This window comes from Sus scrofa, chromosome 9, assembly GCF_000003025.6.
Source record: "Sus scrofa isolate TJ Tabasco breed Duroc chromosome 9, Sscrofa11.1, whole genome shotgun sequence".
NCBI lineage: Eukaryota > Metazoa > Chordata > Mammalia > Artiodactyla > Suidae > Sus > Sus scrofa.
This window is the reverse complement of record NC_010451.4, coordinates 46813252-46954845: the sequence shown is the minus strand read 5'-3', so window position 1 is coordinate 46954845 and position 141594 is coordinate 46813252. Positions and strand designations below refer to the sequence as shown.

Below are 141594 nucleotides of genomic sequence, written 5' to 3'. Positions count from 1 at the left end.
TGGAGCATTTTACTGTTAATTCAAGGATGAGAGAAACCCCTCCAAGCACAGGGCCTGGTCCTCAAAAGAGCAAGCTGCCAAGCCCACTCCACCCCTGTGCCAAACCATTTTCTCCATTTTGCTGCAAGCACTGGACGTGTGTCTGTTCCCCGGGAATTCATCCCTCCAAATCCCAGGCCCTTAGTGTAGACCGTTAGAGGTGGAAAGGCTTGAGATCCTCCGATCTAATGCCTCATCTTTACAGAGGAGGACACAGAGGCCCAGGAGGGCATAGAACCTACTGAGAAAGCAAACATGTTTAGTGATCGGGGCAAAGCACTGCCCTTCCTGAGCCTCAGTTTCCTCCCCTCGAAAATGGGGAGAGAATAGCTACATTGTAGGGTCAGTAGAAAGGACATACCACGAGGACAGGGATTCTTCCTTTTTTTGTTCCTGCTACACTCTCAGTGCCAAGAATTATAGTATGTTTTTTAAAATTGAAATATATGCAACAGGAGTTCCCATTGTGGCTCAGTGGTAACAAACCCAACCATTATCTGTGAGGAGGCGGGTTCGATCTCTGGCCTCGCTCAGTGGGTTAAGGATCCAGCGTTGCTGTGAGCTGTGGTATAGGTGGCAGACACAGCTCAGATCCCATGTTGCTGTGGCTGTGACGTAGGCCAGCAGCTATAACCCCGATTCAACCCCCAGCCTGGGAACCTCTGTATGCCTCAGGCGTGGCCCTAGAAAGAGAAAGAAGAAAGAGAGAGAGAGAGAGAGAAAGAGAGAAAGAAAGAGAGAGAGAGAGAAAGAAAGAAAGAAAGAAAGAAAGAAAGAAAGAAAGAAAGAAAGAAAGAAAGAAAGAAAGAAAGAAAGAAAGAAAAAGGAAGGAAGGAAGGAAGGAAGGAAGGAAGGAAGGAAGGAAGGAAGGAAGAAAGAAAGAAGGAAGGAAGGAAGGAAGGAAGGAAGGAAGGAAGAAGAAAGAAGAAAGAGGGAAAGACATGTAACATATAACATTGTGTGAATTTAAGATGTGCATGTTAACTGGATACATTTATATATTGTAATATGATTGCCATTGCAGCAATAATGAGCACTTTTATCACACTATATAGTTATGCTAAGGTGGGTATTTTTGATGGTAAGGATCTTTGAATGAAAGAATATAAAGCCCTTAGTAGGTGCTCATTAAATGGTAGTCCCTGTTATTCAAGATCATAGCCAAGCTAGCAGGAAACCCCAGTTTCCTGAACCTGGTGCCAGGCCACTTACCCCTTCTCTGCCCCACTTACATGGCTTCTCGCCCCCTCTGCCCATCCTGAGCTCTGCACCCCAGCCCCTGACCTCTCCTGGGGGAATTGGCAATGGGGCAGGAGAGAGTCTCTCTGAGAAGGAAGGGGTGGGCCAGAGGTAAGCCACGCCCCCTCGACGCCACCCTGTGAAGCACAGAGACAGAGCAGCAGTGGGAAGAACACATTTGTTTCCATGTTGTGCAAAGGAACCAAAATAAACACAAACAAATTTGGCAACACAGGCTCAGGGTGGGCCGGCCCCTTCCGCCCTTCCTGTTGAACCGCTGCAGTTTGCGCTGCGATATTAGGATGAGTAACTCCCAGCCACCCACTGAGCTGGGAAGCCAGCCCAGCCCTGGGCTCCAGCACAGACCCAGGAGGCCAGGAGGCAGGAGACCCACAGTCTTGCTTCTAGGTCTGGGGCCCTGGAGCCTTCCAGGGAAAGGCCTTCTCTGGCTGCGGCAGGCAGCCTAGGGTCAGCTCTGTCGTGGCCTCCTGTGACCTCAGTTTGCTGCACACACATCAGGTAGTTATGGATCCTCAGTCAGAGGGCAAAGGAAGTGAGGTTATCCACTGGCTTTTGACCACTGGGATTAAAGGGCCAACCTGCTGGTGGCTGGGGCTGTGGGAGTTACCTTCTCAGGGCTGGGCTGAACCTGGGAAGGCAACTGAGCAAGGGGCTCCGGGCACAGCTCTCACCCAGGCCAAACCAGGGAAAGGGGCCGGGAGAACAGGGGGTGCTGTCCCAGCCTCCACACAGGCCTCTCCCTGAATCCAGGGATGATCTTCCGCCTGCATCCCCACACCAGGTGCTCTGAACCCTGTCTAGACCTCTCTCCCTTTTACATACAGCCATGCTCACACATGTGCACACACACACGCACACAGCAGGATCTGCCTCCCCAGAGCAGGAAGCGGGTCTCTACCCAAGAATGAGGGTGGGCCTTGCTGGAGAACGAGAGTGTCCAGGCAGTGAGGTAGGCAGTTATTGGGGCAGTGGCACATCTGGAGTTCCATGCACTGCCCTCATCCCTCCTCTGTCGGAGGGCTAGGAGGGTCTGCACCAGATTATACAGGGGGCTCCCACCACTGCCCTACACACATGCCCCTGAGCACCCTAAGAAGGGAACCCCATCAAATTGGAAACCACAGGTTCCCAACCACACACGAGTCTATCCTCACCACCACCCCTTCCTACCTGTGCACACACGCAAGACGAAGGAGGAGGAGGAACTGGTAAGCAAGGAACTGAAGCTAGAATGGCATCAAGCAGGACTCCGAGCAGGGCTCTGCATGACACGCCTTTCTGTAATGCACGCAGAGAGGCCACACCACAGCTGCAGTCCGAGTTGGCAATCCTCTTCTTCTCCTGGTACCTCCCTCCTCCAGGAAGCCTCCCTGGATTCCCCCCACCTCCATCCAATCCTCTCCCCATTCTCTGCAGGGCGTCGGTGGGGGGGGGGTGCAGAGCTGCACCCCATGTGCTGTGGAAACTAACCGAAACCCTTGCTTCAGTCTTCAAGTGAATTTTACAGGCACACTGTGCATATGTAGAGACAAATGCATGCCTCTACATGCATGCGCACACACACACACCACACACACACACACACACACTCTGTTCCATCTCCTGCTGTTTCCAGCTTCAGATGCCATCATTCTGCTGTCCTGGCAGGGATGGTGTGAGGACACTAGCTTGTGGGGTGACCGAGTGATCTCAGTCCTTCCCTGCTGTTCCCACACAGGCTCCTGAGATGGGACAGGCTCCTGGGTCTGACCCTGCTGCTCCAACAGTGTCTAGCTGTGTGGTTTTAGGCATGTCACTCCGCCTCCATGCCTGGGCTCTTTGTCCACCTGCATGACGTGAGCAGGAGCTCCTTCGTGGCAGGTTTCGAGGAAGGAGCAAGATCACGGCCCGCAGTGGGCCTTCACCTTCAGTTTCCATCACTGTCCTTTGCAAAGGATTCAGGAGATGATGCTGTGGAGGGCAGATCCTAGCTTAGTAAACCCAGAGTTTTTTTCCAAATGTTCAGTCTCAGCAGGCAATATCATCCTCTAATTTGGAGCAGGACAGGAGAAGCCTGGGCAGGCTCTGTCTTGCTGGGACCTGGGACGTGCCCAGGACAGTGACAGCCCCCACACCAGCTCCCTCTAGCTCCCTCAGAGAGCCCCTCCCCGTGCACCACTCAGGCGCCCGCCCCCAAACACACACCATGTGGCCTGCACTCATTTAACAGGACACTGGGAGTGAGCTTGAGGGGGCCAGAAGGGATGTAGCTAAAAAGAGTGCACGAGCATGGTCCCCACAGAGTGGTGGCTACCCCAGTCGGTGGTCACCACGAACACCCTCCACAGGGCTGGGCTGGCTGGGCTGGGGTCGGCCCAAGATGCCTGGCCCAGCCAGGGACTTCTACTCAGCCCAGGCCTGCCCAGGCTCCAGGTCTGTTTTGCTGCCCACAGGCAGTGCACACATGTGTGGCCAGACTAGGAGCCACGGAGTCTGGGCCTGTGAATCTGGAGACCATGATGGGCCCTCCAGGGGGGCTGGGAATTCCCACCAAAAAATAGGCAAGAAGGCATGTGTGTGCGCATACACTCATGTCCACATGTGTGTGCACATATGTACTTGGACACAGAAGGTCTGTTGTCCTTACCAGATTTTCAAAGGATCTATGCCCCCTCCCAAAGCTAAAAATTACTCTATTACATTATTAGTTCACTTAGCAGTTGAGGAAAGCAGAACCTCTGAAAGAGCATCCCTCAGTCCGGTTCCCTGGGAACAGCCTAAGATCCTCAGCTAGGGTGGCAGCGAGGACCAGAGTCCCTGCCCCGTGGATGCGCACATAGCTGAGCCAGCCCCACCTGCCTCTCCCCATCCGGGGTGACAGCCTCCCACTGCACCTCTACCCCTACAACCCCTCACCACCCTCTCCCTACAGAGCAGGTGGGAGCCATCCAGCCAGGCTCCCTTGTGAAGGACAGGGGAGAAGGAGGTAGTCCTGGCAAGACCTCCACTCTGCCAGGCTCAGGCCAAGGAGTGGGCACATAGGCATGTGCCGTGCCCCCTTGGCGCGTTTGCAGCAACAGCTCCCCATCCCCCACCCCCGCTTCCATCACCTCCCAACCTGCCTCTGGGAGTGATGAGTTTATCTCTGCAAGACAGGGAGGTACGTCTGACGGCAGAGATGACTCGGGTTGAACTCCTCGGTAAGCAGGCTCCCGGGGGAAGAGGTGGGAGAGATGCTATCGTCCCTGTTTGTCAGGAACCCAGTCTCCACGCGGCCCCCTCCTCATGCCCTGCTCTCCAGCGCCCCGAGCTCAACCCAGTGCCTTGGCAACCGAGGGAGCTGTAAATATCCCACAGGCACCTGGGCGCAGGGCCCTGAGGACACAGGAGATGAAAGTGTGAGGACACACACACACCCGCGGGAGAAAGAAAAAAGGAAGCCGAGCCAGCCTGTCTGCCCTGCCTCCAGATCCGATGCTTGAGCAGATCTTTCAAGTTTAAGGAGTGTCAGCAGTTTGGCGTGGAGGACACATCTGGGAGACACATCTGGATCATTCCTGCGGGCACCCCAGGGGACCTTGTCTCTAAGGTCTGTGTCATCACACCCCCATCACACTGGCTCTGACCTCAAGGGCTCTCTGCCCTGGAACTCCCCTCCACTGCCCACTCCATCCCCACCCAGGCAGCCAGAACCTACAGGCACTGCCTCTCAACCAGTTTAGGGTCCAGGGCCCCTCCTCTGGATAAAGAAAGATGGGGCCAAAGAGTCGGGGAGTCAGACACCTTGGGCAGCCCCGCTGACTTCCTGGTGGTTTGCCTGGCACTGGGCTAGGGGCTGAGACAGCGCCCCCAAGCTTGAGATGAATGTAAGGTAGGCCGGAAAGTTGCTGAGAGGTCATCAGATCCTCTTGGTTGGGGACAACAAAATTAGAGAGAGAGGTGACCAGGATCATGTCCACTGACTTTCTGTCCAGAGCATTGTACCCAGAGGGAAGATGAAGTCTCACCAAGTGGTGGCCATTGTGGTCAATCACAGTTCATCAAATGTGACTTCGGCAGGGTCCTCCAGGGCCACTGCCATCAGCCAAGGCTCCCAGGAGGAGGTTCCTGAAACAGCTGCCTCTGCCCTCCTGGCTCTCCCCTCTGTGCCCTCTTACCTTGCACCCCATGGCAGTGCTGACCAAAGATCCTGGCAGCTTCCACCTGAGGCTGGGCATCTCGCTGCCCCCCACCCCCACCCCTAACTCTATCTTGCACATGTTGTTCAGCAAGAAGCTGTGTGTTATCGGAGCAAGATGTCTATGGTACTCGCTGGTTGTGTGGCCTCGGGAAAGACACCAAACGTCTCTGGGTTTCCTTATCTGTGAATGAAATGGAGATGTCACATCAGCTGTGTTGTCATAAGAATGAGAGATCGTGCACGTAAAGGCTCTGGAACCCCAGACACTCCATAAATGGTTATTACTATTGTCATGGTTGTTGTGTCTCTGGGGGAAGCAGGGGAAAAGCAGCAGGTGCCCCCAGCCCGGCCACTGTCTGAGAGAGCCAGGGCTGCAGGACCAAGTCCCTCAGAGAGGACAGGATGCCTCTGTCAGCCCTGGCCCCGTGCTTCTGCCCAACACCCTTGAACCAGGCCAGGCATGAAGAATGGAAACTGCGACCTGGGGCTGCAGAGGTGGGAAGAGTTGAGAAGCAGGCTGGCCCCGAAGAGTCCTTTTCCTAGTCCAAGCCACAGAATGTGAAGTCTGAGGGACCTCAGAAGACACTCAGCCCCAAGGCTCCCTCCCCATTTGACAGAGGAGGAAACTGAGGTCCAGGGGTCACCCCGTGGCTGAGAAGAGAGCCCCTGGCATCTGGTCCAGTGCTGTATTTGTGACTCAGAGCTACCTGCCACGCTAGCACCACCCAAGGGAGCACCACAACCTCCTGACCCACTTTCCTGGAAACCTGGGTTTTTCTGATCTGAAAAATAGCCAGTCTACGCAAGTGGCCTCTGGGAGAAGACAGAGTAAGGGGAAAACACTGCAGGATGACACAGGCCTCTCCACCCAAAAGGCACCAGCCTGCAGTTCAGAAATGTAGCCGGGCTTCCTAATGCAGCCCTCACAGAGGTCATCGCCGGGGGTGGAGCAGGCAGGTGCGCCTAAGCGCATCAGATGCTCCCCGACTTGGGGGCTGCGGGGTGGGGTGAGGTCCTTACACTAGGAGGGATGCTGAGGGGCTCTTGGAACCCAAACCCCAAGGCAGGCATTCTGAAAAGACACGCAGAAACAGAAAGGGTCTCAGAGGCCAGGCCCACCTCACCCCCAAATCCCCAGCCCCAGGGAAGCACTGGGCTTCCCCTCTAAAGCATCCTGTGAATCCACCCGGAAGGACGGCTACCTCTCCACTGTAACTGACCTCTGAACACAGCAGGAGCCACCCAACGCGGCAGGCCGGCACTAGCAGCACCTGGGGCCTCGGCATGGCAGGCTGCTGGGAAGAGGTGGGTCTGGACCAGGGCAGGAAGGAGGGGTGGGACAGGAGGCAGCAGAGGAGAGGGCAGGGGCAGATGACCATGACCCTGACCAGCAGCCCTGGAAGTGCTCTCCAAGGACGCAGGCCCAGGTGCCCTGTTGTTGGCAGGTTGACCTCCTCACCCTGTGGCCAGCACGTCCAGGGCAGGGAGCCCCTCTCACCATGCCCTCCACTCCTGCCACTGTGCCTAGCACTGGGCTGGCCCAGGCTGAGCCCGCTTGGCAGAGGCTGGGTAGGCTTTGAGCTGATCTGCTCACCCGGAAGGTGCTAATTGAGCTGATTAATTGAGCCAATTACCTCAGCCTCCCAGGAGGGCTGGGAGCGGGCCTGGCTCCTGGGGACCAGGTGTGAGTTTGCAGGATGGGCTGACAGAGGGAGCCAGGATGCGAGAGGTGGAGGCTGCGTTCTGCAGCCCCAGGCCTGCCAGCCTGTGAGCCCAGGATGGAGGAGGACCGGGGATGCCCAAGGTGAGAGTGGGCTCCTAGGCAGATCCTAGAGAGAGCCGTTAGATGGGAGGCAGGGCGGGAGCAGAAAGAGGGTGTGCTGGGTGAGAGAATGATTGCACGGAGAAATGAATTACCCTTTCCTGCCACACCTTCTGCTAGTTCTGGGGTGTGAATGAAAGTGAGAGTGAATGTGACGTGAATCCTAGCAATGGAGCATTGAGGACCTGGGGAACAGCGTGAGCTGGCTGCTGCCCTTCACCGCTGGCCAGTCTACCCAGCCCCTGGGAGGCTATTACTGCTGCCACTTTACAGATGAGGAGCTGCCCTTGGTCTGAGGCCACACAGCTAACCAGTAAGGGAGGTGGGATTCAAACCCCATCCTCCAGGCTGCCTGGGAGTCTCTGAACATGAGCCTGAATGTGCGGGAACATGGGGCTGCGTGTCTGTGAGCGCGCATACAGACAGCGTGGCTGTGACCCGGCTGGGCTCACATGAGTACCAGGGCGAGGGGCCAGGGGATCGTATCTGCTCACAGATGTGCACCTCAGAGAATGTGAGTCCTCTCCTGGGACCATGGTGTCCACCCAGGGGCCAAGCCTGGCTGAAGGCCAAGGACAGTTCTTTGACCTTGAGGAAGAAGCACCATGGGGGGGCGGAGGGGAACAGGCTCCTCCTGTCTCCTGCTTCTTTCCCCACTGTCCCAACAGTCCCCACCAACATCCTGGCTTGTCTGCACTCGTCTGATAATTTCCTACCTCGACACCTGCTCCCTTCCAATCTTGTCTCCACGCAGAAGCCAGAGGACTTTAAAACACACATACACGAATCTAATCACAACCCATTTGTTGGTGCAAATGGTATGTCTCTTTATCTGGGTACCACAAACGATACTCGTTCCAGGACAACAACATGCTTTTCTCAAATATTAACTTTATCGGCACATAACTCACAATAAAACAAAATGTACCCATTTTGAGGTATAGATATGCATTTTGACAAATACACACACCTGGGTAACCACCAGCCCATCTCATTTCCATCATCTCAGAAAGTTCCCTCATATCCCTCCCCAGCCCACACCCACCTGCCCTCCCATGGCCCCTCCCATGGCCGACCCTGAGCAGTCACTGATCTGATTTCTAGCGCTGTTGCTGGTTTGCCTCTCCTGCAGTTTCAGGTAGTGTGTGTTCTTTTGTGCCTGGCTTCTTTCACTCAGCGTAACAGTGTTGGATTCACCTACGTTGCTGCATGTATCTATCGCTGATTGATTCCTTTTTTTGCTCTGTAGTATTCCCTTGTAAGGATACACCATTTCTCTATCCATCCACCAGTTAATGGGCATTTGGGTTGTTTCCATTTGGGGGACTATTATGAATATTGCATAATATTCCTGTCTTTTGTGCACATGTATTTTTTATTTCTTTTGGGTAAACACAGCAATTGAAACAGAATCCAGAGTTCCTGTCATGGCGCAGCAACAGAAATGAATCCGACTAGGAACCATGAGATTGCGGGTTTGATCCCCAGCCTCGCTCAGTGGGTTAAGGATCCAGCACTGCCATGAGCTGTGGTGCAGGTCGCAGATGCAGCTCAGATCCTGTGTGGCTGTGGCTGTGGTGTAGGACGGTGGCTACAGCTCCGATTAGACCCCTAGCCTGGGAACCTCCATGTGTGGTAGGTGCAGCCCTAAAGAGACAAAAAGACAAAATAAAATAAAATAAAATCCCTGGGTATGGCAAGTACACATTTAATGCTATAAGAAACTGCCAACTGGCCCTTTTAGGATAAATTTTGCAATCTTTTGATTTTCAAGGCCTACATGCCCTGGCCCTCTTTTCTTTTCAGCCCCATCTTCCCTCCCTTCTTCCCTTGATTACTGCATAAAAAATCACCTTGTGGTGCCTGATAGATCAGCTTGCTTTCAGACACCTAGATGATTACAATCTGCTGAATAGCATGAAACTATGTCTGTACTCTTTTGCAATACATCAAGGATCCTATTGCTGTACAGTGGTATTTTTTTCTTGCTGTTCTTGCCAGTCTTCTTGACCAGGACTTTGCATGCCTAGTTCTCTTTTTAAAAAAAAATTTTCTTTGGCTATGCCTGTAGTGTGTGAATTTTCCTGAGCCAGGGATCAAATCTGAGCCACGGCAGTGACTTGAGTGTTGCAGTGACAACACCAGATCCTTAATCCACTGTACCTCAAGAGAACTCCTTCAGGTCTCTCTCTCTCTCTCTCTCTCTTTTTTTTTTTTTTTTTTTTTTTTTTTGCTTTTTAGGGCCACACTTGCGGCATATGGAGTTCCCAGGCGAGGGGTCAAATTGGAACTGCAGCTGTCAACTTACGCTACAGCCACAGCAATGTGGGATCTGAGCCGCATCTGTGACCTACACCACGGCTCACAGCAATGTGGGATCCTTAACCCACTGAGCAAGGCCAGGGATCGAACCCTCATCCTCATGGATACTAGGCAGGCTTGTTAGCACTGAGCCATGATGGGAACTTCCCAGGTCTCATCTTATTCTTCCTCAGGGGGCTTCATAACCATCCCTCATCCCACAAGAGGCGCTTCTCATGCCTCCTCAAAGCTCCCTGCACTTTTTTCCTGATAACACACATCGCAGCATTCATTACATAGGATGACGTGTCCGTTGTGTGATTTCATGTTTAACATTCCTCTCCTCCACTCAACTCAAGGTGCTGTGAGTGCAGGACTCAGGCCCCTCATCGCCTGTGTGTCTAGCAGAGGATTTGACCCATAGGAGCTACTTGATAGCTATTTCAGGGGATTAGACTAAGGAGGCTGAGCCCCAAGGCCCACGGGCCTAGGATGGGACTCACCTGCCCTGCTGAGGGACCTGGGAGGCCACCCCTCATGGAGAGCCCCTGATAGCCGGGCCGGGCTGTGATTCCACCCCAGATCCGATGACAGTGGGGAAGGGAGGGCGGGAGGTGGGGGAGGCGGGAGGGGAAAGAGAATGACTCATCTTCGAGACACACGGCAAGGGAAGAGGAAAAGACCACTCAGCAGCTTCCTGACCTTCCTGAGCCGGGGCGGCAACCAGGTACTCCCAGAGCCGCGAGATCATTTGCCTGGGCCCACGAGCAGTAACAGGAGAGATTTCTCAGGCTCAGAGAGACGTCAGGCTGCCCCCACCCTCCCCCCAGCCTCCAGCCTCTGCACTGTGTCCTTCCCCCATAATCCCCAAAGGGCAGCTATCCCCACCTCACCCCCAAGGCTGCCTGTGGCTCTGAGGCTGGGAGAGAGCAGGGTTTCCTCCCTGGACCACACAAAAGCAAAGGAACCCTCCTTTTCAAAAGGCAAAAGGGATATGAATTCGCTGACTGCAGCCCAGGCACCAGGATGAGGCCAGAGGCAGGATCCCCTGGGGCCTGAGCAGGGCATGCCCGGGGAGAGTCTCCAAAATCCTGCTCTACGGGTAGACATCAGGCCCACAAAGGGGACAGAGGGCAGATGCAGGAGCGGACGATCGGGGGCAGGAGGCCGTGCAGGGCAGCACTTGTCTGTAAGGCAGCTGGCCTCTTGGCTCTGGACTGTGTGGCCTGACTCCCTGAAGCAACTCCCCTGTCCCTAAACAAGAAATCGGGGTGGGAGGGCCAGGCTCTCAGCCCAATGGGGAAATGGTCTGAAGGCCTTGCAGGGCCCGGAGCGCTAATGGATCAGGACCTCCCTGCAGACTCCTCCTCACCCACTTAACTGTAGCAAATCTGGCTTTTAAGTTCTCACCGACCAGACCTCCCCCTGCAGGTCTATCACCTTTTCCCCTTCAAAGAGGCCTGGGTTTACGGTTCCTGAGAGGGGTCTGAGTCAGTTAGCACCCTTGAGCCCTTGTCCCCACTCGCCTAGGACACACCCAGCATAAAGCGTGTTAAACTGGCTCACTCCACAAAGGAACTGGTCAGGATCTTGAGCATTGAGCTCCCAGAGCCTTTGACGGGCTGCTAGCAGATGGATGAAGCAGCAGAGGAACTCAGGGGCCAGAGCCCAGGGCTATTCATGGAGATGAGCAAGTCTCTGGCTTCTTCAGGGTGTAAATGGGGGCAACGTGAATGTGAGAGCCTTGGTTCTTTAATCCTAAAATGAGGACAGAAACACCACCCTTCATAGAACTTGTCAGGATTTAAATAGAGTAAATATTCCAAAAAAGGATAGCTCATATGATGAATGAACCTTACTTAAATCCTATCATAGTTCGTGTTTAATCCCAACATTTTAATCCACATGTGTGTAAAGCGTTTTATTATTTATGAAATACTTTCACATTTATGACCCTTAAAACAATCTTGTAAGCACACAGGACAAACACTATTAGCCCCATTTCGCAGATGAGATCACAATGATTCAAAAGGATAAAGAAATTGGGCAGGAGCTCCCATTGTGGCTCAGCAGGTTAAGGACCCGACATAGTCTCTGTGAGAATGCAGGTTTGACCCCCGGCCTCTCTCAGTGGGTTAAGGAACAGACGTTGGGGTAAGCTACAGCATAGGTCACAGATGCGGCTCAGATCTGATGTTGCCATGACTGTGGCATAGGCCTCAGCTGCAGCTCTGATTCGACCCCTAGCTTGGAGATTTCCATATGCTGCAGGTACATCCATAAAAAGAAAAAAGAAACTGGGCAAATTCCACAGGATCCCATGCATATGCAAAATCAGCGTTAAAACCTCCTGACTTCTAGCCTAAAAATTTCCCCTACTGGACTTCCACTTTTCCATGCAAATCCTTAGCAGAAATTGGAAAATGATTTAAAACCCTTTCCCGCAAAATGCCAAATGCCTGAGGAAGAAAACAGATGTAGGAGTGCATGAGTTATCTATCACTGTGTAACAAATAACTCGAAACTTAGTGGCTTAAACAAACAAACAAAAAATGCTTATTATCTCATAGTTTGGGTGGGTCAAAAATTTGAGAGATGCTTAGCAGGGTGGCTCTGGTTCAAGTCCTCTCGTGTGTTTCCAGTCAAGATGCTGGTTGGGGCTCAGGCATCTAAAAGCTTGACTGGGGCTAGAAGATTCACTTCCAAGGTGGCTGACTCCCAGGGCTGTGGGCAGGTGGCCTCAGCTCTTCCCCACATGGGCTTCCTACAAGGCTGCTTGAGTGTCAGGACATGGTAGCGGCCTCCCCAGAGCCAGAGGAAAGCCACAATACATTTATGACCTCATCTCAGGAGTCACACCCTCACTCCTATCTTATTCTATTTGTTAGAAGCAAATCTCTAAGTCCAGCCCACAGTCAAGGGAGAAAAATTGGGCTCCACCTTTTAAAGGGAGCACCAAAGAATTGGTAGACATATTTTAAACCATCACAAAGGATTAAACAGCCTCAGATAGGCAGAGTATGCTCAGAACAGGTGCAGGAGACAAACCTCAGGTCTGGACCAACAGGCTGGAGACCCTTCCAGCAGCACCAGGAGGCGCCTCACTGTGGCCAGGATCCCTGACTCCTGCCCTCATCACTACAACAACTTGGGCTACCCTCGATCAAGGGGACCTGGAGACCCAAGGCAGTAGCTGAGATGGAGGAAGAGAGAACTGCCAAGATGTGGTGGAGGCTGCTTTCACTCAGGCCTGAGCACAAGGAGGAGAAGAGCAGGGAGCTGCACACTCCTGGCTGCGGGTTACCCTGCCTGCAACCGACAGGAAGGTGTGCTCCATTGTGACCCGCACAGGGAACACGAACATTTCTGGGGTCTGGAAAGGAAATTGCCTTCCACTGGATCCTGGCTGACCCGGGGGAAAACTCGGGGTTCCCCAGCTTTCCCTCCCAACAAACCTGCCCACTTATAATACTGAGAAGGCAGCATCTTGTGCCACATACCCCCGCCTGCTACCCTCAGACAATTGGATGGGAGGTGGACACCTGACCCAACAGGAGACAAATCATTGGATGATCAATAACCAATCAGATCCTCTCTCTTAAGACTTTTGGCACTAAGGGGGCTAGAGCCTGGGAATCAGTCTGGGGCAGGGCCTGGAGCTGAAGGTCAGGCAGGGAAGACAGGAGGGGGAGGCTGGAGCAGCTATTTTAGGAACATGTGTTGATGAGCAAGCGAGGAAAGCTGATCTGCAGGGTAAGGCAGGAAAATGGAGCGCGGAGGGCATCAAGGAGGATTCACAGGGAGGCATGGGGGACGGGGGTGGGGCAGGAAGGAAGGGCAGTTCCCCAGGTTCCTGGGTCCCTCTCAGCTCACCTGGGGCCTGGATGTTTTTCTGGCTGTGGGTCACGTGTGCTAAATCTCCTGCTTCTGAGTGGTTTCTTTCCAGGCAGTCAGATAATCTTGCCAAAGACCTGGAGAGGGTTGAGGACACACAAAGACCATGGCCTCATTGCAGCAGCACCAGGAAGTGCCTGTGGGTAAGAGTGTCACATTGACGGGCACACTCTTTTAAACTCAGAGAATCCAGAGAAACAAAACAGGGCACATACTCAGTTCTCACACTGATGTTTTCTTCTAACACCACTAACTCTGTTCCTCCTTACTCTCCCTGCAGCTGGTTCCCAACTGCAGTGGGAATTACTCCTGACACTATGGCACATGATTCCCCTCCCAGTCGTTCGGGGCAGAGGTTAGCAGAAAAGACAGCACGTTCCAAGTAGGGTGTTCCTAAGTAGCTGGCATTGGTGTTGTACTGGGCAGCGATACCAGCAGCTTATGAGAAGGAGAGGGGAAGCCGAGGGGCTGGACAGAGAGCCTGAAAATGCAACTTCATTTGTGGTACCTCGTGCCCCAAGATTGCATCATTCAAGTCTAAAGCAAATGTGAATTCCTACAATAGCAACCACACCCATCTTCAAATAAAAGTTTAGCAGAATGGATTTTTGAATTATTCATCCATTCATTCAACAAACATTCATTGAGCCCTTTCTATACGCGCCCTGGACTGGGTACAACATTGAAACCAAGCCAACCCCCATCTTCAGGGAGCTCACAGCCCAGTAGCAGTGAGGAGACACAGAGAACCATCATGAAGTGACCCTCAAGACAGGGCCTTTGAGAGCTCAGGAGACAGATGGATCAGGCCTTGAAAATGAGATGGATCTGTCATGGGAGAGAGGGAGGGACCTTCCGGATGAGGCACTGGAGGGACAGTAAGCTGCAGTGGGAAGAAACGCTTGACAAGGATGCAGGAGGCCTGGGCTGTGGTTCTAGGTCTGTCAGTAACTCAGAAGGTCCCCTTCCCCTCTCTGGTCTCTCTTTCCCATTTGTCGGCACAGGAGCTTGATTTAGCAGGGCTGGCTTTTGAGAGTCTGTGGGGGCAGATGCTGGGGACAGGGGCAGGCTGGAGAACAGAGTTTCTGCAATTTGATTTCATTCAGTGGTTTTCTAGGCAGCTTGCCTAGACCAGATGGGCACCTGCCCCTAGACCAGGCCAGGGGAGACCGATCTTGTAAGATTCTGCCTTACCCCTCTTTTTGCAAACATATTGCTCGTTCAACAAAGGGTGGATCCTGGGTGCCGGCCCCTCAGATAGGGGTCCAGGAGTGAAGTCACAGCATGCTCTGGGACCAAGAATCTTTAGTACCTTGGCAAAGTCCAGGCTACCCTCAGGGGAAACAAGGAAACAGTGTTGTTTCCACCCTGCTCAGCAAGATCACGCATGTGGGTTTGAAAGCCAGAAAATGTCAGAAAGCTGCTTTATCCAGTTCTAAGCTGGTGACCAAGCTCCCACGACAGGCTTAACTGTTCTGTTCCAAAGCTCACTTTTCAGCATAGGGGCCAATAAGCTTTGTGGTTTTGTCCATCTGTCACTTCCCTGAAGTGGTTGCACCTCAGCCTCCCACAGACTGGCCACCTTAAGGAAACACAGGCAAGATGACCACCCCCCAGCCCTTGTACCAGGAACACAGAACAGCCCAGTGCGACTGGTACTGAGGGTGACTTGGAAAGAAATGAGACCAGAGTAATCCATAAAGGTCCGATCACGGAAGATCTTACATGATGGGCTGAGGAGTTAGGTGTCAGAGTGGAGGAGTGGCTGATGGGACATGAGCTTAGGAAAATATGCCGACAGCAGTGAGTGACACGGACCAGTATCAGAGGGTGGGAGGGGGCCCCAGCAGCCAGGAGAACACTAGGTGGGGGCCTGAACCAGGCAGAGGGAGTAGAGCTGAAAAGGAGCAGGAGCGGGCAGATGGGAGAGATTATTTACAAGGCAGAACACACAGGACTTAACCACTGACCAGAAGTGGGAGGCCAAGGGGAGGGAGGAAAGGGGAGGTAGCCTTGGAAAGTTCCAACTTTCCTCCCAGCATAGATCCAGCAAATCACACACCTCAAATCACAAAACACTATAGGACTGTCTACACAGCACAAAATACTGCTGACTCGAAACATTCAGAAAGCCCTCAGATGCCATCAGGTCCCCAAATATCTGGAGAGCCACTCTGCCTTTTGTCTAAATGCTTGCAAAGGGCATGGGAGTCATTTGGCATCTCTGTCTTTAGCCCTCACGGTCCCCACAAAGCACTCCAGCAGCAAGGCAGCTGAGGGCCAAGGTGCCCAGCAGTGGGGGAGTCAAGCCCCTGCTCTCATCAGAAGCCACGCCGGTATTTTTAGCGCTGCAATCAACAGCAGGGCCCGCCTCTGGTTGGGCTCAGGCAGCAGCCTAGGCCGAGCAGGGCTGTTAAAAATGGAATGGCACACACAGCAATCAGTTGTGGCGGGCAAGGGGGACTGACAGGGCAGCAGCTGTGGCATCTGAAGCTATTGGCCCTCGAGCTGGCAGGTGGATGGGGGAGCAGCCTCCCAGAGCTGGAGTTTCAAGGTCCCGCTGCCGTCCCATATCTCAGGTCCCATATCCACCTATGATGTCCCCGAGGCATCCAGGATTCAGGCCCCTGCCCTAAAGCACTGCCTTCCCCCCCTGCTCTTTACTGGGCCAGGAGCCCCAGAGTTAGCATCCACACCCTGCAGGCTTCTCTGTTACCCGCCAGGGTCTCTGGGGAGCCTTGGGCCAAGGACGGGAGGGGTTGTAGACCAGTGGTGCCCAGGGCCGGAGAACAGGACAGAGAGGGCCATCGGGTCCTCTGAAATGGGGGGGAACCAGCCGTTGCTGCCTCTGCCTCTGCTGCACTTCACTGCCCTGTTTCGAGGGGAAAGGGAGCTGCACAGGGAGCCCCGGCCAGGACAGTGTCCCTTCCAGTAGGGGGTGCTGCAGCAGGTAGCCTGCGACAGTGCTGGTTCACCACACTGAGGCCCAAGAGGCCCGGGTTTGGAGCCATTTCTACCAGTCTGTCATAGCTTTGGGGCCTCGGGTTGCCCCCCTCCACCGCCCCAGCCTCCACGGCTTTATCTGTCAATGACGGGGGTAGGGGGACAGTGGAACACAGACATCCTGGATTCTCTGAACTGGCAGCAGGCTGGCTGCAGAGTGATGGATGCTTTGGGGCCCTGGTCACACCCTCTCCCCCATCCCAGAGCAGCGGACTCCTGAACGAGGCGGGCTGGGCCCCACAAGAGGGGGTGCTCTGGGTGTCACCTTCCAGACCAGGAGCCCTGGGGACCGACTGAAATGGGATGCTTTTGGCATCATGGTCCTGCCCCACCAGGAGCTGAGAGGTCCTTGGGTGGGTGCAGGGAAAACCGGAAGTGGGTCGGAACCCAGGACACCAGAGTTATCAGAGTAAAGGCCATGCAGTCCCTACCCTTGTTTCACAAAGTCTAGAGCTCCAGTGACCCAAGCAGTGTGCCCGCACGGAGGCGGGCATAGGCAACCAAGGGCCACGAAGCCAGGCCAGTTTCCTCAATCCTTCCCCTGGACCCTGCGATCTTCAAGTGCCCCTTCTCTTGGGTCTTCAGAACCCTACTCTGCCCCAACTGAGCCCTCAGCCTCACAGATAGGCTGTGGGCCTTTGCAGTCATCTGCCAGCCTGCATGCAGGAGGGCGGGGGCTGCGGTGTTTATTGAATCCGAGGAGGAACATAAATCTGCTTCGACCTGCCTCAAAACAGTGTTCAGCCAGCAGGCGTGCTGTCTTGGGAAGATGCTTCACTGCCTGTCCTAGAACCTTTACCCCCTGTGGGACAGTTTCAGGCCTGACTAGCTGGGCACCACGCCTGAAGAGGCACATTGGCAGGTCATTCCTTCCATCCCCCTGGCTTACTTCTCTGGCTGCAGCCATGCCAAGTCAGCATCTCCTTCGCGGCATGCCCTGGACACATGTGCCCCAGAGCTGGTTGGCCCTGCAGATGTTCGGCAGCTGGATGAGTCCCCCTCTGGGCACAGGAAGCTCCCTGCTGCCTTCCCCGCCAGGGCCCAGGGAGCCCACGCTCCTGGAGTCGGTGGCAGGAGAAAACACCCCTGTTCTCCCCCCACCCATCTCTGGCTGCCCTGCAGGTATCACATCCTCCCATCTGGAAGGTGGGTACCCGCACCCAGGGCGGGCAGACTCGAGCACCCCAAGGCTGGCATATGGCAGAGCCAAGTACGTCACCGTGGTGTGGGTTGGTGGTGCATCTCGTGTTTCCTCAACACCTCAGAAGGCGGGATGAGAATCTGCTGTCTGACAGCCTCAGGCCCCGCAGCTTGCCGAGGGCTCAGTCACAAACCTAGTGCTGCAGATGGCTGGGCTGCGTTGGGGGGCGGGGCGGTTGGCTCTCGCTGCTGCTGCTGCTGCTGCTGCTGCTGCTGCTGCTGCTGCTGCTGCTGCTGCTGCTGCTGCTCAGCCTGAGAAATGGGTGTCACCCCCTTCCTCTGTAGCCAGAGGAGAGCTGAGCCCCACCCCCACACTGGGGCTGGCCTGCTGGACTGCAGCGGTTTGGCTACACCCCTTTGAGTCTGGGGAGGCTCTGCTGAGGGTTCAAAGTCCCCAGAAGCTGTGGGAGACCAAGAGAGGAGCTGTCTGGGACTTAGCAGCCAGGGAAGGAAGGAAAGAAGGAGGGAAGGAAGGTAGGAAGGAAGGAAGGAAGGAAAGAAAGGAAAGGAAAGGAAAGGAAAGGAAAGGAAAGGAAAGGAAAGGAAAGGAAAGGAGGGAGGAAGGGAGGATAGAGAGAAGGAAGAAGGGCAACAAGAAGACTGGCGTCTTTCCAAAAATAGCTGAGGATACAGCAACTTCTCCCAGGAGGCTGGAGAGCATCCACCCTCCAAGCCAAGGACCATTCAGGGCTGAAAGAGAGGAGGTTCCCAGGAGGGCAGAGCACCACAAAGGACTGAGAAGAGTCGGGGACAGTGGGTGGGAATGCTTCTGTGTCGCCCCCTCACAATGCAGGGACCGCATTAGGAGATCCATGAGGCTCTCCCAGCTCTGACTTTATGGTTGTAGAAAGGAAAAAACACTGGTAAGTGACTCCATCCCCAGCCTTTCCCTCCCCCCCTCTGGAGAAGGGGCAGTGTCATGTACTTAAGTCTACAAATGCTTATAAAATGCTGTGTCCCCATCGCTCTTTCAAGTCCCTGGCCCAACTATTAACTCTTTATATTTTCATGACGACTGTGTGGGACAGGCACTATGATCAGCCCGCTTGTACAGATAAGAAAACTGCAGCAGAGAGGGTGTTTCCATATGGCTCAGAGGGCTAAGAACTGGACTAGTATCCATGAGGATGAGGGTTCAATCCCTGGCCTTGCTCAATGGGTTAAGGATCTGGAGCTGTCACAGAAGTTGCAAATGCAACTCAGATCCTGCGTTGCTGTGGCTGTGGTGTAGGCCAGCAGCTGCTGCTCCGACTCAACCCCTTGCCTGTGAATTTCCATATGAGGCAGGTGCTGCTGGAATGGAAAGGAAGGAAAGGAAAGGAAAAGAAAGGAAGGGAAAGGAAAAAGGGGAGTTCCTGTTGTGGCTCAGTGGAAGTGAATCCAACTAAATCCAACTAGTATCCATGAGGATGTGCGTTCGGTCCCTGGCCTCACTCAGTGGGTCAGGGATCTGGCATTGTCATGAGCTGTGGTGTAAGTCATTGACGTGGCTCAAAGCTGGTGTTGCTGTGTGGCCGTGGTGTAGGCCAGCAGCTGCAGCTCTGACTTGACCCCTAGCCTGGGAACTTCCATATACTGTGGGTGTGGCCCTAAAAAAAAAAAAGAAAGAAAAGAAAAAACAAAGAAAACTGTGGCAGAGTTGCTTACTCATCCCCCAGGAGGTAAATCGTGCAGGCAGGACTTAAATCTGGGAGATCCAACTCCAGAATCCACACTCCTAACCCCTGGACTCCACTGTCTTCCTCACACACAGAGCTGTGAAGGAATAGGGAGTCTTTAGCCTGCAGAGGCGACTCAAGAGCAGCCGACAGAGGGCTGCCTGTCCTGCAGGCTGTGGTGGGATCAGTGCTGGGCGACCCAAGACAGCAGCTCAGCCGGGGCATCAGGAAATGCGCAGGAGACAGAATACAGCTCTGTAGGGGGAAGGATGCTGGGTCCTCCTCACGCACCCTCACTCTGTGCTGCTTCTGAGGTTCCCAGGCTCTCCCAGTCCTCTAGGGCACTTATGCCAGATCCTAATTTTTCTAGAGATTTCCTGCATATCTGTTTTGTCTCCCCAACTGAACATTACATTGTCTTTAAGGCCAGAAGCTGTATTTTATGTCTCTTTAGACACTCCACTGTCTACTTCCACTCTAAATGACAGATGGAATCATAGAATCTCAAAGTGGGAAGTGACTCCCTGGGGTTCTCCTGCTTGACTTTTCATCCATGGAGAATTCCCCTTTGCATCAGCCCAGCTGCAAGAATATACTAGCCTTGGTCACCTCCAGTAATGGAGAGCTCAGTACCACTTGAGGTACCTATTTCAGTAGTGGGTGGGCAAGTCCATCAGAATGAGAGCTTCTCAATATTCTAGGACATCTTGGGGGTGCAGGGGTATGAGAGGAGGGAAAGGTGATGCAAAATAGAATGTGGGGCCATATAGGCTGAAATCTTCTATGCAAAAGGAAATATAGCACCTTCTATTTGTGGGCAAGCTGAGAAAGCAGGTTAGAGCCTTCTGGTGCTACAGAGAGGAAGCAGAAATGCCCCACCCCCCTTTACAGGAGCAGGTGACAGAGACACAGAGGACCATTCCCAGATAGTAACAGAGTGAAGAACAGGAGAGATAGAGCATGAACTCAAGATTCGGCTTCCCACAGACTTTCTAACCCACTGATACCCAGCAAAAGGGGTTGGGGTGGCACTTCATACCACATGCATTCAGATGGCCTGTTCTCACCACTAAAAGCTGTTCAAACATGCTGTCCACCCTACCTGGGGCTACTGAGCTCTGGAAAGGCAAACAGTGTGAAATGAGATGTGCTCAAGGTATAAAATCCACCATAGGTTTTGAAAAGAAGAATGTTAAATATCTCATTAATATTTTTTTAATATTGAACACATTGAAATGATACTATTGGGTTACATAAAATATATTATTAAATTTTTAAAAAGACTGTCTAAGCTTAGGCATTGCCAAAATGGAATTAAGACACATATATAAAAGATGAACTCCTTGTCGGTATTAAGGAGTCCAGAGAATCAGGGACCCAGGAATTTAGGAAAGAGAAAACTCATGGCTGTGTGACGAAAGTGTCAGATAAGGGTGAGGTAGTGGCCTTGGGAGAAGCCTTGAAGGATAGATCGGAGGTGGACAGATGTCAAGAGGAAGAAACACACATGGTGCAGGGAAGTAGGGTACAACGAGGAGACTGGCAAGGTTGGGAGAGAAGTTCCTGGTGAGAACAGTATGAAATTCATCAGAGCAGGGAAGATAGCTCTCAACAGAGGTCCACCCCAAATCCTATCTTTATTCCTATCAAACTCCCAATCCAAATTTCACCCTCTGTGGCCTCTTTCCTCAAAATTCAGGCAATAATTAATCATTGAAGAGTACCTACCATGTGCCAGGCATTCTGTTAGGTGTTAGGGGCACAGCAATGAACAGGATTTTCTTGATTCCTGTCCTCAAGGAACTTACAGCTGGGACATCAAACAGCAGAATATGACCTTCCCAAACCCAGTTCCAGTACCTGCAGTCCTGGTAGCACATCCATGAGTCCCCTTCAAAGGAAGAGCCCAACCCGAGGACTCCCTCTTGTTTGCTGACCAGTTCTAGGCAGTCAAGTCTTCTGAGAGTCCAGTTGCAAAAGCCCAATCCACCCAGTATCCTCAGGGCCCAGATCTAGATCTACTGGGAGCTCTGAACATCGGTACCCATGACCACTAGACCCACAGGCCTGGTGTGGGCACCCAAGGACATGAAGGGTGTTCCTGCCTTCTTAGCCCTATGTGGACCCTGTCCAAGGTGCTGAATTTACTGAGGTTCTCCAAAGAGAGAAAGCACTGCTTGACTCTACTACCCAATCAAACAGTCCTCAAGAAAATAGAGCCATGGACTTTAACTCAAGTTCTCAGATCTGCCATACATGTATTCCCAGTCCTGTCTCTCCCTCTTCTTCAACCAAGTTCACTGAGGGACAAAGCCACAGAAGGCAGAAAGATGGGAGCTGGACACAGTCCTCTCCCTGAACCTCCTAGCCTGACCCAGAGGAAGCCAAAAAATATCAGGAATAAGGCATTCCTGTCTTGCCTGAGTTGGGCTCTAGAACCCATTTACATGAATCCTTGGATCTCCCCAAAACAAGGGGAGACCCCACTGTCATATCGCAGAAATCAGCAATTGAGCTTGGAGTTCTGCATGCATATTAGTACAATGTGTACACAATTAGTACACATTCCACATCCCTTCCTGACCACCCACCCCCATACACACACACACACACACACACACACACACACACACACCTGGACGCAATAAAAAAGACTAAGGAAACCGTCCACTGTATGGAGGCTTCCTCAGTGTAAGAGGCTCTATCACATCCTGGGCCCCATCAATAGGCTGGCAGCCCATTCTAGTCTTTAAGACAAGGCCCATTACTCAAAGAGGAACCTGGGTGAAGTTGCTCAGAGGTGGGTGTTGGGAAAGGCCATCCTCATGCTTGAAATCTCCTTCACTAAAGACCTTTAACCCACTTTACCCTTTACCTTGCAGCTCTGAACAAACCTATCTGAGACCCTGCCCCTGCTTCCAGAGAATACAAACACAGCAGGAGAAATGGGAGCTGGATAGGAAAACAAACTCTAGAGAAAGAGTCAGGAGAAGCCAGCTTTGTGTGACCTTGAATAAGTCATTTTTCCTTGGGGCCTCCATCCCACCCTTTCAAGGAAAGTGAATGATTGCTGAGGTCCCTGACAGCCTTTACACTGAAGGCTCCTGGGTTACAAGGGCTTGTCCTCTGGAGCCTGGCACACAGACAACACATACATCAGAGAGAACATGAGCAACATATGTGCCAAAGGATGGCAATTGTGTCTGCGGGAAATCAGCCTGGCACTGCCCTCTGTGAGGACATGGAAAGAACACAAAAGCATTCCCCACATTCCAGGATACCCCCCACGGCATCTCTCTGTGTACATTGTTAAATGAGAACAAATGAAAGAGTCTGGCACAGTGCCTGACCCATAGCAGCTACTCCAGAAGGGCCCAATTCCCCTTCCTTCCCCTCTCAAGCCTGGAATGTTTATCTCTTTTCTTAGAAGATGATGGTGACAGGAGGAACTGGAAAGAGCAGGGGAAAGAACAAGGTCAGGGAGGCTGGGAGAATGAGAGGGACCACAGCTGCCATCATTAATCACCTTCCTTGGCAACCTGCATCTTGTGAATCAGCATCTGTGATACTGATAAAGGCTTCTGGAGGGATGGAGGTGACATAGTCACAGGCAGGATGTGATTGCATGGGGGAGGAGGAGGCAAGGGTGAGTTCTGCTTTCAGGGTTTAATCTCAGTTGGATACACACACACACACACACACACACACACACACACACATACACACACGCACACAAACATTGCCATTCTGCAGGCTGCAGAGCCCCCTCCTCCTGCTGCCACCCCATCTGTGCTCAGACTGCAGCCCCTCTGTTAACTCCCCATGGCCAAGCAGGATGAGGAAGGCAACTGCTATTTAATATTTTATACATTAAAAATTCTATGAGGCCAGTCCCATTAGAGGGTCAGGGACTGCGTAATGGGGCAAACTTGTATCGTGGAAAGTGCATAAGATGGCTGAGCACACAGCTGCCCCCTCCCAGTCCTCAAATAGAACCTGCTTGTTGAAAGAGTGGGTATTGGTGGCTTCCCAGTAAACTTTCCTACCAACCAGCTGTGTGCCCTCACACAGCTCACATCTCCTCTCTGGGCCTCAGTTCCATCATCTGTGCAATGTCTGGGTTGGATTACAAGATCCCCAAAACCCCTGCTGGCTCCAACAGTCTGTAATCTTCTGATTCTATAAGCTATTTGCGCATCCCAGCAGATGGCCAACAGCAATAGTCATTGGTTGAGCTGGTTCCCACCAATTCCCCCTAAGAAATGAGCACATACAGCAAATGCTCTTTTTGGTTCCTATCCATGTGACAGCCACTGTTTATAATTAAAATTCTGAATTATCAACTGTTTTCATTATAAGCAAAGAAGAGGAGAGCAGAGCAGAACAGAACTGCAGGTGAGCTCTCAGCAACTCTTTTGTTCTCTACCCACCACTCCCCCTTATCTTTAAATATCCAATTTCTCTTTCTCTCAGTAAAATATTGTGATAGGCAGAATTCTAAGGTTGCCCCAAAATTCCTGCCTCTTTGTGCACATGTCCTGTATAATTTTCTTCCTGCAGGGTGGGTGGGACTCATGAAGATGATGGAGTGAAGTAATTAAGGTCTCAAGTGAGTTCATTTTGAGTTAACTAAATGGAAGGTTATCCTGAGTGGACCTGACTCAACCAGCGAAAGCCCTTACAAGAGGGACTGGGCCTTCCTGAGCAGAGAGAAGGTCTCCTGGTGACCTTAGAAAAGTTAACTGCCATGTGGTGGGGGAAGCTGCGAGAACACTATGGGGCAAGAAACTGTGCACTTCTAGGAGCCAGGAAACGCCCTTGCAAGGCAATTGGGACTCCAGTCTTACAGCTACAAGGAACTGGATTCTGCCAACAACCACATGAACTTAAAAGAAGACCCCACTCCAGAAAGAACTCCAGGCCAGTCAACCCCTAGATTTCAGCTTTGCGAAAACTTGAGCCAGGAGCCAGTTCGGCTGCGCTTGGACTCCTGACCTACGGAAACTATGAGATGATAAAAGGCATGTTGTTTTAAGCTGGTCAGTTTGTAAGAATTTGTTACCCAGCAATAGAAAATGAATACAAATATCTAATAAATAAGACACCATACACCAGCACTACCTAATAGGATTTGCCCATACCCTGCTCTGATGCCAATCGCAAGTGACCCACCTTCTCCCTGCTACTTGGGAATCGATTAAGACACTCCCTCTGACCCCAATCACTGAGACTAGACCACAAAGACAGCTACTCTACCCAGGGAGATGCTGCCTTCTCCCATATGAAGGCAATGACATCTGTCCAGCCCAGTGTCAACATAGGATGGCACAGACCACCCCAGGGGACAAGTGCCCTTCTATTTCTCCCAGCCAATCGGGTAATGGCAGGCAAATGACTCTATTAGCTCCCAGGGCAACTGACAGCCAAGCCATGCATTATGTAAATTGACTCCAGGGAGGTGCCCCCCCCCCAATTCAGCTACTTGGCCCTCAGTGCTGACGCCTGTCCTCTGCCCTTCCTCCTTCTGCGCTCCCTCCTGCTCCCCTCTCTGCCTGCCCCACGGGGCACCAGCCCTCCCTGCCTCTGCCTGCCGCTTCTGCCTACTGTAGCAGAAGCCTCATCCAATATGACACCAGAGGGCAGGGGGACAGGGAACCCAGCTGAGGCTTTGGACTGTGCCATACCGAGGCCCAGGAGAAGAGGGTGGAGCACAGGGCCCATCCCCCTTAGCCAAGCCCCCCACCCATCCCCTGTCATTCCCACCACATGTACCCCACTCCTTACCTGATCTGTACAGGTTGAGGGGGAGTCAGGAGAACTTCCAGACATGAATAGATCCTATGGTGCCATCCCAGGGCCCAGAGTCTCTTCATTTTCCCCACTCCCCTCCCCTGAATATGCTAAAAGGGCAGCTACCCCCAAGTCCCTGAGCAGAGGTACCTGCTAATTAAGCCTTTCCCTAAAAAGTGGCCCAGAACTTCTCTGTTCACCCCGTCTTCCTTCCCTCATGTCCCTGTCCCCACTTCCCCTTGGAACCAGGCAGGAAGTGAGGAATGCCACTACTAAACAGGGCAGTGAGGTTTCTAGGACTTACCCAAGAAGGGTTTGAAAGTCCTCTATAGTTTATCATTTTATTAAAAGCAGCAAAATTGCATGGGCCCTACCTATCTCTGGAAACTTGAGAAACACAAGAGTAGAAGGAAAAGGAGTTGGCTCATAAAGAAGCCACTGGCCCTGAAAAAGGACCGGCTGGGGTTGATTTGGCCCTCGGGGCTTGCTTGTGCATATCTATAAATGCCCACCCGCCAAGGTCGAGGTCCTAAACACTCAGAAATTGCAACCATTCGCTCCAGCGTCTCTGGGTCCATCTACACCAAGCACCCCCTCCTTCCCCGAACAGGTCAGACCTTCCACTTTCCCTTCATTCACACAGGCTGGGTCAGAGCCTTTCAAAGTGTGGGGCTTGTTAGAGACACAGATTCTTGGCTTTCCGTTGCATACACACCAAAGTTTGAGACCCATTGTCTAGTTTCTCTGCAGGCTTTTACATTTTGCTACCCAGGAAATACCCAGAGAGAAAACCATGTGGGAGCAAGATTACATACTTGATTAATTTGTTGGATTGTGTGGTACTTACCAGGCAGTTTACATAACATCTCTAGGCCTCGGTTTGCCCAAGTATAAAATGGGAATACCCACGTTGCAGTGTTCTTGTAAACATTAAAATAACATCTACTCATTCCACAACTATTAATTGAGTCCATACTCTGTGCCAAGTACGAAAGTAAAATGAGATCGGCCTAATAGGCGAAAATGTCTTAGATACAACACCAAAATGCGTGATCCATAAAGAAGGATATAGAAAATTTTGACTGCAATGAAATTAATAACTTCTGTTCTTTGGAAGACACTAAGAGAATGAAGACACACCAGAGACTGGGAGGAAATATTTACAGATCACAAATCTTATAAAGGACTTATATCCAGAATATAAAAAGTGCATCCCACCACTCAATAAGAAAACAACCTAATTTTGAAAAAGGGATGCAAAATACTTGACAGTTCACTAAAGGAGATCTCTAAATGGCAAAGAAGCACATGAAAAGATACTTAATATCATTAGGGAAGTGGAAATTAAAACCACAGTGAGAAACTACTGCATAGCTATTAGAGTAGCTACAAATAAAAGGACTGACCACACCAATTTTTGTCAAGGATATAGAAGAACTGATCTCTCTCATTCATGGCTGGTGGGAATGTGAAATGATGCAACCACTTTGCAAAACAGTTTGGATACTTTCTTTAAAAGTTAAATGGGATTCAGCCCTTTCCCTCTTGGGTATTTACCAAAGAGAAACGACTTGTACATAAATGACCATGCAGTTTAATTTATAACAGCCAGTCCCTGGAAACAACCCAATTGCCCATCAATAGGCGAATGGGTAAACTATGGTGCATCTGTCTGTTCAGTGGAATGCCTCTCAGGGATATAAACAAATAGGAGTTTCCTGGTGGCCCAGCAGGTTAAGGATCCATTGTTGTCACTCCTAAGGCTTGGGTCGCTGCTGTGGCATGGGTTTGATCCCTGGCCTGGGAATTTCTGTATATTGCAGGTGCGGCCATATATATATAAGGAATAGCAATACATGCAATATGGATGATTCTCTAAGTAATTATGCTTTGTGGGGAAAAAAACAACTTTCCTCCCTAAAAAAGAGTATATCCTACAAAATTCCATTTATATGAAATTCTAGAAAATGAAAACTAATGTACAGGACAGAAAGCAGATTAATGTTTGTAAGGGGTGGGGAGAGAAGCCTGGGAGGGATTACAAAGGTGTATGAAGAAAATTTGGGGGTGATGGATGTATTGACAATCTTGATGGTGGTGATGTTTTCACAGGTGCATATGTATGTCGAAATGTATCCACTCGTACATTTTGAATATATGTAACGTGTTTTATGTCAATTATATCTCAATAAATCTGCATTTAAAAATACGGTGATAGGATAAGGAATGTCTCATATCTCACAGGTCGTTTAGATTAGCAATCAGGGAAGACCTCTCTGAGGAGGTGACATTAAGCTGAGATATGGTTGATAAGAAGCAGCAGCCAAACAGAGGTCTGGGGAAGAGCATAACAGGCAGTTGGAACAGCATGAGCAAAAGTCATGGGAGCTGGGGAGACTGGACTATTTGAGGAGCAGACTGGTTTCTTGTCAGGGAGCAGAGAAGTGATGCAAAATAGGATCAGAGGGGCAGGCAGACCCCAAGTCAGGGAGGGCTTTTAGGCCACGCAGAACGGGGGAGGGGGGGCTGTTCTAAGTAGAAGAGAATTCGGTGGATAGTTCCTAAGCAAACGAGGGACATGATCTCACTTCCATTTTTAAAAATCTTTCTGTTTTGTACCAAAGGCATATATTACTTTTTTTTTTTTTAATTTTTATTTATTTATTTACTTTTTGTCTTTTTGCTATTTCTTTGGGCCGCTCCTGTGGCATATGGAGGTTCCCAGGCTAGGGGTCGAATCGGAGCTGTAGCCACCGGCCTACGCCAGAGCCACAGCAATGCCGGATCCAAGCCGCGTCTGCAACCTACACCACAGCTCACAGCAACGCCGGATTGTTAACCCACTGAGCAAGGGCAGGGACCGAACCCGCAACCTCATGGTTCCTAGTCGGATTCGTTAACCACTGCGCCACGACGGGAACTCCTATATTACTTTTTAAAACTAAAACATATATTAGTACAAAATCACTGTCACTGTTATGCAGAAACTAGATTGTGAAAAGGAGCCCCATTAAAAGGCAGCTGCAGCTGCAATTGCCGGGTGAGAGGGGGCTTGGACCGGGGTGGCAGCCATGCACGTTGCAAGGATGCCTTTGGGATCTCATTTGGAGCTAAGGCCTGGAGCATATCCTTGGGAGCAAGATGCAGGGGGGGAGTAAAGTGCGGTTCCTGCAATAGTGTGAGCAGCTGGCCCTCGGACATGGTGGCCCTCTGACCTCCACAGACCTTCTCGGTTGTCCTCTTGCCTGGGCAGCCTAGGGCATCTGGTGCAAACCCTGGCATCACTGTGGTGCATCTTACCATCCTTGTTATATGTCTGGCCCAAGAGCTCTTCTTCCAAGTCCAGCACCTAGTACAGAGCCCAGCACAAGGCGAACACAATAAACGTTTGTTGAGTAAACAAGAAAAAGAATGAATGTCTGATCAGCAAGTTCATTCACGAGAGTGGAGTGAGGGAAGCCCTGCCACCTGCCTTGGCCTCAGCATCAGACCTTCTCCTCCATCCCTGCCCCCCTCCAGCTACTACCCCTCCTCCCCACCAGCAACTTCCCTGTCTTGCTCCCCAGGAGCTGCAACCACGTGGCCAGGCCGCTGGGCAGTCCATGCTGGCCAACTCCTGCTGGCCGGCAGCAGGGCCTGACCTAGTTTGAGGCTGGCCGAGGTGCATGAGCCAGAGCGATGCAGGTCCTCGGGGCTCAGCCTGCTGGGCTCTGAGGCTGGATTCAGCTTTGAATGTCAGAAATTTGGAAAGAGCCCTGTCTGGGGGGATATCTGAGAATGATGGGGGGCAGCTCTGGGGGAGGGTCTTTGGAGAGGCTGCTCGTCTCCTCGGATTGCAGTCTTGGGTTTCTGAGCCCCCTTTGGGGGATCTGGATTGTGGGCTCTGAGAGCTGTCTCACCTGTGCCATGGGGAGGGGGCAGGGACACAGAGAAGGAACAAGGATGGGGAGGACTCCTAGAGCATCTCTCCCATGGCCCTCATCATTGATTATTAATTTGAGCATCTTCTAAACATTTATTAAACCTCAGAAACGTAGGCTGGGCACAGAGCTACTCCTGAGGCAATGAAGACATTGTCCCAATCCTCAGTCATTCCCTGTCAAGAGTCAGGGAGAAACCTCAACCACTAACCATATAGGCAGATATAGTTACAGTGGAGGTGGGCCTGCCAGGGCGGTGTTGGGAGGCAGGACAGGGATAGCGAGAGAGACCATTTCTGCCATCTCCCAGCACGATGCCCAGCATCCCGGCATGACAGCTTTATTCCATCAGAGAACCCATCATTCTCTCTCTGGGCTTTCTTTTCAGAGTCATATGCTCGACCAGGTGAAACGGGCCAGTTTTATGGGCAAGCTGAGAGTACAAAGCTGAAGCCCACCTTGACAGAGCATGGGTGCTCAGTGTCCTACTGAAAGAAGTCTGGGCCCAGGGAAATGATCCAGAGAGGGGGCACCGAAGATAAGGAGGCTAAGGGAGGCCGCACAGTGGAAGTGAGTCTTGCGAAGAGATGCAAAGGACCGGTAGAATCTTTTCAGGTGATGAGGTCAGTCCTAGCAGAGGGGTCAGGCTTTAGGGTGTCAGCAGCCCAGTGGACACAGTGGAAGAGGGAGGTGTTAAGACTGCAGGCAGAGCAGGGGAGACTAGAGCACAAGGGCTGATGAAGCTGGAAAGGAGGGCTCAGGCCAGACCCCAAGGGGACAGTTAGGAAGGGCTGGGGAGGAGGGCTCATACACTGACGCACCCCCCATGTACTGGAGCCAGGCTCATGCCCTCTACATCCCCAGGCCATCACTCTTCAGGCTGGGTACCTGCAGAGCCCTGTGTGCCCCAAACCCTTTCTGCCCCAGGGACATGACCTGTGTTCTCTCCACTCTCCCTTGGCTGCCCATTGCCCCCTCATCCTCAACCTAAAGCCATGTACAGAGGACATGGGGGAGAGTGGCAGACACAAAGCTGAAGACAAGCAAGGCAGGAGGGGGAGCCATGCTGGGGCAGAGCCTCAGGTCTCCCCGTGAGCCTATCAGCATTCTCCCCTGGAGGAGGTAAGGGCTGAGGGTCTGCCCCATCACAGGGTGCCCCTGCATCCAGGACTCTGTAGGGCATCACCTCTGGGCTGAGCCCATAGAGACAGACTGAGGGGTTCTCGAAGCTTGGACTCTCTCCACCAAACCAGGACCTAGGTGCCTGCCGCTGGGGAGGCCAGGTGGAGCTGTTAAGGGGTCAAACCTTCTTGTCCCCAATTGAACACTCAGTCCCTACAAAGTGGCACCTCCCAAAGGCACCCAAGAGAGGCTAACTGTATCCCCAGGGGTCAGGAATGCCACGGGGAACAGCATCCAACAGGAGGAAGGGAGAGCGGGCCAGACAGCTGATCTCTTGGCTGGCGGGGGTAGGCCCTGTGTGCCCGCCTAATGCAGTATGACACCCAGGCCCCCATGGCAGCATAAACACTCTGTGTCATAGTAACTGAATCTGACATCTCTACCCTGGCACTCCTGGTGTGCGCCTTCCCCAGCCGTGTCTACTCCTAGACCCCCCAGGAGGCAGGGCCAGGCAAGCCAGGCCCCAAGCCCCACTGTTGTCACAACAGGTTTCCCCTGCAGGAGCAGGCCTGCCGCTACACCAGCACAGCGGGATGGGAGGGGATTCTCCTAGGCCTGTGAGTCAGCCGGATGAAGCGAAGGGCAGCGACGGAGGAGAGAGGGATCAGAAGAACGGATGTGTTGGTTCAACGGAGGCAGGGGAAGAAAGGCAGTTCGGTAGGACAGAAAGAGCCTGGGACGTAAGAAACCCTGTTCTCACCCCGGCTGGGACACTCACTTTGGCCGAGTCACTGAGCCTCCCTGAACCTCAGTATGTTCATCTGTAAAAGGGAACAGTAGCACCACTGCCACATGTACCACAAGTAACAGTACCACCACTCCTGTGGAAAATGGATACATAAGGGAGAGCTCATTGAAAAGAAAACGCTAGACAAAGATCAGTCAAGGTTATGGAGAGATGAAGACAATTCCAATGGCAATAAGTTGAGGGCAGCCAGGCTGGGCAGGAAAGTCAAATTTTCCCTCCCAGTAAACAGAGGTGCCCATGGGGGAAGGCAGTGTTGAGACTGCTGGATGGGATTGGCCCCATCCTTTACCCAGGGAATGGTCAAGAATTAAGATTCTGGGGGTTCAGCCTCCTCAAGTCCTAATAAACTGTCCCTTGCCACAGTCTAAAGGGAGGAGGCAAAGATTAGTCAGCCCCCCCCCGCAAGGCCACAGATAACCCCATCACAGCCCACTCACCCTGGGCCTTTCTGATGGACCGCTTTAAAATCCACCTTGACCTTCAAGAATCAAACCACTCTTATCACAGAAACTACCTGTCAGTTAAATTGTACCAAGCAGAACTAAGTAACGATATATGTCCAGCCATAACAGTAGCAATAGCTACTGGCATTTGAACAGCACTATAGAATTTGCATAGCTCCTCCGCCTTTAATTATCTCCTTTAAACCTCACTGCCGCCCTAGGAAGTAGATGCTAAATTATTATGCCCATTTTTCAGATGAGGAAACTGAGGCCTAAGGAAGTAAATGAGTTGCCCAATTTCACACAGTTGTGTGGCAACTGAACTCCCTCTGCTGCCCCCACACCACCAGCTAGCAGACATTGCCTAAGTATCTGTTTACAGATGCTGTGGGGGCCACTGGTGATATGAGTGTGACATGGACACTCAAGGACAGAGACACAAGCTCTGGGATGCAAAATCCCATGACTTCACCTCAGGAACCTTTGCAGGGTGTAACCCAGGCTCCTCATTTCACAGGTGAAGAAAGGGAGAGGCAGACAGAAGCTTCTAGACAAGGGACAGAAAACATTTTCTATAAAACCCCAGACAGTAAGTATTTTAGGCTCTGCAGCCATAGATGTCTCTGCAGCATATTATTCTTGGATTTTTTTTTTTAACAATCCACCCCTTTAAAAATGTAGAAACCCTTCTTAGCTTGAGGGCTATACAAAATAACCTGGCTGTAGGCAGGATTGGACCCGCAGGCTAGAGTTTGCCAGCCCCCGATCTAGGGGCTCACAGAGCCAGTTGCTTCCTGAGCTGGGGTTCATTCAACCAAACAAATAATTTTTTGAGCCCCTGCTGTGTTTCAAGCACTGAGCCAAGAGGTGGAGGTACAGAAATGATGTCACCCAGCCTGTGCCCTCGGGTTGCCTGCAGTTGGCGGAGAAGGCAGACAGGTAAGGAAATAAGGTCGCCTCAACGCCTGATAGAAGGCTGGGCAGGACAAGATTCTCAGAGCAGGGAGAGGCCAGCCAGCTCTTCCTGGGGTGTCCTGGGTTCTGCCCCCCATGGCAGCAGATCCCAGGGTATTTTAATCCCTGTTTTCTTCTCTGTGCTCACACCCCCGGTCTGTATGTTACCTGGAGTCAATGGCCTGTGTCCTCGTTGTCCACTATGCCATCCCAGCACCTGGGACAGTGCCTGGCAGTGGTACACATGCAACATTTGCTGAATGAATGAATGAGTAGTAGCAACTTCAGAGCTCCAGCTCCAGTGCCAGGGTGGGGCGGCTGGGGAGATTGAAGGCTTGTTCACCCTGTCCCCCTCAATTGTGGAACAAAGTGGGTTGATGGAGCCTGGAAATCCAGCCCCGGGCACCAACAGCCTTCTCTTCACTCTCTCTGCATCCCCGCCGGTCCTCTCCCGGTCCTGGCCCTCTGCTGACTCATAGCAGCTGCTAATCACACCCCAGTCAAGCATCCTTAATTAAGCCCCAGTTACCCACAGCTTCCTAGCAAGAGGAAAGGCTGGGACTCCAGTTGCGTGTGGAGCCGGAGGGGGCTGGGCTGGGTGTGGGATCTGGCAAGGAGATGCATGCGGGTGACAGGCAGGCTTTCAGTGGGATCCTGCCATAGACAAGGAAATGATAATAATGATAATGCAGATTTTCAGAACACCTACTCTATGCCAGGGACGACTCTAGTGCTTTCTGTGTGTTACCCTAAGCGTCTTCACAGCAAACTTACATCAGTATTATTATCAGCTCCCTTTACAGGTGAGGAAATAAGGCTCAGAGAGACTCCAGGACCTGCCCAAAGTCATACAACTAGTAAGTAACAGAATTGAAAGGAGTCCCCTTTCCTGTTTTCCGTGGCCCTGGGGGAGGGAGTGTTCAGGAAGAGGAGGGGCAACCATGTCCAGGGCCCTGACCCTGCTACCCAGCAGCCTGGGCTCCTCCAGGGAGTAAGGCCACCCATGTCTAGAGATGCAAATCCATTTTAAACTCAACCTACATTTATCATACATCGACTGTGTGCCAGCTCCTGAAGACAGGATTTGAGGAAACAGAGTCCCTCCCACAGAAAGCTCGCAGACCCACAGCGGGCAGGTGTCCCCACTGTGGGAGCAGCGCTACACACACAGCAATAAATACACGTCCTGGTGCACAGGACTGGAGCAGGGATGGAGAGGAGCATCTGCTGGATACCTCAGGGATCAGGCACCAAGGATATCACACCCTTCACTTTTCCTTTGTAACCTATAATTATACAAGTATTGGTGCCATGTTTATTGCGGTTACTGGTATGATAGACTGTTTCACATGAGACCATGTGCTCTGTGACACGGGCCAAGTGTCCCAGCATCATGCACGGTGCCTGGCATAAAGGTGGCGCTCAATAAGCATTTTTAAATGAGTGAACGGGGGTTCCCACTGTGGCTCAACACGTTAAGTCTCCAACATAGTCCTGGAGAAAATGTGGGTTTGATCCTTGGCCTCGCTCAGTGGGTTAAGGATCCAGGGTTGCCACAAGCTGTGGTGTAGGTCACAGATGCGGCTCAGATCTGGCATTGCCGTGGCTGTGGCACAAGCTGGCAACTGTGGCTCTGATTTGACCCCTAGCCCAGGAACTTCCATACGCTGCAGGTGTGGCTGTACAAAGGAAAAAAAGAGTGAATGAATGAATGACACAGTTCCTGCCCTCAGAAACGTGTAGTCTAGGAGGGGAAGTAGAGATTTTCAGCGATGATTGCAACGCAGTGCAGTGGATCCAATACAGGAACAAGAAGACATAGGTGCATGGGAGGGGGGAGAAGGGACCCACCGGGAGCAGGGAAGCTAGCAAGGTGTCCCTGGGGCAGATGCAGAAGCCTGGTCTTGAAGAAAGAGCCGGGGCGTCCCAGGGAGATGGGGAAGGGGCAGGAGATGAAGGGAAGACCTCGGAGCTGAGAGCAGGCTTGGAGATACAACACATCAGCTCTGCTAGAGAAGCTCTCGGCGGCTTCATGAGGCTTTATAATGCGTGGGGTGCGAGTGGAGAGGAAAACAAGAGGCACAGCTGGGGAGAGGGCTGGGACCAGATCTCAGAGGGCCTTGCTGCCTCACAGGGACATTGGACCTCATCCCTTAGACAGTACGGAGTTCTCATTCCACCTGAGCCGTGGGATGCAGGGTTCAACGTCTGTTTTAGAAAATGGCCCTGGCAGGGTGTGGAGGCTGCGCCGGAAGATGAGCTCGGGGGCAGGCAGCCCCATTAGGAGCCTGGACAAAGCCGTGGGTGTTTAAAGTGACAGAAACAGTAAGGATGACAAGGAAGCGAAAAGAGGCATGAAAATGAGACTGAATGGACAGACTGAGTGACCATTTGGCTGTGAAAGAGGAAAGAGGTCACTTAAGCTCTTAGAGTCGCAGTCTCCCCCGCCCCTCATAACATGAGAATAAGATGATCTACCCCCCCACACCCCACCCCGGGTCCTGGCAACCCTTCATCGAGCAGACACTAAAGGACTGCATGGGGTCTGGCGGGAGGCAGATGGCTTTCTCCTCTTCGCACCTCGCTGTTCCTTTGTGCCATGTCTTAGGCTTTTGCAGCAGAGTCAGAGAGAATGAGCGATACTGGGACAGGAGGAAGGCGCCCCGGGCTCCAGCAGCACAGGGGCACGTGCCCCAGCAGCGGGACAGGGTGTTTTGCCCAGAACAAGCCCTCCACGTCTGTGGGATTCCAGGTCCCAGGCAGATCACACCTGCTCAGACCCGCTGCTCATACACGGGCTTCCCTCTGCAAGGAGGACCCAGCACAGCCCCTCACACATCCCACTGAGCTCAGAGAGAAAACAGAAGCCAGTTCAGGGCTTTCAAGCAGAGGGATTTAAATGAGGGGGTTGGTTGTACAGGCAGCAGAAGAGGAAGAACAACCCAGAGGTCAGCAATAGCAAGAAGCCTCCACCTTCCTGGGGCTGGATGGAGGAGGCAGGGTTCCAGGAGCCCAAGAGCTGCGGTCCCCAGGCAGAAGCTGGACCGGCTGCGGACCTTTCAGAGGGAGCTGGGCTGTGTAGGAAGAGGCTGTCCTGCAGGAACAAAAAGGCTATCCTGCCACAGAGACCTGGCTGGAAATAGAGCAAGGGAAGAAAGGGCTCTTCCCCCTCCTCCCACCCTCTACCTTCTCCCAGCACCTCTTATTGGCTGAACCCATCCAGAAAGGCAGTAGGTAAGCCCACCCTCTACCTTCTCCCAGCACCTCTTATTGGCTGAACCCATCCAGAAAGGCAGTAGGTAAGGGAGCCTGGGAAATGTAGTTCCCTGTGCCTCAAAACGGGGCAGAGGAGGCCAGAAATGGATCTTGGAGCAATAGGAAACAACCAGCACCCTCACTGATCCCTTCACTCACTCATTCAGTAAACATTTACTGAGCGCCCAGGTGCTAGGGAGGTAATGACAAACAAGGGCTTGGCGTCCTGCAGCACCCAGACTGCACCCCTTCCTGCCCATGCCCCAGCCAGCCGTGGGTGCCTGCCCAGCTAGCCTTCAGAGTCGGGTGGGTGCAGAGCCTCTGGGATCCTTGGTAGCTTCCAGGGTGCAGGAAGGATGGAGCCAGGCTCTGCTCAGGCTATGGATCTGGAGGAGCAGCCTCTCAGCCAGCTCTGCTTCCTCCCCAGCTGAAAGCTCACAGCTCAGAAGGAAATGCCTCCAAAAAGGAAAGAAAACCCTTAAATCCCACTGTTTGTCTTTGGAGCCTGGGAAGCGAGGATCTAATGAACATGAAACGTGCGGGCCGCTCAGAAGTTGCCTTTGAAACCTCCCCAGGCCGGCTTTGTCAAGGAGCAGCATTGCCTTTCAAAGCTGCCTGGCTCCAAACTCTCCTCTCCTCCTTCCTCGGTAGCAGGCAATGGCTAATTAGCCAGAGATGTTAAATGCTCCCTAATTCATGGAAGTCCCCGGGCTTCTGGAGAACTGGTAGCAGGGCTGGTGAGCTGAGTATTTCCACTCCTCCTTCCCCCCCAACCCAGGGCCTCCACGTTCTCCCTGCCGGCCCCATGCCCAGCTCCCACCCTGAGCCTCCTGGGTCTCCTGCTCCAGGGCCAGGCTTGCCCTCTCCACCTCCTCGCACTAGCCTGTGTGTAACCACAACCCCTGTTTCCTGAAGTCTTGTCTTCTGGAATATGCCTCTTCCAAGACGTCTCCCCAGATGTACCGCATGAGGGATGACCAGCCACGCCCTGACGCTTCGCCCTCAGTGGGGCCCTTATACACACGTCTCGTCATGTGTGCAGGCCCGTGGGTTCCCTCACTGCCCACCACTCAGTGCGGCCCACCCTAGATTTCTGATTCAGCAGGACAGGGGTGGGGTCTCCTGAGAACTTGCACTGCTGATGAGTCTCCAGCTGCTGCTGCTTCTTCTGGTCCAGGGGCCACACTGGAGAACAGGGCTCGAGGGAGGGATTTTAAGCTGTGTTTTTCAAAGCTCTAAACTCATTCACCGAAGAGGCAGCAGGAATGGTGATGGGGGGGTGATGCTGGGTAGGCTGGCCCCCCGCCCCCACCACCTTACCCTCAGCAGTTTGACTTTCATCAGTTTGGTTTGTTTGCATGTCCAGGTAAGGGCTGGTCTGAACCAAGGATCTGCGCTTTAAGTGAAATATTTGGAACCTGCCGACTAGACTAGCCATCAAGGCGGCCCCTTCCTGCTCATTCCCAGGCCCTCTGGCTCATTCCTTACACCCTCCTGGGCTTCTCCCACCTCCTTTTCTTCTTTGCAGTTGGGGAGGATGAGGAGCACAGCAAGAACAGGACTGTGGATTCAGTCTTTACTGTCAGGGGAGGGGGTGTGGGAATGGGTGGAGGGGCTGGCTGGCGAAGTCCCGAGTCATTGTCATTACGGAGAGCACGTTCCACCCAGAGACGTACTCAAAGTGATGTGCGTGTGCGTGTGCATGTGCATGCATGTAAATGCATTTGCATATGCCTCACACATGCACACAGATAGCCTTCTACGTGCAACCCCCACCCTGAAAAGGGGCCTGGGGCCCAGCTGAGTTGAGGAAGTTCCTGGAAAACATAGCGCAGCTGCATTTGGAGGGGGTGGGTGGTGCATGAGTGTGTCTACATGTTTGCATGGATGGTGCCTGTGCATGCAAATGAGCTACAAAGAGCGATCAGGAAGGATCAGGGTGTAGACAGATTTTAAATTAAGCAAAAGTCTCCTAGAGTCTCAGCGTTTCCAAACTACACTAGAAATCATCCGCTCCAAGGCCCTGGAATATCTGATGAGGAAACCAATGTTCTGGAGCTGGAACCAGGGTTTCCTAACTCCGGGTCAGCACGCTGCACCCCTCCTCACCCCCACCTTCATGCTCTACATGGACGTCAAGCCTCTCCCAGGCACCAGAATGACATCAGCTGAAACCAATGAAACCTCATGGCAAGTGGACAGAAATGCTCACAGAAAAGAATCCAAGGCAAACAAACGGCTTCCCAGCCCTGCCCGCCCCCACCCACAGAGCCGTTCCCTGGCCAGCTGCTCCTGGGGATGCCACTGCCAGGAGGGGCCTGCCCAGCCCCGTGGCCAGGCTCAGGCAGCCTGCAAGGATAGTGGTAAGGAGGAAAACAAGAGACGAAATCGCCCAGTCCTTTAAAGATGCATGCAGTTCTCTGGAACCTAGAGTTGTGCCTGGATTAGAGAGAAAGACCAGTGGACAAACAGCTGAGAAGCAGAGGGCTAAAAGGAGGGAGTTGTGTGTGTGTGTGTGTGTGTGTGTCAAGGAGACACACAACAGAGATTATCAGACTGTGCATATATGTTTATGCAAACCCAAGAGAAGCCAACAAACAGTGGAGCATTCTGCAAGCTGAGAAAGAAGACATGCACGTGCATGCGTGCACACACACACATACACACACACACGCAGACTAGATGTGGGAGGGGCTGGGAACAGAAGAACCAAGGTGAGCACCAGGAGTGAAGCAGATGGAGCCAGGGCGCAGGCCGTGTCTATGACGGGGGGTGTGACACTGGAGGTCAGAGCACGCCTGGGCATGTGTGCGGTGTGAGCCTGCTCCCGGGACCTGGCAAGGGAGCAGGGAGGGCGGGCAGTCTGCAGCACCAGAGGCCCTTCGCAGACACGTTCTCACACTTCTGGGGGCCTGGCATCCTGCCACCCGTGTCCCCTTCCCTGGGACCGAGGCTGACAGTCTCTCTCAGGGACTACAAGGGGTCCTCTCCTGCTTTCACCTCCCACAATCAGCCCCCCACCCCTCAGCCAGGGAGTTTCCTCCTTCCTCCCCAAGGGTGAAAGTCCCTGCAATATGATAGTCTCCAGCCTGGGACAAGTCTCCGCTGTCCGTACAGCAGCCACTGTCCCGGCCCACGCCCAGCCCCACACCCCCACCCCTGCACCCACTTCTGCCTCCAAGCAGGGCACCCAAGGCAAACCTTGAGTTACACAACCGCAACCTGAGATTTTATCTCTGCTTCTTATACTGTGTGACCTTGAGCCATACTTAGGCCTTTCTGTCTTGGTTTCTTCTGTTTAAAAAAAGAAGAAGAATAGAGCTCTTGTGAGGATTAAATGAGATAACGTGCGTGAAGCCCCTGGCCTTGTGCCAACTGCAAAGCAGGTCCTGCCCTTTCTAGCCTCTTAATTCATATTCCTGGGGGGGTGGTTTTTGTTTCAAAGCCCCAGGGCCTCCCCAAGCAGCACCAACTTCTTGAATCCCTAAAGCTGGAAGGAACCTTCAAAGTCACGTGGTCTAAATAATATAAGGGAAGACACGAGGCTTGAAGAGACGTAACTTGTTTTAATAATGGAGCTGAGACCAAAATACAGCTCCTCTGCTTCACAACCACCAACTTTCAGCTTTCTCCCTTCAGCCAGGGCTAGAGCATGTCCCCCACAGTGATCTACTTGGAAGGTTTATTCCATGTTGGTTTGTGGGTGAGACCAAGCCCTGACGTGCGGGCTGGGGCATTGGGCAGAGAAGGAGCCCTCTGCAGAACAGAGCCCTGACTCCCTCAAGTCCTGAGCAGTTCAGCTCTGGCCCCCAACTTGCATTCCCAAGCAGTGAAGCCAAAGCTCTATGGAGAATTGGATTCCCTCCCCACTCCCCGCACTGCCACTTAGAAGGCCGTTCCATGCCATCTCTGCGGTCCCTCTCATGGGATCCCTTGGGGGTTCCATTGTAAGTGATCAAAGGATTTTGTCCACCTACACCCTATACTCTCCCTGAAAGAAAAAATCTCAAGCCATGCCAGGCTTCTTCACTTAATATTTCTGCAGTACAGACCAGTGCCCCTGTCTCACCAGGCCTGCATGTGGCTCTTTAACCTGGCTCTTCTCCTCAGTCATGGCCAACGGGATCCACAGTGCTGAGCACTTCAGGCTGTGCTCAAACATGCCCCCTCCCTGGAGGACAGGAGTCCTAGGGGAGGAGCTAAGGCTGGTTGCCCAGAGGATGTTCCTTGCGTTTGCTCATGGCACAGGAGGAGAAGGTTCCTGGGAGACGCTCGTGCATGGGCAGGAAGTGACTGCAGCAGGGGGAGGTCTGGCCCCCAAAAGAGCAGGACACACCAGGAACCACGTGTGGGGAAGAGAAATGCTGAAGGGGGTACAAGGATATCAGGCAGGCATGGGGCACAACTGGGGGACCAATGTGTAAGAACCAGGGACCAAGGAGTAGAAGTATTTCCAGATTCATCTTCCTCACCCCCTCCTGCAATGACAAAGCAGTCTCCCCAGCCCCACCCCCATCAACAGGTGCTTCTTTGGACACAAAAAGCCTGGGAAGAGGCGGAGTCCAGGACAGGAAATTCAGGTTCCCAAGCCCATGCCTGTTCTCCTGGAATTTCCTTAATCCTAGAGAGAGAAAGACAGGAACCAGGGCAAGTTAGAGCCCCCTGATGTGCAGCGCCACCCCCACCCCCACCCCACCATTCAGCACCTGCCAGAGGAGAGGCTGGGCATTAGGCAGGAGAGTTTCTCCAGAGGGTCCTTAAAGACCATTAGAGTTCTGTTCATCAGGCGCATGCAGCCTAATCTGCAGGAGTCACGCCATCCACACTCTCCCCCAAAACTCATCTGTCTAAATACAGTGCCCATGAGAAACAACTAATGTACGCCCTTCATTCATCCCTTTAGAGGAGTGGTATGGCACTGCCACTGAAAGCATGAACTCCGGAGGCAAACTGCCTGGCTTGGTGGTTGTGTGACCTTGGACAAGTAACTCAACCCCTCTGAACCTCAGTTTCCTCCTCTGTAAAATAGGGATAATATCAGTAACTTCCTCCTAAGAGTACCATGAGGTTTAAATTGATCAAGGCACGTTGAGTGCTTAGGATCATGGCTGGCACATAATAAAAGCTAAACAAGTACTAGTTACTATTATTATTTATTCAGTCATCGAAAAGTGATTAAGCACTGAGTGCATGCCAGGTGCTGGTCCGAACTCTGGGAGCCCACGGTGAGCCGACCAGACGTGATCGCTGCTCTCAGGCACTTAGGTTTTAGGTGGGGAGACAAACATGCAATATTCACGAAAAAAAATTTACATATTTACAAATTGTGACAAGAGCTGTAAAGACAAAAATAGAGAGCTGTGAGGGCGTGTAACAGGCGACCTGACAGATTTGCCGGCCAGGGAAGGCTCTTTGGGGTGTGATGTTTCTCTCGATCTTCCCCCTGAGTCTGACCATTCTGGGTGTGCCAACCCCATTAGCAGGCCCATCCGTGCCTTTCACGGGGCTGCCCACAGCAGTGCATCTGCTCCCTCTTGGTGTGAGGAGCCCAGCAGAGCCAAATCCCCAGTACGTCACCTGTCACCACTGCCACCCCACTTCTGGACTTGGGAGGGCCGGGAACAGAACCAGCAGTCCTGCTCCGGGTGTTCACAGTGTTCAAGCCAGAGCAGCTACTCAGAAGGACATGACTGTCAGGATCCCGGGGTTCCCATCATGGCTCAGTGGTTAACGAATCCGACTAGGAACCATGAGGTTGCAGGTTCAATCTCTGGCCTCGCTCAGTGGGTTAAGGAGCCGGTGTTGCCGTGAGCTGTGGTGTAGGTTGCAGACGCAGCTTGGAACCCACGTTGCTGTGACTGTGGTAGGCCGGCCGCTATAGCTCCAATTAGACCCTTAAACTGGGAACCTCCATATGCCGTGGGTGTGGCCCTAGAAAAGGCAAAAAAAAAAAAAAAAAAAGACGGTCAGGATCCCCACCTGCTCCCTTAGAGACAGTCCTTAATCTAATAACAGCCAGGAAGAGGAAGCAATGTATTATGCTAGGTGCATTTAGTAAATTTATTTAGATGTCTCATTTAATCATCACGACTCCAAGAAGTTGTCGTTATCATTATTATTATTATTATTATTATTATTATTAATTAGATCTATTTTACAGAAAAAGAAAAGGATAAGCCACTTGCTCAGGGTCACAGAGCTTATTCATGGAACAGCTAGGACTCCAACCTAGGTCTGCTGGACTCCAGACCCTACAGTCTTAAAATAACTTAATAAGGCCCCCCCCCCAAAAAAAAGGCGAAAAGACAACAACAACAACAAAAAAGTAACATGGTCTTTTTAATAACATGAGTGATAGTATAATAGCTAATACCTCTATAAAACTTTCTATATGACAGGTGCCATTTTATATGTTTCATGTAATTTAATCACTTAATCATAACAATCCCATGATGTGGATATTATTCTTGTTCTTATTTTACGGTGGGGAAACCAAAGCACAGAGGGGTGAAGCCATGTGCCCAGGGCCAGTTAGAGGAGCCACAGGTCAGGTGGAACACAGAATGGTGGCATCCAAGGACCTTAGCAGCCTCAGGTGGAAGCTGAGGGAGGAAGAGTGGACTCTCAGCTGCGGTGGAGCTGCTGGTACCTGGGCAGAGCCTGGGCCACTCCCCACTGTCCCCAAATATCCAGGTCTGGGCTTCCCTGGGGACCTGGTCCTCTCCTCCCCTCCCCCAGTTCACGTGTGAGCCAGGGCATGGGCACTGCCCCATCCAGCTCCGTCTCTCTTCCATGTTCAACACACCACCTGGCCCTGGTGTTCAACACACCTGCGAGGCTGGGCGTCCAGGGCTGCCCCGCCCACTGTGACAGAAAAAGCAAAGGAAGAGGGTCCGCGGATGGCCCTAGGGGCAGGGTGGCCCCTCCAGCTCACTTGGGTCCCTTTCTCCAGAAGGGGACCTCAACCCAGCACAGCACCTATGGTAGAAAACCAGACCCCGGGGCAGCACAGGGGCGAGGGGTGCCCCTTGCAATGTCACGGCTCCTACTCACAGAAGGGTTCAGACAACATTTCCTCTGTCTCAGATACCCCTGCACCCCTCCTGCCCCATTCCAGCTAAGACTCTGCCCTTATCAGGCCCTTTCGGTGACAGCCCTCCCCATGGGGCACAGGCCCGCCTCTGTCCCTGTCACAGGAAGAGCATAGAGTTATGGACAAGCATGGGGAGGCAAGGATTAAAGGTGGCCGAGGACCTGGGAAGCTGGAGAATTCATCTTACTTTTTTTTTTTTTTTTTTTGGTTTTTTTAGCTATTTCTTGGGCCGCTCCCGCGGCATATGGAGGTTCCCAGGCTAGGGGTCGAATCGGAGCTGTAGCCACCGGCCTACGCCAGAGCCACAGCAATGCAGGATCCAAGCCTCTTCTGCAATCTACACCACAGCTCACGGCAACGCCGGATCCTTAACCCACTGAGCAAGGGCAGAGACTGAACCCGCAACCTCATGGTTCCTAGTTGGATTCGTTAACTACTGCGCCACGACGGGAACTCCCATCTTACTTTTGTCCTTGCCTCTATGGCACCACCTTGGTTTCCTTCTACTCGGTCTGTGCACCTCTAGAGAGCCCAGCCCCCGCAAGGGGAAGGGTTTCATCCCAGCAGGAAAGTGGGAGCCCTTCCAGCAGGCGGGGCAGGTGATGTGGGAGCTCAGAGGGGGAAGGGACAGGGGCAGGCAGCAAGGTGACTTGTTATTGTGTTTCTCCCACCTCTGGCTCCTGGGCTTGAGTCTCCAGAGGTCTTATGTGGAGGACGAAGCTGAGTATGAAGAAAAAGGAGCCACCAAGCGAGGCTGAAAGGGCCCCGTGGACTGGATGCTGATTCTAGCCTTCCCCGCAGACAGGAAAGCAGGGCCTGTGCGGGTTGGGGAGGGGGCTGCCAATCCTATTGAGGGGGCGCCCTCCCTCCACGTTGCTCAGAAGCATCTAGATGAGTCCTTGTGCTGAACCAGCGTGTTTCTGCCTCCCAGCTGGACCACAAAATGGGAGGAAACATCCATAAAGTACCCGAGCTGCCTCTGTGGCTGGAAGCTCTGCCAAGGGGCTGCTGGTTCCCTCTCTAATTGGTCTTAATTTCCATGATTTGCAGGTCCCAAGTTCACCCAGGGCCCATTCGCCATCATGATGGGGGGGACAGGAAGAGTCAGCCTGGCAAGCCGGCCCCCAAGGGCTCTGGGCTGGTCCAGCAGAGTCCTGCAGAGGGCAGGGCAACCCAGTCCTCCACCTGAGCCCACCCAGAGTCCCAGGCCCTACGCCCACTAGAGCCCAAGGCTTTCTCCCAGCTAACCTCCCAGCTAGAGGGCTCCACCCCTTCACACAACAATAGGAAAGGGAATGATCTTAGTACCAGGGCTCCCACTGGCACTTCATCCCACCCTCCTGGAGGCCCCTCCCAGGACCTGGCACTTAGTAGGTTCTCAATAAACACCAATGGAGCCACTGCTCAGCCGATCTAGGGGGACTTTCCCTTATACCATGTGAAACTTGGACATCTTCTGCTTCCTGCTCTCTGCTTTTTTTCTCAGCCACTAAGGTACAACTCTGGAGTCAGGCTGCCTTAATATGAATCCCGAATACATTGCTACTTGCAAGGTAACCTAGCTTCTCTGTGCCTCAGTTCCCTTATCTGTGAAGTGAAGGTAATTATTCTACTGACCTCATGCGTCCATTACATGAAAAAGTTCATGTCAACGGTAGCAGCAGAAGAGTGGACCCTGCAGATGTCTGTGCCTAATCCCCAGGCCCTGTGAATGTGTTTCTCACATGGCAAAGGAACTCTGCAGATGTGTCTAAAGTAAGCCCCTTGAGATGGAGGGATTATCATGGATTATCCCGTTGGGTCCAACCTAATCACATGAGTCCTTAAAAGCAGAGAGGCTTTCCAGGCTGGGCTGCAGAGAGAGATGTGATGACAGAAGCATCCGAGGGATACAATGTTGCTGGCTTTGAAGATGGAGGAGGGGGCCACGAGCCAAGGGCTGCAGGCTCTGGAAGCCATAAAAGAAGGAGGAACGGAATTGCCTCTAGCATCAGTAGGAAACGAATGTGGCCCTTCTGCACCTAGATTTTTAGTCCAGTAAGACCCATGTCAGACCTCAACCTACAGAACTGTAAGATAATTTTGTGCTATTTTAGACCATGAAGTCTGGGGTCGCTTGTTACAGCAGCAACAGCAAACTGATACATATTAGTGAGTAAGCGCTTAGAATGGTGTCTGGTACGTAAATGCTAGCTCTTGATTATCATTATCATCATCATCACTGTTATTGCTGTTGTAATGCAGGTAGAGGACCCACTCTTGCTTCCGTCTCAGGGCAGCTCCTTCTCCAGTTCGAGCTGCTCAGAGCCCAGATCCCAATTCCCTGGATTCTGGAGACTGAATGCAGGTTGTCCAGGGGGCAGGGAACATCCTCAAAACAAAATGGCCCTTGGCACACCCCCGCTGTGAGTGCGAGACACACGACCAGCCTCCCTGTGGCCCCTTTCTTGTAAAGAACACGAGTTGGGGCACCGGGGAGCAGGGTGCGCCTGCCTGGCCCAGGCACAAGGACGGGCCTGTGCTCCATTCCATCTCCACCCAACTGGGACTGCCCAGGAGACAGGCTTGGCACCCAAACTTGTGCTCGCCAGACTGTGTGGGAACGAGCAGGAACTGCAGTATGAACAACCCGAGTTAGACATTGGGAGGACTTTCCCTTGTGAAAAAGCATCAGATGCCAGGTAATGCAGGGTGTCAGATTTACTCAGGAAGGGGGAGGGACACGAAATGTAACAAGCCCCGCTCGGTGCCCCCTTCCCATGTCCCACCTTCTCAGTCAACCCCTCCCCCAACCAAGTGAAAATGGGGCTTTGCCCCCCTCAGAGACCTCCCGAGCCTGTGCACCTCCCCTCCTCCCTTCCAGAAGCCCTTCATCCGCAGGTTTCCTCCAAAGTGACCCCGCATCCTCCCTGGGTGCTGGGGGGGCCTCAGAAATATGTCCCCACTCCATCTCTTACTTCCCAGGAGCCAATGAGGCCCAAATCAGTGGCCTCTCATACTCCTCAGATGGAGGTAAGACCCTTTGCCTCAGACCAGACTGAGCCCCGGGGAGGGCCAGGCCTGTCCCACAATGTCCACAGACCTCCCGTCTCTGGGGACAAAGGCCATTTCCTTTTAGACCCGTGGACAAAAGCACTGTGAGACCGTAAGCTTCCTGAGGGCAGCTTCATTCACCACAGGGCCGGGCCCAGAGAGGGCCTCCAAAACCATGTGCTGGGTTAAGAAATACCCTCTAAAAGCCTACAGCCCTCTCGGGGGGCCCTGGGGAAAAACCCTTCCCACTCCCTCTATTGGGGGCCCAGCAAAAAAAGGTACCCCCAAGGGACTGACTGCTTTGGGGTGACAGGATACAGGAGTGAGCCAGGCTTGGGGGACAGGGAAAACCACTGCTCCCAGGAACACCTTGACCTCAGCCCAAGAGACATCCATATGAGTTGCCTACTCTCAGCTCAGACTTGCCTCCCTCCCTTCCCCTCCCCACCTGTTTAGCTGAGAGCTGGTATTTCCCCACTGCTCACCCAGAATTTTCTAGACGTTCATGGACCATGAAACCTCTCTTTGGAGTTCCTGTTGTGGCTCAGCAGGTTATGAACCCAACTAGTATCCATGAGGATGCAGATTAGATCCCTGGCCCTGCTCAGTGGGTTCAGGATCTGAGGTTGCTGTGGCTGTGGCCAACAGCTGCAGCTCTGATTCAACCCCTAGCCTGGGAACCTCCATGTGCTGCAGGTGCGGCCCTAAAAAGCAAAAAAAAAAAAAAAAAAAAAAAAAACTCTCCTTGTCCCTCCTTCCATATCCCAACCCACGATCTCACTTTCTGATTTAAAAAACAAGAGTTCTCCTCCCACCACCCCAACTCTACCTCCCACTATGGGAACCCTTGCCTATGCTGACCCATATGCGATACCTCATCATGATTTAGACAGATGTGGGTCCCATTGCCATGTGCAGCCTGATGAGAAAAGCATAGGCTGGATTTTAGTCCCCATCTCTTGGCTGAGTATGCTTGCACAGTGCACAACCTGCCCAGCTGTACACAACAGCCTGGTTGGACAGACCTCAGATAGTACACCCCCTGAAGGGGCCTGAGAGACCAGCAAGTCTTGACCCTTCATTTTACAAGTGAGGAAGTGGAGACCCAGGAGGGCAGGGTAACTTATCAAAGGTCTCACACCAAGTTGGTGGCAGACCCAAGGCCAAAGAGCCAGGTGTCCCAACTCCCCATCCAGTGCTTGTTCCCTTGCCCTCCTCTACCCAGTTCACAGTCTTGGGAGCAGATGGCAAAGCCAAGACAGCAGGAGAGCTCCCGATAGCAGCGCCTGGGGAAGCCTTCTCACACTAATTAGAGGAGAAGTGATCACCTCATCCCAAACTCTGTCTAGACATAAAATTGAACATAAAACTCTCTGAACCGTGCACCACCTCACCCTTGGCTGGTGTGGAAGGTAAATGTAGCTCTTCCCCAGTTATTCCCCATCTACAACCACGTCTAGCCGACGCTGCTGTGAGGCTGTCCCCTATCGTCTGTCTAGGCCCGTACATCTGTCTTGGCCTGCAGACTCCCAGGTCTTGCTTCCGGAGAACCCTGAGCACACATGCATGCTCAAAAGATGACTTTCGATTTAGATGAAGGTGAAGGCGAGGGTGACGAAGAAGGGGGAGGGGGAGGAGGAGAAGCAGTTTGGGACAAGGAGAAAAAGAAGAAGAAGGGCAATTGCTAATATATTCATTTCTTGCCCTGGGTTCCTGGTTGCCTGCGATATAACTGAGCTGTGCTTCCTGGAAATGGAGGTGAAGCATTTCTCTCTCTCTCTCTCTCTCTCTCTCTCTCTCTCTCTCTCTCTCCCCTTCTCTCTCTCTCTCTTTGTGGTGCCTACAGTAAAATGTGGTGATTAAACTAAGGCAGAGCCAAACCTCCTGTTTTTTGCTTGTTTGTTTTTTCACCTCTGCCATAGGGAGTTCCCAGACCAGGGCTCAAATCCAAGCTGCAGCTTCAGCAACCCTGGATCCCTAACCCACTGTGCCAGGCTGGGGATCAAACCCGCATCCCCGCTAACCAACATGCCGCCAATACTGTTGTGCCACAGCAGGAACTCCAGACCTGCTGGTTTTGAATCCTGGCTTTGCCACTACTAGGCTGTGAAATTTCAGGCAAAGACCTTAACTTCTCTGTACCTCAGTTTCCTCTTCAATAAAATGGACCAACAACAAACATGACCTCATAGCGTTTTCTGAAGATTATGAGGGTGGCTATATGGGCAACATTCAGTGCAGGGCCTGGCTGAGAACAGGTATGCAGAAAGCACTGATTATAAACATAGTGGGGTGCTATTTCCTAACACCTTGCCTCGGCCCTGTTTTCCTACGGTGTTGAGGTGGGGGGTTATCCAGGCTGCCTGGAACAATTACCAGCTCAGTATCCCAACTATCAGAGCAGGGATGGACCGCCTTAAGAACTAGTGAGCTCCCTGTCACTAGGAACGATCAAGCAGAATCCAGATGAGCATTTGGCAAGGAGGAGGCACAAGCGGGGTCGGGGTGAGGGATCTCTTTCAAAGTCTTTCCGGGCCCAGTAGACTGTGCATGTGTGAATAAATGCACATCTCCCGACACCCACACGGGCAGAGCTTTGCCCACAATGGGGACGTACATTCAAGGACTTACATCCCACACTGGCTTTGGGGACCAGGAAGAAGCTTTGAAGCCAGGCGAGCCGGCATCCCCAGCGAGCCCCTCCCCCGCACGCAGCCTATGCCTGTGTACACACAGGCATCCGGGTGGCCAGCAGGAGCTTTCAGGGAGCCCCAGGTGGGTTTTCAAGGCGCTTCTTTCCTACCGCTCCCAGTCGTCTTTTTCTAGGCACCAACAGCCAGCCTCCCCACCCCCACTGCAGGCCAGCTCTGAGACAGCGTGGGGGCAGGCGACCAGGAATCGGGCAAGGTAGTTGGATGTGGGCTCTACCTCTGATGTAAGTGGACTGATTGAAAACCTGAGGCAGTCCTGGCAGCTCTGGCCTTTAAAGGGCCAGGGTGCCCAGAATTCGGATGTCATGAACGATAAGGATCTCCCTTATCACCAAAGGAATAAAGCAGGAATTTGTAGGAGGGTCAGAAGCACCCCTCCCAGCCAAAATTACTCCTCTCCTTGCCTTCTTCCATCTGGCACACGCCTCACACAACACCTCCCCCCAACACTCCCCCGGGTGCTGTGTACCATCTATTAGCCATTCCATGGTGAGGGCAAAGGGCTGATAAACCAGAGCAGCAGCACATTCAAACCTTCCCATCACTGCATATTATTTGTCTGCAGCAGCTGCAACAGTGGTTCCTAACAATATTGGCTTCGCCTGGCATTAAAAAGAGACGCTAAGGGCCACCAACATTTTTGCTAGGAGAAGAGGCCATACCCTGGCGGGAATGGGCATGTGGGCTAGCCTGGGATGAACCTTTTGCTCCGGATCAGTCCAAAGGTGGATGCAGAAATGAGGTGGGGGAGGAGGAGGCAGAGCAGGAGAGAAATGAGGAAGCTGCCTGAGCCACAGAGCTTCTCTGAGGACCAGTACACCCAGCCTCAGTCTGCGAGAGGCAGAGGGTGTGTGTGTGTGTGTGTGTGAATGAGTGTGTGTGTGTGTCTCGGCCACACGTCCTCTTCAGCTTCCCTACCACAACCCAGCTACTCTTCCCAATCAATGGCCTCTTTGTGGCTGAGAAGGTACGGGAATCAGTACAAGAAGTGGGGGGCAGGGAGACCTCATAGACACTCAGGCCCGTACGACCCAGACTTGCTGCCTTCGGGGCCAGGGCTCCCGAGAAGGGTCTCCACATCTCCAAGCAGGGGATGGGGTGGCCAAGGGCAATGGCTGGATCCTCCCCCACTCCCCAGTGAGGCAGTAGCCTGCCTGTCCCACAGTCCCAGACGATGCGCTCTCCCAGCCCACGCCCACTAGGTGGCGCTGGGCAGTCGTGCTCCTCCCACCCGGGCCGCCCCAGCAGCCTCAGAGGCCCTGAGGTGCCTGCCTGGACTGGAGGGGGGCTGGGATGGCAGGTTCTTGGTCAAGGGTGCACCACGACAGGGGTGGGGCTTGGGGGGGTGGTTTAGGAGTAGCGTTCCTTCCTTCACTGATTCATGTCTGGTGAATTTCTGAGGCCTCGGTGCTGGGTTGCATGTCCTTCTCTTGAAGGTCTCAATGCTCCAGTTGTCTGAGAGACAAGAGATCCAGGAAAAGTTAATACAAGGTAATCTATGTAAAAGGCCAAGTGGCAGGTACAGCCAGAGCTCTGAATTCAGAAACAGCCCACAATGGGGACTTACATTCAAGGACGCACTCTCCTCACTGGCTTTGGGGACCAGGAAGAAGCTTTGAAGCCAGGCCCTCCCCCGCACGCAGCCTGTGCCTGGCACAGGCATCCAGGTGGCCATCCAAACCCCAGCCCGGCCCAGTGGGTTATGTTTCTGTGGGATAAGACACCACGGAGCTCTGATAAGGGGTTATCTTGACCATTCTGCTCTGGACCAATCAGCAGGGTGAGAGTTGGAGTTCCCCAGGTAGCTCAGTGGTATCCATGAGGATTCATCCTTGGTCCCACTCAGTGGGTTAAGCATCCTGCGTTGCCCTGAACTGCAGTGTAGATCTCGAATGTGGCTTGGATCTTGCGTGACTGTAGCTGTGGTGTAAGGCAGCGGCTGCATCTCCAATTTGACCCCTAGCCTGGGAACTTTCATATAAGCCACAGGCGCAGCCATAAAAAGAGCAAGAAAAAAAAAAAAAGGTAAGAGTCAGCCATTCCATTCCTTCCTGAGCCAGGAAGCTTATGACCAAGCATCAGCTTATGACCAGGTAACACAGTCCCTGTCCTCAGAGAATTTGTAGCCGAGTGAGGGAGAGAGACATCAGGCAGATAGCCACACAAATAATTAACTGACTACTATTGCCATGCATGTATAGGTGTATAAAGAGGAGGAAGATTCCATACTCACCCTGGGTTGCCTGCTCCAGCCCCAAGCAGGGCTGGAAGTGAGAAAGTTTGCATTATAAAGAATGTGAAGAGTTCCCATTGTGGCTCAGCAGGTTAAGAACCCAACTAGTATCCATGAGGATGTGGGTTCAATCCCTGGCCTTGCTCAGTGGGTTAAAGATCCGGCATTGCCACAAGCTGCAGCATAGGTTGAAGACATGGCTTGGATCTGGCATTGCTGTGGCTGTGGTGTAGGCCATCAGCTGCAGCTCCGATTCGACCCCTAGCCTGGGAACTTCCAGGTGTGGCCCTGGGGGGGGGGAATAAAAGGAACATGAGCCCACTTCCTCTTAGTAGACATAAGAAACAGTTGCCTGACATCCAAAGCACAGTCAAGGCCAGGGCGACACTCTTCCTCTGGATAAACTGGGAAAAGAACCCATGTTTCCTGAGTGCTGAGTTCCATGTACCAGCGTGGTTGATGTCTTCTCCTTCAGTCTTCATTTCACTCTGTGGTATGGAGATTAAATCGGCTCACAAAAGAGGAGACTGAGGCTCAGGGAGGTTAAGGAATTAGCCTAAGTTGCCAAGAACCAGCCTGTGGCGGTGCTAGGACCGGAACCCCGAAGTGCCTGAGTCCAAATCGCATCCCTCTTCTGCTGTAACATGCTGCCTCTGGGGCCACGTCCTCATGCCTTGCTGGGGCCAATGCCGGGAGTGTAGGGGAGGGGAGAGAGAAAAAGAAAGAAGAAACTTGTAGGCTCAGAGACCACAAGATGGGGGCCCTGTCGCCAGCTCTTGTTTGTCACAGCTAGCCCTTTCCCGACATCCTGACCAAACCACCACCCGTTTAACATTCCGCTCAGTTTCCACTCCATTCCGACTCCAAATGTTTATCAACACATGCTGTAATGTAATCAGCTCCTGGGAAAATACACACCAGGTAACGGATGCTGACAAGAGTGTCAAACAGATGTCCCTACCCTGTCCCTCCCTCCCTCCCTCCCTCCCCGCCACAGCGGCACTCCCTCTTGCCACACTACCCTCCAGCCCCTGCAGGGGAAGCCCTCCCTCATCAGGAGACTGGCCACGCAGCGGTGTGCCAGGCGCAGTGCTCAGGGCTCAGGACTCGGGACTCACACACCGCAACTCATCTCACCCCCTGGGCGGCACTGTAGGTTGGTCTTCTGAAGCCCATTTTGCAGATGGAAAAACTAAGGCACACAGTGACCATGAAACCAAAGTGAAGCAACAACACGATCAGAAGCAAAAGCAGGGATGACTGCCCTCTCTGCTCTTTCACCAGGAGGCCACCTCCCCTGCAGAGCACCAGCCTTTGAAGAAAGTTGTCTGTCACTTTCGAAGTGGTTGGATCTGAGGCTTTGGGGCCTGGGCTCCATGGACTCGGCAGGCCAGGTGTAGGGCTGGCAGTCTGTTCTTCATTTCTGCCCCAGCCAGACTGGGGACAGGATGCTGAAGGCTCAGGACAGAGCAAAAGAGAGAGGCGCCCCCTGCAGTGAGGAGGAGACAGGGGTCCGAGGCAGGTGGAGGTGGCTTCCTCCTTTCCTCTCCCTTTCTCCCAGGACCCAAAGGCCAGCCCACCAGAGGAGAGGGAAGTGCCCAGAGACGACAGCGAGATCTCAGAGGGGACAGGACTCCCTACCCAGGACCTCTGGATCAGCTGTTCGGAGCAATCCTAAAGGAAACTGGTGTTTGCTTTTCTCTCCTATGCGGTCAATGGCTCCTTCCCTCTGACAGGAGTTGTAAATGAGACTTTATGGGATTTCTAATCATGGCGGTTTCCCTTTATCAGCCTCCAATTCCCACTTCTCAGCCCGGTTGACTCTGGGAAAGGTTTTGAACCAGGAATTCCAATTCCAGCAGCACCCCACCCCACCCCACCCCCACCCCCTGCTTTCCATAGCGAGAGCTGAAGTCATCGAGCGGGCATGGGAGGCCAGGCAAAGCTCACGACGGAGAAGTCAGATCTGGGTTCCAGGCCGCCTCCCAGATGGTGTATTTAACCTCTCTGGCTTCTGCTTCTTCAACCATAAACCGGGGCTAATAATGCCTGCTCCACCCACCTACCTCACCCGGCTGCTGTGAGGATCAAATGAGATTATAGGCCTGAAAGCCCTTTGAAAAATATAAAGCAATCACCCAGCCTGGTTTTGCTATTATTATTATTGCTGTTGTGATTGTGTGTAGGTGCAACTGGGAAAGAAAATTATGGCAACCCATGTGTCTCTGAGAGTGAGCTTGTTTGTGGACACAGGGGTATGTGTACCAGCTTCGTGGTAGGATGGAGTTCTTGTGTCGGCATCTGCCTTTAAAGGCATATATGGTTAGTTTCCCAGTCAGGGGACCCCCCCCCCAAAAAAAGGCACATTCGGAGCAATGTATGTGGCTGTGAGGTTCCTGGCACCTGGGCACACATTCAAGCGTCTTAGTATCAAATCTAAATACAACAGTAGGGAGTTCCCATTGTGGCTCAGCGGAAACAAATCTGACTAGCAACCATGAGGATGCAGGTTCTACCCATGGCCTCACTCAGGGGGTTAAGGGTCCGGCATTGCCTCCGTGAGTTGTGGGGTAGGTCACAGACACAGCTTGGATCCCCTGTTTCTGTGGCTGGGGTGTAGGCCAGCAGCTACAGCTCTGATTCAACCCCTAGCCTGGGAACCTCCATATGCCACAGGTGCAGCCCTAAAAAGACCAATATACATATATATATAATATATGAAATAATCTTATGTGTCAGGCATTTTGCTCAAGACTTGATACAGAGGTTGGGTCAGCGCAGCTGTCCACATCTACGTGAGGCTGGCGTGGAGCATCTGTAACAGCTGCGTGTCAGTGCTGGGTGAACGTGACACAACGTGAGCCTGTCCCGCTCATGTACATAGCAGGGCATCTCTCCGTGTGCTGGCTGAGTTTCAGGGAACGTGTGGACATAAATATCAGTGGATCTGAGCGTGTGCACGCAAGCGTATGTGTGTGCACGTATGTGCATGTGGGTGTACACCCATCTCCCTGCACTCGGGTTGATGGTGTAATTGTTCATTATTTGTCAGCTGCCGGGGCTGCACGAGCCCCCAGCAGGCCCTCAGCTCATTGCCACTTAGCCATCAAGCCCACACACACATTGTGGTGACAGCAGCATGCCTGGGAGGGGGGCACCACTCTACTCTCTGGAGCCCCAGTCTGTGCCAGGCAGCAGGGGCCCTGCCAGGGGAAGGTACAGATTGACTACCCCACGCTTGAAGCCACAGGAGCACTCAGCAGATGGGTCAGGCTCGGGGGGCCTTGGACGCAGAAAAGACAGCTGGCACCTTCAGATCCAGAGGACATGCCATAACAGGCTCAACCCGGTGCCTGGCACAGGGCACTCCATCTTAGCACAACACAGGTTGGGGCTTCCGGGTGGCCAGGTGTGAAACATCCTTGCTTGCTAGGCCTACCACGTTTCCTCACTGCTCTCAGGATTAAGTCCAAAGACCATAACGGTGTGCAAGGCCCCAGCCCCCGCCCTCTGCCCCCCCCCCGCCCCCGGCACCTTGCCCTGCACCCAGGGTGCTAAGGCTATACTCCTCCCAGTCCTTTGATGTACCCAGCTCCCTGGGACTCCCTGCTGCCTTTCCTCCTTACAGATGCCTCTACATCCCTGGCTCGTCAGTCCTCACCTCTCCAGGCTCCGCTCACCTCTGCAGGAAAGCCCCCCTGACCCCACCCACCTGACTCTCCTATAGCCCCTAGATTTCCTTATCACCCCATATCCTAGTAGATCCTTTCTTCCCCATTAGACTTTGGCCCCGGGAAGGAAGGGAGTATATCTCAGTAGTACATGGCTTTATTCCAATGCCTAGCATGGTACTTGGTCATAGGTGGTGCATCAATATTTGTTGAATGAATTGTCGTTACAAGTCTCTTGAGAGAGAGTGGCTGGCTCAAGCTCTCTAATATACATCACAGGGTGCTTCGAAGAGGCCCCTGGTCTCTTTGATCTCAAGGTTCCCCGACTCCTGGCCCCAGTTCCACACCACCAGTAATAACCATCATCCTCATCCGGCGTGAAGATGGTGGAGTCCCCAGAGTGCTTTTACAAAGGTTCTGAAAGTCAGCAGCATCCTTTTACAAATGAGGAAACTGAAGCAGAGAGAGGTTAATATATACATAGGATTAACTAGCTCCCTCTGGCTTGCCCAGAACGTTCTCCTGGTTTTAAGACAGAAAGATCCATGTCCCAGGAACCCTTGCTCAGGCCCAGGCAAAATGGGACAACTGGTCACCCTTCTTGCCCAGGACACAAAGCTAGGACTCTGGACTCCAACCACATGCCCGCCACCTGCTCGACTGCCTCCTGAGGATCCTCAAAAGTCAGTGACCCACCCTTTGGACGTCCTCTCTAGGCTACCTGGCTCTATCCTGGAGCATCTTTCCCCAGAAGCATGTGCTCAAAGCACACAGGGCATTGATATTAACCTAAATCAAATTCAATTTATAGGCTTATTTTTTGGAAGAAAAGCACTTTACATAATATAGAAAAAGTTAAATCATTAAATCGTATCATTAGGAGTTCCCGTCGTGGCGCAGTGGTTAACGAACCCGACTAGGAACCATGAGGTTGCGGGTTCGGTCCCTGCCCTTGCTCGGTGGGTTAACGATCCGGCGTTGCCGTGAGCTGTGGTGTAGGTTGCAGACGCGGCTCGGATCCCGCGTTGCTGTGGCTCTGGCGTAGGCTGGTGGCTACAGCTCCAATTCGACCCCTAGCCTGGGAACCTCCATATGCCGCGAGAGCGGCCCAAGAAAATAGCAAAAAGAATCATATCATAAGTAACTTCATGATATCAAAGCAAAATTTCAAAATAAAAACCCTTTACCCACAAATTGTTTTCCTTTCTCTATGTTGCCTCTGCATTTTTCTCTTTCTAGGTGGGGATTTTTCACAGACCTGACCTGCAATGAAGTGTGTATCAGGCTTGTTCTTTTTTTTCACTTTACGTTTCAGAACTCTGCTTTAGATGTGTCTCATTCTGGATCCTTCATGTCACGAACACCCCTCATTAGCCTGGATCACAGGGACTTTGGGTTCAGGGTTGCCTCCTGCCTGAAATACCCTTTCTCAGCAGGGACTGCTAACTCAGGGCCGCAGCTGGGCTCCTGCAGGTTGCCATGTAAACACTGACCTTGTGCATGTGTGCCGTTTGCAGGGCAGAGGGACACAGCTTTCATCAGATCCTAAAAAGATCAGCGCCCTGGAGAAGGGTGCTTGGCTTCACCTCCACTTCCAGCATGTCTACCAGGCACTTTCTCAGCAGGGCTTGGGCTGACTCAAGAGCACTGGTCCTCCCTTACAATAAGTTCCATTCTGGGGGCTTCCGTATGGCTCTCAAAAAATATCAGGTTCCTCTCAACAAGTAGTCCATCCTGATAATTATCGTGGCCACAGTGCCCCCTCCACCCTGGATCTAAAGGCACCATCGAAGGAGAGAGAGTACGGGTGGGAGGTTGAGGGTCTTTTTTTCTCTAAGTCTTTTCCCTGTCACCTCTTTCTGCAATAGATGTGCTCCAGGCTAGAGCTCCACCCAGCCCCGTCCCATCTCTCTGTCTAAGCTCCCTGGGCCACACGGATCCTCACCAAAACCCTCTTCTCAGTTCCAGTTGAGTTTTAGGCACTCCCGCCGCAAACCAAGAATGCACCTGCAAGTCCATCCAGAATTCCTTAGGATTTGGGATATTCACAGGAACGTGCTGAGGGCCTTCTGACCAGAAATGGGGTGTTGGCTAATTTTCCTTCTGGAATCCCTTCTTCCTGGAGAATTGGGTGGTTCAAGAGGGAACTGGATCTTTCAATCACTGCTCAGACCTCCAACACCCAAAGCCAGGAGACCCCTGGGGTGCCACGGCCCACAAGGGAGAGGCTGGCTACCTGTTAGCCACTGGGGTACCACTTTGACATAGTAGATCATTGGACCGGGGGGTGGGGGCAGCTGCCTTCAGCTGATCTATCGTCTTGAAGAGCAGTGGCAACCGTGGCAATAGGGAGGCTCTGCAGGGATCTCTGTAAGAATAACAATAATTAAATGTTGCTAAGCACTGTGGGATACAGAGGCACCATCATAATCACCGCAGCTACCAGGGTGATGATAACAGTAATTAGATGCTGTGGTTTCCCAACTACCCCCCAGGAGTACCGCCTGGGGCGAGGCTGGCCTGGCAGGTTAGGGAAGGGGGCGCCCATGCCAGTGGGTCCTCTTCCCAGCTGCTGAGGGCTTTGGCCATACTTTCTCCTCCAGATTCCTCCTCCTCCCCTTCTCTCCCCTTGTCCTCAGCCTTAGCTTTGCCTAGAGGAGACTGGAGACAGAGGAGAGGTGACTCCACCTCTAATATACGTTTGAGTTTATCTAGTCCTATCAACAGATTTCAGAGGATTAGGGAATCTTGGGGACTTTTTAACAGCAGTCCCCTCACATCCAAGTGGGCTTTATTAGCCAATTACTGAATGACACAGAGGGGCCTGGGAGATGGCCAGGAGGAGAAGTCATTATTGTATTGTATAGCCTTTCCCCAGCCCAACAGCTGCCTCTCTGGAAGAGCCCGTGGAACTGAAGGAGGGCAGTGGGGACAGGTCCTGGGGAGGGCACCTTCCTCAGGACTGGTCTCTGTCTGCCCACTGTCCCCAGCCACAAGGAAGGTAAGAAAGGTGAGTCTGAGTGCCTGTCTGTTGAGCCGGCCACCATTCCTGAAGTCATGGAGCCTGAGTTCATTCCTTGTCCCTTCCCCAAACAGTCTTTCTTAGACACACTGAAAGCTACTTCCCAACACCCCCTGCCCATTGGTCATGACTCTCCTCTATGAAAGCACACAGGCTGTGTGTGTTCCTTTCCCCTCGGGGTTTTAGAAGCTTGCTAATCACGCCTCCCTTCCACCTCCTTTGGCTTTCTCCTTGATAAGATCTGAAGCCACCTTCCAGTTCTCTCTGCACTTAACTCCAACTCCTAACTGACTGCAATGACCTTCTAAAGAACTGCCCTGATTTCCACCCCAAAACTTCCATCTCCACTGCTCGCATCACCTTTCTTCCTGGCTCAGAGAAAGATAAGTCCTTTCCTTGCCAAGGCTGACCCCTCACCCACCCTAGTCCCGCCAGCCACGCCTCCTCCAGGGTCTGCTCCGCGACAAGCCCTCCTCTTTCGCTTCTTGCACTGGTTTTGCCAACCCTCGCTGGCCACCAGCTCTCTTCTTCCTGCCTCAAGATGCTCAGGAGCTTTTGATTTCCCATCACAAAGGGATAAATAAGCCCCTTGCTCTCTGTCGTGCTAAGCCTCTCCAAGCTTCTGATCCATGTTGCCCATTCTGTCCACCACCAAACTTCTCAAGAGCAGCGTGGACACCAGCTGCCTCTGCGTTTTCACTTTCCACATCCTTCTCTTCCCACTTTGATCTGGGTTCTGCTCTTACTCTGCCCCCAGCCCTACTCTCTCAAAGGTCACTGGGGTTTTCGCCACTGTATCCAAAGCCTTCCTCTGATCCCCCCCGCCACCCGCCCCGCGCTCTGTAGCATCAGACACTGTTGGCAGCCTCCTCCTCCTCCTCCACTAAATCCTCTCCTCACTTGGCTTCCATGACAACCTTCTCTTTTCGCTGCCCTCCTGCTCCCTGACCAATCCTCCTCTGACCGTCCTACCCATGTTATTGCCAGATTCATCTCCTGGAAGCACAGCTCCGACAGCTCCCAATAAGCACTTCTCTGTTCAGAAACCTTCAATGGCTCACCATTGCCTGCAGGAAAAAAAAAAAATCATGGAGTTATAAGATGATGCAACTATATGTGATACATAATGTACAGTGTAATAATATGTCAGGGGGTCAAACCTCTTTACTCAGCAGAATCCACTTAAGAAGACCCTTTCTCAGAGTTCCTGCTGTGGCATAGTGGGTTAAAAATCTGACTACAGCTGGAGTCACTGTGGATGTGTGGGTTCAATCCCCAGCCTGGCATAGTGGGTTAAGGATCTGGCACTGCCACCACTGAGGCATAGCAGCAACTGAGGCTGCAACTCAGATTCGATCCTGGCCTAGGAACTTTTGTATGCTGCGGCTGCAGCCAAAAAAATAAGAAGAAGGTTCTCCGAAGCCTAATGTTTAAAGAGCATGAAAACAGTGTGCTCTTTAAACATGATGCCTATTGAAGCAGGAAATGGGGGTCCCAGGAAACTCTAGGACTTTCAAACCACAATTGGAAACCACGGAAAAAATTAAATTCCTTAGTCTATAGATGAGAAAACGGGCCCAGAGAGGAGAAGTAATTGGTTGAAAGTGGCCTAAGATGTGAATTAATCAATCAACACATTTTCATTAAGTGCCCGCTGAGTGCCAGGCACATCCTAGGTGCTGGGACTAAAGCAGAGGACAAGGCCGAAGTGGTCCTACCCTGCGGGGCCGGCAGCCCGGTGGGGAGTGAAGCAAGTGTTAGAAACAACTACTGACATGGTCACAAGTATGCAGACTGTGAAACTGTACAGGAAGGGACTCACCTGGTCCGAAGGGCAGAGTGGGCTCCACGGAGGGAGCGACAGGTGTAAACTGAGCCCTAAAGGAGAGATAAGTAGCTGGTCAACAGAAGCGGAAGAGCATTAGGGCAGATGGAACAGCCTGGGTGAAGGCCAAGGAAGAGAGGTTGGTGGCTGGAAAGCCAGGAAAGCTCAGTGCTCCTGCTCAAAGCCCTGGAGCAGGGTGACACAGGGCTGCAGTAGCAGGCAGCCCCGTTGGCCTTGCTGAGAATTTGACACTGGCCTCAGAGGCTGGCTGGCCAAGGAAGCATTCTCAGGCATTAGGACCTAATCATTTGTCTTAGAAGAGGGTCCACTGCCAAATGCAGTCGTGTTGTAGCTTGGATCCAGGAACATAAAACAGACATTATTGGAAAGACAAGAAATCTGAATAAATTCTGTACTTCAGTTAATAGTATCATACCAATGCTTATTTCCTAGTTTTGACAAAGGGACCACAGTTACATAAAACATTAATATTGGAGGAAGTTGGATGAAGGATGAATGGAAACTGTACCACTTTTGCAACTCTTCTGTCAATCCAAAACTATTTCACAATTTAAAGATTTTAAAATGCACATATGCAGAGTTCCCACTGTGGCTCAGTGGGTTAAGAACCTGACATGGTGTCCATAAGAATGCAGGTTTGATCCCTGGCCTCACTCAGTGGGTTAAGGATTCGGCATTGCCTCAAGTTGCAGCATAGGTCACAGATGCAGCTCGGATCTATTTTTTGCTATGGCTGTGGCATATGCCAGCTGCTGCAGCTCTGATTCAACCCCTAACCTGGAAACGGCCCTAAAAAGAAAGAAATATATATATATATATATCCTTCTGACACCCTGGCAAAGAGGAGCAAACTGGATTCAGGGAGAGAGATTACAGTAATGATGATGACTAACACTGAAAGAGTTCTTCCTGTACATGAGGCATTGTTCCAAGCACTTAATGTGTTTAACTCACTTAATCCTCACAACTCCATGAGCTAAGTACTTTATTTCCCTTCATTTTGCAGATGAGGAAGCTGAGCACAGAGAGGTTAAGTCAGTGGCCTGAGAACACACAGCTACTGAGTGGCAGAGCCAGGGGTTAAGGATTCAAATCCAGGCAGTCTAGCTCCAGAGTCCCCCGTGCTTGACCATTACTTTGTATCCCATCCCCTCAGGCAGAAATCATGAGTGCACGGACGAGGGAGAAGCCGTAGAAATGGAGCCATGTCCCTAGACTTAAGACATATTCGGAGGGAGTTCCCGTCGTGGATCGGAGGTTAACAAACCCAACTAGCATCCATGAGGATGTGGGTTCGGTCCCTGGCCTCGCTCAGTGGGTTAAGGATCCAGCATTGCCATGAGCTGTGTGTAGGTCAGGTCATAGACGCAGCTAGGATCCCGCATTGCTGTGGCTATGGTGTAGGCTGGCAGCTGAAGCTCCAAATCGACCCCTAGCTCGGGAAACTCCATATGTCATGGGTGTGGTCCTAAAAAGACAAAAAAAAGAGACGTATATGAAGGCACACTCAACATTTGTTTTTGAATTGGGATGTGGTGGTCGAAGAAAAAGGAAGAAGCAGGAATGACTCCTGGGCTTCCTTCCAGCTTAAGAGTAGGGACCAGAACTTAGTCTCCTGATGCTTGGTCCTGTGCTTCTTCCTGCCACTGCGAGAAACATTCCAGATCTTTCACAGTCTGATTGCACCTCTCAGTCTCTTTTTCTTATCATCTTCAAAATGCAAAACAACTGGAGAGCCTGTTGTTCCCAAAGGGCCCCCGACCGCTCCCACCTCCATGTCCTGGTACAAGCTGTTCCCTCCGCTGAAATTCCCTCCTCCATTCCCCTTGGTCTGAATCTGATCCACCCTTCAGGGCCACCTCTTCCAGAAGACTTCCTGGCTCTCCACTGTGAGAAGCACTCACTCTCTCTGCTAGATGCAGGCAGTTGAGGGCTCTCTTTGGTAGCTAACAACTTCCATCTTAGAATTATTTGAGTAGGGTCTTGGTTCTAGCTCGATACATAGCATAGTAGGTGCTCAAAAATATGTTTGTTCAATGACTCATCTATCTGAGTAAGCAAGCTCTATCTTAGTTCTATTTGCCCATTCCTGGCTCCGTTTCCTGCCCACTACAACCCACAACACACTCACACACACACACACACACACACACACACACACACACACCTGGCACTCATGGTGGTGCTTTGCATGTTTCAGGGACTTGTTTAAAGATGAGGGAACAAGCATACGCTCTCATTTACCCACTTCCATCTTCTCCACCCAACCCATCCCGAGGCAGCCCCCATATCAACCGCCAGACACAGTCTCTTTGGAAGCCTATTGAAGAGCAGAAGGTCAAAAACGCCTTACTCAAGGATGGAGAGGTAGGAGAACAGAAGCAGGGAACCAGTGGGCCTTGGGGGAACTGCTCCCCCTCACCCATCCATTCAGCTCCTACAACGTGCCTGCACTGGAGGAGACAACAGCCCAGTGGGAAATGAATCAAGTATTCAAAGGCAGCGTCTGAGACCACTGCCGTGAACTCAATCCAGCTCTGATCCTTAAAGTCTTTAGGGGCAGACTGGACGACCACAAGCCACACTGATAAGGCATTCCAGCATAAAACCTTCCTGGTGGCTCATGGCATTTCATTCACTGTAGGGCTCACCTTTCCCCAAGTCTTAGGCTCAGGCTACAGCTACCTTGAATCCAGCCTCCTCAATGCCTCTGCCCTCCAGCACATGTCTGATAAATGACTCCCGCAGCCCCTGTGTCCCTTCCCCCTAGAAGCCTCCCCTGATCCTCACCCCACCCCAGGCTGAACGGGGCATTTGCTCTGAGACCCATCAAATGCTGTGTGTGCATCTCTGGAACACACCACGCACATTAAATGCCTGTTTATAACATCTGCTTCTGTCTGTCTCCACACACGCCCCCCCCCCAACCAGACTGAGTGCCCTTAGGGCAATGATGACATCTCTGTATCCCCAAGCTTGGTATGGTCTTTGGTACAAAAAAAGCATTTGTTAAACGTAAAAGATGCGCACATGAATGCGAGTGTTCAGTGAGCACTGAATTAGTCTGCGGACCTCAGCAGGAAACCAAGAGACACTCCACGAACAGATCCCAAAGAGTGGGCAAGGGGTGCCTTCTTTGCCCATCCTCCTGCTGTTCCTACTCCCAGGAACTAGCGTTTACATTTTATCAGGAACGCACCACTTCCCTTCCGTTCCTGCCTGCTGGGCAAAGGGCAGCAATGGGCAAAGGGAGCATTGTCTGGTCAGGAGTCTGGGGAGAACATTTTTCTCCTCCATAGTGGGAACTCTGTCTGTCTGTCTGTCTGTCTGCCTCCTCCTGGGGGAGAGGATAGGGTCCACAGGAAAGGAACAGAGGGCAGGCTTGGGCTGCCAAGAGCCCAGAGGGCCCAGGCGCCTTGGCAGGAAGCCAAGCACACCCGGATGTGGAGAGTCCCTGCCTTGCTACCCACGCGGACTGGATGGGTCACTTTCTCGGGAATCCTGCAAATCCCTCAAAACAGAAGTTCTGCAAAGGGGACAGAGCTCAATTTCTTGCACTATTTAGGGAGAGGCGGGGCTTCGGTTTTGGAAAAGGAACTCCCAAAGGGAGCGTGAATTAGAAAAGACCAGAAACCTCAGTGACCCGATCTCACCCACTAATGCCCATCACCGACATTTCTGGCAGCTTCCGGAGAGTCCTCGCATAGCTGCCTCTTCATTTAGCGTTCCGTGATGCAGAGGAGAGGGAGCTCAGGCTACTCGTTTCTAGTCCAAACCGTGCCACGTTCTGCTCGAGCCCCTGGGCGAGTCGCCTTACCAGTCTTTGCGCCTTTGTTTCCTCATCTGTAAAATGGGGCGAGGGTCGGAGGAGAGGGCTTGTAGAAGCCCTTTGGGCTCGGACATTGCTGGGTCCTGGATTCTCCATACTGCACGCCCCCTCCTCCACAGTGCCCCCTCCCCGCCCCGCCTCCACCCGGCCCTAACTCCACCCCCACCCAACAGCTTCTCCCCCGACGCTGGCCGCTAGGGGTCACTGCCTCCCTTTGTCAGCGACAGAGGAGGGCGGCTGGCCCTCCGGCCCTCTTCCCCGCGGAAAGGCGACCGAAGGGGCATCTCCCGAGCCATTGGGCCTGAACGCGACCCCACGGCCCTCGCTGGGGACCCGCCTCCGTCTCGGGCCGGAAGGTGTGCGCGGTGAGGCGGAGGCCGGGGCCAAGCGCGGGCCGCGCGTGGGAGCCAGGAGGGGGTTAACGCCAACCCCTCCCGCTCGGGCTGACATCACGGGGAGAGCGGCTGAGAGGCTGGAGCTCGGCGAGTGAGAGAAAGAGAGGGAGAGGAGCAAGCGAGGCTCTACTCGGCGCCCGAGCAGCTCCACATTGTTGCGGATCGCCGGGATCCGGCACAGCGAGCCGCAGCAGCGCGGCAGGGACGCGGCACCCCCGGCTTGCTCTTCTCCCGCGGAGCCGCACCGCCAGATCGCCCCCTCCGCCTGGGCCCCGAGCTCACCGCGCCACTCGACCCGCCGCCCTCGCTTGTCCCGCCGCCCTCGGAGGACGGCCGGCCATGGATGCCTGCAAGTTGGAGCCGAGCGGGAGAGTGTGAGAGCGCCGGGGGCCGGGAGCCCGCGCCGCGCAGCGGGGCAGCCGGGCGCGCCGGGGGTGGGTCCCTCTCCCCAGGCCGGCTTTGCGTGGAAGAAGAGGGCGGGGACCGGCGCGGGGAGGAGAGCAGAGGAGGAGAAGGGGGCATGACTCGTGCAACTTGCGGCGGGCATCTGCCGAGCCTCTGAGCCGGCGGCGGCCCGGGGCCCGGATTGCGGCCGCGCGGATCCCACCCAGCCCACCCCGCCCCGGCCGACGGCTGAGGCTGACCTGGATCCTCCGAGAACCCGCCGGCCGGCAGGGATCGCCTTCGTCTTCCGGGCTGCTTTCTGGAGAGCGAGGAGCGCTCTCCTCGCGGCTCCTCTCTCCGGACCCCCGGACCCCGATGGCTCGGATGGGGCTTGCGGGCGCCGCTGGACGCTGGTGGGGACTCGCTTTAGGTTTGACCGCCTTCTTCCTCCCAGGTAAGCGCGTTCCGCCTCTGCTTTCCACCCCCCCCCCCCTTCCTCCCATCCACTGCCTCCCAGGGGCTGGGAGCTGGATGGCGGGCACGTCAGGGTTGTAGGGAGTGAAAGGAGCCAGAAAAGTTGGGTCACGGCTTAGGTAAGGGGGGTGCGGGTGGCACGGCGGAGAAAGAGAGGTCGAGGAACCGAACAGCCAGCCCTGCAGGGAAGCAGTCGGATGCACGTCTCTGTATAGCAAGAAAGCACTTTCTCCGCGCAGTTTTTCACACAAAAATAATAATATGTAATAGCGTTCTATTTATTTAATAACCAGCTCTCAGCTCGGGAAGCAGTTTGGAAACACTGCATGTTACATAAATGCAAAATAATCACCGTAATCACCGTCTCGGGGTACGAGACAACAGCCCCAGGGGGAGGGCGTCAGTCTCGGCGCTGGTGGGCTCTGGGCTTGGAGGATGGCAGGGGGGCTTCGTTTCTCCAGTCCGCCCATTTGCCAGGCTGTTCCGGGCGCTTGAGCCCCCTCCCGCACCGCGTCGCCCCACCACCGGCGCGGAGAGCCGGCTCCTGCGGCAGAGGCGGCTTCTCGCTCACCTGCGGTTCCTTCCCCGGAGGGTGAGGCCCGGGCCGCGCGGGATCGCAGCCTCCCCGCCTTGCGCGGGGCTGGGCTTAGCCTCGGAACTCCAATCCCAGTTTGGTGGGCTCTCCCCGGGAGAGGCGCTGCGGGCTTCGTGCCAGCCAGGTGGCTGCATGACCCACTTTCCCGAGGGTGCCCCTCGTGTCCTTCCTCGAGATGCTGGCGGCCAAGGGGTTAACCCGACGCCCGACCCCAGGGGTGGCCCGCGGTGGCCTCGCTGACGGGTGGGGTGGGGGCGGAGGCTGGGACCGGCCCCGGGCGTATTGTGCTGGGGAATGAACTGGAAAATGCGTTTAGGAGGCAAATCCGACCGAGTCCCCTTGCCTGGATTTAACCCTTTGTGTCCCCGGGGAACCTGCCCAGCTCCCACGGTAGCTAACGACACCAGCGCAGGTCCCGGCAGGAACTGGGGGCGAGGAGGGGGCATTCCTCCAGCCTTGGTGGAAGAAACCTGAGACAACCTCCCGCCTTAGCTAGCAGGGGCCTTGGAGGGGGGCGGGGTAGGGTGGGGGCTTGCCTGGAGCACGTGGCCCTGGCCTTAGGTGGCAAAATAAGGGGTCGGAGTCCAGAGAGACCAGGTCTGCGTGGGGCAAGAATGTAGAATCTGGCGGCGCTGGCAGCCACAGGGAGGAGATGCCTGCGATGCCCAAGACTTGCAGGGCAGTTTGTTATCTGAGGGGCCCGCCTGGCTGCCGAGCTGTGGGGCCGGGGTGCACTCCTGGAAGGCAGAAACCTGGCCTCATTCACTTTTGCACCAGGTCTGCCGCCCGCTCACCGCCAGGGCGCTGCAAACGTCTCCCAGTGGCGAGTGGCTGATGGCTCGGCAAGCGGTTTGTGAAAGCCGGCACCGTAGTGCCCCCAGCCCTGCACCCTTGGGAGTGCTGCCCTGCTGGGTGTGTGGGGGGTGGGGTGGGGGTAAGTTCCAGGGCACCCAGGTGTCCCTGCTCCTTTCAAAGAGGCGTGACCAAGTCCCTCCCCAGCAGGAGGTTCTGGTGAGAGTGAGAGGTTTTTATTTCACACTGGACCTCCTGGAAGGCCAGCAGGAGATATTAGAAGCTCAGGCTCTGACACTTACTTGTCTGACCACCAGGGTTTGGGCTTCTGGAACCCCGCAATTCCATATTGCCCACACCCGGAACCCAGCAAAAGGACAGCTTCCCTGGGGCCTGGTTGGTCCGGCATACCAGGGGTTAACCTAATCCTGGGTGGACAAAGAGCGGGAAGGTTTGGGGAGGGGGAGCAGACTCACCCCCATTCCAGGCTCCTTTTGTTATTCCCTTCTCCAGCTTTGTGTGCCTTGCATGGTAGTTAATTCCTTCTTTGGAGCAGCTGAAGACCTGCCCCTATTCCATCCCACCCAGGATTGGGGGCAGGGAGGTGACACTCTCACCTGGCTCAAGCGTAGATACTACCTCCCCAAAAATCCAGATTGAGGGGATGGGACACAGAGAAGGAACCACAGCTCAGACAGGCACTTAATAAGCGCTCCTTGATTGATGGTAATTGTTATGGCTGGGTAGCGTCAGCCAGCAGGGCAGCCAAAGTTCCCCAACCAGCCGAGCTCCTCTGTGAAGTGCCTGTGCCCCGGTGTCCCTGTAAAGGGAGGCAGGTGGACATAGTAGTGCCCAGATGACCCTTGGACACAGGCTGGTAGGCCCAGAAGTTGCCCTCCCACACCCCGTTCACCATCACCCCCAGACACCCTCCTGATTGCCCGCTGCTGCTGCTGCCTCTCTCCAGGGACTTGTCAGCCTGATGTTCTTTTCTGGGTTGGGGGGGTGGTGCTGTGGCAGAGAGCACGGGAGGGTGAAGAGAGGAGCCCCAGGGAGGGGTGGGGGTGGGGGAGGGTGCCGTGCAGTGACCCTGCTGACTTCAAAACACTCCAGATCTGGCTATTGATATGTAAGCACAGCAGTCTGTTTTTTGACCACACAGACTTTATGAGGCAGGTGGTGAAGCTCTACAAACCTCTGAGATGCTGGTCTCAGGGGTTCCTGCCTGTTCAGTCAGAGGAGGGGGCCAGTGGGGCCTGGGGGCTGCCTCCCAAAGGGACGGGAGGAGCCCAGGAGTGGAGCGAGAACCTGCCTTGGAAGCAGGTGCGCTGAGCTGGTGTCCCATGTACACCACACCCTCCCTAATTGGCTTCCCCAAACCTTTTGTCTGGAAAGAGCACACCCCCCCAGGTGTCATGCACATCCTGGGAAGACCTGTCAGGGCCACAACACACCCCTTCCCTGCAGCCCATGCAGAGCTCGCCAGGGTGGTGGTTTCCTTCGAAACCCAGGATGTCAGGACTGCTGGGTGATTCCCCATCGCTCACAGACAGCGATGTGCTCAGGCTTGCTGGGCTGGACATTAGAGCAAAACCAATTCTGCTGGCCTGGGGTTTGCAGTGCAGGGAGGCAGGAATCCCAGGTCCATTTCAGAGGCAGCGCTGGAGTGTCTCAGAAACAGATCCAAGGCCAAACAGCCAAGGCCTGAAGGGAGAAGATACTGCAGAGCTGGGCCTAGTGCCCTGGGCTGAGCGGTCTAGAAGGTGTCTTTGAGCCCGACTTTCTGTGCTTATGGGACAAGCAGCCCCTTTCTGCTGGATGCTGGCAGAGACTGTTATCCATTCCCTTCTCGGCCACTCAGCTTCACTCAGTGAATCTACCTCATTGGCCTGACCCCGGACCCAGTTGTATGCTGCCAGGATGGTCTTGGGCCAGAACCTTCATGCAAGTGGGCCAGGCTTGTTGGGGGGGGGGTCCAGCCCCAGTTTTGTCTGTGATACTGCTATTGTTTAGCAGCTGACTAATGTTCATTGTTCAGCACAAACAGAAAATACCCAAGGGAGGGGTGAACATACCTTCGATTTTCCTGATTATATCTGTCCCTGTTAACCTGATAAATTGAATGACTCCTACCTGCTGGGGTGGGGGGGGACAAAGAGGCTGTCTGTATATTCACCTGTTTTGCTGATTTTTTTTTTGCACTTTGACTGTTAGCCAGTGGGCCAGGCCAGAATGGTCATTAGCCGGCTATGGGACTTAGGCTATAACATTTCCAACAATCGTCTACGACCTCACCTTCGGTACAGAAGAAGCTACACACACGTGTGCAAAACTATGTGTGCGTGTGTTGGTTATCAACAGTTCACCATGCATATGCCGACCCATGGCACTAGTGCCATAAATATACATCCAAGGTATATTCATATGTAACTGATTTTGATGGCTTTGTGAGTGGCTCTGAGCCTTAACTATGTCAGAATGTCAGCAAGGGTGACTCTGGAGGAGACCTAGGATTTGCCCTCCGCCAGCTCCTCCCAAGAGGAGCTGCCATGTCCTTTGGGAGTGGGAAGGCTAGACACTGCTTGCTTTTTTTTTTTTTTTTTTTTTGGCTTTTTAGGGCTGCCCCTGCCACATATGGAGGTTCCCAAGCTAGGGGTCGAATCAGTGCTACAGCTGCCAGTCTACACCACAGCCAAAGCAACAGCAGGCTCAAGCCATGTCTGCAACCTACACCACAGGTCACGGCAACGTGGGATCCTTAACCCACTGAGCAAGGCCAGAGATTGAACCCACAACCTCGTGGTTCCCAGTCAGATTGGTTTCTGCTGCGCCACAATGGGAACTCCTAGACACTGCTTTCTTTTCTGCTCTGCCCTTGGCTTTAGACTGGGCCTTTGCATGCTCAAGAGGAAATGCTCACCTGGAGAGCCTCGCCTCTCCTGTCAGCTTCCTCTTGCCTCCCTGGCACACAGAGCAGTGCTGGAACTGGTGTTAAGGGAGGCCTGGCTTGCCCCACAGCTTCTCAGGATTCCCAAACGGCTGGGAGGGGCTGCAGGAAATAGGTTTTCAGCTACTACTTTGGCCTCTTTGCTTCCTACATGAATACTTGGGGGAAAGGATCATCTGGGGAAAGATGATGTACTCTGGGCCTGTAAAAAGGAGCACGAGTTGGGGGCTCTGGCCCTCCGTGAGCAGCCCCGCAGAACCGTGTGTGTGACCAGGTTGGCAACATAACGTGCCTGGAAGCATCCCGGTTTGGGCAGCAGAAATCAGGAGCCCCCTTGTTGGAAAGGCTAGTGGGAATGACAGGCAAGGAGCTGGGAGGAGGGCGGTCTGGGAGCCCAGGACCCTCTGCCCAAGTCCAGCTGGCAAGTGTTTCTCCTGCATGATGCCCACCCCTCTCCATAGAGACCAGGTCGGCAGAGCCAGCAGCAGATGTGCTGGCTGGGGCTGGAGGTAACTTAAGATCTGAGCAGGGATCACCTTGCAAAGGGAAAGCCCTGAGCTGGAGAGAACACCCCTTAGTCCAGTTAACCCTTTAAGTTCTGGATCCTCTCACGCTGTTTGGAGCTGGGCAACGGGGAGAGGGAAAAGATAGGAGAAAATACACCGAACCTAATATCTGAACCCCGACCCATTCCACAAGGAGAGGTGAACACAGTGCAACAGGAGGGACCCAAGAAGAACACAAAGAAGGTCTTCCTGACAGGAGACTGTAGGCTTTTCAAGGCAATGGATAATCCCAAGGTTTAATCCCTGGGTGGGGGAGGGGAAATGGGTATGTATCCTGAGGGGCTCCTGAGATCCGTGCCTTTCGCAGTCTTCTGGGGCAGAGCAGCCATGGCACCAGCCAAGAGGGAGGGAAACATAGCTCGCCTCCTTTCCCCACAAGCGGGAGACCACCCCCATCTTTTCACCCAGCAGAGTGAGACAGAAAAGTGAGGCCTGGTGGACTGGGTTTGAGCCCAGCTCCACCAATTGCCAGCCGCGTGGACTTGGTTAAGTCACTTGGTAGGCCTCTGTTTTCCCATCTGTCAAATGGGTTTCTGCTGCTATAGCTTTCAAAGGAGGTTTGTGAAGATTAGATCAATAGTAATGCATGAAAAGCACTTAGTGCTTTGCTAGGCGTGTGATAAATATGCAGCCCTGGTAACTACTCCTGTTCCCTCTGCCTTTCCTCTGAGAGCTCCTAGCCCCCTCTGTGTCTGCCAGCTGGGCAATGCCAACTTCACACTCCCTTGAGAAAGACCCACTCAGCTGCCTGCCCACTGCTGACCTCACGTCCCCACTAGGAAATGATGGCAAAGGCTCTAGCAGCCCCGGGGGACTCAGGTGGCCTGGTAGGCGGCAGGCACCTGCCTGAACCCAGCTCTGGTGGTCGTGTACTACGTGAGCAGCAGGTGCCGCGTGGCTTTGTTCTGCAGCGTGTCACCAAGGGCTCTCCCTGTCTCCTGCCCCGCTGCCTGGCTGGGGCCCAAATGAGCGCCACAGCCCATCTGGAGCTCTGGCTGTGGTGGCAGCCTGGGCTGGCATGGAGGGCCTGGGACTCAGCCCCTGCCTTCCTGCAAACTTCCACATTTGGGGGAAGGGCAGGCAGGACCCTCTGCCAGCAGTCCACGGTACCATCTCATCCAGCGAGACGGTACAGCCAGAGACGTAGAATCCCGCCCGGAATCATGCCCTCCTCACCGGCAGGAAGTCCTTTCGGTTTCTCCTGCTGCAGGTTGAGTCCCTCTGCCAATAATAATAGTAAGGTGTATGGTGCTCTTTACAGCTCAGAGTTTCAGCTGATCCTCTCAATAACCCCACGTGAGGATGGCGGTAGTTCGCCCATTTTACAGATGACAACAGTGAGATGTAGGTTTCATTCCTCTCGGACCATCTCATGGGTCTTCTGCTCCACAGCCCGTGGATGAGGAAGACGAAGTGGGTTGGGATGGACAGATGCAGAAGAGGCTGAGCCAAGCCTTCAGAGAACATGTCCAAAGAGGTGGTCATTCACTTCGCCTGCAACCACTGGCTTCCACTTGCCCCCACAAGCCCGAGCATGGCGGCTCCCTGGGGAAGTGAGGGATCAGTTAAGGATACAGGCTGGAGGGTGGCCCAGCTGGAGCTGACCACAGGGCCCAGGTTGGCACAGAGCACAAGATGCCCAACAATAGAACAGCTGGAGGGGAGGGGAGGGGAGGGGGAACATGTCCTGCCAGGTGCTTGAGTATCACCCCCAAGCTCCTACCTGAGATCTGGGCAGGGCCCCTGAGGTGTAAGCACAGAGCCTCAGGGCCCAGGCAGGCACAGAGCCAGGGTGTGGGCCTGGCCTGGGGGCAGAGCGAGGCTTAGAAAGCATTGTGGACGGACCCGGAGCAGCCGAGATGGGGAAGGGGATGAGATTTGGGAGGCAGAGTCGATTCCCTCTCCTGGGCTACCCCCCACACCTCTCTGGTCCACGCAGACCCCAGTTTCATTCCTGGTTTATGAGGAGTCTCATTACCAAGCCACAGACAATAAAACCCGCCCGGCCACTCTGGCCCGGATCTCATTAGAGGACATTAGTTCCGCTGGCTTGGTGGCTCCGTTGGGACACAGCTGCAGGCGTGGCCCAGGCAGCAAAACAGGCCAATGGCCATGGGCACACGAATGTCCCATTGGGAGACTGGTGTGTGGGCTTAAGTGGGGTCCTCCCTCCCCACCCCCACCCACATATTCCTGGAGGGCACGGTCCCCAAGCTTGGAAACATAGAGTCCCTCCTACGCACTTGGACCCACGGTTTTGTCCCTTAGGGAGACAAGGGCACAGCTCCCCCCCTCCCCCCGCCACCCCAGGGCTGTTCCTAGAAGGCCGCCTTCTCTGGGTAGAGTAGCTGAGAAGCTCAGCAAATTGTGGTCGTATCGTGGATGTGGTCTTTGGGGACGAGGGCTGGGGAACAGCACACCCACCTACAACCACAGGTCCGGGGATGCTCTGAGACATGTCCTAGCAGGAGAGGTGGGGTCTGGAGTCCTCCTGTGGCCTTGGACTGAATCTTAGCCCATCTTCCTCTCCCAAAGTGGGGAGGTAAAGACCTGGGGGCCTCTGGCAGGAGCATTTGCTGTCCTCTACAGATTCAGTTTCCCAGCTGGCAGCCTTGGCAGGGACTTCCTGGTCCCACCCCTCTTCCCAGAGTAGAATAACTTGCCCACAATCACTGTGACAGAGCCTCGGTTCCAGTTGGGGATTCTTCCCACCAAAGACAGGATTTTCTTTCTTAGCGGATCCAAGGGTCAGTTGAGAGCCAGCCTCTTCTCTGCCCGTACCCTCCCTCTGCTTTTTCTTTCTCCCCCTGCAGTCCTGCAGAATGGCCCACAAGAAAACCACCAGGGCTCAGTGGAGGTCACCATGAAAAACAAGATGAGGGCAAAGGAAACCTTACCCCCTATGGGTGCCTCAGTCTTGTAGAGAGAAGAGAGTGCCAGGCCGGAGTGACTGGTTCTCAGCGCACTCGGGCTCACTCGTGTGCTCCACGCAGGGGTCACGCAGGCCAGCCCACACTTCAGCACAGGAGCACCCGCCAAATGAGTCAGCGGAGATGGGAGAGCCGATCTGTTGGGGCAGACACGAGTCAGCCCCGCTCTGGAGCAAAGGGGGCCCTGAAAGGCCCTGCAGCTTGTCTGCACTTCGAGCCCAGAGTGAGATTGGTACACTGCCTCCCCTGGGCTCATTGTTCTCCGGCCCTTCCCTCATTTCTGTATCTGGGGGTGGGGGTGGGGGGGCTGGTGTGCAAATGCTGTCAGCTGCTGGGACCAAGGAAGTAGACTGGATGCGGGCTCCGCTGCGGGAGGGGCTGGCTGCTGCATCCTTATCCAGAGAACAGGTGAAGTGCAGCAGCCTCTGGCTCCCCTCCCTCCCTGACTGACCCCTGGCTCTGTGGCTGCAGACTGCCTACAGTGCTTCTTGCATGGTTATACCTGAAACGCACCTAAGAACAACACCCTGGACCACAGAAGCATTTGCTGGCTGCCCCCTCCCTGGCCCAGCTCCCACCAGCCCTCCCTGCATGGCAGGCCCAGCCAGTGCACACACGCTGTTTTCCCACCTCAGTGCCTTTACACATGCCTTTCCCCCCACATCCCCTCATCTCCCTTATTTTCCCCATCTGAATGCTGAGGTCAAGAGCCAGATCTAGCATGAAACCTGTGGAGCCACCGCCAGCTGGAGACAACCTCAGATTTCCCCCGCCAGCACCTCCTCCAGGCCACCCGTGGCAATAACCACTCTGCATCTTGCCCTGTAGTTATCTGGACCTGGGGTTTATCTTCATATGACGGAGAGCTCCAAAAGGGCAGGGCCTATTGCGGATGGGGCTTGGAATCCCTAGGGCTGGCCACACTGCGGGCCAGTAGTACGTGCTAGGTGGAGACAGGGTTGCTTGTTTGGACAGTAATGATGGTGATCATAACAGCCCACTGTTATCAAGAGCTCTCGGACCCTCAGACACCGCTGTGAAGGTCTCGTGTGTAATAACTTATGCAGTCATCATAACAATACCTCCTTCTCAGAGTTCCCGTCATGGCTCAGTGGTTAATGAATCTGACTAGGAACCATGAGATTGTGGGTTCAATCCCTGGCCTTGCTCAGTGGGTTAAGGATCTGGCATTGCTGTGAGCTGTGGTGTAGGTTGCAGATGCGGTTTGGATCCCACGTTGCTGTGGCTGTGGTGTAGGCTGGTGGCTACAGCTCTGATTAGACCCCAGGCCTGAGAATCTCCCTATGCCTCAGGAGCGGCCCTAGAAAAGGCAAAAAGACAAAAACAAACAAACAAAATAATACCTCCTTCTCGTGGAGGACACGTCTCCTCGTTTTCAACTAGGAACAAACAAGTTACCTAACTTGCCTCTGGTCACCCGGCTAGTGGGTGACAGAGCCAGGGTTCAGATCCAGGAAATCAGGCCTGGTGTCCATGATCCTACCACTGGGCGAAGCTGCCTCGCTTGTGGGTGATGAGGACAGCTTACTAAGCCTGGAGTCATACAAGGCCTTGCCTCTGGAATGCCCACCACCCCTGCATAGCATCTTGGAGCCTACCCTCCTGGTCCCTTTGATGGTGTGGGAATGACCTGGGGCCCCCTGGGGCACTGGGAGTCATTAGCACTTACCCTCCGTCTTGGTAGTCCTTACTCCTGTACCCTTTGGATATCTCACAAGTACCTGACGCTCAGTTTGTCCACTCCTGGGATATCCTGCCAGTTTCTGTTGTGTCTTGGAAGTATTAACGTGGCTATGCTGGAGGGAGATGTCTTGACATTATCATCCTTTCTTCTCGTGAGACCTTGGGCACCGCCAATGCCCTTGGGGGGCTTCCCACTATGTTTTGCCATGAGATGCGTGGCAGGTGTAATAGCTCCTCTTGGAGAATCCACCTGGAACTGCCTCCAGCAGGTGTTCCCAGGCTGGCTCCAGATCCTGGGTGGGTCCATAGCTGATCCTATGCCAGGGCCTGTCCTAAGCCCCTGGAAGGTTCCGATTTCTCGCACCCTCACCCAGAGATTCCCAAAAGATGGCAAGGGAGGGGCGCCTACCTGGGGAGAGGGGCAGGGAGAGGATTTAGGGTGTTCACTGAAGCTGGCCGCTTTGATCTCCTGGGATGAAAGGGCTCGATGCTTCCTGCGCCCCAGGCAGGTTCAGGACAGGGAGCCTCGCAGCTGGGGTAGCAAACTGTCCCAGGAAAGAGGATCGTGGGGGCAGAAAAATCAAAACCCTTTCCCAGTGTTGTGGCCAAGGACTAAGAATGGACCCCAGGTGGCCCTTGTGTGGATTGTCCTCTCAGGGGTCACCTGGGGTCAGTGCTCCTCCAGCACAGCCTGACCCTGCAGGTCACCACGTGGGCTCAGGCCTCACAAACTCCCTCGCTTAATTAGGAAGGTAACTCGGCTGCAAAACAGTCATCTGATACGTTTCGACGCCAAAGAGAAATTCCTCCTGGACCCTCCGCTGTTCTAGATTATCCATGCTCCGTTAGCTTGAATTACGGCGCGGCCTCTGTGGCCCAGACACGGGCCAGAGCTCTGCAGTCGGTTCTTGGGGCTGGAATCTGCCGGCACCCGGGAAGTCCTTGGAAGCGATAAGGGGAAGGAGGGCCTAAGACCCCTCTGACCTCCCAGCAAACCTAAGGACTGCCTTGTCAGCACAAAGGCGCCTGCTGGGCCCAGAGCCTGCCTGCCCAGGGCCTGCGATGCCCACGGGTGCTTTTGAGTCAAGCCCCTTTCATGCCCTTCTCGTGTGCCCTCTGGGCCAGGCTTCCTTTGAGGGTTTTAAGTCCGTAGTAGAAGCTTCTGCAGCAGCTCCTGGGTAAAAATTAGAGCGGAGGCAATGACAGGCTTCTCCCCAAGTGTAAATAAGATCGGAGTGGAGCGGCCACACTGCACTGGATTATTTTATTATGATCGCCTACCTCCCCCACCCCCAAACTGTCCTGATCTCATTGGCCTAGATTGCTGCCTCTCTCAGAATGATGGATGGGGCACCTCTCTCTTCCCAGGCAGGGTGGCCGGCCCTGCTGCCGAGACACCTCCTCCCCAGCCCCTTCCCAGATTTATTCCCTGTGTTTACGGTGCCCAGAGAGTAATCAGCATCCTGGGCCAGCTGCGCACTCTGATTATCTCTGTTCGATTGATGGATGGGCCTTTGGGGAACTTAGATGACAGCCCCCAGCCCCTGCTCCCCACCACCCACCCCATCCTGGGCCCCAGCACCCTCCCCAACCCTCATCGCCTCCCAGGAGTCAGATACTGAAAGCAGGGTAGTTGTGGAAGAGGGCAGGCACTGGTCCTTGGCCTCCCACCCCCAGCACTGCTGCCAGATACCTGGGAGGGGTTCCTGTGGCTCCAGGGAGTCTGGGGCAGGGGGCAAACAGTGCCACCAGGTAGCTTCTCTGGACGTCTCTCTCTCTCTCTCTCTCTCTCTCTCTCTCTCTCACACACACACACACACACACACACACACCCTTCCTGGGAAACGGCTCCATTATTCTCTCTCTCCTCCCATCACTCCATAACTCCTACCCCCTCGGCACTTGTGTACACAGTTTGCACTGTAATGATAATTTGTGCTGGTTTATGTGTTTCTTTACAAGTGTTTTTATGTCCTCCGTGTGTGTATGAGAGAGGTTTATGGTTTGTGTGTGTGTGTGTGTGTGTGTGCCCGGGCATGAGGTCACGTGCTCTGTGTATGTATCAGCTCCTGATCAGATTGATTGCCGTCTTCCTCCGCGTGGAAGTGGGGGGATCTCAGCCATTTCTCTGGGTTGGGGAGCAGTGTCTGGATCCTGGGGGGGTGAGGGAAAGATGGGGGGGAGAGGCAAGCAATCAAAGATGATGGCTGTCTAGGCAGGGTCTGCACTGCCCCCCAGCCGCCAGTTAGAGAATGCAGAAGGTCAATCTTAGATAATTGTTTTGTCTATAGGATCCCAAGCAGCTGGTATGACTATTTTTTTCCCCAGCAAACTGACTGAACCCACTGGTTCTTTTGCAGCCAAGTGATCTCTGCCTTTTATTGCTTACATGTGGCTGCGTGTATATCTGTGTCTTCTGTAAACTTGTGTTCCCTTCCCTGGAAATGGGGCTGCGATATGGGAGAAGAGGTAAATAACACAGGGGCCTGATTAGCACGGTGCCTGGTACAGTGTGAGTCTTCACATCACTTGGCTGTTATTCGTCATCAAGGTCCCTGTGTCTCGAGGGAGGTCACTTCCCTGGGGCTGGGAAGTCAGGCCCAGGAGCCATCCCAGCAGTTCATGACCCTGCACACTGGGGGGTAGGGGGGTGGTTGTCCTTTAGCAGGGCTCCTATGACCTCTCCAGGGTGATCCACTCAGGAAGAGGCAGGCGCTCAGGTCCCTGAGCTCCTGGGAAACCACCCGCATGCCCAGATGGTCACCTGAGAGGGTGCCTGGTGACTCTTTGGAGCCATCCTGTGCTCCCTTATTAAAGGGTAGTTAGAAGCAAGAGTTACACACCCTTGATCAAGGTACCCCAGGTGCAGGAGACCAGCTGCCCCGGAGCCCAGTGTCAGCACTTATGAGAATCCCACTGCCCTAGGTGTTTCGTGGGAGGGGTGCCAGGCCCGTCCCTGCACCTGCCCGACCACGTGTGTGCTGGTGCCTCCTCAGAGCTTCCAGTCCAGCTTGGGACGGCATCAGCCTTCTGACCTCACACGCAGCAGGTGACACCTGAGGGTGCCACCTCTTCATGTCCATGGGGCAGTGGCCAGGCTGGGAGATGGAGAGAAGGAGCTGGAGCCTCGTGAGGTGCTATCTGCCTGAACCCAGCACTCTCCCTGCTTGGTCACGAAGGGGCAGGTGTGACTAAGCAGGGGGCTGCCTGCTCCTCTCCCTTAAGGGTTTCATATCTGAGCCTGCTTGTCCCCTCCCAGCCCCAGGTCTGGAAAGAGCCTCCCAGCTGGTCCCTCAGTTGAGGGTACCTCCTGCCCTGCAGGGGAAGGGGTGAGGGACCAGAATGGTAAGTTGCAGAACCTAGAGTCTCAGTGATGGAAGGAGAGTCAAATAATGTAACACCCATTCACTTCTTCAAACCACCAACCACATCCCTACCTGGTGATTGCTCATCCAGTGTCAGCATGAATACCTTCAATGACGGGGAACTCACCACCCTACACAGAAGGCTGTACAGCTCTGACTACCCCAGATTCTTCCTTGTACTGAGCTCAAATCTGCAACCCTGAAGCTCCCACCTATTAGTCCTATTTCTACCCCTTGGCATCGTATGGAACACATCTGATTGTGCACAGGGGGTCCTTCAGGCCTTTAAACATGGCCTCTGGCACCTGGCAGCTTCTCTCCCATGAGCTCAAGTGTCAGCCAAGTCTGACACCCCCGCCATCTCAGATACTTGCCTCGGAACCAAGTTGTCTAGATCCCCAGTAACAGGTGTGATGCTCCACACGCGGGCTGCCTGGCCCAGGGATTTCAGCCTAGGATCCCCCAGCCGCAAGCCCTGTCCCAGAGGCTAGGGGGACGCAGAGGGGCTTGGCTGCCTTCACCCTTCCCACCTCCACCTCACCCCTTCCCAGCCCCTGTTTTCCTTTGGATTAACAGTAAATTGCAGTGAAAGATCCGTTTATCTCCAGTGGGAATTAAGGACTTAAGCTGGCGAGGGGCCTGAGAGAGGGAGCATATTGCAGAGATTCAGGGCATAAAGAGGACAGTGGGGAGGGCGGGGCACAGCGGGGTCTGCGGAGCAGGACCCTCTGCCTGCAATCACTTCCCCCTGCAGTGGGGGTGGCAGCCCCCTCGTTCTCCCAGCGGCCCTAAAGGGCATGGGTGTGGTCGCCGGTGGGAGGCAGCGCACACAGGGAGGCTGTGGAGGGGTGATCTGGCGGCCTCACATGTCACCTGGTGGTGCTTCATGCTATGATGCAGCGGCTCTGTGGCATGTCACGGTGCTGGGAGAGCGAGCCAGGGCATGTGGTGGGGTGAGGCACATCGCCATCCGACCTGGTGATGCAGAGGCTGGAGTTCTGCAGCCGGAAGTGGACTAGCTGGCATGAGGCCATCGGGACTGGCCAGGCACTGAAAGCCCCCAGGCAGAGCCTTGTGGGCATCTTAGCCTTGGAGTCCCAGACGATGGTTAAGCAAGTCTTTGGCCTCCGAAGAGTCTGGGCTCCCCTTTATCTTACGGGTAAACCAGAGGCTTCCTTCCTGAACCCAGAGCTGAGGTTAGTCAGGATCTGCCCCCGCATATGTCTCCACCCTGCTCCGCCCCAGCCCCCACCGTCAAAACCCAGGAAGCGTGGCCTGGAGCCCCTTTCCCCGCTGTCCCACAGGCTTGCTGCTCCTTGCCACCAGACCCCTCCCCTTGCCAAATGCTGAGGCTGAGCAGGGAGAAATGAGGCTTGGCTGGGGATGGGGAGGTGGGACGTGCAGAGGGGAAGGGTCTTCCCCACAGCTGCCTCCAGGTCACGCAGACATGCCCCCCAATAATAGTTTCAATCACTGTCTTCCTCTCTCTCCTGACCCCGCCCCCACCGCCCCCGAGACAGGAGTAGAGGCTGACAGTCGTTAGCAGCGACCACGACAGGCAGGGTAAGATAAAGGGCAAGGCCAGGCCAGAGATAGTCTGCGGGGGGCTGGGCAGAGATGGGGCAGCAGGCTGGGGGTTGTTCCAGAGGTGTTTGGGATTCAACACAGGCGAAGGAGAGAAGACAGAAATTGGGCCCTCAAGTCCAAAAGTCTAACTGGTTAATAATTAGTGATTCCGGTTAATAAATCATTAGTGTTTTTTTTTTCCCCAGTTTCAACTCCCCCACCTCCAACCCTAGAGATTTTCTGGGCTCTGCCCTGGACTCTGAAAAGAAGTCCCCACCCCCCTTCCTCCTCTTCCGAAGGGTTTCCATCTCCAGGGCCAGCAGGGTGTGTGATCTCCAAGAGGGAGCTGCAGGCCTCCCCCCACAGGCTTTTAGCATGCACCTAGACGTCCCCTGCTGGCAGGGCAGGCCCTGCAACCACCCCAGAGGGCATCTCACTACTCGCCCTCCTTGGCTCCCATGGACTCGCTTGGTTGGGCCCTTTCTACTGGCCAGATGGGTCCTGGGGCGCTCCTGTGGCTAACTCTTCCCCTCATCCTTTAGGTGAGGTCAGTTAGTCAATAGATGTTTCCTGAGCATCTATTCAATGCCAGGTACTGTATATGGAGAAAAAGTACTTTAAGCCACTCAAATTGGGGTTAAAGGCTTTAATCAAAGGCTGATGTATAGGGAAGGGGAGGAGGGGGAGCATGAGTCCTTGAGATTTGGCATATGGGTGGCAGTTTTCATCTCTAGCTGCTGGAAAACTGCCCGCTGGAGGTTGTCCGGATTTCCGTGCCTTTTTCTGGGTCCTTGGTGCAACCCTATCCTGGTGGCTATCAAAACCATTCTTTCTAGAACTGTTTTTGTAAGCCACGTGGTCAGAGGAAGGGGAGATGCCAGAGAAAGGGCAAAAGGGGCAAGGCGGCCAGGGCTGAAGCAGGGCCACAGGAGCCTCCCTTGGCTGTCCCAGTCCTTGGCACCAGCTGGGGCCAGGCCACATGGTGATGGACTGTCTGAAAACAGGTGTCCCCCACCCTCGGCGCTGGGGTGGTACACACAGCAGCCTAGGGAATTACCCCAGTAATCAAAGTATGGCCAGGGCTGCAAAGGAGACACCTGGGAGAGACTTCCTGGGGACGTGACCTTGATGCTGAGACCTGAAGTCTGGGTAGGGGTGTGACCAGGGCAGCCTGAGGGAGGCCAGATATGGACACACGCGACAGAAGACTGGAGTCTTCTGGAATGTCTTTGGGATGGGAGTGCTGGGAGCTTGTGGCCTTGGAAGAGACAAGGAAGGCTCGGGGGAGGATTTTGGACTTCAGAGATCAGTCCCCTCATCTGCTCTGTCTGGTTGCAGCCTGACCTGCACCCAGAGCCAGCCTGTCTAACTGCCAGCTGGACAGTCCCGCTTCATGCCCTGGGTGCCTGTGCCATCCTCCTCCTCCGAGGACATGGCCCTCCCTGGGTTCTCCCAATTTCTTTGCTCAGAATCCCAATTCTCCCGTTCACTCCTCCATCCTCTGCATCTGATTTGTTCTTAGTTCCTTTTGGTCCCGGGACCCGCCGCCCCACCCCCCAGTCCCAGCACTGCCACCCGCCACCCTCTGAGACATCCCGGGGCCTCTCCTCATTCCTGAGTGGCCTGCACACTGTCAGAGCCAAGAGAAGTCTGCACGCCTTCTCTGCCTGAAACCCTCGTGGGCTCCCCAGTGCCACTGACTTAAGCTCAGACTCTACATTCTAGCCTGAGTTCTCACCCCAGTCAGCGCTCTCAGGTCGTTCTTTGTGCCCGGCTGTCCTCTGCACTGCAGAACGTTTAGCACCATCTCTGGCCTCTACCAGGCGGATGCCAGTAGCATTCTTCCCCCCTCACCATGTGACAATAAAAATATGTCTTGAGACACTACTGGATGTCCGCTGGAGGCAAAGTTACCCCTAGTTGAGCACAACTGGTCTAGACTCTTGCTGTAGCCAGAACCCACTCTTCCAAAGACATCTCCCCCTGCCTGACATGGGCACATTCCAGGCTCCAGCTGGAGATCCCTGTTCCCGGCTCCTCCACCCCGGCCCCTGGGCTTTGGCTCCCACTACTGGAGTCCAAAGCCCCAGTGACCCGTGAAATACCTGCTTCCCAAATGGCCCCTTCCCCTGTCTCCTGGGACTGTGTTATCTCGTACTTTCTTCCTCCCTCCCATCCCCACCCTAGAAGCTGAGCTCCTGAAAGAGAGAACTCAGCCTTACAATCTCTGCAGGCTCCAACTCAGAGCCTTATACACAGTAGGTGCTCCATAAATGTACAGTACACTGATGGGAGCTGCCAGCTCCCCTTCCTTCTCAAGCCCAGTAAGCTCTGAGGTTTTTTTCCCCTGCACCTCTCTGTTTTCTTGGCACTTTGTTTAACCCCAGAGCCAAGATGCAAAAACTTTAGATGCTTCCGTCTCTCCTGACACCTCCACACTCGCCTCGCGTTGTTTGCGGCAAACAAACGCATCTTTTTCCCACGTAGTCAGCATTTACTAAGTACCTCCCATGCATCACGCCCTGGGGTGTGTGTGTGTATGTGTGTGTGTGTGAAGGTGTGTGTGTGAAGGTGTGTGTGTGAAGGGGTGTGTGTGTGTGTGTGTGTGTGTGTGTGTGTGTGTGAGAAGGTGTGTGTGGACGTGTGGTTGCCCAGCAGGTGTGTGCTGCTGCATTGCTAGGTGCAGGTGTTTGTGTTGGAGTCAGAATCTGTGTCATCCTCACCACGGGCTGTTGGAGGGTCCTTCCTTCCACGGGCTGCTCCATCCCCACCCCGCCCCAAGCACCCGGGGTTCATCCCCTCTGCGTGCCACTTCTCACCTTTCATTCCACCAGGTCTTTGTGCACACTGTCCCCTCTGCTTGGTGGGTCCTACTTCACTGCCCGACAAAGTCCCAGCCATCCTTCAAGGCCCTTTCTTCCCTAACCCCCCTCCCCAAGGTCATCATTTCCTCCCTGATGCTCTCATGGCGCTTGTGAACATTCCTGTCATAGCACGGGCTCGTATTAGTTCATGGATCCCGTGTCCTTGAGCTCAGGACTGCATCACTCAGAAGGGTGTGTGTGTGTGTAAGCCCTGCTTTCAGGCACTTGATAGCTTTTTAATACATGTTTATTAAGGAAATTGAAATAAATTGCTTATTTTGTTTCCTAAAGCATTTTCTTTGTACTCTTCTAAGGATGTGTCTCTGATTAATGACTTCGCTTAACCTTTCTGCACGTGCCCCGTGTTTCTGTGCCTGTAAACATACACGTCTGTAAACGCACAGTACTCTTTAGTTGCACATGTCCCCTGGGGTGTACATGTATGCATGTGTGTGTCTCTGTTTCAGTGTTTCTGTAGATGCAAATGTGTGTCCCCCCAGTGTGGCCCCTCTCCGAGCCCCTCACCTTTGAGAATTGAAGGAGCAAGAGTGAGGGGGACTGAGTGATGAGTTCCCCTGGGCAGCTTTCTCCACCCACCTGAGATCCCCCTCCCAGAATTCTCTTCTGTCCCAGCCCCAGGTCTGTGGGAGGTGACCAGGGAGTCCCTGCCCATCCTGGGGCAGCCTAGGGTGGGCAGGTTGGGTTGGAGGGCAGAGGCTTCTGTGACCTAGTCATATCACACCCCCTTCCCGATCCATCTCTGCCCTGTTTAATTGGAATTTGGCTAGTGGAGACCATCTGTTCTATTCCGTCCTGTTTCCATGACAACCAAGTGGCTTGAGACTGAGGTTTGTGGTGAGAGAAGTGGCCTGGGGGATGCTGGGAAAAAGCAAGGTCCTCCCCCTCAGACCGGCTCCACCTCGCCTTTTCCTCTCTGCCCTGCCCTCGCCCCCAAGCCTAGAGTGAAAATAAAGCTATTGCCTGCCAGAGCGACTGAAGTCCCCCAGCATCGCTCGTCCAGCCCAGCCCAGCCCTGCTCTCTCCCAGGCTCCTTTGGGCTCCCACACACCGCTCCCTCCTGCTTCCATTCATAAGCTCTGCACTGGAGACTGCGGAGCCAGCCCTGCCCTTCTACCCACATCAGACTGGAAGGGAAGTCTGGGGGCATGAAAGCCTGCAGCTCCTGCCTAGACTTTCTTTTTTTTTTTTTTTGTCTTTTTAGGGCCGCAACCACGTCATATGGAGGTTCCCAGGCTAGGGGTCTAATTGGAGCTGTAGCTGCCAGCCTGCGCCACAGCCACAGCAATGCCAGATCTGAGCCGCATCTGCGACCTACACCACAGCTCACGGCAATGCCGGATCCTTAACCCACTGAGCAAGGCCAGGGATTGAACCCACAACCTGATGGTTCTTAGTCGGATTCATTTTCACCACACCATGATGGGAACTCCCTGACTAGACTTTTTGAGCCTTGGCCACCTCTGCCTCCAAATCACTTCCTCACCCCCTCTGGGCATCTTAAAATCTCCTTCAACAGGAATAGAGTTTGTGTGCTCTCTCTTTCTCACACACACACATACACACTCTTTACAATCATCAGAACTTTCAACCCACTCGTGATGGCTGATGCATTTCCCCTCCCCCACCTGTGTCCAAGGAACCTCAGTCCCCACAGACCTTCCAGGTGACAGGGTTTTGAGAGTGAGGGCCCTTGCTTCCCTCCCAGGGAAGTGGGTGCTCCTTCAGCACCCTTAGAGACACTTGGAGCCTCACGCAAAGGACTCTGTCGGAGCCTCTTGCCCCCAGGGCTCTCCCACCTGCCCCCCACCTGCCCCCGTGATCGGGGTGGCCCCAGCAAGCTCATAGCAGATAGAAGAGCTATGAGCCTGGCGGAAAAAAACGCGGCAGCCCCACAGCTGCGTGGTCCCTAGATTCCCAGGAGCTCAGACAGGCCTTGACACACTGGGATGTGGGCGAGGCTTTTTCTCTCCTATTTCTGGACAGACAGTTCTGTTTTCATGGTGTCATTTTCTGCCCTAATTTCCTCGTCTCCAGCAGCCTCTTCCGCGCCTGCTCTATCACCAGGGGACCCGCCTGTCTTCAAAAATAAGTGGTGTGGCCTGTCAGGTGACCCGTCTGTCGCTCAGGTCCCAGGCACGACGTGCCGCTATGCCTTCTGGATGGGGTGGGGGGAGGCTGACTGGAAGAGGGAGTCCCAGGATCTCTCTGGTGCCCCCCACTCCCAGAATGAGTCCTGGGCAGGGGCGGCAGGAAGATCTCAGAAAGTCGGTGCTCAGAGCAGTAGTGCCGAGCGGGAGACCCCCACTTTTGGGGGGCGCTGCGGCTTTGCAGAGGTCTAGCAGCCAGCCTGCATCTGGCGGGATGGGATCTAGCTCCTCACCATCCATCCTTCTTGATGCGCCTCTTCTTTTATTATTGAGACATAATTCACATGCCGTAAAATTCACCCTCTTCAGTGTACAATGCGGTGGGTTTTAGTATAGTCACAAAGTGGTGTAGCCATCATGACTGCCTGCTAGGGAACATTTTCATCACCCCAAAAAGAAACCCTGTACCCATCTGCCATCCGTACCATGACCTCCGCCCCACCCCCACCCCCACCCCCACCCCCTGGTGATCTACTTCTGTGTCTGGGGATTTGCCTGTTCTGCACAGTTCATATAAGTGGCATCACACAGAGTGGCCTTTTGAGGTTGGTGTCTTCCACCGAGCATCCCATGTGCCTCTTTCTGTGTCACCACCCTGCCCCCATAGCACCACTGGCTCCCCGTTGCCAGCAGGGTGAAGGGCAGCCCCTGGTGTCATACAGGGCACTCTTTAAACTGGCACCAACCTCCCTTTCCTTTCACCTCTGCACCACACAGCCAGCACCTCGCCACAGCCGTGCCTGGAAATACCCTCTTCCTTCACCCTCTTCCCTGTTCTTGCTCTGAGGGACTCCTGCTTATCCTGCACAACTGGGCTAAAACTCTCCCCTCTCCTGTGATCCCTCCAGCACTCTCAGAATCACTCCTCATCTCAACTCCCATCGATGTTGGTTCATACTTTAAAAAACAAACAAACAAAACACAGCGCTTATCACTCAGTAATTGTTTGTTTTCTCCTCTGGTCCCCTGCTAGACTGAGCTTGCACAGGAAAAGAAAACGTCTTATTCCTTCTCGCTCTTTTACCTTCCCACCTCTTGCCGCTACCATCTGCCCAGATGAATGAGCACTGTGCTTGGCACATAGGATAGGCTCAGTAATGCACCAGAGACACGCGAGAGCCGATGCCTAAAAGAGCCTGGAGGAGAGAGCCCAGCCCAGGGGGTGGGGAGGCAGTGTGAGGCTTCGGCCAGTGGGATGAGCTTTGCGACAAGGGAAGGGTGGTGGCCTTTGCACCTGTGTGTGAGGCAAACCTCCCCATCCTTCGAGGATCACTTCAGGATGGATAGGCTCTCCCCAACCATCCTGGCCCGCAGGGCTATCCGGTTCTCATCAGATGAAATACCAGGAAGCCAACAATGGATTCTAACACCCTCTCCCACCTCACACAGCCCCATAGGGAAGGACTGAGGGTCCTCGCTGTCTCTCAGTTTCTCCCCCTATAGATAGTGGCCAAGTGAGTATAAAAGTGAGATGACAGGAGTTCCCGTTATGGCTCAGCGGTTAACGAACCTGACTAGCATCCACGAGGACGTGAGTTCAATCCCTGACCTCGCTCAGTGGGTTAAGGATCCGGCGTTGCCGTGAACTGTGGTATAGGTTGCAGACGCGGCTCGGATCCCACGTTGCTATGGCTGTGGTGTAGGCCGGCAGCTACAGCTCTGATCTGACTCCCAGCCTGGGAACCTCCATATGCCTCGGGTGCAAAGACAAAAGACAAAAAAAAAAGTGAGATGACAATAATACGTACTTGGAGGGTTTCCTCGGAGATTAAATGGGACAGGGCAAGCAGGTGCTCTGAAAGGGCTGGGGAAGCCTGTATTTTCACGTGTGCTATCAGCTCAGAGTAACTGAGGGAGGAAGGGGAGGTCCGGGGTCTCTGGTTTGAAGGAATTGCCAAGGCCCCTTCTCTTTTCTTATCCTTTATGTCATTTCCAAGAGATAGAAACCCCGGGGAGTTCCCGTCGTGGCGCAGTGGTTAACGAATCCGACTAGGAACCATGAGGTTGCAGGTTCAGTCCCTGGCCTTGCTCAGTGGGTTAACGATCCGGCGTTGCCGTGAGCTGTGGTGTAGGTTGCAGACGCGGCTCGGATCCCGTGTTGCTGTGGCTCTGGCGTAGGCCGGTGGCTATAGCTCCGATTAGACCCCTAGCCTGGGAACCTCCATGTGCCGCGGGAGCGGCCCAAGAAATAGCAAAAAAAAGACCAAAAAAAAAAGTAAAATAAAATAAATAAATAAACTTATAAAAAAAAAAAAAGAAAAAAAAGAAACCCCGATGGGGGCAGTTCCATGCTGTTTATTGGAAATAGGCTGGAGAGCGAACAGAATTGTCTTTTCTTGGGGAGAGGGGATGAGGGGGACAAAATAAGCCCCCATCCCTACTCCCAGTGCGTGGGTATGTGAATCAGAGAGCAGTGCCAGGATCGGGGGGGTTCCTCCTGGGCACCCAGAAGCTCCGGAGCAGAGGGAAGCGGGGCCTTCCTGCTGCTGGGGCAATGGTGAGGGGCTGCGGGCCAGGGTGGGGTGGAACGGACGTGAGGCCGCCAGCCTTCTCCTCCTCAGGGACTCACCAGAGCCACTGGCCCTCCCCACGGTGGGATCCGGTTCCCAAGGAGGGTGCCAGGCAGACCTTCTGCCCCTGAGAAAACAAAGCTGCCTAATTGCCTTTTAATCTGGGGCTGTCGGTCCGCTGGTGTGGGTGCTGAATTGTAAGGGGAGATAATATCTTCGCCTTTGAGTGAAAAGTTATTTGATCTCTGTGTGTCAGAGGAAGGCCCGCACCCAGGGAAGAGGTGGGTTGGAAGGGAAGATGGAAGGAGAGAGGGGAGCAAGGGGCTGGCTCCTGGCCGAGCTGAGGCTTTATTTCTCCCCATAACAATCCTAAATAAAGGGGAACAAGCATCGCTCTTGTCTTGGCTCAAGGCCATTGTTTGGTGCAGGCTTCCTCCTCACCCCTGCCCCTCCCAGCCTCCCTTTCAGGCCCAGGGTGGGGAAGACAGCTTGTCTGCAGGGAGTGGAGCGGGCCACCAGCTGTCTCACCTGGAGGGGCGGGAGAGGTGGAGAGGTGGGCTCCCCAGACCTGGCTCTGCCCCTCCTCTGTCCCCGGCTTCTGGCCTTGGCTCTCCCTCCCCCATCTCTGCAGAGGCCGCTGAGATGTCCCAGGTAATTGCCAGAGCCTCCTAACCAGTGCCCCTGCCCCCACTCCCCACAGTGTCAGCCCTCTTGGTCCCTCCCCTCGGACACTCTCCAGTGGCTCTCATCTCGCTTGGAGGAGATGCCTGGGCCCTCGTCATCTGGCTCCTGAACTCTCCCCACCACCCACAGCCACCAGACTTACCAGGCACACACCCACCTCAGGGCCTTTGCACCTCTCCTTTCTCTGCCTGGAATGCTTTTCTCCCGGGCAGCCACATGATGGGCAGGCTCCCTCCTTGGTTCTTTCCTCGAATGTCCCCTCTCTCAGTGAGACCTTCGCTGGCCACCCTTGATCTAAAATTAAGTAGCCCTGGGACACACCCGCGCAAACACACTCATACAGCCCCCTTGAAAGACCCGCTGGCTCGCCACAACCTGCTCCAGGAGCCGTGCCTGAAGGGCGCATCGCGGCCCCTCGGAGAGTGTCGGTTCCTGCAGGGTTTATAGCAGCTGTAGAGTGCGCTCACCTCATCCTCCCAGTGACCCCTGCAGGGCAGGGTGGTCCTCCCTGTTTTATACTTGAGGAAGGTTCAGAGAGGCCCAGGACTCACTGGAGAAGTCCACATGTGAGCTGAAGACTCTTAGCCGCACACATTTTCTACAGAAGCTGCACCTGGGCTGAATGCGGCATGTCCGAGCCCTCCCCCTGGGCTTGGGTCTGACCCCCGTGCCCTTGGATGCCAGCTGGCTTGCCCTGGGAGCAGCTCACCACCTGCTATCCAGGGTCCCAGCTCATCCGGGTCCCATCCTGCCTCTTCCCGTCAGTCTCTGGTGCACACAGGCACAGCGGGTCTTTCAGCCCTTGTCTGCATCTCTCCACATGGCTGCAGAGAACCTCCTAGAATGGGGCAGGCTGGCCTGCCTTTACTCCAGGGCAGGGGGCAGTCAGACACCCTCTGAGCCCTTATAGCACTTCGTTCACCAAGTTATAGATGGAGGAGTGGAAGCTGGGAGGGCCCAGGGGACCCCTTCCTAAGCTCTGCTCAGCCCTGTACCTCCAGAAGACCTTCTGTCACGGCTCTGGGCTCTTTCTAGTCAAGAAACACTGGGAGAGTCACAGGAAAGATCCAGAGAAGGAGGGAGACAGGTCTTCTCGGTGCACAAGCAGGAACACAATGGCAGGCAGGGACAGGCCACCAACTGTGTGGCCTTGGGAAGGTGGCCTCCTTCCACGCCAGATCCCTGTCCCTAGTGCTAAGGTGGGGTCCCGAGCCGGGAGCTGGAGGGGGTCGCAGGAGCAGGTTCCCAGGGGCTTGGGGAGAGTGGTGACTGGTCTGGAGAGGAGGCGGGACATGGTGGAGGGGACAGTCTGAAAGGGCAGAGCGCACATTAAATTAACCTGGCAGCCGGCTACCTTGCAGTGGACAGGATCGATCCTTTGGGGATCTCACTCGGAGCGTTGAAGGGGGAGTTACTTTGGCAGTAATGCAGGGTGACAGGAATCGAATGTGGCAGTCACACAGGACGCAGGTGTGCTCACATGGGCCAAGTGTGCGAGCTCCAGCCTCAGGATTAGGAGTCCCACTCAGCTACTTGCTGGCTGAGTCACCCTGGGCAGTCTCTGGCCTCAGTTTCCCCATCTGTACAGCAAGAGCGTCAGACTAGTTGCCCCTGTGCTGTCCGTTCTGGCCCATCCTCCATGCACAGTGATGCATGTAGGACCAATGACTGGGCTTCACCACTTGGGCCACCAAGAAGGCCTCAGAAGATGGTGCTGCTGGGACTTCCCAGAGGCCAGCTGGTCCCTGAGCTCTGGGGATGTCCAAATGCCTTTGCCGTAAGACGTCTCCTCCGTCCCTTCAGCCAGCATAAAGCCCCTTCCTGACTACCTTTGGGCTTCAGTGTGGAGCCAGGCAGGACCTATCCCTCCCTCTCTGTCTCTGCCAGGAGTGTTTCTCAAACATGCCCAGGTCCCGGACCCTTTCCACTGGGGTGAGGGAGGTTCAGCACTTTGGCCTCCCAGGGGTGCCAGGCATCAGTCAGCTCTGGGTGACTGATCACTAAGGCCCATGTGCAGGCCCTGGCCGGGCACTGAGATCCATCCATATTCTCTTGGAGCTTATGGTCTAGCAGGGGACAGGCAGTGAACAATGTGTGGCAATGGCCAAAGGGATGGCCTGGCGGGAACAGAGAGCAAGGGGGCTTGACTCCATCTGGGGAGAAGGAAAGAATGAAGGGGTGTTAAAAAAAAAGAGAGAAAAGGGAAGGGCTCCTGTGGGGGCCCTGCACCTACAGAAGGCATGCTGCCCCTGGGAGCAGTAGGCATGATGGGCAGTGGCACCTCAAGTTAATATCTCCTGCACCAGGCTCTGCTCGCAGGGCTTTGCTTCTAGAAATTCATTTAATCTTCCCAACAAGCTATGAAGAAGTTACTGGCATTTGCTCCATTGTTCTAGATGAGGAAACAAGTGTAATACAGAAAGCATAGAGTCACACAGGCAGGGTGGCTGAGCTGGGATTTGAACCCAGGAGCCAGAGCCTCTGTGCTGTATAACTAGAGAGAACTGGAGTGTCCAGCAGACGCCTCTGATGAGGTAGGACAAGGACAGGGGTAAATGGCAGGGCCAGGCCATCCCCACCAAAATCAAAAGGGAAGGCATGCTTTCTTGCAGCACAGAGCTGGCCTCACGCAGAGAGCCTCTTTCCCCAACGCCGGACTGGCCTGGATGCCGTCTGGTGGGGACGGACCCTCTCCCAGGTTCTGTATCAAAAGACATGGGGAAATGCACTTGCTTTTCAGCGAAAGGGATCAGGACGAAACAGCAGGAAGATTTTCCCAGCTGTCATGCCCATACGCTATTAAAACAGGCAGCCGAGGGCGGCGGAGGCCCCTCGCGGAGAAGGTCAATGTCTTGGTTGCTCAGAGCTGCAGAAGCGGGAGTGGAGGCAGCGGGTGTGTGCAGCATGACCCCTCCCGCTGGGACTCCGCTCCACTCAGAAGGTGAGATGATATCAGACAGATCGAAGGCACTGTCCCGCAGAAAGGGATGATCCACCGTCCCCAGGCTGGTGCCACCCTCTTCCTGGGACCCTGTCTACCCCAGCCATGCCATTGGACTTCATTAAATTGCATTTTCCCAGAGCAGGGCAGGCTGGTGACAGAATGAGTCAACGCCAGCTTGCTACAACTGTCGCCCCTGGAGCCAGTAGGCGTAGAGGGAGGTAATTGGGAGTGGTTTGACAGCTTAATGTCTGGGGTTGGCTCCCCGGAGCAGTGGGGCGGGGGGCGGCCAGCGAGGAGGAGGCAGGGTGATTTGACCCCCACCACCAGCACCTTTCCCCTCCATTTCCCTATCAGCGGCTTGTTGGGCAGGAAAATAAAGCACAGGGAAGGAAATTACATCTGGAGAATAAATGAGGCTTTCTTTATTAATTTGTCAGAACTAATTAACATCTCCCCCAGATTCATCTCCTTTCCAGCTGCCCCACCCCCACCCGCAAGCAGGAGGAAGCGGGGAGTCTGGAAAAGGGCAGATCTGGGCTTCAGGGTCCTGTACGAGGGACCGCAAGCTGAGAGGGACCCTGCTGAGTTCTCTTGTCCACTCACCTATTATGGATGATGGGGCTCAGGTGTGGAGCCCCAGAAAACCCCAGGACCAGGTCTCAGTTACTTTACCTCCCTGAGCTCCTACCACTGCATCCACAAAACCGAGTCAACCCCTGCCCCATCCGAGGTGTCTGGAGAATGTGAAGCAGCAGGTGCCCACGTGGTCCAAAGCCAGCTCTCTGGGAGGTGGCACTGAGTAAAGCAGTGGGAAGGGCTTAGAGTTCCTTCATAAACAAGGTCATTTGGCTTTGACCCTAACGGTGATCTCAGGAGATGTTCAGAAGCAGTCACTGGTGTTCCCGTTTCACAGATGAGCAAAAAGGGAGCACAGAGTGGTTAAGTACCTGATGGAAACCACACAGCCAATTGCTGCAGAGGCAGGATGGGAACTCAGCTGGGCTGCCTGGTCTGTCCCATCCCACCCACTCTGGGCTCTGCAGAGACCTGACTCACGGCCAGAGGCTCACTAATAGATGCCTCACTTCCTGGGTTTGAGCCCAGGAGCTCCCCAGCTCCTTCAGCCTGGCCTTTGACTTGGGCGAGAGCAAGGCTTCCTCTCACAGAGTGGGGGCCTTCCCTCACTACTCACCCCGATCCCAGAACGGGGCCCAGCCCTGCCCTTTTGGAGAATAGTCAGCTCTGAAAAACGCCTCTCCACACCAGGCAGAGGAGAAAGCCCTTGGGAAACAGCCCCGCCTTGCTTGCAAAATCCACCTTGTTCTCTCGCCTGCCGTGCTGTGGTAGCGTCCTAGAGGTTCTGTTTCTGCCAATCGGCAGCTCCTGGGTCCTGAAAACCCGGAGGTGAACACTGCCCACCCGGCAGCATCTGTGGCCTGGCCTGCTGCCTTCTGCTTGCAGAGCCGGCAGGGGGCTGGCTCCTGAGCAGGGACTTCCCGACTGGCCAGGCCAGGGAAACCTGAAGGAAGCATTGATTGTCCAGCTCCTGTATTTGAATGAGGAAACAGGCCTGGAAAGAGAAAGTCACATCTTTCACTGGCTCATGGCAGCACCTGGGTCTCCTGACTCCGGCCTGGGCCCTTTTGGGAACTAGGTGTTAGCGCTTGGTGAAAAGCATCATTGCAAGATGAATTTGTTACACCAGGGATCCTATGAGCCAGGAACAGGCTGAGGGCTAGTGGCAGCCGGATGGCGCAGCATCCCTTGGAGCAGGGGGGTTCACACCTGCCCAGTGGGACCAGACCACAAGCCCTAGTGAGATCACGACCCCCACGCCCTCCAGGCCCCCTGGCAGAGCTCTCCGGGGGACCTCACCCCTACAGGGCACACGGCCCTGCCCCATGGCCTCCAATCATGGACCAGTAGTGGCCAGACACCTCTCCTCCAGCAGGTTCTTTTAGAACTCGTCTCATTCGATGCTTTCAGCAAACCCACAGGGGCTGGCTTGCTAGTGGTTAGAATCCCCGCTGTGCAGATGGGGAACAGAGACCTGGAAAGGTTCTGGGCTCCCTGTCCTTGTGGACATGAAAAGCAGAGTCTTCATTCTGGAGGTCTTGGCGAGGAGGGGGTTTGTCTGGGCTCCTGGGCTCACAGATTTGGGTGGTCTGAGTGCCTCAGAGCCTGTTTCCTCAGCTGTCCCCTAACGCCTGCTCTGGAAGGCAGAGCGAGGACCTAGGAGCCAGATGAGCTGATGCCCAGTGAGCCCACCAGTGTCTTTCAAGGAGCCCTACCCCAGGCTCTGCCTCCATCCCTCACAGGTTTCTGAGCCACAAGGGAGCAGGGAGAGATGTCAGCGGGGGGGCCCTCCCAGCCATCCTGTGACTCCGGCCAGGCCCAGAGGCCCCAGGTGCCAGAGTGCAAGTGTGAGGCGGGCAGCCAGGATAGGGACCTCTGCTCTCCAGGACTCAGGGCCAGACCCTGGTGGAGCTGGGTGTGGCTGGCCTGGGGTGGTGGGGAGAAGGACGCGGGGAGAGGGCGGAGTTGGCGTCGGCTGGCTGGACGGGGGAAAGAGTCCCAGAGTTCTCGTGAGGACACGCAGAACTTCTCAGACTCGCAGCCCTGGGGAAGGAGGTCGCGGAAAGCCCCTCCATCCATGTCAAACCTCTGGCCCCTCCGGTTCTTTTTGCTTCTGCATCTTCAGGGCCCACAGTGTGGATACAAATCTGGGCTGGCACCCACCCCAGAGGCCCCCTACTCTGCAGGGAGTACAGTCCAATCTCTCCTGGGTCCCCAACCCCCTTGTCATGGGACTCCAGGACCAGGCCACACACCAGACTGAAGACGCTGATTTGGGGGGAAAGCAATTGAGCGGTCTCAGATCTATCATGGAGCTTTGGAGCTGCCCGTTCTGCAGGAAGGCACAGGGCAGTTTCTAGAATCCAGACAAGTAGGAGTAGCCTTGGTCTTTGGGGAGAGTCTGGAGGCTACTTTGGGCTTCTGGAAAAGGCCCGCACCAGCCTTGAGGGATGGTCTCAGCTTATTGGCTCTGTCCATGACTCCCAAGCACCTGCATACCAGCTGCCACCTCCTGAGAATCACTCTGTATCACATTATCCGTGAGCATACATTATTTTTCTTGAATCCTTATAGCTATCTTTGTGCTCAAATGTTAAGACCATTTTACAGACAATGAAACAGAGGCTCATGAAGGCTCAATGACAGTGAGTGAAAGAGCTGAACCCAGGTCTTTTTGCTACCCAAGTCCCCTCCCTACCTCTCCTGTCCTCTTCTTAAGAGGAGGACCTGCCTGATCTCCAGCCCTGGTACATGCTCCAACAGGTCCAAGCACACCACAGGGCAGAGTGTGCTTCCACCGTGGTAGGAGGGATTGAGGACAGACTTTAGGAAGAACTTCTTTGTCAACAAAGTACCTAGAACATCTGAGCCATTTCCCAGGGGAAATGGTAGCATGTCCTACTATGAAGACCTTGAAAGAAGGGGAAGAGGAGCTCCCATTGTGGCTCAATGTGTTAAGAACCTGACATAGTCTCTGTGAGGATGCGGATTCAATCCCTGGACTTGCTCAGTGGGTTAAGGATCCAGTGTTGCCACAAGCTGCAGCCTAGGTTGCAGACGTGGCTTGGATCCTGCATTGCTGTGGCTGTGGTGCGGGCCTACAGCTGCAGCTCCAGTTCAACCCCTAGTCCAAGAACTTCCTTATGCTGTAGGGGTGGCTGCAAAAAGGAGAGAGAGAGAAGGAGAGAGAAATGGGGAGAGAAAGGGAAAAAATTTATTTAATCACCCAGGTGGAGTTTTGAGGGTAAAACCTTGTCAGAGACAGAGGATAGTTGGGCAGTTCAGAGGCAAAGCTTCCTCCTCTGACTGGGCATGACTGCCCTCTGCTGCCGCCACCCGGCCCAGAGGGTCAGGCATGGATGTCGCCTTTCCAGGGACATGCTTTCTTTCCCAAGTCCACCTGGAGCTTTTGCTAACTGGTGCCTGGGGCGGCATCAGGCAGGGCACGGCCTGCAATAGGTGTGGTGCCCAGCTACCTCTCTGGGCACCAGCTGGCTCCATGGGGAGAGCTCAGCTACTCCAAAACCCCAGTCTTTGCTCCTTCCCCCTCCCTTGCTCCCAGAACTGGGCGGGGAGACCCAGACTGGGCAGGTCACTGAAGGCTTTAACCCCTGAGATCCATTCTGTCCTGTTCACCTGAGCAGATCTGCAGAGAACCTACGAATGCCAGCCAGTGAGTTGGGCACTGCCTGTCTAGAGGGCTGAAATCTTGTCTTAAGAGGGATTCTAATTGAACAGACAGAAAAACAGAAGGCAGTCTTATGCTGAAAGTACACAGAAGACTGCATCTCAAGCTCTGGACCACTTTTTAGCTATGCAACTTGACAAATTTCTCAACCACTGGGCCTCAGTTTCTTCCTCTGTAAATTGGGAATACCAATACTTGCTCCAGAGGATGGGCGTGGAAATGATATGAGATCCTAAATGGGAAACTCTACCCAGTGTCTGGTAACATTGGAGGGGTTCAGTTAGTGTTGGAGGAAATAAAATAACTGGCTGCTAGAATTCTGGGAGGCAGAAGCACAAGTACCCGTACTTTTTTAGGGGTGAGGGAACCTGCCAAAGAGGGGGACTGAGCCTTGTAAAAACTTAGGGACACACAGTCTGTCTAATCCCTTTGAAGACGAAAAGTTGCTGGGACATGCCAACCATTCTGATGGGACCAGGGCTGGAGCAAAGATGAAGAGACACAGCGGGGCAGATTGTGCAAAATAAAATGCATATTTTTAATTGCTTGAGTTCACATCTCGTAAAAGAAAAGAAAAGAAAAAAAAGCACAAGCCCTGGCCATAACCCCACCCGCCTCCTTTCTCTGCTGTGAGTCAAGAACCAGTTCCCACCAGTCTGTCTTGGGTTCAGAGCGTCTCCTCACCCTGACCTCCCCACCCCCTGCATCTCCTGTGGATGAGCGGCCCATCCCCTGAGCAGCGTGGGCACTGCCCCTCCCCCGGGCCGGCCCCTGCCCCGCTGTGGTGGTGGCACTCAGAGTCTGATGGGAGATGGGGCGGGGGTGATGGGAGATGGGGGATAAAGCAGCTGCCCCCACCTCTGGCTGCCAGGCCTCCTGTTGATTGTAGCTCATTGTCAGGGTGAAGAGGCACAGCTCTCTGTATTATCAGGCCTCGCAAGGTTCTTCCGCAGACAATGGAGGCTGGATGCTGCTTCCTACCTTGCCCCTATCTGCAGCCAGCAGTCCTGCTTCTCGGGCCTGTCTGAGCCTGTAACCTGGGAGGCGGGGGCCTCGGGCCAAAGCCCTCTGAGCCAACTCCGCTTCCTTCCCACCCTGGGAACCCACCCTCTCCCAGGTTCCTGCCAGCCCTGGTCCCCGCGTCCTCTGAGGTGGGACAGACCTCCCAGCCCCCCCGCCTGCCCCTCTCTGTTCTCTCCTTCGCTCCTCCCACCCCGCAGCCCTGACTCACTCGCTCACTTCCCACTCAAGCGGTTCTTCGGGGACGAGTCGAGACAGGGCGCCTGGGTTCTGGTCCTACAGGCTCGGGCTCTGCCCGCTCTCAGTGGGGGTGGGGCACTCAGAGAGGATTTGCTTTGACCTGCTTCTTCGGGCTTCCCTCCCTCTTCCACCCCAACCCGGAGGGGGGGGCAGGTGAACTCCAGAGCACCTCCTGATGGCAGCCTGAAGGGGCCCGGCCTGGGGCCACTGGGGGCAGGAGAGGGAGGGGTGCTACCCATCTTCTGGCCAACCCAGGTCTCTGAGCACCGGGCACCTGCCCTCCAAAGACTCCTACCCAGAGGCCTTCATTCAGCCAGGGGCCGTATCTGCACCATCCATCTGCCTCATCCCGTTGGGACGAGGAAAGTAAAAGAAGAGTCAAGAGACCTGGATTTGTGCTCTGCTCTCAGTGCATTTATTGTGCAGTAATCACCTCACCCTCCCGGGTCTCAATTTCAGCATCTGCCAGATGGGTAGCAGCTTCCTCTGGATCATTCCAGAACCTAGGGTCATCCAGGTAAATGGGGCTGGAAGAGCAGAGTGGAGGAATTAGCCCCAGCAGGCTGGCTGGATTGTAAGGGAAGGGAGGTCTCCCACTCCCTGCGGGGCCTCTCAAACTTTCCCTTCTAGAGTAGGCGTCCTTCCTACAAATAATCATGGCATTCTCCAGGGAGTCTGGTCCTCCTTCCATCAGGAGCTTCCGAAGAAGTCTTGACTGAAAGATCTTGGTGATCGGAGCGGTCCCAGAGCAGCCCTCTTCTCTTGAGATTTGACTCTAGCCGGGCTCGCAGTTCACTGAGCAAACACGGATTGGGGTCCTGTCCTGTGCAGGTGCTGGTGCTTCATAGTAGCTCAGAGATAATCAACCAGCACTGCACGCCCTGGGGAGCGCTATTGGCCGTGACACCTGGGTAGGAGCTTTCCACAGCGGCTGGTGTGGAGGGTGGGGACGTGGGAGCGACTGGAAAAGAAGCTGGGGAAACAGGCAGAGACAGATTGGAAAGGCTGATAAACAGATCAGATTTGCCTGAGATTTACCCCGAGGCAGTGGAGAGCTGGGTCTTGTGTGATAAGTTCTGCTTAGTGTTCAAGTCCACTTAGGGCCTGGACAGACCACTTCGCCGGCCTGAGCCTCAGTTGCCCAACATGCACAGGAAGGCCTCTCTGGAAGGACTTGTGTGAGGATGAATGAGAGTCCGTGCCTAATGATACCTCTTAGATGGTGCTCGGTACCTTTTAGATGCCTCTTAGAACTAAGGGTTGGCTGGTTTTAGCGTTGATGGCGCCAGGATTCCCCATTAGAAATGGTGGAGGCCTAAATTTCCAGTTGAGCTGCAGTATGGACCAGGAGGTCAGGGGCTGTATTTTAGAAATTTGGGGGAAGGAGAGTCAAATGGATATAATGAGATGACTGACGTGATGGGGTCCTGGGAGGGAGAGGGTGCTCGAGGAAGCAGCTGGAGAGAAGAATTCAGGGTGGGCACGTGGAGATGCCCAGTTGGCAGCTGGATTCGGGGTGGGCCTTCAGCTTGGAGATATCATTGAGGCCATGGGGACCCCTACAGGGGACCAGACATCCTCCCCCAGGCAGCCAGTCCTCTCTCCTCCGTCCCCCAGTCTCATCTCTCCCCAGAAGAGCACAAAACCTGTAGGTCACCGTGAAGTTCAGGGGCAAATGGCTTATCCCCTCACCCTCCTCCCCATCACTTCAGGATGAGGCTGGTGGATGTGAGCCAAGCAGGAAAGATACAGGAGATGCCTTAAGAGATGCCCGTCCATCCCTTTCCATATGGACCAGAGGGCAGAGCTCCATGGCTAGAGGTGGTGTAGAAGAGGAAGCCTCCCACTACCTGCCCACAGCTCTTGCTCTTTCCACACCTGAGTGCCTCCTGATGAGCTCTCTGCTTATCTGATGATCCAGAGGCGGGGCCTTTGTAACCAAGAGAGAAACAACCACAGTACATTGCTAGGGGCTGGTGTCTGGCTGATAACGCTCGCTCCCGGGGTGCTCTCACCCGAGGTGCTCTCACGTCCTTATCACAGGATTGAGCCCAGGCTGGCTAAAGTCACACCTTCCCACCAGCTCTGTTCTTCCAGGGCTCAGCCTTGCCAGCCAGCCCCTCCTTCCCTCATTCCCTCCAACTTCTCAGCAACTTTGGATGAGTTGCTTTTCTCTGCACCTCTGTTTCCTCACCTATAAATGGGGACCTTAGGCCAGATGGTCCCCATCTGAGGGACCCACCACCCCAACTTGAGGGATTCTTAGCCTGGCCTTTCCTCCCTGGGTCTCCTTCTAGCTCTCCATCCCTTTGACTTCTCTCTATTTATACACAGAATTCACCCACAACATTTCAGTTTTCCAATAGCATCATTAATTACCCCAGTAATTAAACCCAATTAGCAGTTGTAGGGGCCTTTCTGAGCGAGGAGCCATTAGCCAGGGTGGAAATGCATGGGAATGAGAGAGAAAGAAAACCCACCCTTTCCCAGCATTAAAAATGAAAGCAGGAGACGGCGGCAAAGCAGAGGGCCCCAATTAAGCTGGGGCCTCACTCATTAAGCTAATTTGACATGCCATCCCAGCAGCCTCTGATGGGAAGCCCTCCGGTGGAGCTGGCTGGCAGATGTGTCCAAGCTTCCTGCTCACCTTGGGGGATAAGCCGAGCCCCAAAGTACCCCCTCCAGGCCTCCAGCCCCCTGCTCAGGGAGGGGTGTGAAGAGTCAGTCGATTCTTCATTAGCACCCGCTGCCCACTTCCTGGACATCAGGGCAGCTAATAACCCAGAGTGGGCAGCGTTAGGCCAGGGGAAGGGGAGGGGAGGGGAGGGGGTGGTGCAGGCCAGGTGGGAGAAGCAGGGATGGAAAATGAGAAGGAAAAGAAAAACCCTACTTTCAGGGGAGCCTCAGGAAAGGCAGAGGCTGACAGTCACTCCCCTCTGGGTCCAAGGCTGCGGGGACGCTCCCCCACCCCTACCCCCGGGATGGCTGTGAAGATTCAGTGAGATTATGTATGTCAGTGCCCAGCACATCACAGCAGTTTAATTGGTGGTGGCCGGCGTTAGCCCTGTGCACGCCTGGTCCTCCCAGCCCCACTGCCCGGGAGGCGACAGGGGACGATGCCATGATTCACAGGTAGGGAATCCCAGGGACAGGAAAAGGAAGATTCACCACCAGAGATGGGCAGAGTTCAGGCTGGATGTCATGTTTCTTAATTCTGGACTAGGAAGGAAAGAGAGCAGGGCGAGAGTATGTCTGGAGTGTCATCCCTTGGTCCAGGGCCACCCTAGGCTCATCCAGGCCTGTAGTCCTGCTACAAGTGGCAGAGCCCAGCCTCACTCAGCCTGGAGGAGGGGTGGAGGGGCCTTGCCAACAAAGAGCCCTTCCCAGCCCCACCAGCATGGCTGCCCGCAGGCAGGGGTCCCCTGTATCGTGTCCACCCTCCCCCATGACTCTGGGGTATAGTAGGTGTGTGCTGGCCACTCATCCCATGAAAGAGGGGGAGGGAGGCCACGGGCAGCCATGTGGTGCTGAAGAGCAGAGCCTCTGGAGCCAGACCGCCAGGTCAGGTCAGCTTTGCAGACTGTGTGACCCTGGGCAGGTTACTTGACCTCTCTGTTTCCTCACCTTGAAAAGGGAGACAGTAATCGTACACGGCTCCCAGAGTTGTTGTGAGGATTAAGTGAGCTAATATCTGTAAACACGCAGGCCTGGCACAGACAGGTAATGTACACGTGTGAACTGTTCTTACCATCTGGCAGCAGGGCCTGCCAGGAACCTTCAGCCTCTTGTACTTTCTAGGAAGGAAAGGGAGCATGTGAGACCCAGCTTCTGCTGCTGAGGGCATGGCCCGGCTTGGGGAGGTTGCGGTAGCAGGTGGCACCCTTCCCACGCTTAGGAGAGGGTGGGGGATATACCCGCCCCACACACATACAGACCCCTGCCAGGGGCCACTGCTGGGCCTTCAGGGGCCACTCTGGACAGTGCGGTGGGCAGGGCGAGGAGGCCATGGGGATGGATGGGGGGGAAGGGAAGAGAAGCAGGTGGCCACCGGGGCTGGGCCACATCCCCACAGCTGGGCGCTGTGCCCCGCTGCCTACGTGCTAGCTGTCTCTGCAAGGCAAGAGGAGAAGCAGGTCCTGGCATGCCGGGCCCCTACCCAGTGACTCCTGAAACCCCAACAAGTCTGAGCTGGAAGTGGGACTGGGCGAGGCTCCTAAAAGATCTGTGCTGGGCCCAGGGATGGTGGGGAGGAGGGGGCTAGGAGAATGGGAAAGACCCCCAACTAGAAAGTCCAGCGCTGCCAGTGACCAGAGAGAGTGGACAGGGCTCCTGGGGGAGTGACCAGGGCGTGGGGTTTTGTCCCCTGCCTTTTGGGTCCCCATATCCCACCTGCCCCTGCCTGAGGGGACAGGAAGAGGACAGGCTGTGACAACGGCAGGGACCTGTTTCTCTCAGCATTTTGCCAAGAAGAGGGTGATGATTTCAGTGCTGCTGAGAAAGGAAGAGGAGGAGAAGGGGGGGAGGAAGAGGGTATGCAGTGGGGTGCTGGGAATACAGTGGAGCCAGGCAGGGAGGTTCCAGGACCCCGGGACATGGAGGGCGTTTCATCAGATGCCCTCATTTCATCCTTACCCCAGCCAAAGAGGTGCATGTGCTTAAGCCCATTTTATAGGTGAAGCAGGCTGGGCTTCGGGAAGGTTGGGACGTGTTCTGGGTCCCACTGCTAGTGATCACTGATGCTGAATTGCAGCAGGACGAATGGCTACTACATCCTGGGTGCTGGGGAAGGGCAGCCCAAGGACAGGACGTGTCCACAAGGTCCTGGGCCGTGGGGAGTCTTGGGGAGAGAGCAGGATGAGCCCCCGGTCAGGCAGACTCACCCCCACAGGGAGGCTGCACCCCCATATCAGGACCCTCTGAAGGCCCCGCTTTCTCTGGCCATCCCAAGTGGGGGACCACGGGTAGGAAGACAGCGGTGAGCCATGACTGCCTGCCCTCTGCCACAAAGCCGAGGCAGAGTTCAGACAGACCTGGAGTGAGCAGAGGTTAGAACCACACATAAGGTTCTGCTTCGTTCTGTGGTTAAAACCAGAAGAGGTTAGCGCAAGGGTCAGGGGCGTGACCCCGGTCTTGTAGTCTAGGTTGGCACTGACATTGAGACGCAGCCGGGGCTAGTGTTGCGGGATTCATGTTGGTTGAGGAGGATGCTGTCCTGGGTCACATGGTGGGGGGGGTGGGTACAGTGAGTTGGGGGTTTCACAACAAAGGGCTCTCATCAGAGAGGTTGGTTGGGGGTCCAGCAGCCACCGCTTGTGTTTGGAGGGGAAATGTTCACTTTCATTTGAACCTTGGACTGGGCAGAGGATGGGGCCGGGGGAGCTGGCTGGGCCTGAGCGGGTCGAGTGTGGGGGCTTTCAGAAAGGCATGGGTTCTGAATGTGACGGAAGGACCCTTAAAAGGCTCTTCCTTTTTCCCCAATCCTGCTCACCTGTTGCCTCCTGGAATGATCCAGGTCACCCCAGGCCTCATTCAGATGCTCCCCAGACATAAGCCTGAATTTCAGAGGCATCAGAAGTCTGTGCTCTGTGGGGTTTGGCTTCTCCCCTCGGCCAACGGAGAAGCCCCGCAAGCCTGCAGCTCGGGTCTGCTAGGGCCTGGGGGCCTGGCTTCCTGGCTCACCCCCAGCCCCCTGCTGGAGACCCTTTAGGGCAGGCTCCTGGGGCCACACCAGCTGAAGGTCAGTCAAAGAGGAGCTGTGACCCCGAGCATTTGCCAATTCCCTGCTTCTTGCGTCCCCCTCTGGTCTGCACTATCGATCCTGCCCAGCAGAGAGGCTTCTCACTGCCCAGAGTGCAGCAGATTGAGACTGCTCCCTGCCCACCTGAAGCCCAGGAGCAGACCGGGGGCAGGCGGGGGTTGGGGGGAAGAGACTCCCCTGACCGGGAGGTGTGGAGACTGACCTGCTGGAGTCTGGGACCAGGCTATGGCAATGGAGGGGCTTCACCAAGTGGGGGGCACCCCCCCGCACCCGAGTCAGGCCTAGAGGAGACCCATCTGCAGGCCCTGGAGCTCCCCATTCCCATGCTTGACCCCCAAAATCTGCAGAAAGAGTCCCAGCGCTAACCCTCAAGGGCTGGCTCTGTTCTTATACCATCTGTACAGAGAGGGAGCTAAACCTTGGGCTGTAGTGTAGCTACAATATCACTCCTTTGGTCCTGACCAGAGCCTCCTGCCCGGAAATGAGGTAGCAGGTATGGTTCCTGCGGCAGGCACCTTCTCCATCTCAGGCCCCTTCTCCTTGTCAAGCTGCTTCGGAAGCAGGTGGAAGGGAAGAGGTTGCCTGTCCAAGAGTCCAGAGTCACCAGCTGTGGCTCCAGAGCATCTTCACAGAGGCCACTGCATTTCAGCTCTGGGGACCAGTGAGACCACGGCCTTCCTGCGCGGCAGGGTCAAGAGCCAGCCTCCCCACTGCGCCCCAGCATCCCTCTCCAGACCTCGCCACTGCACCGGCAGGGCAAGTAGAGCGCAATCCCGCCACCTTGGTAGAGTGTGTAGACACGGCCTCCTGAGCTGCGGGGCTGCCTCCCCCTCATCCCGTGAAGAGCAGTGCTTCACCCCATAGCCTGCGGCTGGCTCCCACTCCAGCCCTAGAGTCCCTCCCGGCAGGAGAAATTCTAACCCTAAAGCCCTGCCTAGGAGGAGCCCCCAGAGGCAGGGCTGGGCAGGCGGCAGAGCGGCCGGCCCACGTGGAGAAGCCCGGGCGTGGACAGAGGTGCTGGGAGCCACAAATGCCAGCTCAGGGTGGGACGGATGCAAGGCTAGTGCTGTAGGGTCCAAATGCCACGGGGAGGGAGTGGCGTGTGTGTGTGTGTGTGTGTGTATGTGTGTGTGTGTGTGTGTGTGAGAGAGAGAGTGAGAGTGAGTGAGAGAGAGAGAGAGATTCATCTTCTAAGGCCTCAAGGCTGAACAACCTGCGTGGCAGCAATCAGGCTGCCTGCGTTAAAAAGAAAGACAGAGGAGAGCCAGGCCTGGGGTGAGAAGAGCAAACGGCAAAACTTAATGACTTTAATATGAAAGAATTTGCCACTAATTAAGCACAAACACTCCACTAATGCAGAGAACACATGTTGTGGATTTCACTTAAGCAGGAACCAAATGAGGTGAAAATCCTTGCGAAATGATAGCAGTTTACCAGCCCAAGGAAGATGCTGCCCGGCCTCGTTTCTGCTCTAGAAACACAGCCCCTGGTCTCTGCAGCCTCTTTTCGCGGCGTGTCTCCCTGTCTGTGGCTCTTCCCTGAACCACCCCTTCCAATGTTTGCCGTCCCCTGGGGACTGCAGGCCACCCCATACGGAACACCCCTGTCCTGAGAGTAAACAGATCGGCTCCAAATTCCCCGAGTCTCCCCTTCCCTCCAAACACATCTCGCTGCCCCTCCTCCTACTGGCCAAGAGCGGGCTCTCCAAACAGAACCTGCAGCTCCTCTGCCCCAGGACAGATCAGGACACCTCCCCTCTGGAGCCCCCCAGCCCTGTTCCCCGCTCCCCTTCTCACCCAGCTGGCTCCATCCCACACTCCAGCACCCCTGCCTGAGCTTCAAGCCCCTTCCTCTAGGCTGGTGGTCTTACCTGGAGGTAGTTTTGCGCCCCCCCGCCCCCTGAACACGGAGCAATGTCTAGAGATGTTTCAGGCTGTCACACTTGAAGAAAGGTGCTACTGTGAGGAGCGGGTAGATGCCAGCGATGCTGCTAAACACCATGCGGTGCCTGAACCGATCCCCACAAGGGGGGATTATCAGGCCCCCGAGTGTCACAGCACTTATCACAGCAGGTGCTGCTCAAGATCACACGGTGGTGGAGTTCTCTTGGCATAGTGGGTTAAGGATCCAACACTGTCACTGCAGTGGCTCAGGTGGCTGCTATGACACAGGTTCAATCCCTCGCTGGGAACCTTCCACATGCCTCGGGCATGGGCAAACAGAAAGAGTCACAGGGTGGGTTGGTAGAGCCAGGATGGAAACCCGCTTCCCTGACTCCTAGGCTATAATGGTAATAATAATATGACCTTTCCCCAGGATTATAATAATAATAATAATACGACCACTCGTGTAGTAGAACTTTATGCCAGGCACTGGGCTGAGAGCGTATGTACATTATCTCACTTAATCCGCAAATTCACGGGAGGAGATTGTACTATAATTGTTTCCTTTTTGGCTGCACCCAGACCAGGGATGGAACCTGCACCACAGCAGTGTCCCAAGCCACAGCCATGACAATGCCAAGTCCTTCACCTGCTGGCACAGAGAGGTTGATGCAGCTGACTCTGTCACCCAGTAAATAAGGAGCAGGACAAGGCTAGGTCTGTCTGAATCCCAAGTCAGCGCTCACGGAGGAATTACTTCTATAACCACCACCCCATATTCCTCTTAACCCGCTCCCTTTCAGTCTCCCACCCCAGCCCTGCCCTTTTAGCATGAGCCTTTCCTGAAGCTGGCACCATATACCCACCTGACTGCCTTGCTCTCCCCACATCGGTCCAACCCCCAGCCATCAGTGCAGGCAGCTGCCTGGAGCTGGACAGGGCACCCACAGAGCTGGGTACTGGGGTGGTCTGACAGGCCCCTCCTGGTAAGAGGCAGATGGAGAGACTTCCGCTTCTAGACAGTGGTGACCATTGGCATGGAACCTGCAGGGTTCAGGCAATGCACCTGTCACCCCTGAGCTTTAAAAAGGTTCTCCTTGGGAGGCCTGGGGAATTCTTCCTCTGCTTTCTCAGAAGCCCCATCCTCTCCCCCCCACCCCCCTGCCACTCTACCCAAGACACACCACACACACACACACCACACACACACACACACACACACACACACTAGCCTTCTGAGAAGGCCGCTGCCTGCAATCCCCAAAATGTGTCGTTAAAGACGCACACTTGCTGAGGGGAATCCGGGCTGCCGCGTGTCTGCTGTGAGACGTGTCTGCTGTGAGACGTGTCTGCTGTGAGACATGTCTGCTGCTGCAGCTGAGGTAGAGAGGCTGGCGCTGGCTGCTGAGGTGGCACCTGTCTGAATCCTGGCCTTAGAGCCAGGGGGTTCCAGGTCTTTGAGGCCTCAAGAGCCAGGCCAGGCCGGGAGAAATCCAGGCCATGTCGGGAGGGGTACAGAGCTGGGAAGCGTGCAGATTTTGCAGGGCTGAGACCTTGGGAGCAGGGCTTCAGGGCCACAGCTTGCTGGGGTGAGAAGAAGATTTTTCACCTTCTGGTCTGGAGTGAGGACAGTGGGGCTGGGTGCTAAGAACTGGGACAGAGGAGAGAGAAGAGACAGACATCAGGACATGGCAAGCAGGGTCGGGGGCAGACAAGCTCAGACAGCCCTGCACCCTTTGGGAGTGTAGCCTCCTGGTGTCTGTCAAGGAGGAGATTTGGGCCCTGACCTGCGTCCCTTCCGTGCCGACGTGAGGCCTCACCTCCTGTTTCTGTCATCCAGCCCTACCTGCCCACGCCGTGCTGTGTCCTCCTGTATAGGCCCTGCTCCTTGGCTAATGTGCAGTTTCCAGGAAGTGACAGTCAGACCTGAGAAACAGCTAACCTTGGCCCAGCACCCCAACTGGCTCAAGCCTTCTCCACCAGCCGCTTGAGGCCCCCTTATGCTTACTAGATGCCAGGTCCGGGGCTGGAGTGCTAGTCTTTCTGCTCAGTACGGGAAATGCTGTGACAGATGTATGATGAGGCACTGGGGCCCTCAGGGTACAGGAACTCCTCACTCATGGTGGGGGAAGTGAGGGAAAGCCTCCCCAAAAGTCAAGGCTAAGGTCATTCAGGAAGGATGAAAAAGGAGTGGGTTAGTAGCCAGTATCTGCTTTTAGCGGAGGGAAGAACACGGCAGGGACCTGGTGGTCTGAGCCTACGTGACAGGAGAGAGCAGGGGAAGGACAAGGCTGGGCACTGGGATGCTGAAGATAAGGTCCAGAGTCCTAAAGGACTTTGAACTTGATCCTGAGAGCTGCAGGAAGCCATGGAAGGATTCTAAATCGGGAATGATTTCTATTTTAGAGAGCAGAGAATGGATTCGAGGGGGAGGCCTGGAGGCAGGTGTGTGTACCTGGCATTGTAGCACAGTGGCCTAGGTGAGAGCTCACTGTGGCCTGCAGCAGGGGCAAGGCCTGGGGAGAAGGAGGGGACAGGGTTGCTGAGATGAGATGGTGGGTGCTGGGTTCAAAGGAAAGGGATTGGGGTAGTCCCAACCCAGGAATGTTGAGAAAATAAGGAAGTAAGACTCTGCTGGAGGTAGGCGGCAGGGAAGGGGCTGAGCTGGGTCGGGGTGGGGGAGCTCAGGAAGACTCTGGATGGGGGCCAGTGGGGGATGGAGAACAAAGATGAATTCAAAAGCATTTAGGAGCTGGCATCAGCTGTGCTTGGTGAGTACGTGGCTTGGAAGGGCCCTGTGCACCCCGGCTCTGCCGTCATGCAGCCTACATTTTCCTGGCATTCCATGTGATCTGGGTGGGCTCCTTGGAGAGGCCGGGCAGTGAACAGAGGTAGAACAGCCACTTAGTAGGGAAGTTCCAGAGGCTGATCCAGAGAAGGTGCAGAGCGGGGACAGAGAGAGAGCTAGACAGGTGACATCTAAAGCCTCGTCTTCCAGGGTCGTGGGGTCCAACACTCTCATTTATAGGAAAGGAAATAAAGGCAGAGAAGCAAACTCTCCCAACTAAGGCCATACAGAAAAAAGTGACCAAGTAGTGGGGACCAGAGCCTGCCTCTCCCAGTTTCCAGTGGGTACCTTCCCTCCCCACCACCCAGCCAGAGGAAAGGTGGCAGGTAGGTCATGAGCAGTACAGAGAGGACCGAGGGGTGGAGCCTGAAGCCCCAGATGGAGGGGGCCAAAGAGGCTTCCTGTTCCTCGGATGCTGCTGATGACCAGCCCTGCCCTGGGCTTTGGGGACAGGCAGCCAGCATGAAACAGGCCCGTCGCAGAGCCATCCAGGTGTCTGATTCATCCTTGTCCCCCAGCCTGTCCTGCTAGGTTTCAGAGAGAGAGAGATGGGACTTTCCAGAGCAGCCTGCACTGCCACCACTACCTCTGGGCTCCTGCACTGCAAGGGAGCAGGGCTGGCCCGGCCTGTCTGGAGGATCCTCGGCTCCTGCTCCAGCTCCTTCTGGGGCTTTTCCCAGGCTGCCGCGCCCCCTCCTCACCCACGCACTGTCCTCACCCGCCCAAGGCGCCGGGCGCCAGCCCCACAGCCCATCATTAACCAGCTCCATGTGGGGAGTCGGGGGGGGTGGGGGCGGTTATACATCAGCCAAGAGGAAAACATCGGCAGTTTCTGTGACCCCAAATGAGGGGCAGAGGCGCCTGGGTTTGGACAGTAGCAATTAGCCCCTGACTGTGGGATCTTGGGATGTTATCACCTCTGCGGGCAAGGTGGATGTGGAGAGGACTCAGGGCCCCAGGACACCTTCCCCAGGAGAAGAGCTAGCACTGAGCTAACAGCGGCAAGGGACAGGGGCCCTTGGCCCAGACTGGGCCCTCGCACCTTCTTGCTCTTCTGAGCATGCTCGGATCCAAAGACGGGAGGCCAGGGGCGCAGGGATGAGAGCCTGCCAGCTGCCGCTTCTCTGTTCCCTTACTCAGCCCTTTGTCCTGGGCCACCCTGGACCCCATTCTGGGTGTGGAGGGGAGGCTGCAGATGCAGCTTGGGTGCTTGGGGAGCTCCCGGACTCAGGGAAACGTGCCTGGGGCATAGATACGAGACAGGACAAGTTCAAAGGACTTCAGCGAGGACCCTGCTCATGTGGGTTCTTGCTGGCAGAACGACTGGGTCCAGGCAACACTGATGGACAAAACTTCCCAGGGGAGGGGACCCTAGCAAGAGGTTTCTCTCTGAATCTTACCCTCCACCTCACCAGCCTCTCCCCTGGGTGGGCAGGCCTTAGCACGGGAAAGTGAGGAGCTAGCCAGCCCTGGGAGTTGACATTTGGAGAAGTGGCTGCCTTGGGAGGTGGGGACCTCTAACCTTTAAGTCACTGCTGACTCAGCAAGGATGTCTGGAGGCCCCCCCTCCTCTCCACCAGTGAGTGAGTCATCCCCACTTACCACTTTGCTGGTTTCTCACCGGATGTCCTGTTCCTTTTCTGCCAGTTCCAGGGCGGGGAGCAGGGGAGCATCCCTGGAAAGCCCTAGAATAGATCCCAAAGGATATTGGTTGCAGAGAGGCTCTCATCGGGAAGCCCAGTGCCTCCCACTCAAGCCAGGCCTGCCACTTCTGCCCATCCCACTGAGGGCACATGGGCAGAGTCTCAGGGCACAGAGGAAGAGGCGGCCATACCAGAAATCCCTGAATCCCCTGTCCCCAGCCCTGCCCTTCACCCACCACAGGGGCCCAATCCCCGCCTGCCTGGCTAGGGAGAGAGGGGTCTGAGGTTTCAAAGATTGGGAAGAGAAACTGGTCGAGGTGGGTATGGGGAGGAGAGTGCCCCCCCACACACATACACTCTCTGGGCCACACCCCGCTGCGTGGGAACTTGTGGCCCCAGCCTGGGATTAGCTCGGTGGCAGGCAGGGCAGGCGGGCAGGACCCTGGGGAGCAGGTTTGTCGGCCACAACTGAGGAGCCTTTGTGTTTTGTTGCTGAGCTGGGGCTTTCACAGGTCCATGACGTCTCAGGGGCCGGCCCAACGCCTGCCTTGTTGGCTCAGCACTTCTGAGAAGCCACGATGGCAGCTCGTACTGCCCAACCCCAGCAACAATGGGGAAACTGAGGCACTTGAGCACAGAGACCTGGGACTGGGTCCCTGACCCTAGGGCTCCCAGGGTGGCCAGGGAGAAAATAGGCAGTTCTTGAGGTCAGGAAAAGAAATAGTCTTTAATAGCCCCCCTGGACACAGGAGCCTCTCTGCTGAGCACTCGGGTTCCTGTGGTTCTCTTCACTGGCACTCCCCACCGCTCTGGCTTCTTCCTTCTCTGCACATAGCGTCTCCTGCAGGCGCCTCTAGCTGGGGCTCCATCTTTAGCCCCCAGCCCCCTGACCCAATCCCCTACCAAGCCCACAGGGTCCAGGGTGGCCCACAGGCACCATGGCTGCAGTATTGTAGCTGGTGTTTGTGCCATTTCTACAATCTGGAGATTATACTCCAGGAGGGACACCACCTCAAATGAGGCCCTGGGGAGTTAGATTGAGAACCTGATTGATTCTATTTTTAATGGCCCAGTGGGAAGAGCTCCTGGCTAGGTGCTGCTGTTCAGTGTCCCTGAGCAAGTGATCCAGCCTCTCTGGACCCTGGTGTCCTCCTTTGTAAAATGATGAGTTGCATGGTCCACTGAGCTCCACTGTGCTACCATTTTGGAGGCGGTGGTTCCCACATCTGGGGCAGCTTCATGTAAGAGGGAGCCTGTGGGGAAGAAGAGATGGTCCCTTCTGTGGACCAGCCCTAGCTAGGGAACCAGAGAGAGTCTGAGGTTCCAGGAAAGATCACCTACTGCTAAAGAAGAGATGATGGTGGTGGTGGTGATGGTGATGATGGTGATGGTGGTGGTGGTGATGGTGGTGGTGATGATGGTGGTAGAGGTGGTGGTGATGGTGGTGGTGGTGATGGAGGTGGTGGTGATGATGGCGGTGGTAGAGGTGGTGGTGGTGGTGTGATGGTGGTGGTGGTGGTGGTAGAGGTGGTGATGGTGATGGTGATGGTGGTAGAGGTGGTGGTGGTGATGATGGTGATGATGGTGTTAGAGGTGGTGGTGATGGTGGTGGTGGTGGTGGTAGAGGTGGTGGTGATGGTGATGAAGATGGTAGCAGTGATCATAGAGACTAACACTGAGCACTCAATTTTGTGCTGACCTCTAAGTTTCACATGTACTCATTTAATCATGACAGCAATTTTATGCGGTAGACATTATTATAATCCTCATGTTGCAGATGTGCAACCTCAGTGCCAGCGGAGGCACAGAGAAGTTAAGTCGTTTGCCCAAATTTTCACAGCTCGTAAGTGAGACAGAGAGAATGCAAACCCACACTGTCTGGCTCTTCCCAACCTACTGTGCTGCCGGATGGTGACAGGATATCCCTTGAGAGGGTGGGTGGAGCTTAGATAACGTGGCGGAGACACAGGCATCAGCGTTCGGCCGTCAGGGCTGGTGCGCTTGGTGGAGAAGCATGGACCGGCTGAGAACAGCAGCTGTGTGGTCTCCAAGGGGCCTCCCCTGATGTCTACCCCTTCTGCTGGGCCTTCCAGAGAAGACTTACGGTTCGCTTCTTCCTGCACAGAGCAGGGCCCTCTTCCTGGGTCCCTGCCTGCATCCAGCCCTTTCTGTCCCTTTTTGGTGGTGACTACAACATTCTGACCCTGCCTGTCAGAGTCATGGGGTGGGATGTGCCCGCCTCTCTGAAAGCCTCCCAATCTGCCCAACCTAAAGAATGGGGGAGGAGTTCCTATCGTGGTGCAGCAGAAACGAACCCGACTAGTATCCGTGAGGGTGTGGGTCTGATACCTGGCCTCACTCAGTGGGCCAGGGATCCAGCATTGCAGTGAGCTGTGGTGTAGGTCGCAGATGCAGCTCGGATCATGCCTTGCTGTGACTGTGGTGTAGGCCAGCAGCTACAGCTCTGATTCAGCCCTTAGCCTGGGAACTTACATATGCTGTGGGTGCAGCTCTAAAAGAAAAAAAAAGAAAAAATAAAAAAGGGAGGGGGGCATTCTGGCATCATCTGACTAAGATCAGGGATGGGGATTGGGGGCTCTGGGTCCCTAAGCCTGGAGTAGGGGGAGGGGTAAGGGAGGGTCCTCAGACCTTACCAGGCTTCCCAGCCCCTCCCAGTTCCAAAACGCAGGCTCCCCACCGTCAGTGACCCCAAGCCCCACACTCCAAGAGTCGCCTTTGCCCACCCCCTCAGCGCCCCCTCCCCTGGCCCTGCTAACAGCACTTCTAGGCACTTTCACCGAAAGCATTTTCACTGCAAACATTTTGCTGCATAACCAAGTGGCCACGAGGCAGTTTTGCCTCGAAAGATAAAATAACTGGTTGACAGTTTGGTTTGACAGTTTGGTTTCAACTCGTTGAGATGCGCTAGCGCTTCCTCCAGTTAGCGACGTTTCTGATGGCTTTATCGAGCTGACAGAAGACGATGATTCGCCTCAAGAGTTGGTTTCGTATTTTGAAACACACTACATTGGAGGAGAAAGAGGCTGAGGCCTCAAAGGCACAGAGCTGAGCCTCCGTTTTCCATAGAACTTTGGAGAGTCTATCAACGAACGTGAGGCAGTGTGCCGAGAACACACGAAAGCACGGAGGCCTTCACAATGCAAAGTGGGGTTCACTTACACACATGCACCCCCGTGTTTCTAAACGGATATCTCTCTTAATGAAGGAAGAAATTTTAGTGAAAAATAAAAAGTTTGATGCCAAATAAGGAGATGAATCGACAAGCCAAAAAAAAAAAAATGTATAAAATACTATGAACAGGAGTTCTCCTGTGGCACAGCCAGTTAAGGATCCTGCATTGTCATTGCAGTGGCTTGGGTCGCTGCTGTGGCTCGAGTTTGAGCCCTGGCCCAGGAACTTCCACATGCCACAGGCAACACAAAAAAAAAAAAAAAAAATACTGTGAACAAAAGACTTGAAGACGGGTGCTTACTGCTGAACAAATACAACCCACAAAATAAAATCATTTTTTTTGCACAGGATCACCATGCATCTACACACATTTTAAATTCCAATATTTTGTACTTCATGGAAAAGTCTTTTTAATTTTGTTATTCATTTATTCCATTTCATTATATCCTGTTTCATGCCCTTTTTGATTTTTTATTGTTTTGCCTTTTTTGGTAAAATTGTTTTATGGCCAGTTAGTTGTGGGGCAAAGATGCTTATGATGAAAATAGCGGACAAGGTGAACGCCCTCTCTGTGGGCAGAGAGGCCGGTGCCAGGATGAGCCTGCCTGCTCCTGAGAGGTCCTCCCAGCCTGATCGTCATGGGGCAGAGGAGCGACGGCCCAGGGAACCCACTTGGTGCCCGCCATGGGGTTGCTCCGGGAACCTCACACTGGAGAGGAGACGGCAGCCTCAACCCGCACAGGCGTGGGCTGGGGAGGCCCACCTCAGCCTGCTGAGGCACTGATGGATGAGAGGGGCCTTCTGGGGGCCTGAACCCCTTGCAGTGGCCTCCCGTCCCCACACCCAGGCCGCTATCAGCCATCTCCCCTCCTGGTATTCACAGCACTGCAGAGTGAGGTCACTGCTGAGAATGTGGCCAACGAATGTCAGCCTGTGCTCTAGGCACTGAACCCGCTTGTCCTCAAACCCCTAAGGGGTTAGAGGAGATGGGGTCTCGGCAGGCTTGGTGGGCTGTGTCCCGCTCTAGGCACCCCCCCCCTCCCCGTGCCCTGGTACCAATCCCAAGATGGATCTCGGTGTCCACACCCCTACCCCCCTCCACCACCTGTGGCCCAAGCCCTCCCAACTGGCTTTTCTTGTTCCTAGCTTTGGGTGGTGAAAGTTCCCCAATTATACCCACATTAGCTCAGCTGCTGGGCAGCCTCCAGCAGGCTGGGTGAGTAGAGGTTGGGGCATGGGGGAGGGAGTACCCATTTATCCGGCTGGGAGGGCCTCGGGCCTAGCCGCTTGCCAACTGGCCAGTCAGCAGAAGTGCTGCTGGGCGGACTGGCCCACTGACCTCACTGTGGGACTGTGTCTGGGGTGGGGCCACAGCTGGGCTGGGCTGCAGTTCAGGGAACCAGACAGTCAGGGCCAGAAGGGGCCACTGGGACTCGGGGTGCAGCCTGCTCCCTGACAGGGGAGGAAAATCAGGCTTAGGAAGGGGCAGTGACCGGCCAAGGTGCCAAGGTGGGCTCACCATGAGGTAGGCTGGAAGCCAGCCCTCCTGACTCCCCGCCCTCTCCAGGCTTCTCCTACCAGTGCATAGTGTTCTCTGCTGGGGACATGTCAGGACCCCACAGATGGGCCATGGGGACAACTGGAGAGGTGGGGTGAGGACACCACAGGTGGGCCTTGAAGGGCTGTGCGGATGTGAATGGGTGTAGAGAAAGAAGGGGGCACATCACGGAAGCTTTCAGAGCATGGCAAGGGCCTGGCCTGGAGGGTCAACGATGTATTTATTCAGCAAGCATTTCTTTTTTTTTTTTTTTTTTTTTTTTTTTTGTCTGTCTTTTTGTTGTTGTTGTTATTGTTGCCATTTCTTGGGCCGCTCCCGCAGCATATGGAGGTTCCAGGCTAGGGTCCAATCGGAGCTGTAGCCACCGGCCTACGCCAGAGCCACAGCAACGCGGGATCCGAGCCGCGTCTGCAACCTACACCACAGCTCACGGCAACGCCGGATCGTTAACCCACTGAGCAAGGGCAGGGACCGAACCCGCAACCTCATGGTTCTTAGTCGGATTCGTTAATCACTGCGCCACGACGGGAACTCCAGCAAGCATTTCTTAAGTGCCTACTGTGTGCCAAACACAGAAGATACTGCAGTGACCTGGAGACACCTGACCTGTACACCTGTACCCTCTTGAGGGGAGGTGTGTGGGGTGGGGAGGGGAGCATATTTCATTGACCATGGCCTTTAGAGCCCTTAGGGGAGTATGCGCTGATCCCAGCTCCATCATGCAGAGGCAAACCTGAGACCCGAGTTCCCACTCTGGAACACCGGACTCCCTTGGGGGGGCCGGTGGGGGGCACATTAGTCCGGGGCCTGGCACTGACGTTATTGATGGAGCCCAATAAAGTTCCTGAGTGAAGGAGGCATGCAAGGACAGCCAATGATGAAGGTGGGAGTGAGCCCCCGGAAGGGATGGCGGCCCCAGGTTAGGGGCCTGAACCAAGTTCACGGTTAAGGAAAAGCTCAAACAAAACCATTCTAGATGGAGTAAAGTAAATCGGTGGGGAGACTAGAGGGGATTTACTCATTCATTTGATGCCACTGATCATTCCCTCTTTCTTGCACGTCTCATGGCTTCCGTTGCCATTTATCTGGCCCCAGATATTTACTGAGCACCTACTGTGTGCCAGCTGCTGGGCTGGGTGCCAGGGTTACAGGGATAGAAAAGACAGACGCTGCTCTGGAGGAGCTCACTCTCTGGCAGAGGAGAAGCCAGAGGTGTGAACAACCACATTTCCAGGCAGAAAAGAGTTGGGAGGATTCGGGAAGCTTTCCAGAGGGGGTGGCCTGAGTGGGATGGCCATAGGCGGAGAAGAGGAAGGGCTTTCCAGGGCCTTCTTGGGAACATTGGGAACAGGGGTCTAGAAGTGCAGTGTCTGCAGGCTCTGTGCTTCTTGGAGGGTGGGACTGAATTGCTTGTCGATGTGACTCTAATGCAGATAATAGACCCAGAACATGGTGTATAAATGGGCGGAGGGAGGGAGGAAACCCAGAAACGTGGCACCTTCTGAGGAAGGGCCCGGTCTGACATGGTTGGAGGACATCACGTACAGAGAAATGTGGACAAAAAGGCAGCGCCCGGATGATGGGAACCTCAAATGTGAAGTTAAGACTTGATTGTGAGGCCAGCGGGAGCCAAAGGGGGCTGAACCCATGCAGTTCCCACTTGTCTCTGCCTGTCTGGGCAAGAGGCAGTGCACCCCGGGGCCTGGGCACCCAGCCCTTCCTGAGGGAGAAGGTGATGGGGTGGCCATAATGACGGCCACTGCGGGCCCTGGTGCTCACCCAGCGCTTCCTGCCTCCTGACACTGCCTCATCCATCATATCATTTGGTTCTCCCAGCAACCTGTGACAGCATTATCCGCCCCATTTATCAGACGAGGGAACCGAGGCCCAGGAAGGTGAAGCAGCTGGCAGCTCCTCAGCAGGGCCTCTGCTCAAAAAGCAGCACATTGGACCCTCCTCGTCAAAAATGAGGGTGTGGATGGCTATTTATTGCCATGGAACCACATTAATGGTATATCACTAAGTGAAAAGGCAGCCCATGGAACAATGTGTACAATATGATTCTGATTTTGTTTTAAAAAAAAAAAAGATGATCACCTAAATATATAGAGAAAAAAGTAAAAGAGGATACTTCTTATAAGATTATCAGTGATATGTCTGAGTGGCGGGGTCATGGGTTCTTGTCATCGTCTTCTCAGTATTTGTCAGTATTGCCCACAGTGTTTCTATAACAAACGATTGTTATTTTTATCGCCAGAATCTTTTTACATCATGGCTCTGCTAGAAAAGAAAAGACCAGCATGCAGGGAGTTGGGGTGGGGACTGTAGCAGTCCCTGACCACCCTCTGCCATCTCCCTCCACCAGGTGCCCACACCCAGGTGGTCCAGGTGAACGACTCCATGTATGGTTTCATCGGCACAGATGTGGTGCTGCACTGCAGCTTCGCCAACCCTCTGCCTGGCGTGAAGATCACCCAGGTCACGTGGCAGAAGGCCACCAATGGCTCCAAGCAGAACGTGGCCATCTACAACCCCGCCATGGGCGTCTCGGTGCTGGCCCCCTACCGGGAGCGTGTGGAGTTCCTGCGACCCTCCTTCACTGACGGCACCATCCGCCTCTCCCGCCTGGAGCTGGAGGACGAGGGCGTCTACATCTGCGAGTTTGCCACCTTCCCTGCAGGCAATCGAGAGAGCCAGCTCAACCTCACTGTGATGGGTAAGCTGACCGACCGCTCTGCTCGGCAATGGCCAGGGGCTTGGCCATCCTCGATGGCCCCAGGTGGTCCCCTTCGGTTGGCATGCTCCTGTGCTCCGGGCATGGCCCTTCCGGTCCCTTCTGGCCAGGCTCTTCTAGTTCACTGGGGATGGGAGCTGGGCTTCAGCTGTGGGCAGAGCTGAGGATCAGTATTCAACCTGGAGACCCATGGTAGGGCACCTTCCAGGTGGCCAAGAAGCAGGCAGACGCCATGGTAATGGGGAGAGCCTCTTGAGCCGCGTGCCTTGAGCACGCCAACAGTCCAGGACGACTTCCTCTCAACAAAAGGTGATATAGACATTAGAGCAGGAAGGTCGTGGGTTAAAGCCAAAGAGTTCCCTGTGAGAAGTGCTGGGAGGAGCTTTGGTGAAACACAGCTGAGAGACGAGGGTGATCAGGGGGACCTGAAGCAAAGCCTGGAAGGTACCTGCCCTCCCGGGCTTGTGCCCCCTTGATGAAGCAGCAGGGCTGGACCCATGATGTTCTCTGGTTGCCCGCAGCCAAACCCACCAACTGGATAGAGGGCACCCAGGCGGTGCTTCGAGCCAAGAAAGGGAAGGATGACAAGGTCCTGGTGGCCACCTGCACCTCGGCCAATGGGAAGCCTCCCAGTGTGGTGTCCTGGGAAACGCACCTGAAGGGCGAGGCAGAGTACCAGGAGATCCGGAACCCCAATGGCACAGTGACTGTCATCAGCCGCTACCGCCTGGTGCCCAGCCGGGAAGACCACCGGCAGTCCCTGGCCTGCATCGTCAACTACCACATGGACCGCTTCCGGGAGAGCCTCACCCTCAATGTGCAGTGTGAGAGGGGCCGGGCATCCCGGGCGGGCACCATGGTCCCCTGCCCCATCCCCACCCTCACCAGCCCTCCCTCTTTTGGTCTCACCTCTTGGCGCTCTCCCCACTCCCTCCTTCCGTCACCCCCTTATCATTCCTCATCCTCCCTTTGTCTTTCTGAGGGTGCTCTGTCCTCCCCTCCTCTCCGCCCCTACTCCTCACGTTGCCCACCGTCTCCCTGCTCCTCCTTCGTTCCCCTTGCTGCTTCTGCTCTGAGGGTCTGTGACCGCCATTCCCCCTGTCACTCTTCCCCCTCTTCTGGCTGCTGCCATGTCACTGTCCTTGTCTGAGACTCCCTCACCCAAGTCCCGCTCTCCTGACCTCACCCTTTTCAAACATCATCCTTTGCCCCACAGATGAGCCTGAGGTGACCATCGAGGGGTTTGATGGGAACTGGTACCTGCAGCGAATGGATGTGAAGCTGACGTGCAAAGCTGATGCCAACCCCCCAGCCACCGAGTACCACTGGACCACGTAAGTGCCTCGGGCTGGCTGGCCACTCTGGCCGCCTTGCAAGGAAACTTGCTGGTCCTTGGCAGGGAGGGGGCACCCACCCCACCTCCAGGAGCCTTACACAGGGAGGAAACAAGGGTCTAGCCTCAGGTTTCTCTGTGAGAAGGGGAGGGGTCGCCCCCGTGTTTGACATCGGCGTCAGTGGGACAGGCCATTCTGCTGGGGGGCTTCCCTCATGATCTGCCTCCCTTCTTCTCCCTAATAAAGAATTTTGTCATTCTCCTTTGGTGATTCAGTCTGAATCACTCCCACCCCAGCCCCCAGTATTTATTTTTATCAAGGTGTCCCCAGGGAAGCTGGCTTTCTGGAGCACCCCAGATCTTTCTTTGTTCCTATTCCTTCTCTCCAGCACCCCCAGATTCTCAGGGAGAAGGCGGCAGTCAGCCCAGCATGCCTGTGTTCGTGGAGCACCTGCCCCAAAGCCCATCATCCCATTCATGGCCTCATGGTCTTTGTGCCTGGACCTCAAAGGATCCAGCTTCCCCCTCCAGCCAGCTCTGATGGCCTGAGCCAAGGGTCTTCCCATAGAAGAGCTGGATAGAACACACAGAAAGACAGAGATGTGGGGAAGCCAAGAAGTGGGTGAATATGGGTGGTCAGAAGATGGCTTCCAGGAAGTAGAGGACATGGCACAGCTCAGCCCTTGGTTACCACCCACTTCCTGGAACCAGGAGCGCTTCAAAGGTGCGAGTGGGCAGGACCCAAGAGGCTGCTGGGTCCAACAGAATAATTGGCATCAAGGATCAGGAAGAAGGAAGAAGGTCCCCCGTGTTCAGGAAACTTCTAGAATACTCCCCCACATGAAAAAAAGCCTCTGACTTGAACCAGAAAGAAAGCAAGATAATGAAGTGGAACCCAATACCTCAATGTGGATCACATCTTATTATCTTGTTAAAATTCTGGGCCATGGAGTTCCTGCCGGGGCACAGTGGGTTAAGGATTGGGCATTGCCATAGCTATGATGTAGGTCGCTACTGAGGCTCAGATTTGATCCCTGACCCAGGAACTTCCATATGCTGTGGGTGCGGGAGGGGGAAAAATTCTAGGCCGTGACTCCAGTGGTGCAGCTTCAACAGATTTGGGGTTAGGACCCCTGATTATTAACCAGCTACCCAGGAAGTCAAGGATCAACTACCAGGAACCATGAGTAGTGAAAAGAATACTGCCAAGAGCCCAAAGATCTGGCTAGAGCTCCAGGTGACACTTACTGGCTGTGTTTCCTTGGCCTTGAACCTCATTTCTCCTCTGTTAAGTGGGACCAGTACCACCTGTCCTGTCTATGTTTCAGTGCTATAATCATCAAATGTGCAACACTGAATAATATAAAACCACCACATGCAAGCAATAATTGTTGTTTTTATTGTTTTTAATCCTTCCAAGACAGACTCCGCCTATTGACTCAGCCAAAGGGCAGGGGGTCTTGGAGTCAGGTGGGTGACACAGGGGCAGCTTCTTGGGGCTGGAGGGTCATAACCCTCTACCTTGTCTCCCCATCTCTACAGGCTGAATGGCTCCCTTCCCAAGGGTGTGGAGGCCCAGAATAGAACGCTCTTCTTCAGGGGACCTATCAACTACAGCATGGCAGGAACCTACATCTGTGAGGCCACCAACCCCATCGGTACCCGCTCGGGCCAGGTGGAGGTCAATATCACAGGTAGGACGCTGTGTCCTTCCCTGCCTCTCCCGCCACCTCTTCTTCCGCTGCCAGCATCCCCCACCTTTGGGTTGTGTCATTGGAGGAAGTTTGCATCTCCTTTTCCTGTTTCTCTGGTTCTCCTTTGAGCTCTGGCCATTGGTCTTGCTTTGCTTTGCTTTTTCCTCTGTGAAGGTTGTGCATGAGACAGGGTGACTCTGGTCGGAGAGGGGCAGGAGGGAGGCTCCGGGAGGGCGGAAGTAAGTGCTGTTTGCAACAGTGCTGTTGGGGGCGGGGTGTGGTTAGAGCTGCCCGTGGGTCTGCCCACAGAGCACACCCAGAACACACCGTGTGATGCTGGCTTGCTGGCTTGGTGGGGTGGGCTTGCAAGAGAAGTTTGTCTTCTCCCAGCTCTGCTCCTGCAGTTCAGGAAAGCCCTGTGGGCTGGAGGCGAAGCTTGCCTCAAGCAGGAATATGGAGGGAAAGCCAGGATGGAACCCAAAGCCATGGTGGTTTGTGTGCTCTGTGCCTGGAATGCTGTTTTCCCTGCATTTTCCTCTGTCAGTGCAGGTGGGAGGGCGATTCAGCCACCTGCCCTCTCAGGGCAAAGGGAGCACAGGAGCTGGGATGCCCTAGGGGAGACGACATGTGGGATATAAAAGGAGCGTGGGCGTCCAGGTCAAACAGCAGGACAAGCCCTCATCTGTAAAATGGGGATAATATGATGTGCCTTGAGGGCTTATTGTCAGAATTTACATTATGTAGGTCAAGCACCTAGCACAGACCAGTCCGTCAGTCAGTGCCCTCTGTTCTCTGATTATTTATCTTAACTCCGTCATTACCATTCTTAATGGAAAGATCAAAACAAGCCAGTCGAGGGGTAAATTACCATCACAGCTTCACACCCAGGGTATCTTTAACCCTGTACCTGAGCTGGTTGCAGGGTGAGAAAGTGGTAGAAAGAACCTCCCAGGCCCGGAAGTGATGTCATGCTGCTGCTGAGCTGGACAGGAAGTGTCAGAGGCAGAGCCTGGGGAAAGCCAAGACGGCGCTTCCCCCAGGCTAGGGCTTGGGGGTGCCAGTAGGTTGGCAAGGATGGGAAGGCCAGAGTCACACCCTTCTTGGCCCCTGGAAGAAGTTTGAGCAAAGCTCAGTAAGAGCCTCCCAGGTGCCTGAGCTCTGGTCCCAGGGCAGCGAGGCCACAAAGGGTAAAGAATAGTCCTAAGGGAACCTGACTCCCTTCAGGACAGCAGGTCCTGTGAGGCATAGCACAGCCCTGGCCTGAGCGTGTTCGCATGCTGGCTCTTCCTGGCTGAGTGGCCTTCCCCTCTCTGAGCCTCTGCTTCTTGATCTGTCATATGGACTGTCACCATCATACTTATCTCAGGTCTCTTAGGATCAGGCCAAATGCATCATCCACTGCCTGGCACACAGCATGGGTTCCTTGTGTAAGGACACCTTACCCAGCCGTGGGCCACCAGTGTCACCTCTGCACCCCCTCCACCACTCCGGCTCTCTGGGGAAACTCCTGATTAGGAAATCAGGGGCTGAGGCCAAGAAACTCGGGAGCAGTGACCTCCCATCGATCCTACTCCCCAGCATGAGCAGACCGGCCAAGGCCCTGCTAGGCTGATGGGACCAAGTGGTGCTGCCCAACCCCAGAGGCAGGGCTGGCACAGGAAAGTCAGGGCCTCCCTTCACCCAAAATTCAGGAGGACGCAGGATGACCGTGAGTCCAGGAAGTCATCAGGGCATCACACCAGGTCTAGGAGCAGGGAGGGAGGAAAGGCGGCAGCTTCCCAGGCCCAGGCAGGGAAACTGTGGAGGTGAGCCGTCTCCTTGGCTGTGACTGCTCCAGGGCTGCCCTTCATGGGATCTGTGTTCAGGCTTAGGTGGCCTTGCGGGCAGGTGGGCTGGGGCTGCCCAGGGCTCCAGCTGGAAGAGGCACACAGCGTATCCTCCCCTGCTCCTCAAAGTACAGAGTGGGACAGGGATGTCACCAAAAGGTACACACATGGGCGATGAGAAGGGGCCTGCATAAGGGGACTCTGTGGCTGACAGCTCAGTTAGGCAGAAGCCAGGGACGTGTGATGCTGACTGAATCACTGATAGGGCCCAGGAGCAACTTAGCTGGCTGTCCCAAGGGAAGGTCTCCAGCCCCCTCAGGAAGGCTCAGCCAAGCAGCCTGAGCCTTTTCAGAGCTATTTGTTCCTGTACTTATGGGTGATTTCCATGCAGCCACCAACCCCAGCAGCCTTCATCCCACACGGGCTAGTCTCCGGGGACACAGCCATACCTGTGCTCCAAGCCCTGCTGGTCTGGAGGGAATGCATGAAGGAGATGGATAAGTGGAAATTTAATTTTTCATTCTGGCCATCCGTTCGGGTAATAGCTTTGCCCTGGGCACATCTGGAGAGGGAAATGAAGAGACGGGCGGGGAGGCATGCAGCGGGGTGTGCACCAGAGACACGAGTATGCAGTCACGCTTACGCAGGGCAGCTGCACCACCTGCACAGACACACTTGGGCGTAGGTTTCTCCGGGTCTCAGATCCGGGGGAAGATGACCTTTGAGCTGTTCCCACCAGCGTGCATGGGTGGGCAGCCGTAGAGGGCAGGGGTTCCCGGGCAGGGGATGTGTGTGGGAAAGAATGGCTTGGAGCTGAGTGGGTAGGAACAGAGAGAGTGGGGCTTCCTCTCTCCTGACCACAGGGAGCCTCTGAAGGGTTCTCAGCAGAGAAGCAGCTTCGCTTGGTTCACACTGAGTGCCTGGGAGGATGCGTGGATGGCACTGGGGACCAGTTAGGGGCCATGTGTACAATGAGGGTTTTCCTAGAGAGAAACAAACAAGTCCAGGCTGCAGCCATGCGGCTGAGAAATCAGAGAAAACAAATTCACCATAATTTGCAGGTACACTTCCAGGGGCCTGGGGCCCTCTGAGAAGCCCATTTCCCAGGAGCAATGTCATGGGGTTGGCCCAATAGTCACAAAACAAACTCATAAGGTCCCCTCCCTTCGGCCCCTGGGGGCCATGCTGAGGGTGGGGAGGGATGCAAGGGATGGCCTTGACCAGACTAAAGTGGCCAAAGGAGGCAGTGGCTGTCCCTGGGACTGGGGGTGCCTGGAGAAGAGTGTCCAGGGCACTCCCCGGAGCAGGGCGGGGAAGGCCACTGGAGTGCAGGGAGTCTGTGCCAATTTCCACTTCCAGTGCAGCGCCAGCTCAGCCGTGCGGGGCAAAGGCAATAGGCTCTGCGCAGGAGGGCGGGAGTCCTTCAGACCAAGGGTTGGTGGGGCTTCAGGCTCCATCTGGAAGGAAGGGGGGTGGTGTGAGCCTGCGTGTGTGCGTGCCCAGGCATGAGTGTGGGCGTGTGCCTCTGCGTGTGTAAACATGCACCAGCAAGCAGGCAAATGATGTCTGGGTGCTGAGGGTGCAGGAGGGGGCCCGTGGCTGTGCTGTGGGCAAACTTGCCCACCTCTGGGGCCGAGAGGGCAGCGTGGTGGGGAGCCTGTGAGGAGGCAGCAGCTCGCAGCCCTGGGAGGATTCCTGTCCTCCTCTGGCGGGAGGAGCCCCTGCCCACTGGTCTCGGCGGTGCACAGCTGCTGCAGCTGCAGGAGAAGAAGGGCTTCCCAGATCTTGACCTCAGGCCTTCCCACCCTCCCTGGCCAGCAGCACTGCATGCTGGGAGGTGTAGTTCTCATGCTTCCTGGCCTAGCCTGGCGCCAGAGCATTGCCCGCCAGCCTGGCGGAAGCTGCAGGCATTGGTTTTAGAAGCCCAAATATTCTCTTTGACCCCAAACCTCCTCCAGATCCTAGAATCAGGCTGTAAACTCTAACCTTCACTTCACCTCCCATCCATCCCAAGCCCCCGTACCAGCCTACCCACCCCAGTCAACAGACCAGGGCCCCAAAGGAATGCAAAGCCCCCACTGTCTCAGGGTCCCAGCAAGACTGGGATCCCAGAGGGGAGGCTGCAACCCTTCAGCAGTGGGGCCGGGCTGCCCTCTTTTAAAAGGAAGCAAGGGGAGCCGGCTGGGCCCCCACCAGGAAGCGCACATGACCCCCCCACGGCCCAGCTCTTCTCTCTCCCGCCAGCTGCGCCCTTTGAGGCTCTGCTCCTGGCACAGAGACAGGAGCTACTGGCTGAATGTGACAGCTGGAGGGGTAGGAGGGGAGGGCACTCCGTTCCACAGCAGACAGCCACCTCTGCTTACAAATGAGTCCCCATATCCACTCCCTCCACACCCTCACTCGGCGTCTTCACTTTGAAGCCTGCAGAGCTGGACGTTTGCTTAGCCAATCTTCTTTTAGGCAGGCCTGGCCCTCAACTAGGCAAAATAACCAGGGTTCCCAAAAATCTCCAAGAAAGAATAAACCTACTTAGAACTTGGGGGAGTGGTGGGAATTAAACAGAAGGCCCTGGAGGAGAAAGAGACCCAGTGGCTCACCTTGAAGTCATGGCCTTGCTTCCATAGAACTCACTCACCAAACGTTCTTGAGCTTCAGCCATGTGCCAGGCAGTCTCGGTGCCGGCAGGTACATCAGTGAAGCCACGCAAAGTCCCTGTCCCCATGAAGCTTACACTTCAGCACAGGAGGACAGACAACAAGTAACAGATAAGATACATTTGAAAAATTATGTAGTCATTTTGAAGGTGACATGGGAAAAAAGCAAAGCAGAGTTAGGGGTTCCCGAGGGCCTGGGGCGAGGGTTTGTGAGCTGTGATTTTCAAGAAGGAGTCAAGGAAGACCTCAGTGAGAAGGTGGCCTTGATGAGAAGTTTGAGCCAAGTCCTGAAAGGCGAGGGAGTGAACATGGGACACCAGGGGAGAAGCCTTCCTGGTTCCAGAGCCGCCCGTGCAAAGGCCCTGAGGAAGCTGAGAGGGGAGCCAGCTGGGAGGAAAGCCAGAGATGGAGGCAGAGGCATAGATCATGTGGAGCATTTTCAGCTCTCAGACCTAACAGGATCTCTGTGGCTGCAGTGGGGAAATGAGTTTATAGTGGAAAAGTGTAGAATTGGGAAAGCCAGTTAGGCGGCTACTGCAATAATCCCAGTGAGAGATGATAGTGGCTGGGAACAGGCTGGTAATGATGGAGGCAGTGAGAAGAGATCAGGTTCTAGATTGACTCTGAACACAAATTTGCAGACTAGTTTGGGCCACCAGCCACTTTCGTGCAGCTCTACCAGGCTATGATTATGGGGTCCAAAAAATTCAATCTAGTTCAGGAAAATGTGGGAGAGATTTGCTTTTCCTTGGGTCTCGGCTACAAAAAAAAGCATAAGAGTAAATATAGTGGAACTAATATTGTACACAACTGGAACACACTAAATTGGGTCAATCCCAAATTACCAAGACGCTGCCACTTCCTCAACCCCTCTCCCTGTTCCTGGAGAAGAGAAGAACTTTAGCCACTTGAGAGCTGCCAGAAAGACCAGAGCCAATCATGGTAGACCCTAATTTGCATTTACTGCAGGGTGTCCTATCACAGGCTTTACTGTAATACATTAGTATATGATTAATGGAAGGGAATAAGCTATTGTTTATACCAGAACGAGAGCTACAGACCACTAGTATGTAAAAATTCTAAAGAGAAAAGGTAAGTGTGAGCTGGAGAAGAGACGACCACACAAAGACAGGACTGAGGCACTGAAATAGGCCACAGGGGATGAGGAAGGGCATTCTTGATAGGGGGAACAGCATGAGCAAAAGTTTGCAGTAAACAGTCAACTTGAACAGCAAAAACGGTGAGTTGGCCAAACCCAAGATCAAGTTTCATGATGCGAGCTTTGAAGACCGGCGTGGTCTAACGGGCAGTGGGGGAGTCATTGCTAGTGTTTGAGAAAGGGAGTGGTGGTGTCCACATAGTGAAAATTAAGCTGGTGACTATGGATGAAGTGACTAAAGGGGGGCAGAGACCAAATGAAGGTGGGAAATTGAGGGATCTCCTATAACAGTAAGACCTGGCATCAAATGAGAAGCTATCGAATAGGAAGAGTCAATAAGATTTGATGCTGAAATCTCCACCCAAGAGGTAAAGGAAGAGTCACAGGTGAATGGGAGTCTAAGCTGGCAGAGTAGATGAATGGTGGTGGGAGATGTGCTGTTGAACAAGAGGAAGGGAAGGTGGTGAGCCAGGGTGAGCAAGATGGGTTTTAAGGGGGCAAAGAGAATTCCAGAATGAGGATGTGCTGAATAGAAGAGTTTGCTAAGTGTGTCCCCAAATACTGGTCCTGTGAATGGTCCTTGAGTCAGGAGGGGTGGGGTTGGGTTCCAGTAGGTTGGGAAACACTTCCTGTTCCTCTTACAGTTCAGTGTGTTTGCGAAGATGAAGGGCTCTGATGCTCTGTGCACACCAACATTTCCTGAAAGGTTTGACCCCAGTATTTTTGCAAACCCTCGGAGCCAATGACTTGCAGTTCTATGGCCACTGCTTGGGAACTGCTGAGGCCTTTAAAGATAAAGCCCCAAAGTTCAATGAGAGCCTGCTACCCGAAATGGTTTGCTGTGCCAGCAGGATCCAGGTCATTTCTGACACTGACACCAGGTCTATCCCTAGGAAGGAAAGTAGAGGGTACCGGCTGAAGGTCCAAGGATGGAGCCTCCAACCAGATGGCTGGAGCAGAGAGAAGGCCCAGACAGAACACTTGGAAAATAAAGCTGAGGGTCAGGGGCCCCTTTTGTTTGTAGGAAACACGTCGAAAGGAAAGGCCCGGTCCCTCTACTCGGTGCCTTCCTTATTCTGCCAGCCTCTCCAAGTCCTAGTCATCCTTCAAGCCTTGGCCTAAGTCTTCTCTCCTCCAAGAAGCCTTTTCAAACTCCAGGCCACGGTCCTCTCTTCCCCACACTCCCGAAGCACCCATCTGCCAGCGCCCTCGACATCCACACACTGCTTTGCCTCTAAGAGAGTCATTTGGTCCCTCAGCTGGGCCGTGGGTTCTTTGTCTCCCGGATTAGCGAAATAGATGCTCGATACGTGTTTGCTGAGTGGATGAGTGGGTGGGTGGGTGGATGGAGCGATGATGAGGCAGGTGGCAAGAGGAGAGAGCACGCAGGTATGGGGTAAGAACTGAAGAGGGAGCCGTCAGGTTGAAAGCACAGAGGCGGCTAGGTTCCTGCCAGCTGCCTCTTGGGCATTTCTTGTGGTGGCAGCTCCCACCTCATGGAGAGCAGGTGTGCAGCCCTTTTCGAGGCAGTAAAACAGATGGGACCTGGTGAACCAGAAGAAGAAGCTTGAGGTTCAGGGAGACTGTTCTGGAAGTGGGCGGTGAGGACAGATATTCAATAAATATTTATTGGGCAGCCACTCAGTGACCTGCACTGAGGACACAGTGGTGACAAGTGGGAAGCTGAGCCTTCAATACTCCTGCTTCCCTCTGCCAGCTCCCGCCTGCGGGAGCCTCTGGGTGGTCCCAGCTTAGCCATAGCCATGTGACTTGGGCGAATCGCCTCCCTTCTTTGGCCCCACGTTTCCATGAGCCCTTCCAGCCTGAACTCCTGGAAGGCCCTTTGTCTTCTCTTTCAGAATCTTTACCCACCCCACCCCCAGCCCTGCAGACAGCACCCTCCCGCCCTGCTGTTTCCCCCCCACCACCGCCGCCCCCCACCGGCTCACACACAAGACAGGCTCCACCTCTGGGAGGAGGGACTGGTCTCATAGGAAGAACAGGATTCCCATGGAGTGAGTGATGCTGAATCAGGGAGTGAGCTGGCAGAAACCAATTCCCAGAGGCCAGAACCTGGGCCCAAATCGACCCTCTCCCTTGGCCTGAAGAGAGGAGGGCTGAGAGCAGCCGAGGTCAGCCTTCCAGGCCTGCCCTGGACCTGTCTACCGGCGCCTGCTGTCCAAGGCCAGCTGCGGTCTCCGGTGCCACCCTGTGGTGGCGCTGGGAACCGCCTCCCTCGGCCTCACCTGGGGACCCCTGTGGCCTCTGGCCCAGTCCCCCAGCAGTCACCTTCTCTGCCTGCCCACCTGCCTCCTTTCTCTTTTCCCTCCTCTGGCTTCTTGTTTCTACTCTGTTCTCAGTGGGCACATGTTTGCACACACGTTCCTTACCTCAGATGTGTGGGCTGGTGGTGACAATGAGGGCGTGTGCCCGCAAGCGTGCTCTCTTGTGGATACTTGTCATCTTTGCTGCTCACATGCTCCCATACCCACTTTCGATGGGGCCACATTGAGCATCTTATGCTCATAGCCTGGGTCGGCTGCACACCCCGCCCCCACTTAGCCCCGCTGGGTCAGGCCACAGCCAAGAACCACAACCCCGGGTTTCTGGCAGTTATGGGGCATCTACAGGGCCAGCACCTGGGAGCCCAGGTCATCCTCTTCCCTGCACCCTGGGACCAGATGACATCAAGCCTGGGGCACCCAGTCTGCTCCAGGATCCGAATCTCAGAAGCCAAGGTACGGTGCTGGGGCAGTTACCAGCAGGTGTCAGGCAGAGGGGCAGTGACATTTGCACAGACTTTGCGTGCGAGAGAACCAACGATGCATCTCTGGCTGGTGGCCTCGGGCAAGTTGTTTAACCTCTCTAAGCCTGACTCTTCGCGTGCTGGATGGAAATTAATAGCAGACCTCTTCCACGGGGTGTCATGGTGGTTACTGGCTTCTGGAGGACACTGGGTCATGGGTGGGCGGGTACCACGTCCAAGGAGAAAGACAGCGCGGAGGTTCTGAGACCACCGGACTGTCTCTGCCTCTCTCATCTCTCGTCCAGCTACCATCACTGCGGCTGCTGGAGGGTGGTGCTGGGGTGCTGTGGAACCGAGCTGGCCTTGGGCCCTGGGCCCACTCCCTGGCTTTTCCTCCCCTGCCTCCCTCCCTCTTTCCCTCTCTGCCACCCCTGCTGACTCCTCAGGAGCAGACACTGACTGTCCCCTCCATCTCTTTTCCTCACCCAGAGTTCCCCTACACCCCGTCTCCTCCCGAACACGGGCGGCGTGCAGGGCAGGTGCCCACGGCCATCATTGGGGGCGTGGTGGGCAGCATCCTGCTGGTGCTATTTGTGGTCGGCGGGATCGTGGTGGCACTGCGCCGGCGCCGTCACACCTTCAAGGGTGACTACAGCACCAAGAAGCACGTATACGGCAATGGCTACAGCAAGGCGGGCATCCCCCAGCACCACCCGCCCATGGCCCAGAACCTGCAGTACCCCGAGGACTCGGACGACGAGAAGAAAGCCGGTCCCCTGGGTGGAAGCAGCTACGAGGAGGAAGAGGAGGAGGAGGGCGGAGGGGGTGAGCGCAAGGTGGGTGGCCCCCACCCCAAATACGACGAGGATGCCAAGCGGCCCTACTTCACCGTGGATGAGGCAGAGGCCCGTCAGGACGGCTACGGGGACCGGACTCTGGGCTACCAGTACGACCCTGAGCAGCTGGACTTGGCCGAGAACATGGTTTCTCAGAACGACGGGTCTTTCATTTCCAAGAAGGAGTGGTACGTGTAGCCCCCCTCTCCAGAGCCTCCGTCCCAGCCCCCACCCGCACGCCCCCTGCCCACCCCCCACCGCCCACTCCTCCAGGAGCTTGCCAGAGACTCACCCAGCTGCCCAAAGCTGGCCCCCAGCTCCTGGGGCACCAGGGAGCCCAGGACGCCCGCCCAGGCTTTGTCTTGGTTCCCTCCCATCCCCTGCGTCCCCCATGGTGTTGTGTTCACTGTGGCTTCGGTGTTGCTGATCCCTTTCTCCTCTGACCCCACCTGCCACCCTCTGCGGGAGCCCCATTTTCTCGTCTTGTGTACCCGGGCGTGCCCCCAGGGCTTGGGGAGCCAGCCCTCCCCCGCCCCCAACACTGGAATTTGTGTGTGTCCCCTCCTTGCGGGCGGAGGGCTGAAGGGGCTCCAAGAGGAAAAGCCCCACCCCTGCCGTCCCCAGACCCCCGATGCTGCTCCTTTTTCCCCAGGAGAGGGAACCCGGCACACCCCCACCCCCAATCCCACCATGAGCTGACGCAGTGGGAGTTTGGACCCCCAGTCTAGGCAGCCTTTGCACCCAAGAGGTAGGGGGTGGGGGGGGTGGCTTTTCCAAAGCAGCCAGGGTTGTCCATGTTTGTTAAGTGAATCAAGTTGAGGTCCCCACCCCGGGCCTTGAGCAGCGTGTTTTCCTGGCAGGGTTGGTGTTGCATTTTTTTTCCTCACTGGCCTCCAGAGTTTCGTTGGCTCGGTTCTGGTGTGCCTGCTCCCACAGAGCGGGTCACCAGGTAGACCTGGCCCACGTGACTTCCCGTACCTCTGCCAACATGTCCACACACCTACATGCACATAAACGCCACTCGTGTCTACCCCTGTGCTCCCCCTGGGGTCACATGCCTTACCCAGGCTGGACACTGCCCAAGGTCACCTCGCCGTTCCACCTCTTCCCCCTTCCTTCCCGCTGAGGATGGGGACAGCCTTCCGAAGCTTCCAGGGATATAGCTGAGATGAGGCCCCTCGGCGCCTCCACCCTCGGGTCTCACTCAGGCTGGCCCTGAACCGCTTCTTACAGCATGGAAGTTTCTCCGATTTCTGCCTTCCCTGTCAAGTGCTAGCAGCTCTTGATTCTCTCTGGGAGTCAGAGCTGGGAGCCCAGGAGGGAATTACCTCCGGGAGTGCCAGGCACAGGAGTGTCCACAGGAAGGGCATCGGAGAAGGAAGCTGGCACAGGGGAAGCGGGCGGAGTCCGCTGAGACTCCGGAGGGTCGTCGGTGTCAGTGTAGAGGTTCCAGGCCTGCCGGGAAGTGGGGAAGTGCGATGAGAGCAGGTGGCCGGGGATCCTGAGTCAGAAGCTCCTGCTCGGCACCCTCCCATCCTGCTCAGCTCTCCCTGGTCTCCATTCCGGATTGGGGCTGCGGGGGGACCGTGGAGAAGCTTTCCCTTTGAATCGTCCATTCCCTTCTTGAACGGGGCCCTGGGGGCCTGTCGGTCACCCAAGACTGATGGTTTTCCCGTCTGGACTGTGGAGGAAGGCCCCTCCCAGCTCTCACTCAGTTCCCCCAGCTCAAAGTGCCTCAGTTCCTCCATCTGCTCACCCCAGCCCTCCAGCACTCTAGATGGGAAAGACCCTGGGATGGGAGAGGCAGGTTCAGGCCTGCCCATTAGGATTCTGGTTAACTCAGCCCAGGGTGCAGGGGCTCTGTGGGATGGCAAGTGTTGAGGGGAGGGAGGCAGACCACTCTGTGCCCCACGGGCACCAACCTACCCTGCCATGGGCTTCCCAAGGGAGCCCCCAGCCCCCGCCCTACTCCTCCCCTCCCTGGTGCTGCTGTTGAACCCCCAGCCAGCTCCATCTCTGCCCTGGCAACCCTGGACCCACTAGCTGGGCGACCCTCCTCTCCCAGCCCCCACTGCCCTAGCCCCAGCCCAGACCACCCAGTAGCCACGTAGCAGAAGTCTGAAGCCATGCCAGCCCTGGGGCAGATCTCCCCTCTCTTGGCATTGGGGGTACTGGATGGGGTGGAGTTGGGAGAAAATTCTGGGGTCTTTCTAGCCACAGGGCAGAGGGGGATGGAGGAGCTGGGCTGCATCTCCCAGCAGTGTTAGTGTCCGCCCCCCTCCCCCCTCCCAGGGCAGAGGACCTTTTCCATGTCACATCACTGCCCCATCCCACCTCACACCACTCTGGTCCCTCTGCTTGGTCCCCTCGCCCGCCCCCAGGCAGGAGGCAATCCCAGGGGCTTGCCTGATGGAGGCATTCTCTGTCCCCTTGAAGACTGAAAGGACTCCTCCTCTCGTGTGTCCCTTATCCTGCACTGCCACCCCCTCTTCTTTATTATGTGATGGACTTAGGAGGCCCCCGGGGCCTAGCCAAAGCACTGAGTCCCCCCCTTAAGACACCTCCATGCCCTCTCCTCCAGCAAAGCACAAATCGTGGGGTTCAAGCCCCATGCATGGGCCACTTGGAAGGCTCCTGCCTTGTGAGGGCCCCATCAGCAGGGCAGCTGCTACCCCGGGGCTGAGAGTGGACCTGAGGCGGGGGTCGGCACTTGGGTGTGGGGAGACGGGGTCTTCTGTGGCCCAAGTTTGTGGGGCAGTGCTACTGCTGGGCCACAGCCGGCTGGCAACGTGGAGGTCCTGCCCAGCGGCCAGATGAGGACATCTTGCTTCTCCTCCGAGCCCCCAGCATGAGCTGAGCTTCTGCCTTTGCTGGAAATGAAATAAACTTGGTCTTCATTGTGCCAAGGCCTCCCCAGTTGTCATCCTGCCTCTTGTTGCCCCTCTGTCCTTGCCTGCCCCCCCACTTCACCGATATCCCTATTTCCTTAAGATTTTGATATTGTTCTAATGTGTAACAGAACCCTCCGAGTCCCCTTTGATCAGAAGGCTCTGAAGAGCAGCAGCACGGAATCGGGGAACACAGGCACGCACGTGCAGCCCGGCCCACGCGTTCACGGGGACGCACACCTGCGGCCAGGCCCAAGCACCAGTGCCCCGCACAAGCCTGGCTACTTACAGCCCTGCAGACATGCCAGGGGCATGGGCTGGTCCTGCTGAAAGCCCTTCAGGAAAAGCAGTGACTTCCCAGAGCCAGGGTCCTCACAGAGGTTCACAGGGGCCCTGTTTCCCTGGCACGTGCTCCCTCTGCCAACCCCCTCCTATGTGCCCAAGTCACTGGTGCAAACGTTTTTTTCTCCCTCATCCAAGCAGAGAAGTCAGGGATTGTGTTAGGCGATGCGGGCAGCTCACCTGGGAGGAGGGGAGGCTGGGGGGCCAGACAGAGGCCTCCGAGGAGCCCTCTCCCACCTGGAGCCCTCTCCTGGAAGGGAGCAGGTGGGTCCCTCCAGCCCCACACCGTGGGGAGACCCACCCTGGCCCCTGTGCGGTGGCCCAGGCAGCGAGGGCTTCGGCAGCATCTCTGCTGCCTGATGGAGTGTAAGGCCCAAGGAGCACCCGCCCCACCGCCCCGGTGCTGCTGCTCTTCCGACTCCTGCTGTGAGGAATGGGATTCTCGGCTGGAAAAAAAAAAAAAAAAAATGGTTTTCTTTTTTTGTATAAATGGAAACAAAATCCAGGAGAAGCTGCCCCCCACCCCAAGTTTGACACACTACCTTTGCTTCAGTTTCTTAGTCACTGTTTTCGTCTTTGGTCCCGGGGACGGCCCAGCAGATTCTCCTGGTTCTAACCCAGGGGGTGTTTGCATCACCCCCTTTTACTTGTATAAAAAAAATGATGGGTTGAAAATGTACTGAGGAAAAAAAATGTACTTTTTTATAAATAAAGTCTTTAAAACAACTCTGGTTGCCTCGTGTCACTCCTCTCATCTCCCTCAGGGGCGGAGCCCTTCCCCACAGCCGTGGAAGGGGGACAGGGCCCAGCTGGGGTGAGACCAGCATCCTAGCGAAAGGAAGAGAGCCCCCGTGCCCAGGTCCCAGGGTTCTGGGAAAGTGACACAGACCCCAGAGGAGCCCCCTCGCACAGGCGAAGGAGCCCCAAAGGCCAGTGTGAGGGTCCCGCCTGAGTGGTCGCCCAGCTCCTGGGCTGAGCCATCTTCCATACAAGTGGGAGCACCGTGGACAGAAGCCTCGGGAGGGGTGGCTGCTCAGGAACAAATAAGGAGCCTGGGGGCCAAGTGGGGGGGGGGGGTCCTGTGCTGGCTGGAGACCCCCGTCCCCCTGCCCCAGGGCTCCTACTCAGGCCCCTCCAATTCCTCCCCTCACCCCACTGCCCGCTGTCCTGCTCCTTCTTGCCACGCCCCCCCCAGCCCCCACCACGTCTGTTTGGAAAAGAAAACCAGCAGTGTCACACCTGTTGTGTTAGACAGATCCCTGGGGACAGGGAAGAGGGGGAGCTTTATCCTTTCATCTTTTTTGGAGGGGGGAAATACTGGCCGGCCTATCCCCTGCAAGCGCTCTCAGAGACCCCGCCCCCTTTCTCCAGGGGCCCCCAGTCGAAGGAAGGTCTCCTAGCTCCTTGGTTACCTCCCCCCTCCCCACTCCAACGCCATCTGCTTCCCATCTCCTGGGCTGGAATGCAGGACAAATCGATCCTGGGGTGGGAGTAGCAGGGGCTTTGGTGACTGCCCCCTCCCAGCTACCACCTCCCAACCCCGGCAGCATCTTCTTTCACTGTAATCCACACCATACACCCCTGAGAAAAAGGGATGAGTATACTGGGAGCAAAGTTGGCTGCCAAGCAGAAAGCCCTCTGGCCCATCTGGGTCAAGACCACGCCCTCCACACCTAGGACTGGGGCGGGCAGGAGAAGCCAGCAGCTGTTGGCAGCTGGCTGGACCCCTCACTGGAAGACCAGACCCAGCACCCTAGACTGTGTTTAGATCTTGAGACCTGAATGAGATCTTGAATGAAATGCAAATTGGTTGTTTAAGTGGTCACTTCCTCAGTTTTCCAGGCTGTCCGTTTAAGTTAATTTTTAATTTGCGCAGGCAATAAATGCTTAATTACAATATTAATATATTGCAAGAGAGCAGTGGACAGAATGTCGTAATTGGCATTTAACTAGAGCGTTCCGGCAAATTAGCCAAGACTTTCTGCGGCAGAGGAAGGAGGGCAAGCCAATTAGTCCTATGCGCAGCCTCTCTGGGCTGGAGGAGCCAGACCCAGCTCCATCCCCCAGGATGCCAGCAGACCAGGACACAGCTAGCTTTCTAGTTGAGCTAGGCTTGGGAAGAACTTTCTGCTAGTTAGGCTACTTGTGTCCAAACCTCAACCCCTGTGCCCATCTCTCCACCCCCATCCTCAGCAGAACAGAGGACCAAACATTGAGGGGCTGGGAAACCCAAGCCACATAGTGGCTAAGGTCCCCCTGGGGCATGTCCACTGTTGCCTTAGTTAGACTGTGGGCCCAGAACTGACACAGCTGGGCAGCCAAAGCCCCTCTCCGGGTACCATGAAGGCTTCTCTCCCATCCTCCTTCCCTTCCCCCTGCAGATGGTTAAGGAAATGAACTTGGTGAACCGAGGGATTCATTTTTCCCTCAGTTCATTTGTCCTCCCTGGGCCAGGCACTGTGAGACACTGTGATAGTACCACCCAGCATCCCTGCACTCAAAGATCCCGAGTCTCCAGGGTCCCAAACCCCAAAACAGTGCCATGTTGGCTGTGTGTAAAGTGCTGTGGTAGCAAAGAATGGAAATGGCTCATTTTGCATGCAAAGGTCCGAAAGGTTTGATAGATGAGGTGACATATCCCTTGGGCCTTGAGGGATGTGTAGGAGTTCTCCAGACCAGAGGTGTGTTAGGAATATTCCAGGCCAACTTGGAATTTAACATCTTATACTAACAGTTCTAAAAGAAAATGTTTTAGTCCAACACACTCATTTGTATGTGGAAAATTGCTAGAAGCAGAAAGGAAACTAAGATTTGGCCACCAGATCATCAGAAAACACAGCTAAACATGATCTAGTGCAAAGCCATGTCCTGAGAGCAATAGATCAAAAGGAATTCAGGGGAAGGGGTGGCACCAGCTTAATTTCTGGGCTGGGAGGGTGGATTCTAGATCTACCCACCAAGAGTAGTGTGAACACCCATGGGGCATAAACTGGGCTTTGGGGAGCAACATGTGGTGTTGAGTGGAGCCATCAGAGTCAGGGTCCATAGGGAAGTCTTCCTGGAAAAGGCACTATGATTCTTTTTTTTTTTTTTTTTTTGCTTTTTAGGACCGCACCCATGGCATATGGAAGTTCCCAGGCTAGGGGTTGAATCAGAGCTGTAGCCACCAGCCTACACAGCCACAGCAACACAGGATCTGAGCCGCATCTCCTACTACACCACAGCTCACAGCAATGCCAGATCCTTAACCCACTGAGTGAGGCCAGGGATCGAACCTGCATCCTCATGGATCCTGGTCGGGTTTGTTAACAGCTGAGCCATGAAGGGAACTCCCAGCAGTATGATTCTGATACGGTTTTTCTCCCATACCACCAAGCAATCAACCCAATTCAACGGTATGTACCTGGAGACATCAGGGTTCAAAAGTGAAAGGCTCAGTCCCACAAAACTGCTCCCACTTCAGCTGCCATCACAAGTCCAGGTTGTCACCTGTGTTCTGACAACTGGCTATAAATCAGAGGTTCCCATGACCCCCTCCTTGGGTTCGAGTAATACGCTAGAGCAGCTTATAGAACTTAGGAAATCAGTTTACTCACTAGATTACTGGTTTATTGTCAAAGGATCCAACTCAGGAACTGCCAGATGGCAGAGACACGGGCAAGGTATACGGAAGGGCCAGGCGCTTCCCTGCCCTCTCTGGAGTGTGCCCTCTCCTAGCACCTGCATGTGTTCACCAACCTAGAAGCTCTCCAAACCTGTTCTTTGGGGCTTTATAGAGGCTTTTCCACACAGGCATGATCAAGTAAATTATTGGCCATTGGTGACTGAACTCAGTTTCCAGTCCCTCTCCCCTCACCAGAGGTCAGGGGTGGGCCAAAATTTCCAACCCTCTAACCACTTCCTTGGTTGGCTTGGAAACCAACCCCCATATTTTGGGGCTTCCCAAAAGTCATCTCTTTTTTTTTTGTCTTCTTGCCTTTTCTAGGGCTGCTCCCGCGGCATATGGAGGTACCCAGGCTAGGGATCTAATCGGAGCTGTAGCCACAGGCCTACACCAGAGCCACAGCAACTCGGGATCCAAGCCTCGTCTGCGATCTACACCACAGCCCACGACAACACCGGATCCCCAACCCACTGAGCAAGGCCAGGGATTGAACCCGCAACCTCATGGTTTCTAGTCGGATTCGTTAACCACTGAACCACGACGGGAACTCCCAAAAGTCACCTCATTAATGTAAACTCAGCTATGGTTGAAAGGGATGTCTTAAGAATATCAAGACACCTTTATCACACTTATTCCTTAGGAAATTCCAAGGGTTTTAGGAACTTTGTGCCAGGAGCAGGACCAAGGGCAAATGTATACTTCCCATCATAAGTCATAATGTCACAGATCGTATCTGCAATTGTTAAGAGAATGGGAGGCACATGGGTTGATGAAAAAGTGGAGGAAGAAAAGGTTCTGTGAGAACTTAAGAGGGGCACCTGCCAGACCTTGCTCCTGGCCCTCCCTCTGCGCTGTCCCCATGGCCTGACACTTCCAGGGAGCAGTCCTTGGGCTCCCCATAGGTACCAGCTTGTGGGGCCCCCAAACCCCATTTTCTCTCCTCCCCCATTTATAGGCCTAATGGCAGAGCTAAGTCACATTTCACTACCCCCCCCATCGATTCCAGATGAGAAGCTGCAGGCACTGCCCTCTTCCCTTCCTCCCCTTTGCCAGCCACTCCTTCCCCAGCGGGAGGGCAACCATGCTCCATTGCCTGGAGCCTCATCCATCTAAACTGGCACCTCTGGCCCTGCTGCATCCAAGCTCATCTTGAGCCAGGAAGGGTAGAGAACTAGCCTTGCTTGGCTCAAGAACCAGCCCAAGGCATCATCAACATACACCACAGGCTCCACTGAACCAGAGCTAAACCCTAGACATGTTCCCCAGTCACCTGCAGATTTAAAAAATCAAATATCCAAGCCCTACTCCCAGGCCAAGAGGGTCAGAACTCTGGGGTTGGTACCCAGGCAGGTATAGTTTCAACAAGTTACCCAGGAAGTTCCAAGGGACAGGCAGATTTGGGGCTCCCAGTGTGCAGGCAGAGGCCACCTGAAGTGTCAGTCTGAAGGAAGAGGCAGATCCTGAAATGGGAAACAGAGACTGAGAGATGGGTAAGCAGTTGGGTGATTTGGTGAGTTAATGCACGTACAAGTGTGGGCACGAAATCAGCTATGTGTTGTCACCATCATCATCCATCATCTTCATCATTACCATCATCATCCCCTATGAGACAGGATCCCCCGGATGACAGTGACTGCCACAGAGGCCAATACCTGGAGACAAGGAGGGGCCAGGATGGAGCCACCTTGTAAGGCTAGTGAAGCAGGTTTTCTGGTTGCAGACCGTCCCTGGGTGCTTGGTTGCTGGGTGCCTGTCAGAAAGGCAAGCGGGATTCTGAGCTCAAAGACGGGACAGGCAGTCTTGCCAGCCCTCCAAGAATGGGGGTCTTGCTCCTTAGTGTTGTCGCCTTGGAAGAATCGAATGAAGTTTATGAAGGACAGTGACAGTCTCTTAGAGCCCTGATATGCAGATGAGGAGGCCCCTCGGAGAGAGGCAGAGGGAGCAGGTGGCACATAGTAATGCCCCAGGCACATTACCGAACACAAGGCTGTAAGCCCCCCAAGGACTGCATTGCCAGTTTATTCATCCCCAGCACCTGGGCTGTGAGCACCCCCACCCCAAGGGCTGGACTCCCATCTTATTCATTCCCGCCAATGAGGCTCTAAGCCTCCCCTCACCACCACCCTGCCAGTGTCGGCTGGGCTTCCATCTTATTCATCCCCAGCACCTAGCCCGGGGTGGGCAGAGTGTGTGGTCCATAAAGGTTGAACCAAGTTGAACTCTTCCAAGTCGGAGTCAAGAGACTTCCGGGGATGTGGCCCAACCTCCCCAGGGCAGGAATGTCCTGGCACCCCAGGTGCCCCTGGAGGGGCAGCTCCTGCCTCCAGAGCTAAGCCCTCATCATGGGGCAATTTCTCTGTTCAGACAAAATCTCCCTCTAGGTCCCATCCACTGGTCTCAGTATTTTCCGGGAAGCTACATGGCCTGGCCTTCCCAGGACCGTCCTGCAGATGTTTGGAGGCGGTTACTCCTGGCCGAACCTCTTTTTCATGTGTTTCTCCCTCCTCGTCTTCAGGCCGTTCAGCAACACATCTGTTAGGAACCTGGAGTTAGGAGTCTGGCCAACCTGGGTTCAAGTCTTGGCTGTGATGACCAGCAGCTATGGAGAAGCATTATCACAATGCCCAGCACAGGGAAAGCTCTCAAACCCACATCAAAAATCCCAGTTACCGAAAGGAAAAAGAGAAAAAATCCTAATTGCCTTTGGATTTGGATGGTCATAGCATATCCATAGAGGATCATTGATTGTAACAAATAGACAGCTCTGGGAGTTCCCATCGTGGTTCAGTGGTTAACAAATCTGACTAGCATCCATGAGGACCCAAGTTTGATCCATGGCCTCACTCAGTGGGTTAAAGATCCAGCATTGCCGTGAGCTATGGTGCAGATCGCAGGCACGGCTTGGATCCTGCAGTTGCTGTGGCTGGGGTTGTGGCCGGCAGCTCTAGCTCCAATTTGATCCCCAGCCTGGGAACTTCCATATGCAGTGGGTATGACCCCCAAACACCAAAAAAAAAACAAAACAAAAAACCACCACCACCAACAAAAAAGACAAATGTATACTTCTGGTGCAGGATTCTGATAGTAGAGGCTGTGCATATAATATATATATGGCCGGGTAGGGGGGTAATATGGGAAATCTCTGTATTTTTCACTCAATTTTTCTGTGAACCTAAAACTGCTCTTGAAAATAACCTTTTTTTAAAAAAATCCAGTTCTCCAGCCGTTTCTTAAAATAAAATTAAAAAAAAATTAAACCATTACCAGCTCACTCTCATTCTGAGGACCAGATAGTAAATACTCATTTCCTGGAACTGATCTGACCAGCAGCAGTGGGGGGGTGGGGTCCTTCCTGAACGTGGCCTGCTCTCTCACATTGGGGTGCAGCCAAGCCAGCTGACCTCATGGTGTGGCCTGGAAACAGGGGGGCTCCATCCCGGTTAAATTTCTGAGTGGGGTGGTGGATGCATGGATGGCTGGCTGGATGAGTAAACCTTTGAGCCTTTTCATGCGTGCTGCCTCTGAGCAGATCTCTCTCACCTTATTGTTGGGCTATTTTTCCCTTACATGTGGTGATTTTCATATCTCTGCTATACTTTATCTTAATGCGCGAGTCAGCATTTCAGCCTGTTGTGATCTTCTTAGATGCTGCTTCTATCATCAGTTTAGTTCACACCAGACATGTATCGAAAACCTGGTAAAAGGCAAGGGGCAGGGCTTTAGGGTCCTCTGACTTGGATGCATTCCCTAGTTCTACCACTTACCTGCTGTGTGGACCTTAGACAAGTCGCTTGCCTGCCCTGAGCTTATTTCTCATCCATGTGAGTAGGCGGCTGGGATGAATAAGGATAGTCTGCAGAGAGCAGGTTAGCTGTTCAGCAGGTAACAGTGGCACCTACCACAGAGGGCTGCTGTGGGGATTAAAGGAGACTGGTCCCTTTGTAAAGTACTTAACACAATGCCTGGAATAGAGTGCGTGCTCATTTAAGGATCATATCATCTCTTACCATTATTTTCACCACTGCGCTTCTGCCCTAAGCAGGGAAACAGAACCTTCGGTGGAAACGACAACAGGCATCAGGCATCCTGCCCGAGGGGCGAGCCCCGTCCCCTGAGCTTCTTCCTCTCTGACAGCATCACCCCACAGCACAACCCACAGCTGGTGGGAGGGACGCAGGCGTGGAGGGGCTGCAGTGTGCCCCTTCCAAGCATGGCCTCAGTGGGGATCCCTACCCTGGGCCACCCCTGAATGCTGGGGGACTGGGGCCAGACGTGGGAACATGAGGCCATGTTTACTCCAGAACAAAGGCCCTCATACGCCCCTCTATTGTTTCATCTGCAGAAACGCCCCAGGGCCCCCTGAGGTGGAGGACAAGAGAATGGGTGTCAATTTCCTGCTGTTTTACTTGTCAGGATTCTGTGTAAGGTTTTACTACTTTGTTTTTTGTTTTTGCCTTTTTTTAGGGCCGCACTCAAGGCATTTGGAGGTTCCCAGGCGAGGGGTCAAATCGGAGCTGCAGCTGCCAGCCTATGCCACAGCCACGGCAACAAGGGATCTGAGCCGCCTCTGCGATCTACACCACAGCTCACGGCAATGCCAGATCTTTAACCCACTGAGCAAGGCCAGGGATTGAACCCGCAACCTCATGGATGCTTGTCAGATTCATTTTCACTGAGCCAGGACGGGAACTCCCACTTTGTTACATTTAACTTAAAAACATTTATTGAGGAATTAAACAGTAAAATGTCAAATTTAAGGGAACAGCTCCATATGCCTGCGCTCATGTCATACGCATACCTCCACACTGGCAGCCCCAGATCAAAACTCAGAGGCTCACTCAAGCTTCTTCAAAGGCCACACCCCATTCTGGAACTTCACTTAAACGAATCATACAAAGCGTGCATTAACTTGCGTGTCTGGCTTCTTTCACGCAACATGATACCTGTGACATGTATCCATGTGGCGTGTTTTCCTCACTGTATAATATGCCATCGTGTAAATGTGCCACAATGTAGTCCTCTATTCTGACATCAGAGGACATGCGTAGAGTTTCCAGTTTGGGGCAGTTGTGGAAAAAGTTGCTACAACCATTCTTATATGTAACTTTGGGGTACTTAATACTCATTTCCAAGAGCAGACTTAGGATTGTTAGATACAGCCAGTTTTTCAAAGTGGTTGTGCCAACTTATGCCTCCCCAGGTGTATAAGGAGTCTGATGCCCCCACTTCTTTGCCCACACTTGGCATCATCTGTCCTTCTATGTTTAGCCAGTTGGCAAGGGCATAGAGCTACCTTATTGTGATTTTAATTTGCATTTCCTTGGCAACAAAGGATGTCACGTACTTTCACATGACTACCAGAGATTCGGAATTTTGAAAAGGTACTTAGGCTTTTTAAAAAAATGTTTGACTATTTATTACATTTAGAATGGAGAAGAAATGAGGTCCTACTGTACAGTGCAAGGAACTATATCCAGTCTCTTGGGGTAGACCATGATGGAAGATAATATAAGAAAGGGAATGTATATATGTAAGGCTGGGTCACTTTGCTGTGCAGCAGAAATTCATACTACATTATAAATCAACTATAATTACATTTTTAAAAAATGTTTATAAACGCATGTTATGCATTCCTGGAAGAAGGGGTTAGTGTCCATGCAGCTATGCTGTGGTCCTCTGAGGACAGGTCCCTGTTCTGGGTGCCTAGGAGGCACCGGGGAGGTGGAGACAGGATGGATAGAGCTGGAGCAAGAGGGAGGATGGTGCGTGCCCTGGAGGAGTCCCGGGAGCAGGAAGGAAGGGCCAGCCATCAGAAAATAGGAATTCTGGCACAAAACACAAAGCAATGCCCTGCAGCTACAATGAGCCGTTGAAGTGTCATGATGACCACACTGGGAGGAATTAGCTGGGAAATCCTCCTCTGCCCCCCCACGATCGATTCCTAAGCAGTACAGATTTCCTGGGGGCTCACCAAAGAAAGGGCAGGGGACAGTGAGCCACACCCAGCTGGGCTTTTCACTGGTGACTATAATGGGTTGGCAGGGAAGTGCAGGTGGTCAAGGCTGGACCACAGGCAGGAGGCAGGTAACGTGCTGGAAAGATGCCTGGACTAGGAGTCAGGAGGCTTAGCTCTGCTTCCTCTCCGCCACTTCCCACCGAATGACCTTGAGCAAAACCCTCCACTTCTCTGATTCCATGACTTTCTACATATGGAACAAGAGCCTGGGAGATGGAGGCTTGGTGACTTCTCCTGGGCTACCCCTAAAGACAAAGTGGGGCTGGGGTGGCAGGTCCCCAGGCTGCCTTGACAGTGATGAATCACCACACCCCATTCCGATGCCTCAATCTGCTGTAATTGATCCGGAGGTCAGGTGTCCGGGGTGATAGTGGCCAGGGACAGTTTCCAAAGGAGTCTGGCTCCTGGCAGCATTGAGGGTGTGGGGGAGGGTACGGCAGCCCCCTCACTGGTGAGAACACCCCACCCTACCCTCCTCTGCAGAGAAGAGACAGATCTGCCCTGCTCCAGAGCAGAGGTCCAAGTCTCTACAAGAGCTGGGCAGAGAAAGGGTCCCCACTGGGAAAACCACAGTGGGAGTGGGCTCCCCATGTCCCCTCTGGCCTCCAAGAAGGACTGTAATTGCTATTATTCTCTAGGTTTTCCTCCAGAGAAGTTCGCCCTAGGAAGATCTGAGGTTTTGATCAATTGAAAATGTAGGTCCCCAGAGTTCCTTGGTGGCTCAGTGGGTTAAGGATCAGTGTTGTCATCGCTGTGGCTCGGGTTGCTGCTATCGGGATGGGTTCAATCCCAAGCCTGGGAACTTCCACCTGTCACAGGCCCAGCCTAAAAAAGAAAAGTGTCGGTCCCTTCCATGCAGGTGTTTCAGGCGCCATTGCAGGCTGGCATGGGAACCAGGCCCAGAGCTCATTGGTACTGGCCTTCCCGCAGGCTCTGAGTAAAAATGGCATGCAGGCCTCTCTGATTGGAAGGCTCGTCCATCAACATCTGCCTGCTTTCTGCCATCACTTCCCAGGTGTCAGCTTCTTTCTTCCTGAGCCTGCATCCTGGGCTACCCTGCCCTGTTCTTTTGCCCCTACAGGGCAACCCATGCGGACCCCAAGCAGGACATCGATCTACCCGTAGTTTCAGAATTATAGACCGTTTGAACCAGAGCAACCTCAAAGATCATTTTCCCCAACCCACGAATGGGGAAACTGAGTCCCAGAAGGCTCAGAACAGTAAGAATTGCTTACATTTATAGGATGTTTGGAAATAACAAAGTGAATCAAGATCTTTTAATAATAGCTAAGACAATATCACTCACTAAGGACCAGGCACAGTTCAAAGTACTTTATTATAT

General features: G+C 54.4%; 1 protein-coding gene and 1 long non-coding RNA gene across 3 annotated transcripts; one reads left to right on the top strand and one right to left on the bottom strand.

Annotated features, from left to right (window-relative positions):
* On the bottom strand, positions 4369 to 14169 carry LOC110255445. Its single transcript, XR_002335684.1, has 3 exons — positions 13691 to 14169; positions 13455 to 13552; positions 4369 to 5639 (listed from the first exon to the last, which is right to left on the bottom strand). It is a non-coding gene; the product is annotated as an uncharacterized LOC110255445 (long non-coding RNA).
* On the top strand, positions 63282 to 131294 carry NECTIN1 (poliovirus receptor-related 1 (herpesvirus entry mediator C)). 2 transcript variants are annotated; one of them, XM_021102215.1, is made up of 6 exons: positions 63282 to 64299; positions 114726 to 115076; positions 115616 to 115918; positions 116311 to 116428; positions 117970 to 118121; positions 126996 to 131294. In XM_021102215.1, exons 1-6 carry the CDS (start codon positions 64221 to 64223, stop codon positions 127538 to 127540), a joined length of 1548 nt encoding a protein of 515 aa, XP_020957874.1. In that variant the 5' UTR covers positions 63282 to 64220; the 3' UTR covers positions 127541 to 131294.

Excerpts from the sequence above, each read along its gene's own strand:
- NECTIN1 (XM_021102215.1), top strand. The coding sequence starts at position 64,221 with ATGGCTCGGATGGGGCTTGCGGGCGCCGCTGGACGCTGGTGGGGACTC. Across the intron at positions 115,077-115,615 it reads GCTCAACCTCACTGTGATGG|CCAAACCCACCAACTGGATA; the intron begins GTAAGCTGACCG and ends GGTTGCCCGCAG. Across the intron at positions 116,429-117,969 it reads ACCGAGTACCACTGGACCAC|GCTGAATGGCTCCCTTCCCA; the intron begins GTAAGTGCCTCG and ends CCATCTCTACAG.